At 37.7% G+C, this 144,179-nt stretch overlaps 4 protein-coding genes across 27 annotated transcripts; 3 read left to right on the top strand and 1 right to left on the bottom strand.

Annotated features, from left to right (window-relative positions):
• The first annotated feature begins 40,090 nt into the window (after positions 1–40,090).
• LOC109793292 (uncharacterized) lies at positions 40,091–40,849 on the top strand. Its single transcript, XM_020352755.2, has one exon. It carries the CDS (start codon positions 40,091–40,093, stop codon positions 40,847–40,849), a length of 759 nt encoding a protein of 252 aa, XP_020208344.2.
• A 19,081-nt stretch (positions 40,850–59,930) lies between these two features.
• LOC109794412 (uncharacterized) lies at positions 59,931–116,593 on the top strand. Of its 24 annotated transcripts, none has more exons than XR_014433099.1 (12): positions 59,975–60,520; positions 61,094–61,157; positions 61,251–61,313; positions 61,432–61,819; positions 104,524–104,948; positions 106,411–106,819; positions 106,990–107,075; positions 107,177–107,246; positions 109,697–110,052; positions 114,341–114,696; positions 114,788–114,886; positions 116,364–116,593. XR_014433099.1 is itself a non-coding variant. In XM_083072564.1 (6 exons), the coding sequence occupies exons 5-6, from the start codon at positions 61,709–61,711 to the stop codon at positions 63,949–63,951; spliced, it is 1,662 nt and encodes a 553-aa protein (XP_082928690.1). In that variant the 5' UTR covers positions 59,931–60,520; positions 61,094–61,157; positions 61,251–61,313; positions 61,432–61,509; positions 61,677–61,708; the 3' UTR covers positions 63,952–66,622. The 24 variants fall into 24 exon arrangements, 4 of the variants coding, with proteins under 4 accessions (XP_082928690.1, XP_082928689.1, XP_082928688.1 ...); XR_014433098.1 differs by having other exon boundaries at positions 114,341–114,700; XR_014433110.1 differs by lacking the exon at positions 114,341–114,696 and having other exon boundaries at positions 106,990–107,054.
• On the bottom strand, positions 75,246–78,159 carry LOC145956825 (uncharacterized). Its single transcript, XM_083072565.1, has 6 exons — positions 77,575–78,159; positions 77,283–77,432; positions 76,939–77,178; positions 76,193–76,327; positions 75,987–76,056; positions 75,246–75,565 (listed from the first exon to the last, which is right to left on the bottom strand). Exons 3-6 carry the CDS (start codon positions 77,176–77,178, stop codon positions 75,339–75,341), a joined length of 672 nt encoding a protein of 223 aa, XP_082928691.1. The 5' UTR covers positions 77,283–77,432; positions 77,575–78,159; the 3' UTR covers positions 75,246–75,338.
• Positions 116,594–129,099: 12,506 nt separating the features above from the next.
• On the top strand, positions 129,100–131,302 carry LOC109808527 (uncharacterized). The gene is made up of 2 exons (XM_020371565.3): positions 129,100–129,453; positions 130,697–131,302. The coding sequence occupies exons 1-2, from the start codon at positions 129,331–129,333 to the stop codon at positions 130,991–130,993; spliced, it is 420 nt and encodes a 139-aa protein (XP_020227154.1). The 5' UTR covers positions 129,100–129,330; the 3' UTR covers positions 130,994–131,302.
• Positions 131,303–144,179: the final 12,877 nt, after the last annotated feature.

The following is a 144,179-nucleotide window of genomic DNA, read 5'->3' as shown; positions in this document are numbered from 1 at the left end:
TCGAAAAACAACCGTCGAAGCAGCATCGTGGACTGTGGAGACAAAATCATCACAAATCCCTGAAAAGGAGATATTCACGCTACCCCGTCGTCACAAACACGGAGGTACGCAGCTTCCGGCTTGAGCAATGAGCGAAGCTATCTCTGGAAAGGAGGCACACACTGCTTACCATCGTCACAAAGGTACTTAGCTTCCGGCTCGAACAAAGAGTGAAGCTAAGCCTGGAGAGACGGTACTTACAGCTTCCAGCTTGGGCAACAAGCAAAGCAAGGCCTGGAGAGGCAAAACTCACACTGTCCACCGCCGTCACAAAGGTATTTAGCTTCCGGCTCAAACAAAGAGTGAAGCTAAGCCTGGAGAAACGGTACTTACAGCTTCCAGCTTGGGCAACAAGCAAAGCAAGGCCTGGAGAGGCAAAACTCACACTGCTTACCGTTGTCACAAGGGTACTTAGCTTCCGGCTCAAACAAAGAGTGAAGCTAAGCCTGGAGAGGCGGTACTCAACCATCAGCGTCATCAGAGGCGCGTTGATGTCCAACTTCCGGCTCGGGCGTCGAGTGAAGTTGACCTTGGAGAAGGTAAACTCAGCTACCGAGGATGTCAGAAGCGCCGAGGTATGCACCCACCTGGAGAGGCTACTCAACATTTTTCCACCGGAAGACGCTACAAGTCAGAAGGTCGGCACAATACCCGGACAATTGGGTCAACTCCTTTACTTGTCAGCCGATACACCAAAAGGCCGTCCGACTAAGTAAAGGGGGGGCAGCTGTAGACCCCTAAAATTGTCCGGGTCGGAAATAAAGCTTGAAGACTCTCGAAGACTGAAGGATAATCAGCCAGAAGGACTCCTCGAAGGCCCTAGGAGGGTTCTCTGTAGGTCCAGAGGTCTTAGAATAGCTCAAAATAAAGAAGTGGAGGGAAAAAGCCCAATACGGCCGTACTGAACTTAATACGGCCGTATTGAAGCTTCAATACGGCCATACTGAAGTCAGTACGACCGTATTGACACTTCAATACAACCGCAGCGAACTCAATACGGGCGTATTGAAATTTCTGAACTTCAATACGACCGTATTGAACTTCAATACGACCGTATTGAAGTTCAAAAATTTCAATACGGCCGTATTGCCCCTGTAGGCCGTATTGCGCCTATTCCCTATAAATATGACGTCAATTGGACGTCATTCCACACTTTTTCACTCAGTTTTGACTCCCTCCTTGAGTATTCTGGGGTTTTTGAGCAGTGTTCTGCCCTAGAAATCTCTCTGGGAGTCGATCCGACGAAGTTCTGGAATTCCGAGCACTTAGCTTGGAGATTCGAACCTAGTCGAAGGGAAATCCTCCGGATTTCCATAGTCAAAATTTTATAGGAGAGAGCGAGCGAGCTTGTAGAGCGAGGGAACGCCAAAAAGCTTCCCAGTTTTACTCAATATATAAAAGCACGCTTCAAGAGGTTTCTTCTTAAATCCTTCCTTTTACTGCTTTCTGTGTGCATATTTAAACTGTCATCATGTAGATAGTTAATTTATAATCGCTTATAATAAATAGGGGTAATTTAGTAATTTTACGCTATTATTTTAGAAATAATCTGTCATAGGGAACCCGAAAGGGGCGCTGTGGGGTGCTAACACCTTCCCCACGCGTAACCGACTCCCTTACCCGACTCTGGTTGTAATGGCCAAAGTTGATTTATAAAATCAATTGCCTTATCCCTTTTTCCAATGTTTTGAGTAAAACATTGGTGGCGACTCCACGAACCCTCCTTTTGCGAAAACCACTAATCCATGGAGGGTCCCGCTTGGGATTAATATGGATTGGTGAGCCTTTTAATAAAATTGCTCGTTTGACGAGGTCTCAGTTTGAGAATAAGTCATTCTAGCAATCCACATTTTCAAACAAATAAAACGAGTCCAACCATCCTTCGCGAATGCCGAAAGCCCGTTTCGGGCCGGTGGCGACAGTCATATTCCATGATAGGTTGAGTATCACATGTTCATGCATTTTGTTTTTGGAATCTACCTATAGTTTTGTCATTTTTACCTCCTATATTTTGTCTTCCATTATATCCTTGTATGTGCCCAAACACCTTGCATGAAAACATGAAAAATACCATGATGCATACATCTTAAGTGGGCGTGCCATATAGAATACTATCTAGGTCATTCATGCATGCTATTAGCTTCTAGCATGTTCTATATGTTGCCATGATTTTCCATGTGTGAACTTCTTGCACATGCTAAAAACCGCCCACCTTACCCTTGCATTTTCACTTGTTTAAGTTGATTTCTTGTTTGCCAAGAACCCTAAAAGAATCTAAGAGGTGTGCTGGACATTTTGTGCTAAACAACTTGACCTAATAGTACAAAACCATTTCCACTCAAAAATATTCCCTATAAACCTCTAAGAAAACGCCACTTGTCTTTGTCTCCTTCTCCTAAGAATTTGACCTAATTTTTGTGCCACCACAAGTGCAAAACCTAAGCAACAAATTGGGCTGAAAATTTAAAAAAAAAAAATTGGACCCAAGGACAATTAAAAAGCCAATTGCCGTGACCAAAAAGAACAAGAACAAAAATCTTGGACAAAAAAAAAATTTATTGGACAAAAAGGACTTGTTGCTAGACTTGTGGACTTGGACCATTACCTTTGCATTTGGAGTTGGACATTTGACAATTTGGACATATTTTTTTGGGACTTATACCTTGGCTGGACCGAAAACACTAAAAGACTTAAGCAAGTGAAACTTAAACACAAACCCATTCTAGTGCCATTCTAGGTTTATTCTTTTGAGTGCTATCTTTTATTGATTGAGTCTTAATTTTTTGCTTGTCTTTCTTTTGGCCTCTTTTGTTTTGTCTCAACTTATTCTATCTGAGTTTAGCCTTTCATAATTTATCCTTTTCAGTTTTTATTTTTTTGGAACTCTTGCTCTTGGTTGGTTTTCATTAATTGAAGGTGAAGCACCTATCTAGCAAAGTAGCAATCCTTTGGTGGATTGAGTGGAGGAGTGAACCAAAACCCAACCTAGCCTTTGGAAGGGTTTTCACTAAACCAAAAGGAGAGTAAACACTTTGGAGAGGTGCTAACACGTTTGCTCATTGTGAAGGAACCACAAGAGGAGGAGTTTGAAGACTTATTTTCTTGTTTACATTGTTTTACTTGCTTTCGGCCCCTTTGTTTTAGGCCATTCATCTCTTCCATTTGGTTTGTAATTTTGGCCATTTTAAACCTCTTCAACTTGGGTTTTAGAGCGTGTAGAGAAGGTGATTTGAAAACCTTCACTAGGACCCCGACTAGTGTATGTTTTAAATTGCTTTCCATTGCATGCTTTATAGCTTTACTAGTATAATTGTCTAGGTTTTTTTTACTTTTGCTTCCAAAACGTTTAGAAGGCTTAATTTTTTTTTGCCTACTAGGGGTGCGTGCACACACACACTTGGTAGTGTCAAAATTGTTTTTTTTGTAAGAAAGGTAAAAAGGGCTTAGTGATTTTTACTTGAAAAGGGCTTGGTTATTAAGTGATTCTTTGTAGTCCACCTCCCCTTGAAGGTTCAATTTGTATACTTAGGCCTTTTCTACTTATCTTGCACCTTTAAAACTTTTTGTGAAAACCTTTTTATCACTCAATCTTTGTGAAAACCTTTTTAACTCTTTGTGAAAATTTTGTGAAAACCTTTTGATCAAAGATGAGTGAGCATTCTAGTGTACATGGTCATAATTCGCATAGTTCTAGGTCTAGTGTTAGGGTTGAGCTTAGGCAATTGAAAGATTACCTAAGAAGAAAAGAGGAAGAAAATATAAAAAGAGAGGAAGAAATTAGAAGAAAAGAAAAAGAGCAAGAAAGAAATAATGAAGAAATAAGAAGGTTGCTAACTAGGTTAGTTGTGGGAGGAGAGGCTAGTGGTTCTAAACCAAGAGGCACTTCTCCTAAGTCTTCAAAGGGCAAAGGGGTTTCTGTCCCTTCAACTATTCACGAAGAGGAGGGGCACCATACCTCCCCTCCAAGTGATATCTTCTTTAGTAGTCATCACAATGATGATTACTATCAAAGGCCCCCAAGACATCATAGAAATAGGGAGTCCTCCAATAGGGAACCTAACATCAATCTTCCCCCATTTCATGGCAAGGATAATGTTGAAAATTATTTAGATTGGGAAATGAAAGTTGAGCAACTTTTCTCTTGCCATGGAATAAGTGAAGATAGGAAGGTTTCTTTAGCAACCCTTAGCTTCCAAGGGCATGCTATGTATTGGTGGACCTCCTTAGAAAAAGAAAGGAGAATAAATCATGAGCCCCCAATCCAATATTGGAATGAGCTCCGTAGTGCCTTAAGAAGGAGGCATATTCCTCCATACTATGACCGAGAGCTTATGGATAAGCTTCAAAGATTGAAACAAGGGTCCTCTAGTGTGGAAGAATATAGGCAATCTATGGAGTTGCTAATGATGAGGGCTGGGATTAGGGAGGAAGAGAGGACCACAATCTCTAGATTTCAAAGTGGTCTTAATCTTGAGATAAGAGACAAAGTTGAACTTCTACCTTATAGGGATTTGAATGAACTTGTTCAACTTTGTTCAAGAGTGGAACATCAACTTACAAGAAAACCTTTTCGAAAAGACTCCACTCCCTCTTATTCCAAGAGTTTTAAGAAGGAGGGCCACTCTTCCCTACCTTATCCCAAGGAAGAAAAAGAAAAAGAAAAAGAAAAAGAAAAATCATCTTTTAAAGCACCTTCCAAAGAGTCTAAGTCAAGTGAAATCAAGTGCTTCAAGTGTCTTGGAAGAGGACATATTGCTTCCCAATGTCCTACAAAGAAAACTATGGTTTTAAAAGCCCAAGACCACTATAATAGCCTTGATGAAGCTACTTCTTCTTCCTCTAGTAGTGAAGGAGAAGCCATAGACTCCGCGGAAGAAATTTTACCTTGTGAAGGAGACTTATTGTTGGTTAGAAGGCTCCTTAACAATCAATCTAGTGAAATTGACCAATCACAACGAGAGAACTTGTTTCAAACAAAATGCAAGGTCTTAGAAAGTACTTGTTCTCTCATTGTCGATAGTGGGTCTACTTCTAATTGTTGTAGTACTAGATTGGTTGATAAGCTAGCCTTAACTACAAAACCTCATCCTAAACCTTACAAAATGCAATGGATCAATGAAGAAAGAGGTGTTGTAGTCAACCAACAAGCAAGCATACCAATCTCTATTGGCAACTATAAAGAAAATGTTTTGTGTGACATAGTGCCATTAGAGGTTAGTCATGTCTTGCTTGGGAGGCCATGGCAATTTGACAAGCACATAATCCATAATGGCCTCACCAATAAAATAAGTTTCCAACACTTAGGTAAGAAGTTTGTGTGGTGTCCTCTATCACCCTCTCAAGTGAATGAGGACCAACTCAAACTAAAGGCTAAGAAAGATGATGAAGAGAAAAGCAAAAACAAAAACAAAAAGAAAAGAAAAGATAAAAAGAATTTTTCCTTTGAAGAAAAAGGGCTAGGTTCAAGTGAACCTTAACCCTTGTGCCATCCTCTTTTCTTTGGTGCCAAAGAAAGATGGCAATGGAGGATGAGCACCTTTTTTTTAAAAGCCATCATTGAATAAAAGGCACCCAATCCTAAGTTAGATGATTTGGTGAATGAATTGCATGGGTCAATAAATTTTAAATGGTGATGCCTCTTTGGCTCTTTCCTTTTGCCCTAAGCACCTTCATTCAACAAATTATGTACTTAAGGATTGCATAGTTAAGTTTTAATATTTTACTCCCCTAATTGTGGTTTCACTTCTTTTGAAGGATCAATGGAATGGAAGAACTTGAAGATTTGTGGTCAAATCCTTCTCAAGAAGGAGGGTATGATGGAGGACCATCCATGGTACTTCATGTGAAACCCATCACATGGTCCAATGCTATGACTAATTTTGAGTAGTGTAGGATTTATTTGGTTTATTCCAATTTTACCCTTGTATTTTGGGGTATTTTAGTCCTAGGGTTTATTTCTTTGTATTTCCCATTTTGCCCTTGTATTTTGGGGTGTTTAGATGCTTAGGTTAATTTCAAAATGGGCTAGGCGTGTCCATTAGGAGGGTGGCGCACACTTAGTGGAATTGTTTGGACATTTTTGGTGTTAGGTAGGCTTAGGCCCAATTGGAGGGCCAAGGTGCATAGACTTATCATGCACCTTGTTGTAGCCAACCTAAACCCTTAGATGCCAAACTTGGCCACCAAGTAGCATCTAGGGTTAATTTGCATCTCATTTAGTATGCATTTGGCTTGATGAATTTCGGCCAATGCAACACCAAATGAAACCCTAGATGCTAGCACTCCTATTTATACCCTAGCCTATCACCTTGTACATACTTTGGATATATTGAATTTGAGTGTGCATTTTTTTGCCTCAACTTCTCTTCCATAGTCTCTAGGTACTCCACGGCCCCTCCCTTCTCCTCCTCCCTAAACCACCATGAGTGAGTTGAGCTTGGCCTTCCTTGGTTGGCCTTCACCTACCTTAATGAAGTGAGCTAGCCAAAAGGAGCAACACCCCACCAAACACCTTCCTCCCCTTTGAGCGTGACCACCACCATCCTAAACATCAACTCTCCCTTAGTTTCTAGGTTGCCTTTGGCTAACCTCCTCCCATCTCCACCCTAAGAGAGCAAAACCCTAAATAGGTTTCATCCTACACTTGGATGAAACAACCTTGAGCAAACCATCCTCACTTTGTGCTTCCGCCAACATCACCACCATCTTTCCATCTTCTTTGGAGTCTCCTTGTTGAACCAAGATCAAGGGCGTGCATGGAACGAAGCCACCTTCCATCAAGTGGTATCTAGAGCCATGGTTCTTCAAGGGTAAACGTTTTCTTTCTTTGTCTTTCTTTGAGTCTTCTTGGTTCTCTCTTTTGATTCGGTCATTTCTTCTCCTTCTCCTTGTGACCGAATATTTTCTTTGTGTTTTTGGTTCATATTTTGCTTCCTTGAACCTTCCTTGATGCTTTAGGTTTCCTTGTTTTTTTTAGGGTTGTCATATTCCATGATAGGTTGAGTATCACATGTTCATGCATTTTGTTTTTGGAATCTACCTATAGTTTTGTCATTTTTACCTCCTATATTTTGTCTTCCATTATATCCTTGTATGTGCCCAAACACCTTGCATGAAAACATGAAAAATACCATGATGCATACATCTTAAGTGGGCGTGCCATATAGAATACTATCTAGGTCATTCATGCATGCTATTAGCTTCTAGCATGTTCTATATGTTGCCATGATTTTCCATGTGTGAACTTCTTGCACATGCTAAAAACCGCCCACCTTACCCTTGCATTTTCACTTGTTTAAGTTGATTTCTTGTTTGCCAAGAACCCTAAAAGAATCTAAGAGGTGTGCTGGACATTTTGTGCTAAACAACTTGACCTAATAGTACAAAACCATTTCCACTCAAAAATATTCCCTATAAACCTCTAAGAAAACGCCACTTGTCTTTGTCTCCTTCTCCTAAGAATTTGACCTAATTTTTGTGCCACCACAAGTGCAAAACCTAAGCAACAAATTGGGCTGAAAATTTAAAAAAAAAAAATTGGACCCAAGGACAATTAAAAAGCCAATTGCCGTGACCAAAAAGAACAAGAACAAAAATCTTGGACAAAAAAAAAATTTATTGGACAAAAAGGACTTGTTGCTAGACTTGTGGACTTGGACCATTACCTTTGCATTTGGAGTTGGACATTTGACAATTTGGACATATTTTTTTGGGACTTATACCTTGGCTGGACCGAAAACACTAAAAGACTTAAGCAAGTGAAACTTAAACACAAACCCATTCTAGTGCCATTCTAGGTTTATTCTTTTGAGTGCTATCTTTTATTGATTGAGTCTTAATTTTTTGCTTGTCTTTCTTTTGGCCTCTTTTGTTTTGTCTCAACTTATTCTATCTGAGTTTAGCCTTTCATAATTTATCCTTTTCAGTTTTTATTTTTTTGGAACTCTTGCTCTTGGTTGGTTTTCATTAATTGAAGGTGAAGCACCTATCTAGCAAAGTAGCAATCCTTTGGTGGATTGAGTGGAGGAGTGAAAGTTAAGAAAAGTGAATGCTTTAATATACGACAGTACCTGCGCTCTAAAGAAAAGCCCAAATCAATTTTAAAAAAAATACTATGGTTGAGCCCTTGCTTTAATATGTTTGTTAAAGTAAGTCTTCTTAGAATCTAATATAGATTCTCACTTAATACTGTCAAAATCTATTTGAGCATTCACAAATAAACAAATCAATGAGACTGATATTTATTATTCTCAACTTTCTCTACATTTTGCATTACATTCATTTAGAACATATCCCTCCTTGTAAAAGAATAAATGAGAATAAAAAGGAAAATTAACCTATGTGCGTTAATCAGAAGTAATGGAAGCAAGCCATGCATAAAGAGTTGAGGGTAAAGAACTTCATAATCATTAAGACGCCAACTCTTGCCCTAAGAGGATAAAGTTGTGTCGTGCAATCGTGAAATCCAAATGGAATGGAAAAATGACTAGGAATGGATAGATCCACACTCCTAACGAGTTGCAAGCTAATAAAGAGAACATGAGGAGGATGAATCCCTCAAACACTAAGGCAAAGTGGATAGAGCTTTCTTGAAAGATGATTTCAACAAGAGAGAAGCATTTCTTGTTAAGAAGCTGCTAGAATGAAAACTCGCAAAGGGAATTCTAGGCAAAAACAAAAAACAAAAAAACAAAAAAATCGAGAAGCAATGTTTGTTCGAGCTGAAAATCGAGTGACAGCTTGAATGTTCCTCTTAAGAAGCAAGACTCCATGGAAAACTCTATCATTGCTTCTACCCATTCCTACTTCTTAAGAAAGGCTTAGGATATGAGTTCAAAATACCTTTAGGAGAGAAGAAGCCAAAGGACCTCCCTCTACACAAGATCTTCTGAAGCGCCCTCCCTCTACATGAGATCTTTTGAAGCGCAACATCCAAGCAAGTGGAGAACTAGCTCTATAGTTAGATGACCTAGGCCTCTCTAAGGGGCAACCTCCTTCTTTTTCTTTGTGTACGAATCACGAACTTGGGGCATGCCCGGGCCCTCAAGCTACATTAAATGGGCACCTGTAAATTAAAAATTCTATTTTAATGTCATACACTTTTCTATTTTATTTCTCTTCTCCCTTTTATCTACTCTAAGCCTCGTCAAAAAACCTTAAATGAACAAGTACATTTGAAATAAGGACGTCATCAAAAATAATGGCTTAATACGCAATAAAAGAAACACATAAAGATCAATCAAACTTGGCATGACTTGTGGATAAAACTCCAAACGAAATCAGTGCAAGGGGCATCCCCCTTTAATGAAGGAGTGAAAGATGATCACAAATGCTACAAAAAAAAGCCCTGCAAGAAACCCACTGAGAGGGCAACGCCAAGATTAGGGCAAGGTCTGCTAGGAGACCCACAAACAAAAAGGGTAGCCTAGGCAAAAGTTAGGACAAAGCAGCATTCCGAGATGAAAACCGAAAGGCGGCTCAGGAAGATCATTTAACCAATATGCAATCTCAAGTCATCGCTTAACTTTGAAGGAAATATTGAGCTAATGCAGAAAATGATTTCCTCACTTTGAATGTGCTTGTTCATCAGCCTAAATCACTAGCCTACCTCAGCCAACCATTCTTCTATAAACCATTTTTGAAAAAATCCTTTCTAATAAAACTTTTACAAAAAATATATGTATATATCCCCTTCTTCTCTTTCCTCTTAACCAATATGGCATTAAGATAAATTTGAGAGATACACGAAATATGCACAGTGAACACTCACAAGAAAAAGTTGAAGGTGTCCTAGAACAAAGTCTAGGTACACCTGATCTAAGGGCTAACATATCACATCTGGTACAAGAGAGAGGGCTGAACTACACAAACTTCAAGTTCAAGAAGCAACACAGAATTCGACAGGGCTAAAGGCTAACAGTCCATTTCAATGATCAATGCGCATAGATTAATTTCTTGAAAGTAAAAATAAATTTGCATTTTAAGCATTAGCATAGAAGCATCATTGCATAGCATGTATATGGCACAAGCGTGCACAAAAGGGTATAAGTTCATTTATAAAAAAAATTTAAATTAAAAAAAAATCCAATCCATTCTTGCTTTGCATTTTCTTTTGCATTCTTGCATTCTTTGTGTTCGTCTATCCATCACTTGTTGGAGGAATTAAGAGGTCGAAGCACTCGTAAAAAAGATCAACAGCTAGATAGTGCCTTAAGAGCCCAGATCATAGCCCCAACAAGGGCATTCCATACAAGTGGTCTCATATAGCCACCAAGACACGTCAATAGCAAGACGGGATAGAACGGAAAGAGGAAGAATAAGCAATTCTATAAGCATGAAAAGGCCATCGCGCCCCACTCCTCAATTGAATGAAGGATGATCCAAGAGAATGTCAAGACCAGGAATGACTTCCTAACCAAAGTCAGGAGTGGCTTCCAAAATAATACTCATCAATAAAGATTCAACAAATAACATCAGCATGGGATGTGATCCCTCCACCAATGATGACAACAAAATATAAAATCAAAAAAGGAAAGCTTCATACATGTTGAAAAAGCCGAAGCATTTAGAAAAAATAAAACAGAAAAAAAAGGCAAGCTTCGTACATATTGAAAAAGCCGAAGCATTTAGAAAAATAAAACAGAAAAAAAGGCAAGCTTCGTACATGTTGAAAAATCCGAAGCTAAGAAAACAAAATTTAGAAAGAAAAAAAAACCCTATTACAAGCAGACGCCTGGAGAGGCATTACAATACTTACCTTGACAAGAACAACACCAAACTCTTACCAACCTACCACAAGAAGACGCCTGGAGAGGCATCACAATACTCACATGACAAGGGCAGCACCAGAATCTTTGTCAACCATCTACTCCTTTGCCCAGCAGCACAAGGGCACCACTTACCAACAATCCTCACCAAGGGGCAATCACATCATCAACACCAGCAGACGGCCTGGAGAGGCTATGAAAATACTACGGCTTGGAGAGGCTATGAAAATACTACGGTCTGGAGAGGCTACAAAAATACTACGACCTGGAGAGGCTACGGAAATACTACGGCCTGGAGAGGTTACGAAAATACTACGGCCTGGAGAGGCTATGAAAATACTACAGCCTGGAGAGGCTACGAAAACACTACAACAACAAAGAGGGTTACCTACCTTTAGAAGAGGCCGGCTAAAGCCTTAAAATATCAGTCTATCCTGGAGAGGCTACGAAAATACTCCCTCTTCAACAAGCTACAAATAAAGGAACACATTATCACAAGAGAGACAATGGAGCTTCTGCTCGAAGATTGAAGATCAGGAGTACAGTTTGTCAGCCTTGTTACCCAATAGAGTATGCAACTGCTCTAAAAGGTGAGGATACGAACAAATTCACCTATCTAGGGGAAAAAACGCAAAAGCTCCAACACCAAAGAGACGAAGAGAAGACCTGAACGAAATGTCTACGTCTTTACTTGCCTTTGGAAAAGCAACACATTACTATTCCAAACGACAAGTAAAGAGGGGTAGTTGTAGACACCTAATTTCGTCTGGGGGCATACAAACAAGGAAATTATGAAGGGAAGGAGCTCCCGAAGCATGCCAGTAACAGAACATGACATTAGAAAGCCCAAAAGCCAAACAATCTAGTTTTAGTAGCCTGGAACGACCTATTGCAAAACCAAAATAGGCCGTTCCAAGTTCCTAAAAGGGCCTAAAACCCTAGTTTGGAACGGGTCATTCCAAACTCCTCAAAAAAGGGCTAAAATCTTAACTGGAACGGGTCGATCCAAAAATGGAACAGGCCGTTCCAAGTTATTAAAATGGCCTAAAAATCCTGGTTTGGAACCCCCGCTCTAGTCTACCAAATTGTGTGTTAATCTTATCTCTGGAACGGGCCGTTCCAGTTTCAGAACGGGTCGTTCCAATTACGAAATTAACACATAACGGCCAGATCCAGAACGGGCCGTTCCGATTTTGGAACGGGCCGTTCTAGACCCTTTCTAATGCCTATAAATAGACAGCTTGGGCACAGTTCTTAGGACCCCCAAAAATTTCTTCCAAGACTCCTTAGAGCTCGAAATTTCTCTCTCTCTCTCCCTCCTATTGTATTTCTTAAAATTTGTAAGGCATATTGTAGTATGAAAGGTTGCCATAAAGCACCTTCTCCATATTTGAAGATTCAATAGAAGCTCGTTCAAGAGGTATTTCAATCAATCTTCTTCTATATTTTATTTCTCATCTTTATCTCCATCTTTTATTTATAACAAACACAATCATGTAGATATTTTAGGGTTAGTCGTATAATTTAAATTTTAAGCATGTAAATAGTCATCAATAAAAGGGAATTTAATATTTATATTATTATTGCTTATAATGTTAACTTCATCATAGGGTACCGATTAAGGGCGTTGTAGGGGTGCTTAATACCTTCCTTACACGTAACTGACCCCCGAACCCAATTCTGGTTATCAAGGCCATTATTGGATTTTAAAAAACCTTTTTCTTTTTCCAATATTTTGAGTAAAACATTGGTAGCGACTCCTAAGAACCTATTTTTAAAACCATTGATTAAGGATTAGTCTGGCGTCCGGGCATTCCTTAATTGATGAGATTTTTACAAGGATGTCTAAACCATAGGTCGCAAGATCGGAAATTTTTGGGTTGTGACAAGGTTTGGTTCGAAAAGAAAGGTAAGTTTAATAGTTATGTATGTTTTGAGTCAAATTTAATTGAAGTTCCCTATAATACATGGTGTATCAATTCTAGATGTATGACTCATGTTTCTAATACGTTGCAAGGATTCACTAAATTCCAAACCATAAGCCCAAATGAGAAGTTCGTCTTCATGGGGAATAGAGTGAAAGTTCCAGTGGAAGCAATCGGGACTTATCGTTTAATCCTTAACAATAGACATCATTTAGATTTATTGAAAACTCTTTATGTACCTAGATTATCTAGAAATTTAGTTTCATTATCTAAACTTGATGTTATTGGATACTCATTTACTTTTTTAATGGATGTTTTAGTTTATTTAAGCATAATCATCTCATTGGTATTGGTATTCTTTGTGATGGTTTATATAAATTGAATTTAGATGGTTTGTATGATGAAACCCTCTTAACTCTGCATCATAACATTGGTACTAAATGTAGTTTAGTAAATGAACGTTCTGCTTTCTTATGGCATAGACGTTTAGGTCACATTTCTAGAGAAAGAATGGAAAGATTAATAAAAAATGAAATTCTTCCAAATCTAGATTTTATGGATCTAAATATTTGTGTGGATTGCATTAAAGGAAAACAAACAAAACATACAAAGAAAGGAGCTACAAGAAGCACTCAGCTTCTTGAAATTGTGCATACCGATATATGTGGTCCTTTTGATGTCAATTTTTTTGGAAAGGAAAAATACTTCATTACCTTTATAGATGACTATTCACGTTATGGTTATGTATATCTATTGCAAGAGAAATTTCAAGCAATCGATGCCTTGGAAATTTACTTGAATGAAGTAGAAAGGCAATTAGACAAAAAAATGAAAGTTGTAAGATCTGATAAAGGTGGTGAGTATTATGGAAGATATAATGAAACTGGGCAACACCCAGGTCCATTTGCTAAACTTCTTCAGAAACGTGGAATTTGTGCTCAATATACAATGTCAGGTACATCGCAACAAAATGGTGTATTAGAAAGGTGTAATAGAACATTAATGGATATGGTTAGGAGTATGTTAAGCAATTCAACTTTACCCATATATTTCTAGATGTATGCCTTGAAAATTGTCGTTCCTAGTAAGTCAGTTTCAAAGACACCTTTTGAACTGTGGACTGGTAGGACACCTAGTTTAAGGCACCTACATGTTTGGGGTTGTCAGGCAGAAATAAGGATTTATAATCCACAAGAAAAGAAATTGGACACAAGAACAATCAGTGGATATTTCATTGGTTATCCAGAAAAATCAAAGGGGTATATGTTTTATTGTCCTAATCATAGTATAAGAATTGTTGAAACTGGAAATGCAAGGTTCATTGAAAATGGTGAAGTCAATGGGAGTACAATTCCACAGAAAGTGGAAGTCAAAGAAGTTAGAATGCAAGTTCCTTTGACTTATGCCTCTGGAAATAAAGTAAGTGTTCCTCTAACTATTATGTCAAATAACAATGAAGAAGAGAAACACAATAATGAACCCATGATTCATAATGAACCTATTGTAGAACAACCACAAGAAATAGCATTAAGAAGGTCACAAAGAGAAAAAAAGACCAGCTATTTCAAATGACTATATGGTATATCTACATGAGTCAGAAACTGAATCAAGTATTAATGAGAGTGATCCTGTTTCGCTTTCACAAGCTGTAAGTTGTGATAATTCTGAAAAGTGGTTAAATGCCATGAAAGAAGAATTAAAATCCATGGAACAAAACGATGTTTGGGACCTTGTAGAATTGTCAAAAGGTTACAAGAGAGTTGGTTGTAAGTGGGTCTTTAAGACTAAACGTGACTCTGATGGCAACCTTGAATGGTACAAGACTAGACTTGTTGCTAAAGGTTTTACTTAAAAGGATGGCGTTGATTACAAAGAGACTTTTTCACCCGTCTCACGAAAGAATTCCTTTAGAATTATCATGGCATTAGTAGCCCATTATGACTTGGAGCTACATCAAATGGATGTGAAAACCACCTTTCTAAATGGAAATTTGGAGGAGAATGTTTACATGGACCAACCAATGGGGTTCTCGGTTGAAGGAAAGGAACACATGGTGTGCAAATTAAAGAAATCAATATATGGACTTAAGCAAGCTTCCTATCAATGGTATTTAAAGTTTAATGATACCATTGTTTCCTTTGGATTTAAAGAAAACATTGATGATCGATGCATATATTTGAAGGTCAGTGGGAGTAAAGTTATATTTTTAATTCTGTATGTTGATGATATCTTGCTTGCAACTAATATCTTGGTCTTCTTCATGAGACTAAGAAGTTTCTCTCTAGTAACTTTGAAATGAAAGATATGGGCGAGGCAAGCTATGTGATAGGAATAAAAATATTCCGAGATAGATCACAAGGATTGTTAGGCTTGTCTCAGAAAGAATATATTAATAAAGTACTAGAGAGATTCAGGATGGAAAAATGCTCAGCATTGCCCGTTCCAATTCAGAAAGGAGATAAGTTTAGTCTCACTCAATGTCCTAAAAATGACTTGGAGCGAAAACAAATGGAAGCAGTATGCATCAGTTGTTGGGAGTATCATGTATGCTTAGATTTGTACTCAACTAGATATAAGTTTTGCAATTGGAATGTTAGGAAGATATCAAAGTAATTTGGGAATGGAACATTGGAAAGCTGCAAAGAAAGTTCTGAGATGCTTACAGGGAACAAAGTGTCACATGCTTACATATAGGAGGTCTAATCACCTTAAGGTGATTGGATATTTAGACTCTGATTTTGCTGGATGTGTGGATTCAAGAAAATCCACTCTTGGCTATGTATTTTTTTTAGCTGGAGGAGCAATATCATGGAAAAGTGCAAAACAAACAGTTGTTGCTTCATCGACTATGGAAGCTGAATTTGTAGCATGTTTTAAGGTTACAATTCAGGCTAATTGGTTGCGGAACTTTATTTCAGGGCTTGGAATTGTCGATAGTATTGCTAAGCCACTGAAAATGTATTGTGATAATTCTACAGCAATATTTTTTTCTAAGAACGACAAGTACTCTAAGGGTGCTAAGCATATGGAATTAAAGTACTTTGTCGTGAAAGAGGAAGTTCAGAAACAAAGAGTGTCAATAAAACATATTAGCACAAATCTTATGATAGTTGATCCTTTAACAAAGGGATTACCGCCCAAAATATTTATTGAGCATGTTAAAAATATGGGCATTATTGTTACTAATGATTGTTGAGTATCATGTTTATTTTATATTAAGAGATTGACATTTTGAGCTCATTAATGATATGTTTCTAAGTACCTATTTTCTATAGTTTTATGTATATTTTTTTTAGAGTAATGTAAATAGGTGTTGGAGTTGCATGAAAAACACATAGAAGGGGGGGTTGAATATGTGTGTGTGTGAACAAAGAAATTTTAAAAACTTTTTCACAAACAGACTCTCTTTCATCTAGTAAAATAATATTAGTGAATGCTGAACAGAAACTATCCAGGATTGATTTAACAAAATCATTTTGCGTCTGGGAGTTTTATCGTCTACCAAGAGAAAATACTTCTTAAATGAAAACGGTTCTTTTAGGATAATCAGTTGAACAAGTATGGTTTTCGTCTAAAGATAGTTTTAATAGGCGATAAGCGTTAGAAAAAGTTTTCAATATATTAAATCGATCAAATAAAAGTGTGTTTGAAACATAAAAATATTGCAAGTATTTTCATACTGGTTCACTCAAACTGAGCTACGTCTAGTCTCCTTCAAATGAAGGGTTCCACTAGATAATCAATGAAGTACAAGTATTGTTTGTTCAGCCTCTTCAGGCTCGTAGTGAGTATTATAGACCGCCTAGGTCATGACCACTCCTAGTCCCAAGTATTCTCAACCATTTTTGGCTTGTCAGCTTCACTCGCAAACGCTAGTATTCTTTGATCAGCCACTTCTGGCTCCCAATAAGTATTCTCGACCAACTCCTGGCCCATTAACTTCACTCATCAACGCTAGTATTCTTTGATTAGACACTTCTGGCTCCCAATGAGTATTTTCGACCAACTCCTGGCCTGTTAACTTCACTCATCAATGCTAGTATTCTTTGATCAACCACTTCTGGCTCATAGTGAGTATTCTTTGACAAGTCTCTCCAGGCTTTACAAGTATTCTTTCCCTAGCCTTTGTAGGCTTTACAATATTAGCTAGGCAAGTTTGGTTTGAGTGTTTGGGATACTCTCATGGAGAGGATACATAAGAATATACAATCACTAAGGTATGAAACCTTAGTCTTTACAGTGATTGAGTGTCTAGTTTACTCTCACAGAGAGGGTACATAAATTGATACACTCACTAAGGTTTTGTTCCTAAGATTCTCAAGTTTACAGAGATGAATACATTGTGGTACTTTCAACTCTATACGCTCTATCTCTGATTTCGTTGTCTCGTGGGCTTGATATCACTTGGTTAAGAATGAAAAGACAAAGGCCATCCAAAAAACCATCCTTTCAAGGTTTGAGATAGTGATATATATATATATATATATATATATATATATATATATATATATATATGTATATATATATATTGTCTTGTAGAATATGCCCGTTGCAAGTGTCCGTTGAAACAAATATAGTCGTTCATGACTGGTTTGATCTTTCATTTAATGCTCAAGATCTTGCATTAAATGTTGCTTCCCATTTATAGACCTTGCGTGAAGTCTTATTTGCCTTGTTAGCAGCTGTGTCTGAATTTAGTAGAGACCTAGAAACCTTTTTATCCTTTTCTGGTTACATAGCTATAGAGTGTTGTCCTTATTTGAAAAAGTGATGTACTTTTTCTAACACATGCATGCTTTTGCTTTTGCGTTTGATGTTCTCATTCTTTTCTTCTTTTATTTCTGCGCATTCATTTGAGAGCTTTTGTGTGGTCGTAGATGATGCCTTGATTTGTCTTTTAAGACTTGATTCTTTAATTGCTTGTGTGGCAGTCTACGTCTGCGTGTGTTGGTTTTGTGCATCTCAATCTTGACCTCCGTCTAAGCATCTGAGTTTAATGCTTTGACTTTCTTTTGATATGGTCAACGTTTTAGGTGGACATACTTGGTTCTTTGTCTGACGTGTCTTACAGTTTTTGTTATCCTTCGTCTTCTATGTTGTTGACTTTCTCTTGTTCTTTTGTCTCATGCTTCATCTATTTTCTTATGTTGCACTAGGGTTTGTCCTTGACATACCTTCATCTAGTGTTAGACTTATAGATGACTGGCACACGCATTGTACTTCGTCCGTTTAGTTAGCTTGATTTGTCTAATTGTCATGATGTGCGTTGCCCTAACTGTTCTTTTATCAAAGTTGACCATCTGGTTTCATTTGATGTTTAACCCATCTTTGTCTTGTTCCAGATTTAGCCATGTTTTGGCTTTTCTTCTCATACTTCAATGTTTCGACTTGTAATAGGTCTCATCTAGTATTTTTTGAATGTTCTTCCGTTTGTGATCAGACTTAATCTTGATGCTTGACTAGCCATCATCTAATTCTTTTGTTTAGTTTGTCTAGGCTTCGTAGATCTTGTATTTAATGCATTTGATCTTGCATTAAATGTTTGCTCAGTGAATCTGGGTTACGTGAAGACTTTTGTACAATTTGTTTACTTCTATGTCTAACTTCAATCATAACCTAGGAATATTTGTACTTTCTTGGCATTGTAGCTGCAGAGGCGTTGTCTTTTACTGACTAGTAGGTGTACTTGCTCTGACACACGTAGCTTTGACTTGTGGACAAGTGCTAGTCCATTTTTCTCTTCTCTCTTCTTTTATTTTAATGACTTTGTGTGTTTTTCTGAGAGTGTGGATGTTAGGTAGTTCTTCTCGTTGTGACTTAGTAGGCTTTAGACGCAATTCAACATTTTTCGTTTTCGTCTTGAAATTTGAGTATGCATCTAAGAGATAGATTTTGACTTTGATTATCATTATCTGTGGTCTTGTATCATCTAAGGCTTCATTATTTTCCTTCTTATGTTAAGCTTGTTTTCGTTTGATATCTTCATTTGATGTCTTGTAGCTTTTACCCTTTACCTTGGTTGCTCGTGCTTTTTTCTTTATTTTGCGTTGTGTTTGTGTTGGGAAGGAGGCATTGTATTTGCTGTACTGCAAGGTTTGTAGTTTGTGGATAGCTTTGTCTGGTGTATTTCCTTCTTTTGATCAACCTTCATCACCTTCATCCGGCGCTTAGCTTATTTTGTCTTGGTTCTGGTGTAGAAGGTGGTACATGCATATTCTCTATTCTTCAACTTGCCTATACTTATGTTTTTATCTGAAATACTAACACATTTGTTAGAGATAACAATATGCATTATTTTTGTCTCATTCAAAACCTTACTAAGAATTTCTTCGTTTGACTTAACAGGTGTTATCTTGAATAAAGATATAATGTTGGACCAAGCATGTGATCCTTATTAATGATCATATTAAGAAGAAGACTTGTTTGTAGTACATGGAAAAGACTATGTCGATTAAACTGGTGTACAACTGCCATGACTCAAATTAGTTCATATTTTTAAATATGAAATTATGATGAACCCAATGTATAAAATGATTTAGCCATTTTAATGCGCATTATGTTAAGTTAATTTATTTATTTATTTGTCCGTTGTGAGGAATGCCACAAGATTCAAGTGGGAGAATGTAACATAATTATGTCTCATGTGGAAAATATGTGATATATAAAGGGACTAATAAATAAATAATTAAATAATTAAAGACTAAATCATAAATGAGTTTAATGGAGCAGTTATGAGAATAATTGTTATTTGATGGGAATAAAAATCTTTAGGGGTTATAAATATCCACAAATGTGAGACAAGGTCCACACCCGTGACAGAAAGTATTCTCTCAAACCCTAGTCATCACGAAAGATAGAGAGAGTAGAAAGAAAAGCCAAAGGGAGTGAATCTTGGTTCTCTTCTCAAGAAGATCAAAGCACTCTAAGGATCAAAGGATATTTTCATTATGGAGAAAGGTACACACTTTTTTATTATGTGAGTATCATGAATTTCAAAGATTCTTTAATTTTATATAATTGATGTAATAGAAAATCATAGAACTTACACTTTCATCCTCTTCTTTTTCTTTAGCCTTTTTATTAGTTGGATCTCATATAGTTTTCCAAAAAGTGTTGTTATATACATGATTTTGAGGTCTTCTAATTTTGCAATTGTTATTTTTTTTTCACCTATCAAACCTTGTGTAACATCCTAGTTTTCATAATTAAAATAAATTAGATAATGTAGTTGATTTAGTGTTTTAGGAATTAATGAAATAGTTAATTTTTTTTATTTAATCAAGGAAGGTGTTTTTCCCAATAAATATATAGGAATTGCGTATTTGGTTGTGTTTCCTTTTGAAATTAAAATAGTGTTTGATGTAACACCCCAATTTTCATACTATTTATTGAGGGTAATTGAATAATTTTCATAAATTTACAGGAGTGGCTTAGTAGCCTAGAACGGGCCGTTCCAAACTACTAAAAAGGCTTGTAACCCTAGTTCAGAATGGGGCATTCCAAATATGGCCATTATGGGTTAAATGCAACCCCAGAACGGCCTGTTCTAGTTTGAGAACAGGTTGTTCTAGATGTGAATTTTACACATAACATAAGAGTCCAGAACGACCCGTTCTGGATTCGAAATAGGTCGTTCCGGCGATGCCTGATGCCTATAATAGAGAGCTCTGACACTTCCAAAAGGCACACTTTTCATTTTTGACTTCTTTTCTTCTACACTCTATTCTTTCCTTCTACACTCTCTAAAGACCGAGGGGAACCCAGCGGAGGAGACCAACCAGATTCTGCTTAATTTTAGCTACTGCTTATCAAGGTACGGGGGAAAAAGGGAAATTTATGTGTAGAGTCACATGAGGGAATGGGTAGAGAAGAGTTCCTGTGGAAATTTTAATAATTTTATAATTATTTCTGTTTGAAGAATTATTGGTATTATTAGATTTTGTATGTGTTAAAGATTATGAATATATAATTAATTTGTAAAAATGATGATCTGGGAGAGAGAACGAAATTGTAGAAAAGTGTTTGTGAGTTAGATTTTGGAAAAATTGGGGGTTTTACTATTTAAGTTAAGATTCTATAAAATTGATGATTCAATTGAGTGTTATAATAATTTATAAATGTTTTTGTTATATTATATGGTAAAAATTGGATGATCTAGATGTGAATTCATGGTGAATTGCTTGAGGGGTATGTGAACCACTATTTTGTTGGACTTATCTATTGTGTGTATGTGATATGGAATTGAGTTATGAGATGAAATGTTGTATTGAATGTGAATATGATGTGATTATGGTTCCTCTCACATATGACTAGGGATGGAACGACCTTGGGTAAGTGATGCTAAAGAGATGGCGTGACCCTAGCATAGTGTGGGATGAGTGAGGCAATTAACACATATCACTTATGTCTAGAGTGACACGACCTTAGGCAAGAGATGCTACAGGGGTGGCGTGACCATTGACATGGTGTTAATTGTAAGATTTGTGATGATTGTGAATGTGATGTGATTATGGTTCCTCACACATATGACCAGGGATGGCACGACCTTGGGTAAGTGATGCTATAGGGATGGTGTGACCCTGGCATAGTGTGGGATGAGTGAGGCAATTAACATGTATCACTTATGTCTAGAGTGGCTGATGGTAGTAGGTAGGTAAAGTGAAGCTTGATCTTCCCTTGCCTCCTTCAAGCTCACGAACCTTCTTCCTTGATTGATGATCACGGATTGAAACTCAAAATGAATGGAAGATGATTCAGTTTCCCTAAGCTAGGATGGAAGTATCCTAGAAAGAGAAGCAAAAGATTGCCCACGGACTAAGCCTAGGAGAGGTGATTTTCCTAAGGCTAAGAGTAAGATCTTTAGGTGACTTTGAGAGGGAGAGACTTGGCTGAAAATTCAGAAATCTTTATTAGCATTCAAAGTGATTTTACAAAGGAGGAGAATCACCTAAATAGGCCATGGAATGGAGCTCATTGGCACCTAAGTCAAGCCAGACATGTTGGCGCCTAAATTTGAATTCAAACTTGAATTTTGAATTCAAATTTTGGCTCCCATGTGCTTGGCTGTGAGTTTAGGTGCTATGCTACATCTAAGTTTAATTTAGATGTCATTTAGGGTTAATTTGAGTAAGCACATGTTTGTCGCCACCGGCCCGAAACGGGCTTTCGGCACTCGCGAAGGATGGTTGGACTCGTTTTATTTGTTTAAAAATATGGATTGCTAGAATGACTTATTCTCAAACTGAGACCTCGTCAAACAAGCAATTTTATTAAAAGGCTCACCAATCCATATTAATCCCAAGCGGGACCCTCCATGGATTAGTGGTTTTCGTAAAAGGAGGGTTCGTGGAGTCGCCACCAATGTTTTACTCAAAACATTGGAAAAAGGGGTAAGGCAATTGATTTAAAAATCAACTTTGGCCACTACAACCAGAGTTGGGTAAGGGAGTCGGTTACGCGTGGGGAAGGTGTTAGCACCCCACAGCGCCCCTTTCGGGTTCCCTATGACAGATTATTTTCTAAAATAACAGCGTAAAATTACTAAATTACCCCTATTTATTCTAAACAATTATAAATTGACTATCTACATGATGACAGTTTAAATATGCACACAGAAAGCAGTAAAAGGAAGGATTGAAAGGAAACCTCTTGAAGCGTGCTTTTATATATTGCAAAGAACTGGGAAGCGTTTTGGCGTTCCCTCGCTCTACAAGCCCACTCCTCGCTCTCCTAGAACAAAATTTTAACTAAGGGAATCAAAAGATTTCCCCTCGACTAGGTTCGATCCTCAAGCAAAATGGCTCGGGGTTCAAGAACTTCGTCGGATCGACTCCCAGAGAGATTTCTAGGGCAGAACACTGCTCAAAAACCCCAGAATACTCAAGGAGGGAGTCAAAACTCAGTGAAAAAAGTGTGGAATGACGTCCAATTGACGTCATATTTATAGGGAATAGGCGCAATACGGCCTACAGGGGCAATACGGCCGTATTGAAATTTTTGAACTTCAATACGGTCGTATTGAAGTTCAATACGGTCGTATTGAAGTTCAGAAATTTCAATACGCCCGTATTGAGTTCGCTGCGGTTGTATTGAAGTGTCAATACGGTCGTACTGACTTCAGTATGGCCGTATTGAAGCTTCAATACGGCCGTATTAAGTTCAGTACGGCCGTATTGGGCTTTTTCCCTCCACTTCTTTATTTTGAGCTATTCTAAGACCTCTGGACCTACAGAGAACCCTCCTAGGGCCTTCGAGGAGTCCTTCTGGCTGATTATCCTTCAGTCTTCGAGAGTCTTCAAGCTTTATTTCCGACCCGGACAATTTTAGGGGTCTACAGCTGCCCCCCCTTTACTTAGTCGGACGGCCTTTTGGTGTATCGGCTGACAAGTAAAGGAGTTGACCCAATTGTCCGGGTATTGTGCCGACCTTCTGACTTGTAGCGTCTTCCGGTGGAAAAATGTTGAGTAGCCTCTCCAGGTGGGTGCATACCTCGGCGCTTCTGACATCCTCGGTAGCTGAGTTTACCTTCTCCAAGGTCAACTTCACTCGACGCCCGAGCCGGAAGTTGGACATCAACGCGCCTCTGATGACGCTGATGGTTGAGTACCGCCTCTCCAGGCTTAGCTTCACTCTTTGTTCGAGCCGGAAGCTAAGTATCCTTGTGACGACGGTGGGCAGTGTGAGTTTTGCCTCCCCAGGCCTTGCTTTGCTTGCTGCCCAAGCTGGAAGCTGTGAGTACCGCCTCTCCAGGCTTAGCTTCACTCTTTGTTCGAGCCGGAAGCTAAGTACCCTTGTGAAAACGGTAGCAGTGTGAGTTTTGCCTCTCCAGGCCTTGCTTTGCTTGTTGCCCAAGCTGGAAGCTGTAAGTACCATCTCTCCAGGCCTAGCTTCACTCTTTGTTCGAGCCGGAAGCTAAGTACCCTTGTGAAAACGGTAGCAGTGTGAGTTTTGCCTCTCCAGGCCTTGCTTTGCTTGTTGCCCAAGCTGGAAGCTGTAAGTACCATCTCTTCAGGCTTAGCTTCACTCTTTGTTTGAGCCGGAAGCTAAATACCTTTGTGACGGCGGTGAACAGTGTGAGTTTTGCCTCTCCAGGCCTTGCTTTGCTTGTTGCCCAAGCTGGAAGCTGTAAGTACCGTCTCTCCAGGCTTAGCTTCACTCTTTGTTTGAGCCGGAAGCTAAGTACCTTTGTGACAACGGTAAGCGGTGAGTACCCCTTTTCCAGAGATAGCTTCGCTCATTGCCCGAGCCGGAAGCTGCATACCTCCGTGTTTGTGACGACGGGGGTAGCGTGAATATCTCCTTTCCAGGGATTTGGTGATGATTTTGTCTCCACAGTCCACGATGCTGCTTCGACGGTTGTTTTTTGATTTTGTGCCACTAAGGGCTGGATAACGCAGGGATCCGTCTAGGGGATGTGCAGTTACTCATAGGTTCTTGTGTCCCAACTTTCCATTGCGTAGTTGGTTCCCATTGGGGAATTTCTGATTCCTTTGGGTGCAGACACAAAGATGCTCTTTCTGATGTGAGCGGTGCCTTATGATTGGCTGACGTCCTTTCGACGTTGGTGGAGTATCCCGGTTATCCTTGTTCGGGTGTCTCTTTTGGTTTTCTGATTTTGCTGCCTCTGTGTAGGCTGTTATCCACTGGGGGATTTTGTCGTTGATTTTGATCAGCCTTTTCTGTTAGGCGTATCAGCTTGACGTTCAATGATTGGCTGAGAGCCAGATTCCACTTGGGGAATGATTATTGATTTTTTTTTTATTTTTTTCTCCTTCTGCAGGGATGCCTCTTGAGTAGGCGACTGGGGATTTGGGGATCTTATGTATCCCAGAGTATTATTTAGGAAGCCTCTACAGGCTTGGCCTCACTCGACACTTGAGTTGGAGAGCTATCTTCACTGAGGAAGTTTAAGTCCTTTGACTTGGATATTCTGCTTGGGTGATCGTGCTTCCATTGGGAATGTCGTCGATCTTGCTTTGATAGCTCTTGCTGGGGATTTTGAGTCCAAGAGCGTGAGTTGAGGTTTCTCTGGGGAGTATTATTTCTGCGAGCCTCTCCAGGCTCAATTATTCTTTGATGTGGGGGATGAGGAGTATTGTTTCGGCAAGCCTCTCCAGGCTCAGTTATTCTGTGCAAACTGATCGTTGGATTTTCTGTATCCTTGTATTTTGCCTTTTCTTCAGATTTGGCTTTTTTCTATATCTTGCCTTTTTATGTTTTTGGCTTTTGCTGTACAGAATTTTAAATTGCTAGAGAATTTTGAATTCAAAAGTGGCAAATTTCATTAAAAATGAATTTGTACAAGAAAAATTTGAGAAATGGGGCTAAGCCCAACCAAACTAGTACATGAAAAAGCAATAAAACAGAAGCCAGTCTTCACTCCTCTGCTGGCGGGTCCTGTGGCGAGTCCGGGAAGCGGCGATGCATCCAGACGGAGAGGTTGTCGAACCCCTGCACCAAGGTATCTAGTCGAGCATCGGTACTCTGCTGCCATGTACCGACACTATGCTGAAAAGCATCGAATCGCGTGTCGATGCTCTGCTGAAAAGCATCGAATCGCGTGTCAATGCTCTGCTGCAGTGTGTCGAAGCGGGCGTCAAAGTATCCCCTGTCCGACCGTGACGTGCTAGCCTCTGGTTGCGGGGTGTCGCCTCCCTCAAAGTCGAGGTTGTTGAGGAGGTCGTCGAAGGTCTCGAGGCCATCTACTCGCGCAAACCCCCCTCCTGGCGATCTAGCGATGATCTTCATGTTAATCAGGGTGGAGGCACCAATCAACTTTGGCGCCAACGCCCCTGGCTCCGCACCATCGGGACATCCCCATGTCTCCGCCAGCTGTGAGAGGAGTGGGGCAACCAAGATGTACCCCTGTCTGGACTCTCCTCCCTCTCGTATCCCAAACTTCTTCACGTGCTCAAGGAAGAAATATCCAGGATTGGCCTTCCTGCCGGTGGCCATGCAATATAAGGCCAGCAGATCCGGTCGTGTAATCGACTCCTGACTCTTGGACCTGCCATGAATAGTACTGGTGAGGATCTTGTGACAGATCCTAAGAGCAGTAGGGAGCCGGGAGCCTTTCACCCCTGAATGATAATCCCGTCGGCCAGTGAGCAAACTCCACATCTCAACCGGAGTCCACTGATCAGGCCACTCGCATATGGCATCTCGGAAGGCCAGCTGATCAGTGCGGCTGAAAAACCCTGCCTGGACGTTGAACTCGTCCAACGTCAGTGTGCGGTATCCTTCATTCATCCAGAAATCCACCGCGCAAACATCCTCCCCATAGCTGTTAGTCGACTCCGTGACGCCGACTGTGGCCAAGAACTCCTTCGTGGCCGTCAAATATAGCTGGGATGGTGGATTAAGGACAAATCCCCATCCTATGGCGTCGAAGTAGTTCCTGACATCATTCTCCAAGCCCACTGCTTGGAGAAGCTCAAAGTCGAGCACTCTTGACGGCTCGATGGTGAACGTCTCTATGAGCTGCAGCCGGTCTCGGTGTCGGTCTGTCATTACACGTCTGGCCGGGGCTCTCTGCCTTTTGCGAGAAGATTCTGCCATTTCCGATAATCTCTCTAGGAATGCACTCACAAGCAAGGAATGTGGAGAATGAAGAAAGGTATGCAAAATGAAGGAGGGGAAGCCTTTATTTATAGGCAAAATTCCGCCAATACGGCCCGTATTGGATTCAATACGGCCGTATTGGCCTTTCCGTTGATGTACAAAATTTACAACCAATACGGACCGTATTGGGTTCAATACGATCGTATTGGGATTCAATACGATCGTACTGGATTTTAATACGCCCGTATTGGAGTTGAAACGTTGTGCTTAACGTTAACTCCAATACGACCGTATTAATACCAATACGGGCGTATTGGATTTTTCTGATTTTATGATGATTTTTTTTTTTTTTTTTTTTTTTTTTTTTTTTTTGATAAACAGAGAATAAGTGATCTTCTAGTACACCTATCATCTGTATGCATGTATGCAAATGAGATGCACCTAATTCTATTTGATTCAGTTTTTCAAAAGAATTAATCGATGCGTTCTTTGTTTGGATCTTGCCATTCCTCCATACAGACTGTGCTTTGCCGATTTCTGTAACCGAGGAACGATGCGTGTTAGATTTTTGGTGTTATCAACCAAATGATTCTCCCTTCCTTTAGAAGATGTGTCAACCCTCTTATTGACCACTATATCTCCATGTTTCCACTAGATTATTCAAAAATCGTTGGGGACAAGAGAGAAAAGAAGGAAAAGGTATATTTTTCAAAAGTTTGTGTTTTAGAGGGGATTGTTTTATTTTTGAAAAATGGATTTTGTAAGAATGGCTGGCCAATGGCAGGCTTATTGTGTTTAGGTTTGTTCGATTAAACACTCATGAAGTTAAGCACATCTTCGTTATTAATGATTGTGTTTTGACAACTTGGATAGCTTTTCTTGAGCCCCTTGTTGAATTCGATTGATGGTACCATCATGGATTTATTTTGTTTTTCCTTTTTTGACGGCCCTAACTTTTGCCTAAAACACCCATTTGTGATGTCTTAGCGGGCTTTTGTTTTTGTTCATTATTTTGTAACCCTAATTTTTGCCTAGGTCACCCTTTTGTGGGATTCCTAGCGGGTCTTTTGCTTTTATTTTGCGCAGTCCCCTTTTGGGTTTCCTGCCGAGCTTATTATCTTTAGGATTTCTTTATCCATGATGGCATTTATTGATGCCAAGAAAAGGTGCTCCAAGCTGTCATGCACATTTCCACATAAAAATGATGCGGGTTTATTGATTATTAAGACGATTTTAACCTCACTTATGTTCGTTCAAACAGGGTTAAATAATGTGGTCTAGAATTTTATTGTAAGCAAGAAAAGAATCAATAAGAAATTAATGAAGAATGATTTTATTATAATCATGATGGAAACATGTGCCCTATCGAGGCTCGGGGGTCGGGCTGTCCCCGAGGAGTGATCTCTAATAGTCACTGAATTTACACATCCCTATTAGAAGGAAAAGGACACTTGATGACGACAACTGGCCTTGATGTTTGTGAACCAGCCTTCTTAAAGATCTGGCTTAAAGAACGTCGAGGAGGATCTTGATTCCTCTTTGTTCTTTGATCTTTAACAGGGTTGTATCCTAACCCTTGTTTCCCCGGGTTGTCCTTGATAATAGGTAGTTCCGGGATTCCTTGGGAGTACTTGCCCAATCCTTGTCCTGGCAAGTATCCGTTCTTTGTGAGCATACGGGCTACCTTCTTCATTTCTCGGGGAAACGTTTCAACATTGGCAATTTCCAATGCTTGGAAGGCGGTTTCCAAAGCTTCCTCTGCTGCATCCACATAAGGTATGTTGGATGGCTTGCTGATGAGTATGTCATCTTCAGCTTGTACAGTCACCAGTTTGTCACCCACAATGAATTTGACTTTTTGGTGGAGCGTAGAGGGTACAGCTTTCGCATCATGAATCCAAGGTCGGCCTAGGAGACAGCTGTATGCAGGAGTAATATCCATCACTTGAAATTCGACGTTGAAGATGGTAGGTCCAATTTGGATTGGAAGATTGACTTCTCCCACCACTTCTCTTTTAGAACCGTCGAAAGCTCGAACGATCATGTTGCTCGGGCGCATTTGGACTCCCTTGATTGCCACTTGATCAAGAGTTCTTTTGGGCATCACATTCAAGGAAGATCCGTTATCCACCAAGACTTTTGCGATGTGGTATTCCTTGCACTTTACAGAGATGTGCAAGGGTTTGTTGTGATTAGATCCCTCGGCGGGGATTTCTTCATCGGTGAAAGTGAGGTGATCATTAGCCGTGATGTGGCTAACAATTCCCTCAAACTTGTCTTGGGAGATAGTATGCGACACATATGCCTCGTTCAAGACCTTCAACAGAGCTTGCCGATGCGGTTCGGAGCTTAGGATCAACGACAACAAAGTAATCTTTGCTGGTGTCTTGTGAAGTTGATCCACGATGGAGTACTCGCTTTGTTTGATGAATTTTAACAACTCATCAGTCTCCTCCTCGGATTCTCTATCTTCCTCGGTTTTCTCCTTTTCTTTTCCTTTATTCTTGGGAGCTTTATCGTGCAGATCTTCGGGAGTGTAGATCCTGCCACTCCTAGTCATGCCCCCAAGTCCAGCGATGTTGGAAATATCGCTGTCGGCAGAAGAGTGGATGTCGTATATCCACGGCACAGCCTTATTTGTTTTGTAGGGGAAAGGCCTCGGAGCGATGATCCTTAACGGTGTCGGACCTTCCCTTTCGTCTGTTTTGATTACCAACAACGGCGTCGTCGTGTGTTCGCTTTGCGCAGTTGTTGGTTTGCATTTAATGACCAATGGCGTGCGATCCATTCTGAACATACGCATCGATTATTTCTTTCTTTTTATTAACATTTTTTATTATTAAATTACCGGGAGAGATAAATGCAAATGAATGACTATGAGATGCAAAGGCGATAAATCTCAAGAATTCGATTTTATTCATTGAAGAAAGTGTACAACTTTTTATACAATGCTTTGAAGCAATTTTTTACAATAAGAGAAAAGCCGGTAAAAACCCACAGGCGGGTTCATACGTCGTTGCCATTCTTCTTCGGCTTCATCAACATGGCGTGCCATTGCTTCAACTTGCATATGGACGGCTTGGCTCATATCATCACTACTTTTCTGAGCATCCTTCGCCTTTTGAGTGTAATAGTTGATCATGGCCTGCAGCTCGTTAAGCTCGTCTTCGGCTCGATCCTTCTCCTCTTGGAGTTTGGCCATTCGTGCCAATCCTTCCCTTTCCTTTTTGCGGAAGTCGGAAAGGTTTGCGGCTTGTCGTTGAGCGACTTCCCGCCATTTCTGTGCGTCGGATCGAGTCGATAGCAAGTCCTCTTGCATGTCCCTGATCAACTGTGCCTGTTTTGCATGCTCGGCTTCAAGGCGTGCTATCTTAACATTGACTTCTTGGAGTTGACTACTCGGTTCAACCTTTGGCATTTTGGATACCCGCGTAGTCTCCTCGTTGAGGTTAGCACACTCATCCTTGAGCCGCTCTATCTCGTGGTCTTTCTTCTTGCATTGCCTTTGAAGACCATCAATAGTAAAACTGGATTCTTCATTTTTTTCTTCAAGAAACCTCATTTGAGCTTCCATACTTTCCAGCTTTTTGGTCAAGGCGTCGACTTGTTCTTGCATTAACCTCCTTGTGGTTGTGGTTGCGCAAGAGGTGGATGGTTGAGGCACCCCTCTCTCGTTCCTCCATATCTCGTAGTCGGTGGAGGCGGATACCCGAGGCTTTCCAAGCTCTCGATCTCCCTCATAGATTGGTTTCTCCCACGCTCTAATGACAGCGTGCATGTCCCTCTGATGTTCGGAAACAAAGGAGAAACACAACCCTCCAAGCTCCTCTTTGGTAAGAACAATTTGAGTCCTCATGAGTTGCCTCATAGCCAATCTAGGTGAATAAGCTATGCAACCTCTGAGGCCCATTAATGGTATGCTTGGATAATTGCCGCATCTTGTTAATACATTGCTTGGACGGAACCAAGGACAAACCCACGTGAAGTGCTCAATACTCCACTGTTCCATCTCTTCCTTCCACTCGGAAGCATACCGGCGGCGTACGGGGATCTTCGAAAAACTTCTCAAAGGGTCGGGCAAAGTCCCCATATGACTAGAGGCATAAAAGTGTGTGATGCCCCACACATACAACAAGGAGGTACAGCATCGGATAGTTTTCCCTTGCTTCTGTTGAGATAAGTTGACAGAAAGCAAAGTGTCGGCAAGAATGGCAGGCACGGGACTCTTCATATGTACGTCCCAAGCGAAGAAGGCGTCCATGGCGGCATGGTCCACTGTGTTAGCGTGAAAGGGGAATAAGATCATCCCAAACACGGCTAACGCTAGAGTCTTGTTGAAAGCTAACCAATCTCCCTCATCAGCCAAAGAAGAAAGGTGGTTTTCAATCATAGCAAGCTTCCAACCCTTGATACTACCGTTCCCCACTAAAGCAGATAATCGTGGTGGTAGTTTGACTTGAGTGGCAACTCTCTCTACGGCCACATGATTTCCATGGAAAATATAGACCCCTGTTGATTTGGGCCATCGAAGCATGAGCTCGTACTCCTCGAGAGTAGGAACTAGGTCAAACTGGGGGAACTCGAAACAATGTAGATCGAGACTCCAAAAGTGGACCAATGCTCTCAGAAAGGATGGATCTACACAAATCTTCATCAAGTCGAGAACTCGTCCATAGGATTTTTCAAACTCCAAACGAGCCTCTCGTGGCATCAAGGTACAGAGGTGATCCAACCTCTCGGCACGGTATAATAAGAAGTCCACTTTCTTCAATTGCCCTTGCACTCCCCTAGATCCCTCCATGATCTACAATAAAATGCATGATATGAGATGATGGAGATGAATATGCATGCATAGTGTTTATTTAACTAAGCATTATCATGTTTTCGGGATTTTCCTAATATGATGTATGATATTGCTTGGTTTGGGATAAATATATATATTTTTCTTTCGAATATTTTATATATTTTTGTATTTTTTGGGTGAAAAGGGAAACTACCTATATGAATGCAAATGAAGGTAGATGTTAACACCATGTACTAGAAGATCTTTATTTCTATTTATTCTTTTTATTTAAATAGAATAGGGATGTTGTTTGTTTAACAAATGCAAATGTATGCTCATACAATGTCACATAGTCAATGCACAAACAATTCACTCATCCACGAGCAGTCACGAGCAAATTACGAGGTAGGGGTCTCCTGCAGAAAAGTGCATATTCAAGGAGGTTCTAACTGTTCTCACTTGGTCTGAGGCCCCCAAGGTGCCCCCATTATAGGGACCCAATTCCTCTCGTCATAGGTCGATGGAAAGTTCCAACGCACCGTCGGACTCAAGTTCATGGTTATCACCTTGAGTGATGTTTTCCGACAACGGTCTACGGGCACCTATAGACCCATTCGACAACCGGCCGTACTAACATCCACTCCCTATGGTTAATCACTCATGCCCCCGGGTATAGAGGGAACTGTTGTGTGCAAAGGTTTGTGTGCAATTTTATTTCAAACAATTGCGGAAAATTAAACATACAACAGTTATTAAGGCCAAATAGATAAACATGTTATCATACAAGTGAGGGGTAATAAAGTAATTTTAACTATTATTTGTTAAAAATAATCTGTCACTAAATGGGACTGACTCTCGAGATATTCCCCAGCAGAGTCGCCATCTGTCGCCACCGGCCCGAAACGGGCTTTCGGCACTCGCGAAGGATGGTTGGACTCGTTTTATTTGTTTAAAAATATGGATTGCTAGAATGACTTATTCTCAAACTGAGACCTCGTCAAACAAGCAATTTTATTAAAAGGCTCACCAATCCATATTAATCCCAAGCGGGACCCTCCATGGATTAGTGGTTTTCGTAAAAGGAGGGTTCGTGGAGTCGCCACCAATGTTTTACTCAAAACATTGGAAAAAGGGGTAAGGCAATTGATTTAAAAATCAACTTTGGCCACTACAACCAGAGTTGGGTAAGGGAGTCGGTTACGCGTGGGGAAGGTGTTAGCACCCCACAGCGCCCCTTTCGGGTTCCCTATGACAGATTATTTTCTAAAATAACAGCGTAAAATTACTAAATTACCCCTATTTATTCTAAACAATTATAAATTGACTATCTACATGATGACAGTTTAAATATGCACACAGAAAGCAGTAAAAGGAAGGATTGAAAGGAAACCTCTTGAAGCGTGCTTTTATATATTGCAAAGAACTGGGAAGCGTTTTGGCGTTCCCTCGCTCTACAAGCCCACTCCTCGCTCTCCTAGAACAAAATTTTAACTAAGGGAATCAAAAGATTTCCCCTCGACTAGGTTCGATCCTCAAGCAAAATGGCTCGGGGTTCAAGAACTTCGTCGGATCGACTCCCAGAGAGATTTCTAGGGCAGAACACTGCTCAAAAACCCCAGAATACTCAAGGAGGGAGTCAAAACTCAGTGAAAAAAGTGTGGAATGACGTCCAATTGACGTCATATTTATAGGGAATAGGCGCAATACGGCCTACAGGGGCAATACGGCCGTATTGAAATTTTTGAACTTCAATACGGTCGTATTGAAGTTCAATACGGTCGTATTGAAGTTCAGAAATTTCAATACGCCCGTATTGAGTTCGCTGCGGTTGTATTGAAGTGTCAATACGGTCGTACTGACTTCAGTATGGCCGTATTGAAGCTTCAATACGGCCGTATTAAGTTCAGTACGGCCGTATTGGGCTTTTTCCCTCCACTTCTTTATTTTGAGCTATTCTAAGACCTCTGGACCTACAGAGAACCCTCCTAGGGCCTTCGAGGAGTCCTTCTGGCTGATTATCCTTCAGTCTTCGAGAGTCTTCAAGCTTTATTTCCGACCCGGACAATTTTAGGGGTCTACAATGTTCAACCACTAGTGGTGAAAAACATGTGACTCAAATGTAACTTAAATGACTTCCAAATAAAACCTAGTTTAGCCTAAGTTGCCCATTTTAAATAATTCTTGCATAATCCTATTCTAATGGCCTAAATACAATGGCCAAGAAAATACAATGGAAAGGAAAAATTACAAGAATGAAAATGAGCCCAATATTGGGTACCAAAAGCCCAAAGGCCCATGAACCCCAAAACTAGGCCCAATAAGCCTATGGTCCAAAATGCTACTCTATGTGGTCCAAAATAAAAGACCAAAATATATGAAACCTATACTGATATAAGAAAATGGATACATCAAGGTATGGCCCATGTGAAGCTGAACTTGGGCCTTCAAAGCCCATCGGGCCCATTGGGCCTTGACTGGCCCAAACCTTCCTGTCAAGCCTATTCCTTTAGGATCCTTCAAGGTGTCACCCCTTGCCTTCCTAGGCATGATTCCATCAGTGGCACGACCTTGGGCAAGAGATGCTACAGGGGTGGCGTGACCATTGACATAGTGTTAATTGCAAGATTTGTGATGGATTGATGTGATTGTGAAATTGTGATGTAAAGTTGATGCATGATTGATAGAATTATGATATGTAGAAATGATTGTAAATATTTCATTATGTAATGAGTTATGATGAGATTACATTGTGGTGTGTTTGTATGTGCTTTACATATAGATGTTTTCTTTTCTCACCGTATAATTTGTGGATGTTTTAGGTGAGGAAGATTTGACTTTGAGTGGAATCTAGAATGTCAACAATTGAATTGTGGGTGTGCTCTGGTATTGTGACATCGGGGCAGAGAATTCTAGGATATAAATTTTTATATGTATTTGGAGTTGTAACTTTTCTTTTGAAAACAATTTGTAAACTCTTATAAGTTTTACTTCCCAAGTTTTATTTTCAATTATTTTGGATATTGAAGAACAATTATGAAGGTTTTATGTGAACCCTCTTACCAACGTTGAAAATTTTATTCTTTAGTTTATTTACATTGTTATAATATATGTGTTGGGTTAGTAAGGGTGTCACATTTGGAACAATTGAATTGGTTTCTATAGCCTAATATTCGGTGGTTAGTTTTGTAAGAGTGGTATAGGGGTCAATTTGTTGCATTCTCATTCTACTTTTTTTTTTCTAAACCTTTGCTTTATTGTTAAAAATCTGTGGAAAGTATCTCATGGTTGATGGAGGAAATCACACCAGTGAACCTTTGTTGTTGTTGCAGCGAACTTTTGTTGTTGTCAGAGTTCTTTCAAGGTAAGGAAAAGTGAGTTGTCTGGCTCATGGATGTGGGATAATTGTGGTTAGTGGGATATTGTGGATTTATCTCTAGATGTTTTTCTAAAGGGGGTTGCGAGAACTCCTAAGTTTGTGATTTGATGTTGTTATTTGCTTTGATTGAAATTATTGATTGACGTGTGATTGAATTTGAAAGGGCTTGGTTTTGAATCTCATTGATAACCCTTAGAAATCATGTGTCAAATATATCAAATTAATATATTGATCAAATATATTATTTAAGTCTCTATCGATATATAGTTGTTAATCGCAACTTCAACCTGTTATATGATGACACATCACTTTATTAACTCATTTTCTTAATGCATGAATTAAATCTACAAAAATTAAAAACTATTTTATATTTCATTTCATTAATTCAAATTGACAAATAATTAATCATAAAAATATTTCATATGTTGATTTGAATCTATATAACAAAATATTACACGATTATTACAATTTTTTTAAAAAAAATTAGACTTGATCTAGTAATTACGAACTTTCAATTCAATAATTAGATTGTTGAAATTTGATGTAGAATATAATTTATTGAGTGGAGAAAGTGAATCCCTCCTCTCTCTCTCTCTCTCTCTCTCTCTCTCTCTCTCTCTCTCTCTCTATATATATATATATATATATATATATATATATATATATATATATATATATACATAGATAGATAGATAGATAGATAGGAGGGATCCACTTAAATTTTTTTCAAAAATTTGAAAGTTATATTATACTTTATTATATAAATTCAAATCAATGTATATAATGATTTTATGATTATCTGTCAATTTAAATTGATGTAGCGAAATATTAAGTGATTTTCAAATTTTGTAAAAATTTGTAGAATCGATCAATTTATTAAGAACTCTTAATTTAAGAGTTGGATTGTTGGAATTTAATATAGATCACAAGTAATTTAGTGGAATAACTCTACCATGACTTACTCTTGAAGTAAGCAAATGTATGTATGTATGTATGTATGTATGTATGTATGTATAAGAAAAGGTTTACTTAATTACTACAAGAGTAAGTCTTTGTGGGAAGACCTACCCCGCTCAATAATAAATTGTCTACATCAAATTTTAACAATTTAACTATTGAATTAAAACTTCTTCATGAATAAATCAAGACTACAAATTTTTGCCAAATTTGAAAATATTTGATGATTTGTTACATATATTCAAATTGATATGTTAATTTAAATTTATGTAATGAAGTATCAAACAGTTTTCAAATTTTGTGAAAATTTGTATAATTGATCTACTTATTAAAAAAATTTAACTAAGCAATTAAATTGTTAAAATTTAATATAAATAATGAATTGTTAAAAGAAGTAATTCTATCTAAATTTATTCTTGAAGTAAATAAATCTCTTATGTATGTGTGTATAGTTTGTTTATATAAACTTTTTCTTAAATACTAGTAAAGGATACAAAAACAAATTATTTTAAAGAAGTAATTAATATGAGAACTTTTATAAATTAGCTTTTGAATAAAATAATTTTAACTTTTGAAAAATTTTACAAATATTTATTAAAAAATATATTTTTCTTTTATAAATCTTTATAAAAATAAAAAAATTATATCTATACATACTTATAATCATTAACTATTACCACCAACTATATATGGTCACTCTAGCAGTATTGCGGTAAAATAGTGTATAATTTGTTTGAGATCTTGACTTCTAACCTCATATAATTCTATTATTATTATTATTATTATTATTATTATTATTATTATTATTATTATTATTATTATTATTATTGTTATTTTAAAAAATTATTATTCATTGTCATTGAAAGGAGCAAAAGAATAGTAAATTTTATAAAAATAAATGATGTCCAAAGTGTTGTGAATTAAGTAACTATTTCAGATTCACACTACTAAATGCTAACTTTTAATGTCTTCAATTTACATAAAACAAACCTTGTCGGAACCTAAGTTGAGAATATTTCTCTTATAATTGAGAACATTTTGCAAATAAATTTATGTGGATTTGGAGCATATACGGTTATAAGTTAAACTGTTCCATTAAATATTTTTTACTGTGCCGTTTCTTTCCAAATTAACCGTAGAGTATCCTAATCTAATCTATATATTAGTAATATTAACTTATCACTACTACATATACTCATTTAGTAACATTTATGTGCCAACATGTAACAAAATGTTACTAATTTCTCTTAATTATATATTTTTGTAACATTTTTAATAATAAATATTACCAATTAATTTGAATTATGCTTTTTAGTAACATTTTTAATCATAAATGTTATTGTTTTATTTAATTATTTTTTTACTTTCTAACATTAAATATTAATAATTTATCCAACATATTAAACATTTTTAATAATATATTTTACTATTATTTGCTTAATTACTAATTTTAAATAATAATTAGTTTTTATTTAAAATCTATTTTCTTATTTTAAAAAAAAAAAACTTGCTTAATTACACCAACTCTCGTAGAAACAGTGCAATAGCACTTAAAACTCATGACTGAGCCTTTCTGCATCAAAAGAGAAAAAAATTCATTTCTCTGAGTGAATAGTAATGGCAACGTTCACATTCAAAAGCCACGAAAACCCACGGTAAAAATCCCTTTCTCTGATGTAGATCCTTCCGCACCAAAAGAGAAAAAATATCGTGAATAGCAATGACAACATTCACATTCAAAAGCTAGAAACACCCTGGTTAAAAAAATCCATTTCTCTGAGGTAAGATCCTTTTAACTCTCTGAAGTATGCCCTAATTCTTTTCATCTCTCATTCACCTCTCTTATTCTTCAAAATCGGAAGCCACATACTCATATTGACCTAGTTATTGAAACGTTAAAGTAAGTTTTACGATTTTTAATTTTGAGTAACCAGGATCTTTTGATTCCCTCGTATTGTTCATTGAATTTAGGATGTAAATGAGATATCTTATTGGTTCAACTTCCTTTTCCCTATTGTTTGTATTTTCTTCACAGTTTGCAGAAGGCTAGGGGAAACAACTACAATTGAAGCAGGTTATATTTGCTGGCCTTTTTCTCAGCAAATGGATTTATTTATTTTGTTAGTTTCGATTGAGTCAGTTTTTTTTTACTAGAAATAAATAAAATATGTATCATTGTGATTATCATGCGATTATCCCATCCCAATTATCATTGTGTTCTATTTCCCAAGTTCTCACATAATAATCTTGAGGTTGGAAAGTACTTACAAGGGTAATAGGTATCAAAAAATTAAGGATATCACAAAACTATGAGTTATTATATATATACACAGTTATCAGTCTTAGATAGCAGCACATGAGTTATACACAGTTATCAGTCTTAGATAGTAGCACATAGCAGCCAACCCTAATATATGCTACAACAGGAAGACTACTGTATTTTTTAAAAAAATATAGATATATAATCCCTAAACATGTATTACAGAGATGGGTGGCTCTGTTGGAGATGAGTCATATAACAAACTAGAGAAGGAGGGGTTGTTGTTGACAAACAGGGGAGGGGAGAAGTAAAAGTGGGGGAAAAGAGGTGTGGGTTTTTTTTTAATAGTTGAAAATAATACCTGCATATGAGATGTTGCATGCTCATTTGCTTCTAATGCTTTTTGCTAATTTTTAACTTGTTCTTGTCGAGTTTTCTCAAAAGTATCATAATCCTCTTTATAAGTAGGCAGCTTTTGGTTTTGTAATGGGTTTCCTTGATAAATAGATAGATAGAGGAATTTCGTGTTTCATTGTGATAGGAGTTTCTTTGGAAAAGTAATAGTGCAGTTGCAAGCATGTGCTTCTTTTGGAAACACTATTTAATAGAGCTTTAATGCACCTGTGATCTGATCCTATTGATAACCAGGACACAGGTCGAGCACTACCAAAGTTTGGTGAATGGGATGTTAATGATCTAGCATCATGCTGAAGGCTACACAATGATTTTCGATAAAGCAAGGGACGAGAAAAAGACAGGTGCAGGCAAATTTGAGTCACCTCAAAAGATTAATCCTCGTACCAAACCTGAGTCACCTCCGTTAGATCCTGCCAAAACATAAATTGTAAGATAACCTTGATTGTGATATAATAGATATAGCGTAACATGTTTATGTATTTGTGTGTAGTTATTTGAAAGTTTCTCTAATGGAACAGATTTTTATTGTGGCAATTTAGATTATGTATATTGAAGACATCTTACTATTTGATATGAAAGTTACACAACTCAAAATGAGAATTCATAGAAAAATGCAATAGTGACACTTAGATGATTTTGGTTTTATTTTTGACAAAGAACAAATTAGTGTTGCCTTTTGAATGATACCATTATGGACAAAAAGGATTTAAATAAGAAGTAATTATCTTTATTTTAATTCATTAAATGCATAACTTCATGCTTGCAAGTGTTACAATATAGTAATTTTTCAATTCACTATTTGAAGTTAATAAGGAAGCAATGGATTCAAAGTTGTTATAATTTAGATTTTAAAACATAAATTTGTAACATTTGATAAATGAGGCAAAAGGTGTCAATTGGCAACATTTATAAAATGTTACAAGTGATATGTCAAAATATTACCTAAGATGTCAATTTGTAACATTTATAAAATGTTATAATTGGTATGTTAAAATATTGCTAAAACCTTTTAGCAACATGAACTTTATACTACATATACCGTATGGTGGCCAAATCGCCCGAATACCCGAGACCGTTGTTTATGCCGAGTACCCGAACCCGCCGACCACCCCCAGATAGGGCGAAACGGGTCGGCAGAGTCGACCGAGTATGTCGGCATCATCTAGATGGTTACGGAGAGATTAATTAACATAATGCACAGGATTAGACTCCTAATTTTCCGGGGCTCAGTCCCTAATTGCAGCCCAATAAGAACTACTATAAATAGGACCCCAACGAGGTATGTAATTAATTCTGAACTACCGCATTTATTACGCCGAGCACTAACTTGAGAGTCAGAGTGTCTTTGCAGGCACACCCCCCCTTCTTGCTTCGGACTGCCCGGATTGGAACGAGAAAACTGAGACCAAAGACCTGACCCGTCGCAACAAAGATAATTGAAGTGTGTATCCTAACACGGGAACATTTGGCGCCCACCGTGGGGCCGAGAAGACGTTTTCAGCCCCTTCCGAACTTTACGACTGAGACCAAGACATGGTAGTAACCCGCAAAGGACAATCAACAGCAACTCAACCGATTCCTAATCCCGATAGCAACCCCGTCATGACTAACCAAGAACGCTACCCGTATGGAATGCCTCAAACCGAACCAGAACCTGTGATACAAGAGGTCCGGCCGAACACTAACCGAGACCAACCTGACCTCCAAGATGACTTGCGTGCTTTACGAGAGGAAATGGCCGCTATCCGAAGGCAGAGAGAGGCCGACGCTAGGGAGTTGGCCGAACTGCGACGACAAAATGCCGAGCTCCGAGGTCTTAACCAAACAAATGTGTCGTCAACCCCTACTCTCCAAGAGGAGTCGGCATATCACGCCCCGACTGACCATGTGACCTGAACTCCCGTCAGCTCATTGATAGCCAACAAGGCCGATACCACCACTCACTCCCTAAGGCATCCATTTTCCCGAAGAATAATGGAGGCAACCCTGTTAGACCATTGGAAAAGCATGCCGATCGAGAAGTACGACGGATCATCCGACCCCGAGGAACACTTAAACGTTTTCCTGACCCAGGCAACCCTCTCCACTCAGGACGACTCGGATTTATGCCGAATATTCCCCACATCGCTGAAAGGAAGAGCTTTGAGTTGGTTTACGAGACTGCCGAGTGCCTCCATTGACTCGTTTGGTGAGTTGTCGTCCCAGTTCACTTTGCAGTTCGCAACAAGTAAGCCGTACAAGACGACCTCATTAGCCTTGGCCGGGGTCCGTCAGGAAAAGAAAGAAAGCCTAAGAAGCTTCATGGACCGATTCAACAAGATTGTAATGGAGATTGGTGATCTTAATCCTGCTGTGGCATTGGATCGGCTGAGCACGGCCCTCAGGCCGGGACCATTCGTGAACAGTTTGTGCAAAAAACCACCCATTGACATGAATGACCTCCGAAGAAGAGCCGAGAAGTATATGCAAATGGAGGAACTGGCGGAGACCCGAAACCAGGCCAGGGCCGAAGAGGGTTACGGCCGAAAAGAGCCAGGCCGAGAGCCACTGAAAAAGGCGAATGCCGAGTCCTCGAGAACTCGACCGCCGAGAGGACCACGCTACACCGCCTACACCCCCCTGAATACGAGCAAGGTCAAGGTGATGGAGCAGGCCCTCGCTTCCGAAATCCTTGTGATGCCGAAAAGGGCGAACACTCCCCCGAGAGCCGATAAGGTGAAAGCGTGCCGGTTCCACCGAAACAGAGGACGCTCTGTAGACCCCTAAAATTGTCCGGGTCGGAAATAAAGCTTGAAGACTCTCGAAGACTGAAGGATAATCAGCCAGAAGGACTCCTCGAAGGCCCTAGGAGGGTTCTCTGTAGGTCCAGAGGTCTTAGAATAGCTCAAAATAAAGAAGTGGAGGGAAAAAGCCCAATACGGCCGTACTGAACTTAATACGGCCGTATTGAAGCTTCAATACGGCCATACTGAAGTCAGTACGACCGTATTGACACTTCAATACAACCGCAGCGAACTCAATACGGGCGTATTGAAATTTCTGAACTTCAATACGACCGTATTGAACTTCAATACGACCGTATTGAAGTTCAAAAATTTCAATACGGCCGTATTGCCCCTGTAGGCCGTATTGCGCCTATTCCCTATAAATATGACGTCAATTGGACGTCATTCCACACTTTTTCACTGAGTTTTGACTCCCTCCTTGAGTATTCTGGGGTTTTTGAGCAGTGTTCTGCCCTAGAAATCTCTCTGGGAGTCGATCCGACGAAGTTCTTGAACCCCGAGCCATTTTGCTTGAGGATCGAACCTAGTCGAGGGGAAATCTTTTGATTCCCTTAGTTAAAATTTTGTTCTAGGAGAGCGAGGAGTGGGCTTGTAGAGCGAGGGAACGCCAAAACGCTTCCCAGTTCTTTGCAATATATAAAAGCACGCTTCAAGAGGTTTCCTTTCAATCCTTCCTTTTACTGCTTTCTGTGTGCATATTTAAACTGTCATCATGTAGATAGTCAATTTATAATTGTTTAGAATAAATAGGGGTAATTTAGTAATTTTACGCTGTTATTTTAGAAAATAATCTGTCATAGGGAACCCGAAAGGGGCGCTGTGGGGTGCTAACACCTTCCCCACGCGTAACCGACTCCCTTACCCAACTCTGGTTGTAGTGGCCAAAGTTGATTTTTAAATCAATTGCCTTATCCCTTTTTCCAATGTTTTGAGTAAAACATTGGTGGCGACTCCACGAACCCTCCTTTTACGAAAACCACTAATCCATGGAGGGTCCCGCTTGGGATTAATATGGATTGGTGAGCCTTTTAATAAAATTGCTCGTTTGACAAGGTCTCAGTTTGAGAATACGTCATTCTAGCAATCCATATTTTTTAAACGATTAAACGAGTCCAACCATCCTTCGCGAATGCCGAAAGCCCGTTTCGGGCCGGTGGCGACAGATGGCGACTCCACTGGGGAAGCCTCGAGAGTCAGTCCCATTTAGTGACAGATTATTTTTAACAAATAATAGTTAAAATTACTTTATTACCCCTCACTTGTATGATAACATGTTTATCTATTTGGCCTTAATAACTGTTGTATGTTTAATTTTCCGCAATTGTTTGAAATAAAATTGCACACAAACCTTTGCACACAACAGTTCCCTCTATACCCGGGGGCATGAGTGATTAACCATAGGGAGTGGATGTTAGTACGGCCGGTTGTCGAATGGGTCTATAGGTGCCCGTAGACCGTTGTCGGAAAACATCACTCAAGGTGATAACCATGAACTTGAGTCCGACGGTGCGTTGGAACTTTCCATCGACCTACGACGAGAGGAATTGGGTCCCTATAATGGGGGCACCTTGGGGGCCTTGGACTGGTGAGAACAGTTAGAACCTACCTTGAATATGCACCATTTCTGCAGGATACCCCTACCTCGTGATTCGCTCGTGACTGTTCGTGGATGAGTGAATTGTTTGTGTAAATGTTTATGTGCAATTGTTTGTGCATTAATAAATAACCTCGTGATAAGGTCTAAAAATAATCCCCATGCATAAAAAACCATGACATGAGAGGAAAGACCATGTGCGAAAATATAACAAAAGTGAGGAGCATGTACATCATTACCAATAAGACATCATGCATCCTCATAAAAACATACATTTTAGGGTCACCAATACCTCTTGACATGAGTGAAAGAGACCCATGACTATAGAGATTCTCCGTTGGGGAGAAATCATAGATAAAGAAGGGTGGTAAACTTCTGTCTTAAAAAGGCAGCGCCTTAAAGATGGAGGTTTATCAAGCTCATGTTAAAGAGTGTATTCATTCCATAAAATAAACTAACTAAACATTCATTTTAGAAAGTGGCTGGTCATCTCTCTGTCCTTACGCGCGCACAGAAAATCAAGAAAATGGAAGCATTGGAGGAGCAAAACAAGAAGCTCACAACCGAGCTTTCACAGCTTAAAGAGCAGATGGCGCAAATGATGGAACTCATGCGTCATCACAACATCCATGATTCTCATCATAGTGATCATGGGTCCCATCATGAGGGAGAGGAGGAAGAGCATGAAAAAGATCCTCCAAACGCCGTACCCCTTGGGGCAGGAATTATAATAAAAGAGCCCGAGGTCTCAAAGGAACAATTCCATGCCCTCGAGGATCGGCTAAGGGCTATGGAGGGGCATGACTTTGACATTAAGGATGCCGCCGACATGTGTTTAGTGAGGGACATTCAATTCCCTCCTAAATTTAAAGTGCCAGATTTCCCAAAGTACGTGGGATCGACTTGCCCTAAAAGTCATCTCACCATGTACTGTCGCAAGATGGCTGCATATGCCACAAATGAAAAGCTCTTGATCCACTGCTTTCAAGAGAGCTTAGCTGAAACTGCACTCAACTGGTATATGCAGCTAGATGGAAATCTAGTACACACATGGAGGCAGTTGGCCGACGCCTTCCTCAAGCGCTACAAATACAATATCGACCTAACACCCGATAGGTCTGATCTTCAAGCCTTGAGTAAAAAGAACGATGAATCCTTCAAGGCGTACGCCCAACGTTGGAGGGAGTTGGCGGCACGGATAGAGCCCCCGCTGTCGGATAAGGAGACGGTGTCCTTATTCATCAACTCGTTGACTGGTCCCTATTACGATAAAATGATAGGGAACACAACGACACTCTTCTCGGACATCATCACCATAGGAGAAAGGGTGGAACAAGGACTTAAAAGTGGGAAGCTGGCTAAGCCTTCCCAATCATATGAAGCTAAGAAGGCCTTTGGGAAGAAGAAAGAAGGAGGAGTCAACGCTGTAACCATTGCTCCGTCTTCTTCCGCTTCGAAGTCAAGCAAATCGCAAAACAACTCTGTGAAGAAGTTTGATAGACTTCCGACCACTTACAGCGATCTCCTGCCGAAGCTAGTAGAGGCGCGTCTTATAGCTTACATTCCACCAAAGAAGGTGAATCCACCCTACCCCGATTGGTACAATCCACAAGACAAATGTCTATACCATTCGGGGGCACAGGGGCATTCAACGGAGAACTGCCGAGCTCTCAAGTATAAGGTCCAAGACCTTATCGATGCTGGGTGGGTCACTTTCGATTCGACGGCGCCCGACGTGAGCAAGAATCCTCTACCGCAGCAGGAGTAGAGAGAAGGGCAAGCCATGATAGGGCCCCTCCACATTTTTTTTCTTTTAGGGACTCATGATCAGTACCCGAGATCATGAGGACCTTTTCATGTAAATAAAGGGTTTTGTACAGTTTTACATACATATATCAATAAAAAGGCATTTTTCACACATTATTCTCTCATTTTGTTCTATTCTCTCTCTCTCATTAATATTAATAAACTCTAAACCTAAACAGAACCAATAAATAATTATGTCTGTGATTGCTCGCTCTGACCGGGATCCGAAAGCCGAGGGTAAATGGATTGAGTTGGACAGTGATGAGGAGACCATCTCTCCGGATCTGCAAAGACTGCTAGATCAAGAAGCTCGTCTACTCCAACCGAATCAAGAAGAATTGGAGACCGTGAATTTGGGGCAGGATCAAGAATTGAAAGAGGTCAACATTGGGACCCGTATCAGTGATGGAATAAAAACGCAATTGATTCAATTATTGAGGGAATACAAGGACGTATTTGCATGGTCGTACCATGATATGCCTGGGTTGGACTCCAACATCGTTGAACACAAGTTGCCCTTAAAAGAGGGGTTTCGACCCATTAAGCAAAAGCTTCGACGAATCAAGCCCGAATGGTCCTTAAAGATTAAGGAGGAGGTAGAAAAACAACTGGACGCGGGATTCTTGGTTGTATCCCAGTATCCTGAATGGCTGGCTAACATTGTGCCAGTCGTCAAAAAGAATGGGAAGGTTAGAGTGTGTGTTGATTATAGGGATTTAAATCGTGCCAGTCCAAAGGACGATTTTCCCTTGCCCCACATCGATACACTTGTGGATCACACCGCCACAAACACACTCTATTCCTTTATGGATGGATACTCGGGGTATAATCAAATCAAGATGAATATAGAAGACCGCGAAAAAACTTCTTTCATTACACCCTGGGGAACTTTCTGCTACAGGGTGATGCCTTTTGGACTTAAAAATGCGGGTGCCACCTACCAACGAGCGATGGTGACATTATTCCACGATATGATCCACAAAGAAATTGAAGTATACGTGGATGACATGATCGCGAAGTCAAAAGACGAGATGAACCATATTCAATGTTTGAGAAAATTATTCAATCGGCTTCGCAAGTATCAGCTTAAGCTAAATCCGGCTAAGTGTACTTTCGGAGTCCGGTCGGGTAAGCTTCTTGGGTTCATCGTCAGTGAAAAAGGCATAGAGGTGGACCCCGATAAAGTAAAGGCAATAATGGAAATGCCTCCTCCTAAAACTGAGAAAGAAATTAGAGGATTCCTCGGCAGGGTGAACTACGTCGCAAGGTTCATCGCACAGTTGACTGACACGTGCAAACCAATATTCAAGCTGTTGCGCAAGAATCATTCCGAAACTTGGGATGAGAATTGTCAACGAGCTTTTGACAAGGTCAAACAGTGCTTGGCCAATCCACCAGTATTGGTGCCACCTGTCGAGGGAGGCCATTAATCCTCTATCTGACAGTGCTTGATGAGTCCATGGGAGCCGTGCTAGGGCAACAGGACGAAACTGGAAAGAAAGAACAAGCCATCTACTACCTGAGCAAAAAGTTCCTTGATTATGAAACCCGCTACACGCCATTAGAAAAAACTTGCTGTGCGTTAGCATGGGCAACACAAAGGCTCAGGCAGTATATGATAAGGCATACTACTTGGTTGGTTTCCAAAATGGATCCAATTAAGTATGTGTTCGACAAGCCAATAATCACTGGGAAGATCGCCCGATGGCAAGTACAATTATCAGAATTCGACATCATACATGTCACACAAAAAGCCATCAAGGGTAGTACCCTAGCTGATTACCTAGCACACGGGCCGACCAATGATTACCAATCCCTTCAGGATGATTTCCCCGATGAGCATGTAATGAGTATACAACACGAAGATCCCAAGGATGATACGTGGACCATGTACTTTGATGGAGCCTCCAACATGCTTGGACAGGGGATTGGAACAGTACTAATCTCCCCACAAGGAAAGCATATCCCCCTAACAGCAAGACTCAACTTCGACTGTACAAATAACATGGCCGAATACGAGGCTTGCGCGTTAGGAATCCAAGCAGCAATCAACAATGGTATCCTAAAGCTCAAAGCATTTGGAGATTCGGCTTTAGTCATTCACCAACTGCGAGGTGAATGGGAAGTCCGAAATCCTAAGCTGATACCATATGTTGAGCATATCAAAGACCTGATACAATTCTTTCAAATTGTCGTCTTTGAATATATCCCAAGGGAGGAAAATCAGTTCGCTGACGCCCTTGCCACACTATCATCGATGTTCGCCTTGGATAAGGAGCATGAAATGCCTATCATCAATATCCGGCGGCACGATAAGCAAGCGTTCTGCTTACTGATAGATGAAGCTGTTGACGATCATCCATGGTTCCATGACATCAAACAATATCTATCAAAAGGGGAATATCCTGATATGGCCAGCGATAATGATAAAAAGCATATCCGAAGAAGGGCCATGGGATTTCTGTTGATTGGAGAAACCCTCTACAAAAAGAATTATGACTCGGTCTTGTTGAGATGTATAGACCAAGTCGAAGCTCAAAATGTAATCAAAGAAATACATGAGGGGGTTTTCGGTACCCACATTCCCGGGCCTGCAATGGCTAAGAAAATCCTCAGAGCAGGATATTATTGGTCGACCATTGAAAGGGATTGTTACCAATACGTCCGGAAATGCCACAAGTGTCAAGCATATGCCGACAACATTCATGTCCCACCAACGCCACTCAATGTTTTGGCTTCACCATGGCCATTCGCAATGTGGGGCATGGATGTTATTGGACCCATCGAGCCAAAAGCATCCAATGGACATAGGTTCATCCTTGTGGCCATTGACTATTTCACCAAATGGGTAGAAGCGGCATCGTATGCTCATGTGACCCGAAAGGTGGTAACGTTCTTCATCAGAAAGAATATCATATGCAGATACGGTATTCCCGACAAAATCATCACTGATAATGGATCCAATTTGAACAATAAGATGGTGGAAGAACTGTGCAAAGAGTTCAAAATTCAGCACCATAACTCTTCCCCATATCGACCAAAGATGAATGGGGCAGTTGAGGCAGCCAATAAGAATATCAAGAAGATAGTACAAAAGATGGTTGTCTCATTCAAAGACTGGCATGAGATGCTACCCTTCGCTCTCCATGGTTATAGGACTTCAGTACGTACATCCACAGGAGCTACTCCATTCTCCCTTGTTTATGGAATGGAGGCAGTTCTGCCGGTTGAAGTCGAGATACCGTCTCTGAGAGTAATCATGGAAGCAAAACTTTCCGAGGCAGAATGGGTTCAAAGTCGACACGACCAATTGAACCTTATCGAAGAAAAACGACTGAACGCCATATGCCATGGTCAAGCCTACCAAAGGAAGATCAAAAAGGCTTTTGACAAGAAAGTCCATCCTCGAGTCTACCATGAGGGAGAGCTAGTGATGAAGAAATTGCTACCGGCTCAAAAGGACAAAATCGGAAAGTGGGCCCCAAATTACGAAGGACCATACGTGGTAAAACGAGCCTTCTCCGGAGGATCATTGATTCTCACAGACATGGACGGAGAAGAACTTCGATACCCAGTCAACGCTGACGTGGTAAAGAAGTATTATGCTTGAAGACGTTGCTTGCATCAGCCCGCTAGGATGAAAACCCAAAAAGGGCATCCTAGGCAAAAGTTAGGGCAAAACAAAAAGCCCGCCAGTACAAGGGTACTAGGCAAAACAAAGGCAAAATTATCCCCGCTAGGACACGTCCTAGGCAAAAATTAGGGGGAAAAGAATAAGATGCAAAAAGTAAAACAAGCAACGATCACTTGAACTGAAAACCGAAAGGCGGTTCAAGTGATAATCTTCTAGAAGCAAGCGTCTTGCAGTATCTACACTCCTGGCTCAGGCATCTCACCCAAAACGATTAGGGGAACGAGAAAAGCGACAATTACAGATATAATTGTTTAAGCCAAAAATGTATAGCCTACCTTGGCCAGCCATTCTTCAGAAATTCCCTTTGTAAATCTTTCTGTATAAACATTTGTAAATATCAATAAAATATCCATTTGTTTCTTTTCTCTCTTGACCATGTGATTATGCCTTTGGGTTGGTTTTTCATAAAATTGTACGAAATTCCATTAATAATCGGTCAATAAAAGAAAATTGGAGGGGTTCCTGTAAAATCCATAATCTCCTGCATAAAGGCTCACAAAAATACTCCCTCGCGTCAATGACAGAAAGTCCTCCAAGAAGAAGAGGATAGGGAGAGCCACTCACTTTTCTAAATAAATGAACAAAAATAAAAAATTGTATTGCATTTGTGCATCACACACACATTAGTTGCACATTCAAAGACCTTATCATGAGGCAACTGCATAAAATAGAAAAATAGAAAATTGCTTGTGTATGACAGCAGCAAGCAAAATACAAAGATTCAGAAAATCAGCAGCATCATACAGAATAATTGAGCCTGGAGAGGCTTGCCGAAAGAATACTCTCAAAATAATTGAGCCTGGAGAGGCTCGCAGAAATAATACTCCCCAGAGAAACCTCAACTCACGCTCTTGGACTCAAAATCCCCAGCAAGAGCTATCAAAGCAAGATCGACGACATTCCCAATGGAAGCACGATCACCCAAGCAGAATATCCAAGTCAAAGGACTTAAACTTCCTCAGTGAAGATAGCTCTCCAACTCAAGTGTCGAGTGAGGCCAAGCCTGTAGAGGCTTCCTAAATAATACTCTGGGATACATAAGATCCCCAAATCCCCAGTCGCCTACTCAAGAGGCATCCCTGCAGAAGGAGAAAAAAATAAAAAAAATCAATAATCATTCCCCAAGTGGAATCTGGCTCTCAGCCAATCATTGAACGTCAAGCTGATACGCCTAACAGAAGAGGCTAATCAAAATCAACGACAAAATCCCCCAGTGGATAACAGCCTACACAGAGGCAGCAAAATCAGAAAACCAAAAGAGACACCCGAACAAGGATAACCGGGATACTCCACCAACGTCGAAAGGACGTCAGCCAATCATAAGGCACCGCTCACATCAGAAAGAGCATCTTTGTGTCTGCACCCAAAGGAATCAGAAATTCCCCAGTGGGAACCAACTACGCAATAGAAAGTTGGGACACAAGAACCTATGAGTAACTGCACATCCCCTAGACGGATCCCTGCGTTATCCAGCCCTTAGTGGCACAAAGTCAAAAAACAACCGTCGAAGCAGCATCGTGGACTGTGGAGACAAAATCATCACGAATCCCTGGAAAGGAGATATTCACGCTACCCCGTTGTCACAAACACGGAGGTATGCAGCTTCCGGCTCGGGCAATGAGTGAAGCTATCTCTGGAAAAGGGGTACTCACCGCTTACCGTTGTCACAAAGGTACTTAGCTTCCGGCTCAAACAAAGAGTGAAGCTAAGCCTGGAGAGACGGTACTTACAGCTTCCAGCTTGGGCAACAAGCAAAGCAAGGCCTGGAGAGGCAAAACTCACACTGTTCACCGCCGTCACAAAGGTATTTAGCTTCCGGCTCAAACAAAGAGTGAAGCTAAGCCTGGAGAGGCGGTACTCACAGCTTCCAGCTTGGGCAGCAAGCAAAGCAAGGCCTGGAGAGGCAAAACTCACACTGCTTACCGTTGTCACAAGGGTACTTAGCTTCCGGCTCGAACAAAGAGTGAAGTTAAGCCTGGAGAGGCGGTACTCAACCATCAGCGTCATCAGAGGCGCGTTGATGTCCAACTTCCGGCTCGGGCGTCGAGTGAAGTTGACCTTGGAGAAGGTAAACTCAGCTACCGAGGATGTCAGAAGCGCCGAGGTATGCACCCACCTGGAGAGGCTACTCAACATTTTTCCACCGGAAGACGCTACAAGTCAGAAGGTCGGCACAATACCCGGACAATTGGGTCAACTCCTTTACTTGTCAGCCGATACACCAAAAGGCCGTCCGACTAAGTAAAGGGGGGGCAGCTGTAGACCCCTAAAATTGTCCGGGTCGGAAATAAAGCTTGAAGACTCTCGAAGACTGAAGGATAATCAGCCAGAAGGACTCCTCGAAGGCCCTAGGAGGGTTCTCTGTAGGTCCAGAGGTCTTAGAATAGCTCAAAATAAAGAAGTGGAGGGAAAAAGCCCAATACGGCCGTACTGAACTTAATACGGCCGTATTGAAGCTTCAATACGGCCATACTGAAGTCAGTACGACCGTATTGACACTTCAATACAACCGCAGCGAACTCAATACGGGCGTATTGAAATTTCTGAACTTCAATACGACCGTATTGAACTTCAATACGACCGTATTGAAGTTCAAAAATTTCAATACGGCCGTATTGCCCCTGTAGGCCGTATTGCGCCTATTCCCTATAAATATGACGTCAATTGGACGTCATTCCACACTTTTTCACTGAGTTTTGACTCCCTCCTTGAGTATTCTGGGGTTTTTGAGCAGTGTTCTGCCCTAGAAATCTCTCTGGGAGTCGATCCGACGAAGTTCTTGAACCCCGAGCCATTTTGCTTGAGGATCGAACCTAGTCGAGGGGAAATCTTTTGATTCCCTTAGTTAAAATTTTGTTCTAGGAGAGCGAGGAGTGGGCTTGTAGAGCGAGGGAACGCCAAAACGCTTCCCAGTTCTTTGCAATATATAAAAGCACGCTTCAAGAGGTTTCCTTTCAATCCTTCCTTTTACTGCTTTCTGTGTGCATATTTAAACTGTCATCATGTAGATAGTCAATTTATAATTGTTTAGAATAAATAGGGGTAATTTAGTAATTTTACGCTGTTATTTTAGAAAATAATCTGTCATAGGGAACCCGAAAGGGGCGCTGTGGGGTGCTAACACCTTCCCCACGCGTAACCGACTCCCTTACCCAACTCTGGTTGTAGTGGCCAAAGTTGATTTTTAAATCAATTGCCTTATCCCTTTTTCCAATGTTTTGAGTAAAACATTGGTGGCGACTCCACGAACCCTCCTTTTACGAAAACCACTAATCCATGGAGGGTCCCGCTTGGGATTAATATGGATTGGTGAGCCTTTTAATAAAATTGCTCGTTTGACGAGGTCTCAGTTTGAGAATAAGTCATTCTAGCAATCCACATTTTTAAAACAAATAAAACGAGTCCAACCATCCTTCGCGAGTGCCGAAAGCCCGTTTCGGGCCGGTGGCGACACGCTCGACCGAAGAATGCTCGGCATTAAAAGACAAACTCGAGGACCTCATCAAATAGGGCCACCTGTCAAGCTTCATCACCCCCCATAACCACCAGTCGAGGGGGAGTAACCGCCACCACTCACGAGAAGCACCCCCACCAAGAGACCGACGCCGCCGATCCCGGTCAAACGAAAGGAGAGACCAGTCAAGGCATTCTCGAGAAGACGATGACCGACCGAGAAAGATAATAAATACGATAGCCGGGGGCTTCGCCGGGGGAGGTTCCACCTCTTCGGCGAGGAAAAGACACCTCCGGGCAATGCGGTCGGTAAATAGTGTGAACCAGCCAAGGATGCCCAGGATACCACCCATAACCTTCTCCGACCGAGATTTCCGGGGGGTTGATCCTGTTCAGGACGACCCCATGGTCATTTCTGTTGAAGTACACAACTGCATCGTAAAGAAAACTTTGGTTGATCAGGGGAGCTCGGCCGACATATTATACTGGAATACATTTGTACAGCTCGGAATTCCTGAGGAGAGCCTAGAGCCGTACCAAGAGCCACTGGTAGGCTTCTCAGGCGAAAGGGTGATGACGAGAGGGTGCATCGACCTGTACACCCGATTCGGGTTCGATCAAAAGCCTTCCCGAGAAATCAAGATCCGCTACATCGTGGTGCACGCAAACACGTCGTATAACATCCTACTAGGTCGGCCTTCCATTAACGCCCTCGGGGGCGATTGTCTCGACCCCCCACTTGTGCATGAAGTTTTCGTCGAGAGATGGACAAGTGATACCCGTACATGCTGATCAAAAAACGGCACGAGAATGCTATCTCTCCAGTCTAAAGGTACAGCCAATGGCCAACTCCCCGAGGACGAAGGGTGTGAATGTAGTAGGCCAGCAGACGACGGAAGACATCGAACTCGATCCTCGGTTAGGCGAAGAAGAACGAATCGAGCCAACCGAGGACCTCAGACCTTTCTAGCTAGGCAAAACACCCGAACAAATCACAAATATGGGATCTCAGTTGAGCGAAGCCGACTCAAGACGAGTCAAATGCATTGTGAGGGATAAGCGAGACCTATTCGCATGGAGGGCATCAGATATGCCAGGGATAGACCCCAAGTTCTTATGCCACCGGTTAGCCGTATGCCGAGACGCGCGACCCGTCGCGCAAAAGAAAAGAAAGATGGGGGAGGAGAAGCGAAAAGTTGCGGACGCCGAGGTGAAGAAGTTGTTAGAGGCTAAGTTCATAAGGGAAGTCAGGTACACGACTTGGCTAGCTAACGTGGTTTTGGTAAAAAAAGTCAAATGGAAAATGGAGAATGTGTACCGACTACACCGACCTCAATAAAGCATGCCCCAAGGACGCCTATCCACTCCCTTGCATCGACCGACTTGTCGACGGAGCGTTCGGGCACTCTATCTTCAGCTTCCTCGATGCCTATTCCGGCTACAATCAGATAAGGATGCACCCTTCCGACGAGGAGAAGACGGCATTCATCACTAAGAAACCAACTTCTGTTACCGAGTCATGCCTTTTGGATTGAAGAACGCCGGGACAACCTATCAGAGGTTAATGGACAAAGTGTTCCAGGGGCAAATCGGCCGAAACATCGAGATCTACGTGGATGATATGGTGGTCAAGTCCAATTCTCTCGCCGAGCACATCACGGACCTGGCCGAAATCTTCGGCGAACTCCGCAAGCACAACATGAGGCTAAACCCCGATAAGTGTACTTTTGGGGTCAAGGGAGGCAAATTCTTAGGCTTTATGCTATTAGCAAGAAGCATAGAAGCGAACCGAGACAAATGTCAGGCCGTGCTGAACATGAGAAGCCCAAGCAACCTCAAGGAATTGTAACGCCTCTCTGGGAGACTAGTCGCCTTATCCCGATTCCTCCCACGGCTAGGTGACAAAATTAGCCCGATGACCACTACTAGAAAAATTCATATTTGTGACGAATTTTGTGACGGAAAAAATAGCATCGCTAGTAGTGACGGATTTTGTGAGGGAATTTTAAGTTTTGTGACGGACTAGAATTTATTGACTTTTGTGACGGATTTTGTGACGGAATATATTCCGTCTCTAAAAATCCGTCACAAATTTCGTCACTGAATCAAAAAAAAAAAATTTGTGACGGATTTTGTGACGGAAAAATTTTCGTCTCTAAAAATCCGTCACAAATTTCATCGCTAAATAAAAAAAAATGTTTGTGACGGATTTTGTGACGGAATGAACTTCGTCTCTAAAAAATTCGTCACAAAGTTCGTCACTAAAATGAAAAAATTTAGTGACGGATTTTTCCCTCTCAAAATTCCGTCACAAATAGGTTAAAATATTTTGTGAAAAATTTGTGACAAATTGTTTCCTCTCAAAATATTAAATTTTATTTATGAAACTTTTATATTTAAGAATTATGCATAATTAAAGAAAATATGTTAAAATTTTTTTAAAAAAATAATAAAATTAAAAATATTTTATTTCATTAAAGGACTGAAAAAATTATGAAATTCATTTAATTAAATAAAAAATTGTCAATTTTGAACATAAGAAACTAAGACATTCATTAAAAATATTTAAAAAAAAAACTTGTGAAATTAAAAAAAAAAAGAATATTAATTTAATTTTGGCTTAATTACATTTTTGATCCCTCAAGTATTGTAATTGTGCAATTTTGATCCCTAAGATTTTAATTGGATAATTTTAGTCCCTAAAGGATTGTAATTGTGCAATTTTAGTCGTTTAATTTTTAATTGAACAATTATAGTCCCTCAAAAATCATAATTGTGCAATTTGAATCTCTCCCATTAAAAATTTAATAATTTTAAAATTTTAATATATATATATAATAATAATAATAATAATAATAATAATTTAAAATTATACAATTATTTGCTTATTTAAGTTAACATATACTATAATTTTTATTAATGTAACAAATGATATATATTTATTATTACTAAATAAATAAAATTTATATATTATTAATAATTTAATATTGCTAATAAATTAATATCAATAATATTTTTAGTATATTTATAGATAAATTGATAATTTGATAAATATAAGTTAGTATATATTAATATACTTTTACAAAAATATAAATATAGTAGATATATAAGATATGTATATTTATATTTTTGTAAAAGTATATTAATATATAATAAGTTATATTTATCAAATTATTAGTTTATGTATAAATATACAACAGAACAATCAAAAAGCAAAATATAAACTTACATAGTTTATTTGTTTCTCTCAGGTTCTCTTAAGAACCCACAGAGTACTCTAATCCATACAATAAACATCTTACTCATATAATTGTCTCTTACAATTGCATTCCTTTATGGTGTGTTTGGATGAGTAATTTTACAAATTCAAGGAATTTGAAATTCTTGATATTTGAATTACTTTGATTTCAATTTCTATCATTGTTAAAATATTTTGTTTGGATAAGTCAATTCAATTTTTTTTAAATTTTAAATTGTTAATTTGGATATGATAATATGATTCTATCATGATAAAATTGCTTTTAAAAGGATATTTATATGTTGAGATTTTTAAATAAAATTTTATAAAAAAAATGTTAACCAATTTTTAAATATTTAATAATTTTAAAAATTAATTTAGTTAATATTTAATAATTTTTAAAGTATTTTTGAATATTCAATAATTAAAAATATGAAGATATAAGATAAAATATATAAGTGAAATAAGGGAAAAAAATATGAGGAATTTCAAATTCTTACATTTTTGGGAGAATTTGAAATTCTACTATTTCAAAGAATTTCACAAATGCTTGGAATTCAAATCAAAAGATTAAATTTTTATTTGGGTTTTCTTTCATGAGGAAGAAGACGAACTGCACGAATATAAGTGCAGATGCGCCGAGTAATCGATTACATTAATATGGTAATCGATTACCCCTTTTCAGATTCTGTGCATTTTGCCCCTGGTAATCGATTACACTACTCTGTAATCGATTACATATATCAGAACAAGCAAACACGCACTGGTAATCGATTACATGACCATGGTAGGCCACTAAACCAAAAGCAGCTGATAGTCAGGGCGCAACTGTTTTTACTTAAGAGCGTAGAAGCCCAAGTTTGAGAACGGCCCATTTTGGACTACTTAAAAATCAAAATATTACAAAAATTAATTTTCATAAAATAATTAAATTATAATAATAATTATAATAATAATAATTTTATTATCTTTATATTTAATTTATTGTAAAATAATTAAATTATTTTATTATCTTTATATTTGATTACTTTGTACGTTTATTAATTTTTGTATGTGAGTAGAGTAAATTACATTATTTTTAAAAAAATATTGTGTTTTTTGTTATATATTTATGTTAAGATAATTCTATAAGATATAGTTTAGATATACTAGTTTATCCTCTCCTAATTTCTAGTTTAGTTTCCTTAGTACTTGAATCTGAATGATTTTCATGTTATTGAATTGATGGATACAATAAAATAAATAGACATAAAACATAATCAATCCCTAAAGTTTAGGAATTTAGATAAAACTGACTAAGGAAACTAAACAATAAATTAAGAGAGTATAAACTAGTATATCTAAACTATATCTTATAGAATTATCTTAACAATTTATATTGTTTATAATATAAATATATTTAAACAAAGAATTTAATTGTTTCGGTAATAAAAAATTCATACGTAAAAATTAAATTCAATATATAATTTAAATAAAATTAGGTATATACATACTAAATCAATTATTCATCTTTCGATATAATACTTGATTTTTTTTAAAAATGAGTAAACATGATTTAGATTATAAAAAATGACTAAATGTAATAATTTATTGTAGATTTTATTTATAATTTTTTTTTTGGAAAAAACTCAAATGAAATCAAATTTCTAAATAAAATATTCAAAATAACATAAATTTAGTTATTTGAATTTTTGTAATTAAAAAACCATAAGAATTATATAAATTTCAAAATTCAAAATTAGGCTAATTTTAAAATTGAATTTATAATAAAATATGATTATATATTTAAATTTTAAAAAATGAATTTAGAAATTATTGAAACGATAATTTATATTTATGTTATTTTATATATAAAAAAATGAATTTGATAAATAGAAATATCTTAAATTTAGATTTTTAATAAGTTGAATATGTAATAACTCAAAATTGCTGGTGGCCGGAACGGGCCGTTTCAAAAGTGAAACGGGCCGTTCCGGAATAAGAAAAATGCCCAAAACTGGAGAAGCAGAACGGCCCGTTCTCATAACCAGCAGAACGGCCCGTTCTGCTTCTCCAATATAGGGCATTTTTGTTATTCCGGAACGGCCCGTTTCACTTTTGAAACGGCCCGTTCCGTCTACTGTTACGGAATAAATTTAAATTCAGTATAAAAATAATAATAAAATGATTATAAAAAGTAAAATTAAATAACTTAGTTAAAAAATGACTATAATTAATAATTTAATGTAAAATTTGTTTAAAAAAATTTGAAAATAAATAATAAAATAAATCCTCCCTTTCGTCTTCTTCACTTTTTAGAAATGTGTTGACAAGATAATGGATAATATATTTATTTTTAGATAAAACTTAAATGCAATATTAAATGCTAGAGGGAACCGGCCAAGTTAACTATATATTAAATGCAATATATTTGTTTCTCTCAGGGTTCTCTTAAGAACCTACCTAGTACTCTAATCCATACAATAAACATCTTACTCATATAATTGTCTCTTACAATTGCATTCTCTTATGGTGTGTTTAGATGAGGAATTTTACAAATTCAAGGAATTTTAAATTCTTGGTATTTGAATTACTTTGATTTCAATTTCTATCATTCTTAAAATATTTTGTTTGGATAATTAAGTCAATTCAAATATCTCAAATTTTAAATTATTAGGTTAGATATGATAATTTGATTCCATCATGATAAAATTAATTTTAAAAATATATTTATATGTTGAGATTTTTAAAAATAAATTTTATAAAAATAAATATTAGCTAATTTTTAAATATTTAATAATTTTAAAAATTAATATAAGATAATATTTAATAATTTAAAAAATATTTTTGAATATCTAATAATTAAAAGAATGAAAAGAAAAGATAAAATATATAGGTGAAATAAGAAAAACAAATATGAGAAATTTCAAATTCTACTATTTTTGCGAGAATTTGAAATTATACTATTTTAAGGAATTTCACAAATGTTCCAGTGTGAGAACGACCCGTTCTGGGCTACTTAAAAATCAAAATATTATAAAAATTAATTTTCATAAATATTCATTATTAAAATACTAATAATTATTAAAAAACTTTAAAACACTCTATAAAAGTCATTAACTATAAGAAGATAATGTCCACAAATATAAAATAAATAATAATTAACTAATTTATTTATTTATTGAAAAATATCTTTCTAATTTCATAATTTTTATTTTTAAAATTTAAATTTTTAGTTAAAAATTAAAAAATTCTTATTTTTTTAATAAAATAATATCCTTTAATTTCTTATTTTTTATGCTTAAAAGCAAACTTATAAATTAATCTAATTTAGATTTATGAAAGAAATAAGCACAACTTAAAAAATGGAGATATTTTGTTTTGCATGAAAGTTGTTAATATGACAGGTATTACTCGATCTTGTGTTTTCAAGTATCCTAATATTGTGAAAAATATGAATTAGAATTGATTCAAATGAATAATTGACATTGTAATAACTATCCACAGTCAACGGTAGAATCAAACACCATTAAATTAGCCTCAAACAACTCTAACCTCTTATTTGTACTCTCAAGTAATAATTTACAAAGCATGCACACTCATTATAAAGTATACAAATTTTTAGACTTATAAATTTCACTTTATTATATAAATCAACAAGTTTAATATTTAAAAAGATAAATAAAAGTATATATAATTTCAATATATTATTGTAAATTTAATATAATATATATTTGATTACTTTGTATGTTTATTAAATATATTTGATTACTTTGTACATTTATTAATTTTTGTATGTGGGTGGAGTAAATTACATTATTTTTAAAAAATATTGTGTTTTTTGTTATATATTTATGTTAAGATAATTCTATAAGATATAGTTTAGATATACTAGTTTATCATCTCCTAATTTCTAGTTTAGTTTCCTTAGTACTTGAATCTGAATGATTTTCATGCTATTGAACTGATGGACACAATAAAATAAATAGGCATAAAACATAATCAATCCCTAAAGTTTAGGGATTTAGATAAAACTGACTAAGGAAACTAAACCAGAAATTAGGAGAGAATAAACTAGTATATCTAAACTATATCTTATTGAATTATCTTAATTAAAATATATTTTTGAATTTTAGTTAATTCATTATCATTCACTCACTTTATTAAAAAGTGATAAAATTTAATTAATTTTTAATTAATTTAATAAAATAAAACTTTAAAATAAATATCTAAAATCTTTAACAATTTCTTAAATACAAATATTTAATTAATTAATTATAATATATACTAAATTTAATATTAGAAAATTTATAAATATTTTAGTTTTAATTTTTATTATCTTTTGATTTAATATTGGATTTCTTTTGATTATGAAAGATAGTAAATAAAATTTAAAATCTGTATGAGTTTGTTTGATAAAAATGTTTAATTAATTTTAATATATAATAAATTTAATATCAAAATATTTACCTAGATTTGAGTTATGATTTTTATAATCTTTTGATTTAATATTGGATTTTATTTATTATAAAACATAATAAATAAAATCTAAAATCTTTAGCAATTTCTTTGATACAAATCTGTAATTAATTTTAATATATAATAAATTTAATATCAGAAAATTTATTACAATTTTAATTATGATTTATATAATATTTTGATTTAATATTAAATTTCTTTTGATTATAATATTTTAATGTATTTTATTTGATATATCAGTTACCATATTTTATTATATTTTTATTTTAATTTATTATAAAATAATTAGAATATTTAATTTAGCATTATGAAAAAATAACCATTATAAGATTTAATTTATTTAATTTCATTATTTATTATAATACTTTTTAGTATTGACCAAAAAATTATTTTTTTAAAAAATATATTTCAAAATTTTAATTAATTCATTATCATTAACTCACTTTTTTAAAAAACAATAAATATAATTAATTTTTAATTAATTTAATAAAATAAAAACTTTAAAATATATGTCTAAAATCTGTAATAATTTCTTAAATACAAATATTATATTAATTTTAATATATATTAAATTTAATATTAAAAAATTTATTATGACTTAATAATAACTTGTTTGATTCAAATTAAATCTTAAAATAAATAAATATTTTTTTATTTATTTTAAATAAACTGAGCAGAAACTAAAATTAAAAATAATACTCATAAAGAATTAATTTATTTTTATTTTTATAACTTAGTTTTGTAATACACAAATTTATTTTTATAACTTAATTTAATTTATTCATTAAAAATTATGATTCCCACCTTTTTGTTTTTAATTATTTTTCATTTCCCCCTTTTTTTTATTAATACATTCATAAACCCGCTCAGAGAGGAACCAGGGGAAACCCTAAACATGTTAAAACAAAAATTGTAGATGCGCGCCTCACACTCAAACCTAAATTCTTCCCCGCCCCCACCACCACTCAGTAGATGCACGCTCACTCTCAACCCTAAAACATTCTCAAACCTAAAGCGCTCACTTCGCTGCTCCACGGCGCCAAGGTCACGGTAAAAGCCATGGAGCCCAGTATCGTGCGCGAGATTGACGCCATGCGCCGCCTCCAGCACCACCCTAACATCGTGGACTTCGCCGGCGGCGGTGAGCTCTTCTCCAAGCTATCCCGAGGCTGCCTCCCAAAGTCCCTCGTGCACCGCTACTTCACGCAGCTCGTCTCCGCGCTCTGCTTCTGTCGTCGAGAAGAAGGTGAAGGAGGTTGGATTGAATTTGGGATTTAGGGTTGAGGTTGGGAAGCTTCTCCAGACTCCACCTCTGCGCTTCGCCTTTAGGGTTGAACAAGTTTATTTGAAGTTGTTGATCGACGAGCGAAGGCTGTTGCTGAGGAGCAGTCTGATTTTAAGACTCCAGGTTTAGATTTTAGCTTTTTTTTTTTTTTTTTTGGGTTCACTCTCTAGTTTGCCTTCAATTCATGCTAAATATTTTATATGGAATTAGACTTGGGTTATTGCTGCAGAGTTGTGTTGCCAATTTAAACCTGAACTTTCAATTCTTATTGGCTCTCTCAATTTTTTGCTTGATATTGAGACCAGTTCGGTTTAAAACATTAAATGTTTGTTTGGTTCAGCTTATTTTGAAGAAATAATTGTTTATTTTTCATCGCTTATTTTTGTTTGTTTCCTTAGAGAGATTTTGAAATATAAGGAATTATTTCCACAAAATTAATCTATATGAAACATGCACCAAGGGAAACATTTTATAAAGTCAGGAGAATGGAAGCCCAATTTAATGCTTCAACTGTGAAGTTGTAAGAGGTAGAATTAGAGTGTTCTTAGGAATTGACCATACCTTTCATGCAGTAAGATAAACTTTTGTTTCTAATGTGGATCAAGAGAAATCTGAATCTGTGGCTGCTGACACAGTTCCTAATAATGACACTATTCTCAGAGACTCTAATGTAAAAGATGATTCTAATGTGAACAGAGAAAACCAGGAGGATCATAAAACTGACAACTCCCCCAAAAAAGTACAGGATCAACTTGAGGAGGTAATACTTATAATTGGGAAGTTTATACGTTCTTACTTATACAAATCTTTATTAAAAAAATTCTTCTGACTAATTTTTTTAGTTGGTACATAGGCTCAAGGATTGCTAAAAACAACAAAATCTACTTGTCAGTCTAAAGAAGCAAGGTTAGCTCGGGTAAGAATGTGGGTTAAACCAACATTTCTGGTGGTTGACATCTCCATAAGATTCAAATAGAGTGTCTTTCTAATTGCTTATTATAGATGCCTGATGGATATTTTCTAATAATGTTCAGGTTTGTGCTGGATTATCATCCCGCCTTCAAGAATACAAATCTGAAAATGCACAGTTGGAGGAACTTCTTGTTGCAGAGGTGAAACATTATCACTATCTCCTGTTCAAAGGAATAAAAGGTCTCATCATATGCTTGAAATAGAAACATATTGACTATTGTATCAATTAATTATTTCTAAATCTATAGAGAGCTGAGTAAATCATACGAGGCTAGCATAAAACAGCTACAGAATGATTTGTCTGAAGGTAAAAGGGAGGTGACAAGAGTTGAATCAAATATGGTTGAGGCCTTGGCAGCAAAAAATGCTGAAATTGAGGCACTGCTAAGTTTTATGGAAGCGGTTAAGAGGCAGGCTGCATTGTCAGAAGGAAGTCTAGCTTCCATGCAGGTTCCTCTTAGTTAATTTATTGAAGCGTGCCCTACAGTATTTTATTTGCTTCCATGCAACTTCTGTTTCTACCTAAACTATTTTTGGTGCAATTTGCTTTGATCTTGTGGAAGGCTTTTTTTTAAAATGAATAATGAACAAGTTGGACTTGCTTTGATGTTGGCATCTATTAGAGAAGTCACTTTATGTTTAGCATGCACATTTACATTTATATTACGTTGTCATTTCATTATAATTTCCTTTACATTTCTTCTGTTAGAGTTAGTTAGCTTGTCAGTTAGTTTGTTAGCTTCTGACTTAGCAATGAGTCGTACAGTTCAGCTATAAGGTTGCCCTCTCTGTACATTTTCTTCTATGAAAAATTTACAGTTCAGTGTATCTCTGTTCAGATTTCTCACTCTCTAATTCTCTGATAGTCTGATTCTATTAGCAAATAGCATCTTACATTTTTATACACAAGCTTGGCTAATTGACATATTGTTTGAAGTTTGAATAATCCCTTTCTCCGAGTGGTTCCTACTCTAGAGGAGTACGAGCTCATGTTACGGTGGCCTAAATCAGCTGGGGTCTACCTTTTTCAGGGGAACCATGTGGCCGTAGAGAGAGTAGCCACTCAGGTCAAACTACCACTACGATCAGCTGCCTTAGTAGGGAACGGCAGTATCAAGGGTTGGAAGCTTGCTATGATCGAAGACCACCTTTCTTCCTTGGCTGGTGAGGGAGATTGGTTAGCTTTCAACAAGACTCTTGCGTTAGCCGTGTTTGGGACGATCCTATTCCCCTTTCACGCTAACACAGTGGACCATGCTGCAATGGACGCCTTCTTTGCTTGGGACGTGCATATGAAGAGTCCCGTGCCCGCTATTCTTGCCGACACCTTGCTATCTGTTCATCTATCACAACAAAAGCAAGGGAAGATCATCCGATGCTGCACCTCCTTGTTATATGTGTGGGGCATCACACATTTCTACGCCTCTAGTCACATGGGGACCTTGCCCGATCCGTTGAGAAGCTTCTCAAAGATCCCCGTCTGCCGCCGATATGCTTCCGAGTGGAAGGATGAGATGGAACAGTGGAGTATCGAGCACTTCACGTGGGTTTGCCCTTGGTTCCGTCCGAGTCATGTATTGACAAGATGCGGCAGTTATTCGAACATACCGTTGATGGGCCTCAGAGGTTGCATAACCTACTCACCTAAATTGGTTATGAGGCAACTAATGAGGACCCAAATCATTCCTACCATAGAGGAGCTGGGAGGGTTGTGTTTCTCTTTCGATCCCGAGCATCAGAGAGATATGCACGCTGTTATAAGAGCGTGGGAGAGACCAACCTATGAGGGAGATCTCGAGCTTGAAAAGCCTCGGGTGTCCGTTTCCATTGATTACGAGAAATGGAGGAATGAGAGGGGGGTGTCACAACCATCCACCTCTTGTGCAACCACGACTACAAGGAGGGTGTTGCAAGAACAGGTCGACGCCTTGACCAAGAAACTGGAAATCATGGGAGCTCAGATGAGAGTTCTTGAAGAGAAAAACGAAGAATTCAGTTTCACCATTGATGGTCTTCAAAGGCAATGCAAGAAGAAGGACCATGAGATAGAGCGGCTCAAGGATGAGTGTGCTAACCTCAACGAGGAGACTACTCGGGCATCCAAAATGCCAAAGGTTGAACCGAGTAGTCAACTCCAAGAAGTCAATGTGAAGATAGCACGCCTTGAAGCCGAGCATGCAAAGCAGGCACAGTTGATCAAGGACATGCAAGATGATTTGTTTCTGACTCGATCCGACGCACAGCAATGGCGGGAAGTCGCTCAACGACAAGCCGCAAACCTTTCCGATTTTCGCAGAAAGGAAAGGGAAGGATTGGCACAAATGGCCAAACTCCAAGAGGAGAAGGATCGAGCCGAAGACGAGCTTAATGAGCTACAGGCCATGATCAACTACTATACTCAGAAAGCGAAGGAGGCTCAGAAAATCAGTGACGATATGAGCCAAGCGGTCCATACGCAGATTGAAGCAATGGGTCGTCATGTCGAGGAAGCCGAAGATGAATGGCAAAGAAATATGAACCCGCCTGTGGGTTTTTACCGGCTTTTCTCTTATTGTAAAAAATTGCTTCAAAGCATTGTATAAAAGTTGTACACTTTCTTTAATGAATAAAATCGTATTTTTGAGATTTATTGCCTTTGCATCTCATTAGTCATTCATTTTGCATTTATCTCTCCTGGTAATTAATAATAAAGATTAATAAAAAGAAAGAATTAATCGATGCGTATGTTCAGAATGGATCGCACGCCATTTGTGATAAAATGCAAACCAACAACTGCGCAAAGCGAACACACGGCGACTCCGTTGTTGGTAATCAAGACAGACGAAAGGGAAGGTCCGACACCGTTAAGAATCATCGCTCCAAGGCCTTTCCCCTACAAAACAAATAAGGCTGTGCCATGGATATACGACGTCCATTCTTCTGCCGACAGCGATATCTCCAACATCGCTGGACTTGGGGGCATGACTAGGAGTGGCAGGATCTACACTCCCGAAGATCTTCATGATAAAGCTCCCAAGAATAAAGAAAAAGGAAAAGATAAAACCGAGGAAAAAGAATCCGAGGATGAGACTGATGAGCTGTTAAAATTCATCAGACAGAGCGAGTACTCCATTTTGGATCAACTTCACAAGACACCAGCGAAGATCACTTTGTTGTCGTTGATCCTAAGCTCCGAACCGCATCGGCAAGCTCTGTTGAAAGTCTTGAACGAGGCGTATGTATCACACACCATATCCCAAGACAAATTTGAGGGGATTGTTAGTCACATCACGGCTAATGATCACCTCACCTTCACAGATGAAGAGATCCCCACCGAGGGACCGCACCATAACAAGCCCTTGCACATCTCTGTAAAGTGCAAGGAGTATCACATCGCGAAGGTCTTGGTGGATAATGGATCTTCCTTGAACGTGATGCCAAAAAGAACGTTCGATCAGATGGTAATCAAGGGAGTCCAAATGCGCCCAAGCAACATGATCGTTCGAGCTTTCGACGGCTCTAAAAGAGAAGTGGTGGGAGAAGTCAGTCTTCCAATCCAAATCGGACCCACTATCTTTAACGTCGAATTTCAAATAATGGACATTACTCCTGCATACAGCTGTCTCCTCGGCCGACCTTGGATTCATGATGCGAAAGCTGTACCCTCTACGCTCCACCAGAAAGTCAAGTTCATCGTGGGTGACAAACTGGTGACCGTGCAAGCTGAAGACGACATACTCATCAGCAAGCCATCCAACATACCTTATGTGGATGCAGCAGAGGAAGCTTTGGAAACCGCCTTCCAAGCATTGGAAATTGCCAATGTTGAAACGTTTCCCCGAGAAATGAAGAAGGTAGCTCATATGCTCACAAAAAATGGATACTTGCCAGGACAAGGATTAGGCAAGTACTCCCAAGGAATCCCGGAGCTACCCATTATCAAGGACAATCCGGGGAAACAAGGGTTAGGATACAACCCTGTTAAAGATCAAAGAACGAAGAGGAATCAAGATCCTTCTCGACGTTCTTTAAGCCAGATCTTTAGGAAGGCTGGTTCACAAACGTCAAGGCCAGCTGTTGTCATCAAGTGTCCTTCTCCTTCTGATAGGGATATGTAAATCTGATGACTATTAGAGATCACTCCTCGGGGACAGCCCGACCCCCGAGCCTCGATAGGGCACATGTTTCCACTATGATTATAATAAAATCATTCTTCATTATTTCTTATTGCTTCTTTTCTTGCTTGCAATAAATCTCTAGACCACATTATTTAACCCTGTTTGAATAAACATAAGTGAGGTTAAAATCGTCTTAATAATCAATAAACCCGCATCATTTTTATGTGGAAATGTGCATGATAGCTTGGAGCACCTTTTCTTGGCCTCAATAAGTGCCATCATGGATAAAGAAATCCTAAAGATAATAAGCTCGGCAGGGAACCCAAAAAGGGGACTGCGCAAAAATAAGAGCAAAAGACCCGCTAAGAATCCCACAAAAGGGTGACCTAGGCAAAAGTTAGGGTTACAAAATGAAGACAAAAACCCGCTAGGAATCCCACGAAAAGGGTGACCTAGGCAAAAGTTAGGGTTGAAAAAAATGAACAAAGACAAAAGCCCGCTAAGACATCACAAATGGGTGTTTTAGGCAAAAGTTAGGGCCGTCAAAAAAGAAAAACAAAATAAATCCATGATGGTACCATCAATTGAATTCAACAAGGAGCTCAAGAAAAGCTATCCAAGTTGTCAAAGCACAATCATTAATAACAAAGATGTGCTTAACTTCATAAGTGTTTAATCGAACAAGCCTAAACACTTAAGCCTACCATTGGCCCGCCATTCTTACAAAATCCATTTTTCAAAAATAAAATAATCCCCTCTAAAACACAAACTTTTGAAAATATATCCTTTCCTTCTTTTCTCTCTTGTCCCCAACGATTTTTGAATAATCTAGTGGAAACATGGAGATATAGTGGTCAATAGGAGGGTTGACACATCTTCTAAAGGAAGGGAGAATCATTTGGTTGATAACACCAAAAATCAAATACGCATCGTTCCTCGGTTACAGAAATCGGCAAAGCACAGTCTGTCTGGAGGAATGGCAAGATCCAAACAAAGAACGCATCGATTAATTCTTTTGAAAAACTGAATCAAATAGAATTAGGTGCATCTCATTTGCATACATGCATACAGATGATAGGTGTACTAGAAGATCACTTATTCTCTGTTTATATTTATATTTAAAAAAAAAAAAAAAAAAAATCAAAAATCAGAAAAATCCAATACGCCCGTATTGGTATTAATACGGTCGTATTGGAGTTAACGTTAAGTACAACGTTTCAACTCCAATACGGGCGTATTAAAATCCAGTACGCCCGTACTGAACCCCAATACGGTCGTATTGAATCCAATACGGTCCATATTGATTGTAAACTTTGTACATCAACGGAAAGGCCAATACGGCCGTATTGAATCCAATACGGGCCGTATTGGCGGAATTTTGCCTATAAATAAGACCTCCCCTCCCTCATTTTGCATACCTTTCTTCATTCTCCACATTCCTTGCTTGTGAGTGCATTCCTACAAAGATTATCAGAAATGGCAGAATCTTCTCGCAAAAGGCAGAGAGCCCCGGCCAGACGTGTAATGACAGATCGACACCGGGACCGGCTACAGTTTATAGAGACGTTCACCATCGAGCCGTCAAGGGTGCTCGACTTTGAGCTTCTCCGAGCAGTGGGCTTGGAGAATGATGTCAGGAGCTACTTCGACGCCATAGGATGGGGATTTCTCCTTAATCCACCATCCCAGCTATATTTGACGGCCACGAAGGAGTTCTTGGCTATAGTCGGCGTCACGGAGTCGACTAACAGCTATGGGGAGGATGTTTGCGCGGTGGATTTCTGGATGAATGAAGGATACCGCTCGCTGACGTTGGACGAGTTCAACGTCCAGGCAGGGTTTTTCAGCCGCACTGATCAGCTGGCATTCCGAGATGCCATATGCGAGTGGCCTGATCAGTGGACTCCGGTTGAGATGTGGAGTTTGCTCACTGGCCGACGGGATTATCATTCAGGGGTGAAGGGCTCCCGGCTCCCGACTGCTCTTAGGATCTGTCACAAGATCCTCACCAGTACTATTCATGGCAGGTCCAAGAGTCCGGAGTCGATTACACGGCCGGATCTGCTGGCCTTATATTGCATGGCCACCGGCCGGAAGGCCAATCCTGGATATTTCTTCCTCGAGCACGTGAAGAAGCTTGGGGTACGAGAGGGAGGAGAGTCCAGACAGGGGTACATCTTGGTTGCCCCACTCCTCTCACAGCTGGCGGAGACATGGGGATGTCCCGATGGTGCAGAGCCAGGGGCATTGGCGCCGAAGCTGATTGGTGCCTCCACCCTGATTAACATGAAGATCATCGCTAGATCGCCAGGAGGGGGGTTTGTGCGAGTAGATGGCCTCGAGACCTTCGACGACCTCCTCAACAACCTCGACTTTGAGGGAGGCGGCGCCCCGCAGCCAGAGGCTAGCACATCACGGTCGGACAGGGGATACTTTGACGCCCGCTTCGACACACTGCAACAAAGCATTGACACGCGATTCGATGCTTTTCAGCAGAGCATCAACACGCGATTCGATGCTTTTCAGCATAGTATCGGTACATGGCAGCAAAGTACCGATACTCGACTAGACAGCTTGGTGCAGGGTTTCGACAACCTCTCAGTCTGGCTCCATAGCCACTACCCCACTCCTCCTCAGGATCCGCCGGCCGATGAGTGAAGACCGGATTGCTTCCTTTAATTTTTATGTATTTAGTTTGTTTGGGCTGTGTCCCATCTTTTGATTTCTCTCGTACAAACTTATTTTCTATTTAATGAAAATTTCCTCTGTTTGATTTTAAATTCTCTAGCAATTTAAATTCTGTACAGCAAAAGCCAAAAACATAAAAAAGGCAAAATACAGAAAAAGCCAAATCAGAAGAAAAGGCAAAATACAGAAAAAGCCGAAAATGAAAAAAGGCAAGGATACAGAAAATCCAACAAACAGTTTGTACAGAATAACTAAGCCTGGAGAGGCTTACCAAAATAATACTCCACATCCTCTACAGTATGCAGAATAATTGAGCCTGGAGAGGCTCGCAGAAATAATACTCCCTAGAAGGAACCTCAACTCACGCTCTTGGACTCAAAATCCCCAGCAAAAGCTATCAAGCAAGATCGTCAAAGTCCCTAATGGAAACACGATCGCCCAAGAAGAATTTCCAAGTCAAAGGACTTTAAAACTTCCTCAGTGAAGATAGCTCTTCAACTCAGGTGTTGAGTGAGGCTAAGCCTGCAGAGGCTTCCTAAAAAATACTCTGGGATACATAAGATCCCCAAATCCCCAGTCGCCTACTCAAGAGGCATCCCTGCAAAAGGAGAAAAATCAAAAAAAATATCAATAAATATTCCCCAAGCGGAATCCGGCACTCAGCTGAACACTGAACCCCATTCCCCAGTCGCCTACATAAGAGGCACTCCTTCAAAAGGAAGAATCATAAAAAGATCAATAATCATTCCCCAAGTGGAATCTGGCTCTCAGCCAATCATTGAACATTAAGGTGATATGCCTAACAGAAGAGGCTAATCAAAATCAACGACAAAATCCCCCAGTGGATAACAGCCTATACAGAGGCAGCAAAATCAGAAAACCTAAAGAGACACCCGAACAAGGATAACCGGGATACTCCACCAACGTCGAAAGGACGTCAGCCAATCATAAGGCACCGCTCACATCAGAAAGAGCATCTTCGTGTCTGCACCCCAAAGGAATCAGAAATTCCCCAGTGGGCACCAACTACGCAATGGAAAGTTGGGACACAAGAACCTATGAGTAACTGCACATCCCCTAGACGGATCTCTGCGTTATCCAGCCCTCAGTGGCACAAAAATCAAAAAACAACCGTCGAAGCAGCATCGTGGACTGTGGAGACAAAATCATCACAAATCCCTGAAAAGGAGATATTCACGCTACCTCGTCGTCACAAACACGGAGGCATGCAGCTTCCGGCTCGAGCAATGAGCGAAGCTATCTCTGGAAAGGAGGTACTCACTGCTCACCGTCGTCACAAGGGTACTTAGCTTCCGGCTCGAACAAAGAGTGAAGCTAAGCCTGGAGAGGCGGTACTCACAGCTTCCAGCTTGGGCAGCAAGCAAAGCAAAGCCTGGAGAGGCGAAACTCACACTGCTCACCATCGTCACAAAGGTGCTTAGTTTCCGGCTCGAACAAAGAGCGAGACTAAGCCTGGAGAGGCGAAACTCACACTGCTCACCATCGTCACAAAGGTGCTTAGTTTCCGGCTCGAACAAAGAGCGAGACTAAGCCTGGAGAGGCGAAACTCACTGCTACCGTTGTCACAAGGGTACTTAGCTTCCGGCTCGAACAAAGAGTGAAGCTAAGCCTGGAGAGGCGGTACTCACAGCTTCCAGCTTGGGCAGCAAGCAAAGCAAAACCTGGAGAGGCTACTCGACAATTTTCCACCGGAAGACGCTACAAGTCAGAAGGTCGGCGCATCACCCGGACAATTGGGTCAACTCCTTTACTTGTCAGCCGGTACACCAAAAGGCCGTCCGACTAAGTAAAGGGGGGGCAGCTGTAGACCCCTAAAATTGTCCGGGTCGGAAATAAAACTCGAAGACCCTCAAAGATCGAAGGAAAGTCAGCCAGAAGGACTCCTAGAAGACCATAGGATGGCTATCTGTAGGTTTAGAGGTCTTAGAGTAGTTTAAAATAAGGAAGTGGAGGGAATGAAGCCCAATACGGCCGTACTAAACTTAATACGGCCGTATTGAAGCTTCAACACGGCCGCAGTGAACTCAATACGGTGTATTGAAGTTTCTGAAACTTCAATACGGCCGTACTGAAATCAATACGGCCGTATTGAAGCTTCAATACAACCGCAGTGAACTCAATACGGGCGTATTGAAATTTCTGAATTTCAATACGGCCGTATTGAACTTCAATACGACCGTATTGAAGTTCAAAAATTTCAATACGGCCGTATTGCTTCTGTAGACCGTATTGCGCCTATTCCCTATAAATATGACGTCAATTGGACGTCATTCCACACTTTCACACATAGTTTCAACCCTCTCCTTGAGTATTCTGGGGTTTTTGAGCAGTGTTTTGCCCTAGAAATCACTCAGAGAGTTGATCCGGCGAAGTTCTTGAACCCCGAGCCATTTTGCTTGAGGATCGAACCTAGTCGAAGGGAAATCCTCCGGATTTCCGTAGTCAAAGTTTTTTAGGAGGGAGCGAGCGGGCTTGTAGAGCGAGGGAACGCCAAAAAGCTTCCCAGTTTTACGAAATATATAGAAAGCACGCTTCAAGAGGTTTCTTCTTAAAGTCCTTCCTTTTACTGCTTTCTGTGTGCATATTTAAACTGTCATCATGTAGATAGTTAATTTATAATTGCTTAGAATAAATAGGGGTAATCTAGTAATTTTACACTGTTATTTTAGAAATGATCTGTCATAGGGAACCCGAAAGGGGCGCTGTGGGGTGCTAACACCTTCCCCACGCGTAACCGACTCCCTTACCCAACTCTGGTTGTAATGGCCAAAGTTGATTTATAAAATCAATTGCCTTATCCCTTTTTCCAATGTTTTGAGTAAAACATTGGTGGCGACTCCACGAACCCTCCTTTTACGAAAACCACTAATCCATGGAGGGTCCCGCTTGGGATTAATATGGATTGGTGAGACTTTTAATAAATAAATTGGATAAGATCGACAAGGTCTCAGTTTAAGAACAAGTCGTTCTAATAATCCAATACATTTTCAAAACTAAAATAAAAGCGAGCTCGACCGTCTTCGCGACCGCCGAGGCCCGTTTGGGCTGGTGGCGACAATCATTAAAAAAGATAAATTGATATTTATAAAATACAAATATATAATTAAAATAATAATATTGATATATATTATAAACTAAAATAGTGCTAATATTTAAATTAAAGATTCATTTGACGTTTCAAAGATTAATGTTATAAGTTTTAATTTAAAATTAATATGACAATATCTTTTAAATTTAAAAACTAAAATAAGTATTTAGTTAATATATTACATATATAGTTATCTATCAATTTTCTCATACATAAAATATAACTTTTAAAAAAATTATTCTAAATGAAAATTTTTAGTGACGACTTTTTTCTTCTATTTTTCTAAATAAAAATTTTTCACTTTTAGATTTTAGATTTAAAGAAGTGTTGTGATATTTTCTCTTTAATGATGTTAAGGAGTCAAAAAATAAGAAGATATGTTATATTTTAATAGGATAGGTTAATTTTTTATTTGTGTAAGTATTGGTCAATTAGACAAGTAGATAGGTTAAGCTAATCTCCTTGTCTTGGTTTCTAAATCATTAAAACAAATTAAAAATGAATCAAAAGATGTTTCAAAATCTAACAACAAACATGTTGTAAACAATAAATAGTGAATCAAATATCAATGGTCAAGACAAATCACTTAATGTAACTAATTATTAGAACAAAGCAATCGATTACATGAACCCTTGGTTTTCTAATATGTTTAAAATGTTCTAAGTAATTGATTACATGAATGTAGTAATCAAAGACATGAAACATTTAGGAGAGTTCACACATCATAAAAATTGATGGGTGTTTCTAAGAGAGAAAAATGTTTCTTTCAAGAGAAAAAGAGTGATGGAGGACCATTTTTGAAAACCATAGGACCTTTGACAATGTCTATGGTTAGGAGGTTAGAAGAATCTACTAGAGAGGATGTACTTCTTAGACATGTGCTTATCATGAGTATAGAGTATGTGTTTTCTTCTTAGTTGCCTAGCCTTCTATTGTATAGTTTGTTTTCCATCCCTTTGTTTGTAGTAGTTAATTGTATAGGTTATTTTACCCTTGTATTTAAGGGAGTATGTTTTTCTTGTTGTAGGTCATATTTAGAGACATGTTCCTTATTGAAATGTATTCCTTTTGACCTTGTATTCATGGTCACCATTTTTAGTTTTCTTGAGTCTTAGTAGTTGGAGTGGGAATAGTTATTCTAGTGGTGTGTAAATCGTCATTCTAGATGGTGTTGAAGTAGTAAAGGTGTGGAACTAGCCAAAAGTGATAAAAGGTTTGTTTTTCTTCTCTTGGCCCAAGGAATTGATTTGACTTGGTTTAACCTTCATTTAATTAACCAAAGCAAACCAATTCCTTGGTGTTTGTTTAGCCAAGACAAGCCAAAGGCCACCTTGGCCGCCCATTTTGGCTTCTTCCTACCTTAGAACTACTTATCCAATCACCTAGAGACAATAGGACACTTGGCACTTGCTCATTGGCTCTTCTATATCTAGATGTCTCCTACATGTCTCAAACATGTCTCCTAGAGCTTGTTTGTGATTGGAGGATCTAGATCTAACTGTCTCCTTGTCTTCTAGATGTCTAGCTTCTTCTCCAAGCTACCTAAGCTCTATATATAGGTTTTTGGAACCACTTGTACTCACTTTTGACCATTTTATTGAGATTGACCGAGTTTTATCTCTAGCATTCTCTCTCTCAAAAGCTTAATTCTCTTTTTAATTTTCTTCTAATTCTCTTATCCTCATCTTAAGAGTGTGGTGAGATTTGAAGTGGTTTATCTTCTTCCTTGAAGTGGCACCACTTGAAGAGAGTTTTTCACCTTTGAAGGTGAATCACAAGTTTTTTCTCTCCATTGGAGAACTCTTTGAAGATTAATAAGAGTCAAGAAGTCAAATATCTGGGAAGAAGCTTGAAAGATAAGCTACATCAATCAAATATCTTCTTGAGGTTTCCATCAAAAAAAGAGAAAATTATTGTGAGCAAAACCTTGAGAAAATGAGTGAATTACTCATGCGAAATTTGTAAAGATTTCTCAATTCAAGAAAAAAGTTTATGTTAGATCAAAGGACGACCTTAGATCTTTTAGGAATAGCTGTTTTCATGGTAACAAACTCTTATGTTTTTGAAAAAATATTGTTTTTAAGATCATACAAATAAGACAATAGCATAAGACAATTCTATGTGATGATATGTCTTTTGACAAGTATCTTAAACAAAACACTTTGTTTGTCTAAGACAAATGGATTGAATTTATCATTCATTATGTCTAATGACCATATCATATGTTTCTATGTTATTCCTTAACATATCAAAGGAATAAAAACTTTTTTGGTACTCAAACTTCATAAAGGAATAGAGATTTTCTTTTCGTTAGCGAAATGACAAGAAGATATCTTAAGCCAAGTGGAGACATCTAAACTGTCATTTCTAATTGATACGTATATGCAATAAACCCTATTTTGTACCAAAAAGGTAATAAGTAGTCTCCTTGATCAAAAGAGAAGTGACCACTTGATGAAATGCATTTAATGCACCAACGAACATCTTACTCTACAAGGAATAAAGATATAGAAAGACAAAGTAAGCCTACAAGTGAAGCTCACGGATTTGCAACAGTCATCTTCATCATCCGCCTATATAAAAAGGCTTGAAAAATCAAAAAGAAAAGAAAACAAATTCAACTATTTCATTTTTTTCTATGTAAATCTTTGTAAAGTTGTATTGCCTCTTGTGAGAAATAGGAAAAAAAAGTTATTCTTACCCAACATTAACTAGGTGTTTTAGTTAGAAGCCTAAAAAGGATTTTTTGTTTAAAGAATAATTGATTTTGAAGCTTAGAGAGACTTTGTTGTTCAGAAATTACTTGGGTAGTTTTCTTGAAAAGGCATGTCAAATAATATTTAGATTGAGCTAGAAGTGACTTGTGAAAGAATAATTTTATCTTATAAAAGATAGTGTAACTTAATCAAGAACTGGTTGTAGTCTTAGTGGTTGAGAAAAACTAATATAAAAATACCTTGTGTTCTTTGTCTTTTGCTTCGTCTAAATTCCTTAAGGATTCATTACTACTTCGTTGTTTCATAAAAGTGTTGAGATTTTGATTGACATTATTCAACTCCTTTCTAGTGTCTTTCTTTTCTCCATAGTGTCTTTTTATCCATGCTAATGGAAAAGATCCTAAGATGGGAAGTAGTGAAGGACATTATTTGCTAGAAAGATCTTCTCTTACAAGGCCTCTGACCTTTAATGAATAAGACTACCTATATTTGAAGGATAAAATGGAGATGTACATTAATTCCATCATATATCACCTTTGGAAGATCATAACAGGCGATGATATTCTGATAATCAAGTCATAAAACCAAGCATGCAAGCAAACTACAACATCTAGTAACTCAACACAAAGGCAAGATAGACCTTAGCTTGTTCTTTGTCAAGAATAGAGTACAACAAGTTTTATAGTTGTAGGACTGCTAAAAAGATGTGAGAAGCTATGGGGTAACTCATAAAGGAACTAAAGACGTAAGGCTTAAAAGAGCTGTTACGTTTTAGAGACATTATGAGTTTTTCAAAAGATGAATCAAGTAAGCTAGTAGATCAAAAGAACTACAAAGGTATGATTGCATTTCTTCATTACCTCACTGCAAGCAGACTTGACATCATGTTTAGAGAGTCTCATCTTAAAGTTGTAAAATGTATCTTTAGATGTCTTGTAGGTTCCACTAACCTCAAATTATTTTGTGAGAAAAATAATCACTACTACAAGATGCATATTTTACATCGGTTCTTTAAAGTCATCTACATCGGTTCTAAAACCGATGTAGAATAGAGCGACGTAGAAAATGTATACATTTTTACATCGGTTCTGAAAAACCGATGTAGATTTAAGCATAAATCTACATCGGTTCTCCTGAGAACCGATGTAGATTTATGCTTAAATCTACATCGGTTCTCTTGAGAACCGATGTAGATTGCATTTTTTTTTAAAAAAAAAATATGTTTGTTTTTGGATTCTTTTTTTTCTATATATAATGGACAAATATTGTCAATCAAGATTAATTTGGCCACCAAATTACAATAACAAAAATTACACAAACAAATTATCAGTTTTAATTTATCACATTAAAGATTTCAATCATTTAAAAGAAACTATAAAATTAAGAGCAAACCCCCCAAAACGTATAGCATAGCCAACTTCATCACCCAACTCTGTATCCATCTCCTCGCTGACTCTCTTGGCAACACTCATAGCTGCCACACGCCTTGGTTGGGTGCAGCCTACTATACCATGAGTGGGCCATAGCTGCCACACGCCTTGGTCTCCAAAAGCATGTCTTCCAATGCATATTGGCTTTGTCCAGCCTAAACAATAGACAGTGACAGATAGTAATCAACACTTGCTATTATAAAGTAAAATTCAAATGTCAAATAAGTTATAGCATTTCAGGGGAATAACTTGAACAGAGTGGAATAAGTTCTAGCTCTTTACAAATTTTAGAAGATTATTCTACTTCAAATTTAATGCATTGTTTCTTTTATGGTAAGTATCCATAGCTGTCTTCACTAAACTATATTTTTTGTTCTATAAGTGTCCTTTTCATTTATTTATTTTTTTGTGGTAGAAAAAGATATTTAAATTTATACAGTACATCAATGAATGGAAATAATTTATTTTTAAAAAAAATGAAGGAGCAAAACTACTACAAAATAAATAATATGATTGGGAGTAAATTGGATATCACAACCCATGGTTGTTTCTCAAAGTTTGCACGTAAACAATTACCTTTTTTTCCTACCGGTGATGCTGTCATCGCAAAATTTTTTGGCTTTTCGTCAGCTTGGTGATAAAATTCCTTCATTGGCATAAGACAATAGTTATTTGTAAATATATTCTCTAACCCAAAAAATGAATAGACAAAAAGAGTAGAAATCATATACAAACTAGTAAAATACAAGGGAAAAAAACAAGGAATGTTTTCCAGTACTCACCTTTATTATTTGTGTATAGGGATGGTTGCCAATAGCTCTATGACATTCATCAATAATTATCAGGCTTATCATTTCTATACGCAGGAATGCTTTTCTTAAGGCATTCAAAAGAACCTGGGGTGTCATAACCAATACCTATAAGACAAAAAGATATTATTAGCAACCATTGATCAAGTCAAAAGTATTCATGAATTTATCTACATAATTTATGGAATCAATTGTTAGTAATGCCCTAAACCCAAAAAATTTAAAAATAAATTAACAATGCACGAAACCGCGTTTCTCTCGGGCATTGCATCGAACAGGTGACGCGCCTCCGAAACGAGGCCCGTTTTGCAGTACATGTTGAGGAGGGAGCTCGCGGCGAATAAATCAGTTAAAATGAATATAAAATCCTTTCTTGAGAGCACACGAAGGAATTGACAGCAAAGATTCTAGGCACACCCACTGAATCAGTAATAAATCAGTTAAAATTTTCCAATATATTACTTAACATCCTATAACTAGTGAAAACTAACCATTGTATTAACTGCTTAAGCTTTATGACCGTTAAGTGGAACAGATTAGTTGAAAGGATAATATGCCAGGACACAGGTAATGAATGATCAGAACATTAATAAAAGAGGAAATGAATATGCAAATTGCAGAGTCCAATTATCACAATCCAAAAAAATAAATTATGGCAATAAAGATAAGATATTATGGCAATAAAGATATGTGCCCCTGTGACAAAGACAGATTGAGACCTTTATATCCAACAAAACAGCCCTTCGAGTTCTTGTCAAAACTCCTGACCCTAGGAGAACATTGATATTTTGAATGAAAGATGCACACATATAATCTAACTGAGGCCTTCCTTCTGTCTCTGAACACAATTGCTTATTTTCCTTAACGAGATTAAAGAAATGAGGAAAGTATGTTGAAGCAAGAACTCTGACAACAGAAACTAATGCTTCATATGTTGCAAGAGAAATTTCTGCTCCCATCTGCATTAGACATACATAGCAACAAGTATATCATCAAACACTTCAATTTTGACAGAAACTCACAAATTTTATAACAGAAAATTCATCTAATGTATGCAAGCTACCTCTGAGCAAGAAAGTGAAGAGCTAGTAGTCCTCTAGAAGAATTGCCATATAAAATCAGACAAGAAAGTGAAAGCAGAGTTATGTGGAGCATCTCTTTTGATTTGGTTACACCACAACAAGATTAGTGATATAGCCTTTACTGACATTATCTGCTTGGTTAATCACCGCAAAATCAGACAAGATGCAAAATATAAAAAAATAAAATAAAATAAAAAGTGGCAAATTGTAAAAAATGAAGAAAACAGGAATGACTGATTACTAATAATATCATTAGTAAAATGAAGAATAAACCATAAATGCACGAAACGGCCTGGAGGCCGGCGCAGGCGTCGGAAAGCGTGGAGGCGGCGGTGAAGAGGCCGGCGAAGGTGTGGGCGTCGAGGAGGGTGTTGTGTCCCATCATGCTGTGGAAGAGGCGCACGGCGTGTAGAGAGGTGGCGTGGGATTGTTGCTGGGAGAAGGCGTTGATGAGTGAGTTCCATGAGACGGCGTCTTTGTGGGTGATGGTGTGGAACACGAGGGTGGCTTTGGCGATGTGGCCGAACTTGGCGTAGAGGCTAAGAGCGTGTTCACGAGGGTAGGTGGCGGAGATGGAACTGGTTCTGCGGATAAGAGCATGCAAGGCTCGACCTTTACGGAGGTCTTTGTGGCGGGTGCAGTGGAGGAGGGCTCGTAGGAGATGGTTGTGTTGGGGAGGCGGAGGGCGCGGACGACGATGTCGGCAGTAGCGACTTCGGGGGCGAGGCTGGAGGAAAGCATGAGGTTTAGGGTTTGGTGGATGGGGGAGAGGGATTGGGAGTGGGAGGAGGCGGCTGGGTTTACGTTGCTGAAAAGCGAGAGGGGCAAAATTAGGTTCTCATTTCTACATCGGTCATAAGCAAGACCGATGCAGAACATCTCCAGAATTTTATTTTTACATCGGTTATAAGCGAAACCGATGTAAATTTATTTATTTTTTCTTATTTATTTACAAGTTTGCCACCGCGTTTATGATTTACATCGGTTCTACTAGAACCGATGTAAATATAGCGATGTAAAATAGTAATTTTGTAGTAGTGAATGATTTTAGGTTAGCAAGATTCTACAATGTAGACTATGTTGGAGATAGGATTGAAATAAAAAAATACAAGTGGAGGATGTCCCTTCTTGGGCAACTATCGCATTTCATGGGCCAATAAGAAGCAAAATTCAATAACTCTCTCCATTATAGAGACAAAGTACATTCCTACAGAAAGATGTCGCTCATATCTCCTATTGGTGAAGTATAAATTAGAAGACTATTCTAGTTTTGAAAATTATATACCCATTTTCTACGATAACACAAGTGTTATAAATATTTTTAAAAATCCTATACAAAATTCAAAGGGTAAGTACATTGAAATAAAATATCATTTCATTCCTGATTATGTTCAAAAAAAGCTTTTGACATAAAACTTATTGACATTAATCACCAATGGGATGATATTTTTACAAAGGCTTTAGCTACGAAATATTTTAGATTCATTAGAGACCAACTTAACCTAAAATGTATTTCAAAAGAGAAGAATGTTTCATTGTCTTACTCTTTGTTGCATCGTCTTACCATGCTTCATCTAACATGGATCATCTTATGCATATGTGGACATGCATTAGTCTGTGCATATTTTATATTGTTATATGTACACTAATGTATTGTGTTATTCTAAAAAGGTATCATGTCTATTAAATTCCCTTTAATGCTTACCATCATTATCTACCTTGGTTTTTGAAAAGGAAATGTGTGGAGAAGTAGGAAGGATAGAGATACATCATGTCAACACATCTTATTCCCTACTGTTTTTTCTATCTACCAACCTGTAACTCATAAATGACTCTTTCTCCCATATTTTCAAACACTTAAATGTCTTGATCATTGATCGAGGCCGTACCCGGTCAAATAAAAAACAATTAATGTAGTACTAGGAAGTGACTCCTAGGTCGTCTCCCAAGGACCAATTGTCTCAGTCAAAGGTTCAAACACACAGTGGGGGGGGGGGGGGGTTGGTTCAGATTATCGAGTTAAACAAAACGAGTAGAAGTATGGATTACTTGCAGTAATTAAAATAGGTCAGACCCCTGAACATAATGCACCTCTAATTTCCTTGGTTCACAACAAATAATCTGTCCAAACATAATCCTGTTCAGTCCATGATTAATCAACTAAGCGAAGACTAACATGAGACCTCACTACACGAATTAAGCAAACGTGAACCTTGCAAGACCTCCTTCCCCAGGATTAAGCAACCTGAGATACTGAACGTGAACAACCCAGAGTCATTAAGTATGGCTCAGATGTTGAACGCCTCAGAACAGAGATCCCACAAGGGAGGATCAAGCGGAGCAGATATGCAACACACAGAGAACCTCTTTCAGAGGATTGCATTTTGTCCAAGGGCCCAAACCCTGGGGTTTAGCCCTCCATTAAAATAGCAACAGAAACGAAAATAGAAGAAAACATGAAAGTGGCAACAGCAATGCAAGCAAAACGTAACAGAGAAGAGGAAGAAGAAAACGAAAATGGAAGCAGGAACAGAATACAAAACGTGAATAACAATGGCAAAACATGAATGTTCAGATACAAGAGGAAGATCAACCAGAAAACGTGAACAACAAAGAGCCACCAGCAGAAAACGAAAAAAAACAAAGTTCGAAGAGAGACAGCAACGTGGTCACATCAAGTCTGCCTGTGGGTAGCTGCTCCTTTCCCTAGAAAAACCCTAATAGAGTGTAAAAATGGGCCCCCACTGGTCTGACCCGAAAATACAATAAAAATAAACGAAAAAGAAAATAAAATGCTGATATGGCATAAGTGATGCAATGGTGACATGGCATGTGATGTGGCAGATGACGTGGCAGCTCTTCTTGAAGTCCAAAAATTTATTCCAAGCCCAAATAATTATTAAATTGCCCTGAAAATAAAAATTGGGATAATAAGATCCAGAAAATTCAATTTAGTTAAAATATGAATTACCGGTCCAATTAAAGCCCAAATAGAAAACAGTGCAGAATATAAACAATTAAGCACAAATCAGAGATTAAGATAAGCACAGAAAGGTAAGAAAATAAGGGAAAATAATGACTCATCAAATTCCCCCACACTTAGCCTTTTGCACTCCTGGGCAAAATCAAAAAGCAGAGCAAGGAACAATTTAAAAGATACCAAAGATAGCAAAGAGAGCCACATGGAGAAAAACAAAAACAAAAACAACAACACACAAACAGACAGAGTTACATAATCCTCATTGAATCCTGAGAAAAGAGAGGAATAGGCAACATGCAACACACAAAGAGTCAAAGAAACCAGATACTTATGGAAATCATCCAAGCATTTCAAAACATGGCAAGACAATCAATCAACTTAAGAGGTGAATCAAAAATAACAGAACCTCACAAGATGCACTGTATCACTTATCTCTCAAGTGTCTAGGCAATTGTATACTCTCAAAGCACTCATGAAAAACAAGCAACAGATAGACTTGGCAAGCCTCTAAAATCAACACTCAACACACATGCACATGAGGATCAAAAGGTCTTTTTAGGGTTGTAATGAGGCCAAGGACAGGGTAGAAGATAATATATGGGATAAGTAACTACAAACCAGAGGAAGCAGAGGAGCAATGGGGAATAAGTCAAGAATAAACATAATAAGCAAACCCAAAACCTCTAATGACCTCTAAAATAACCAATCCTCTTCCCCTTTGCCTCATACAATTTCTCTTTTTTCGTTTTTTTTTTTTTTTTTTGATTTTTGGAAGCATGAACAGTACACACGAAATTTTGAGATAATCTAATATAAGATGTGCAGAGAAATAAATATACAGCATGAAGAACCAACTAGCCAATATATATCATCCAATGAAACATACACACACACCCCCACACTTATTCAAGAATTTATTCCCAAAACAATTCCAAAGCTCCAAAACTCCCTAAGGTTAAGGTAATCATGGTTTTTCACTTAAGGCTTGTAATGAGGTTCGAACAAAGAAGGGGAAATAGGCTCAGCAGGGGTTATCAGAGGAGTTAATTCAAGGTAGGCTTATTTGGCTAGAGGCTTATCAGAATAAAAATGCCTTAATCCTTTCCAAACATGCATGTGGACCAAGAAATATCAAACAGAGTCAAGCCAAGGATATTGTGCAAGCAATCAAGAGGCAAAACACACAAGAAAGAGCAGAGAAAGGGTCAAACCTCACATAGGGTAAATCTGTCACATTCAATTCAACCTCTCAAACCTCATAATCAAATTGCCAAGCAGAGAAAGACAGGGATTTCAATCCATAGAATATCAAGTAACTCATATCCAAGAGTGAAGCAAGTGCCCACAAACTATCAAAACCCAGAAATCAAAGAGAAACATGCAAAACTGTACATGACACCTAAACATAGAACCTAAACCAAAATTGACAAATAAACCCTAAAAGCATCTAAACAAGACAGTGTAAACAAGACACCCCCCCACACTTAAATCACACATTGTCCCAATGTGGCTCACATCATAAGATCAAAGCAATTAAAATAATCAACAGAATGGGACATGTGCAAAGAGGGGGAAAAGAGAACTCCCTAAGTCATGGAGATGGTGGAAAGGAAGTGAGGTCGAGCAGAGACATCTCCTCTACAACTGCATTCAACAAGGAATGATTGCTGAGGAAAGGTTTCAGACGGTGCCCGTTAACTTTGAAGCTCTTGTTTGTGGATTCACTTTTGATCTCAACTGTACCATAAGGAAAAACATTAGTAACAACAAAAGGTCCAATCCACTTAGAACGCAACTTACCACCCATGAGACCAAGCCTTGAATTATACAGTAAAACTTTCTGCCCAACCGTGAAGTCCTTTCTAGCTATCAAACTATCATGGAACTTCTTGGTTTTCTCCTTGTAGAACTTAGAGTTCTCATAGGCTTCCAGGCGGATCTCATCCAGCTCACTCAGTTGCAACTTTCTTTCCTCACCAGCCTGATCAATGGAGAAGTTGCAAGTCTTCACAGCCCAGTAGGCCCGATGCTCAATCTCAACAGGTAAATGACATGCCTTGCCAAAGACAACCCGATAAGGAGACATCCCTATAGGTGCTTTGTAGGCAGTCCTATGTGCCCAAAGAGCATCATCCAACCTGTTACTCCAATCTTTTCTGTTGGGCTGTACAATCTTCTCTAAGATTCTCTTGATCTCCCTATTTGAAATCTCAGCTTGCCCATTAGTTTGGGGGTGGTAAGGTGTGGAAATTCTGTGCACTACCCCATACTTCTTGAGCAAAGCCTGCATAGATCTGTTGCAAAAATGGGTTCCTTGATCACTAACAATGGCTCTGGGTACTCCAAACCTGCAAAATAGGTGAGATCTAAAAAAATCCACTACAACCCGAGCATCATTAGTTCTGGTGGGTTTGGCTTCCACCCATTTTGAAACATAATCAACAGCTAAAAGAATGTAGGAAAATCCAAAAGAAACAGGAAAGGGACCCATGAAATCAATACCCCAGACATCAAACACCTCACAGAATAGCATGGGCTGCTGAGGCATCTGCTGTCTCCATGTAAGGGATCCTCCTGCTCGCTAACACTGCTCACAAGTGCTACAAATCTTCCACGCATCTCTAAAGATCGTGGGCCAGTAGAAACCACAGTCAAGCACCTTGCGAGCTGTCCTCTGAATGCCTAGATGGCCACCTGGTGGGGAAGAATGACAAAACTGCAGGACCGAATCAATCTCATTATCTGGTATGCATCTCCTAATCACCTGGTCACTGCAAAACTTCCACAAATAGGGGTCATCCCAAATATAATGCTTAGCATCACTCTTAATTTTATCAATTTGAGCTCGTGATGCTAAGGGAGGAAAAACAGAAGCAACTAAAAAATTAACAATGTTTGCAAACCAAGGGGTAGAAGAAGCAGAAACAGAAGAAATAATAAACAAATTTTCATCAAGAAAATTATCCTGGATGGGCAAGATGTCAGCACTATCCTCAGGTCTTTTAATTCTGCTGAGATGGTCTGCCACCAAATTTTGAGCTCCACTCCTGTCCCGGATATCCAAGTCAAACTCCTGGAGCCAAAGCATCCACTTGATCAATCTAGGCTTTGACTCAGCCTTTTTCAGCAGGTACTTCAGAGTTGCATGGTCAGTATAGATAATAACACGAGAACCAAGCAAATAAGATCTAAATTTATCAAGAGCAAAAACAATGGCAAGAAGCTCTTTCTCTGTGGTAGTGTAGTTTGCTTGGGCAGCATCCAAAGCCTTGGAAGCATAATATATCACTCGAGGCAACCTGTCAACTCTCTGTGCTAGGACAGCTCCCAATGCATAATTGGATGCATCACACATCAGCTCAAATGGGACTGTCCAATCAGGTGCCTGAATGATTGGAGTGGTGTTCAGTGCTTCCTTGAGGCAGTCAAATGCCTGTTTACACCTGTCATCAAAAACAAAATCAACCTCCTTCTGCAGTAGATTGGATAGTGGAAGGGCCTTCTTGCTGAAGTCTTTAATGAAGCGCCTGTAGAAACCTGCATGGCCAAGAAAAGATCGCACCTCTCGCACGCAAGAGGGGTAAGGCAATTGTGAAATAACAGATATCTTTGCAGGATCTACCTCAATGCCCCTACTAGAGATGATATGCCCTAAAATTATACCCTGCTCAACCATGAAATGACATTTCTCAAAATTAAGAACAAGGTTAGTCTCAATGCATCTATTCAAAACTTTATCCAGACTATCCAAACATGTATCAAAAGAGGATCCATACACAGTGAAATCATCCATAAACACCTCTATGCAATTTTCAAGAAAATCAGAAAAGATACTAAGCATGCACCGCTGGAAGGTACCAGGGGTATTGCATAGGCCAAAGGGCATCCTCCTATAGGCAAAAGTGCCAAAGGGGCAGGTGAATGTGGTTTTCTCTTGATCCTCAGGAGCAATGTGGATTTGAAAGTAACCAGAAAAACCATCAAGAAAACAGTAGTGAGATTTACCTGCCAGACGCTCAAGCATCTGATCAATGAAGGGCAGAGGAAAGTGATCCTTCCTAGTTGCTTGATTCAGCCTCCGGTAGTCGATGCAGACCCTCCAACTGTTTTGCACTCTAGTGGGAATGAGCTCATCCCTCTCATTTTTCACAACAGTGAGACCTGTCTTCTTGGGGACAACCTGGACCGGACTCACCCACTGACTATCTGATATAGGATAAATGATCCCAGCTTGAAGAAGCTTGGTCACCTCCTTCTTCACTACATCCAAAATGACAGGGTTGAGTCACCTCTGGGGTTGTCTGACTGGTTTAGCTCCATCCTCTAAGAGTATCCTATGCATGCAAGTGGATGGGCTGATACCAGGGATGTCCGCCAGGGTCCAACCGATGGCTTTCTTATGCTTTTTCAGAACGTGCAACAGTTTCTCCTCTTGAACAGCATCAAGGGAGGTGGAAATGATAACTGGAAACTTCTCATCATCCTCCAAGTAGGCATACTTGAGGTTTTCTGGTAGAGGCTTTAATTCTGGAATGGGTGCTGGCTGAACAGTGGAAGGAACTAAGGGTTCCACAGCATGTACCTCAACCTGCAAGTCAGACTCACATGTACTTCCTGAAACATGGTTAGTGCATTCTGACTCTAAAGAAATAATATCCAGAGGTACAGCACCCAAAACATCATGTGCACAATCAGTTACAAAATCACAATTATTCTTGGGACAGGAATCAAAATCTGATACAGAAACAGATTCAAAATCAAAAACAGAATCAGAATCAGTGCATGCAAGAGAAGTATATAGATCAGACAGAAAACAATGTTTCTTATCATGTAGAGAATGAAAATTAGAAGAATACTCATCAACAATATCATCAAGTATCTCAGCACGAAAAACAGAATGGTTTTCAGATGGATGTTTCATGGCATCAAGAATGTTAAAATGGACAATACTATCACCAAATTCCATGGATAATGTACCAGCATACACATCAATCTTAGTTCGGGCTGTTTTCAAAAATGGTCTGCCTAAAATGATTGGGGCAGATCCATGGGAGAATCCCTCCTCCATATCAAGCACATAAAAATCGGCAGGGAAAATCAGTTCACCAACCCGAACTAAAACATCCTCAATCAAACCTGTAGGGTGGGCAACACTTCTATTTGCCAACTGTATCACCACACCCGTAGGTTGCATAGGACCAAGAGACAAAGATTTAAAAATGGACAGAGGCATGACATTTATAGAAGCACCCAGATCAAGCATGGCATTTTCAAATTTGCTATTCCCAATAATACAAGGTATGTAGAAAGTACCTGGGTCCTTACATTTTTCAGGAATGTGAGGAACAGATTTACCTATCAAAGCAGACACATTTCTGCCCATGCTGATTCTCTCATTTCCCTTCATCTTCCTTTTATGAGTGCACAGCTCCTTGAGGAATTTTGCATATCTCGGGATTTGCTTTATGGCATCAAGCAAAGGTATGTTCACCTCTACTTTCCTGAAGGTCTCCAAGATTTCCTTATCCACCTCTTCCATTTTTTTGCTTGGAATCACCTTAGGAGGAAATGGAAGAGGGATAGGAGGCTGCAAATCCGAACTGGTGCTGGAAGAAGGTCCACCTGCATGAAAATTTTTGACACCAACTGGTTGATCATTTTGCTCAGATGCAGATGTTGGAACTGGAATTGGTACAGGTGCAGATGGCGGTGGAGGTACTACAGTGGGCATGTCAATCTGTTTCCCGGACCTCAATGTGATGGCACTCACATTTCTTGGATTTTGCACAGTCTGTGAAGGCAACTTATCTGAATTTTGTGACTGTGCCTGATTAAGTTGAGTAGCCATCTGTCCCATCTGATTGGTCAAGCTCTGAATGGAAGCTCTGGTCTCTTGCTGGAATTGCATATTTTGAATTGTCATCTGCCTCACTAACTCCTCCAATGAAGGTTCGGAAGTAGAAGGTTGAGGAGCTGATGGTGTAGGAGCTTCATTCTGCTGCCTGTGATATTGTTGCTGTTGCTGCTGCTGAACTGGTGGAGGCACATAAGGTCTGCTTGGACCAGCAGAACTCTGAAATGGTGGTGAAGGTTGTTGCTGCTGCTGCGAAGACCATCTAAGATTAGGATGATTCCTCCATCCTGGATTATATCTGTTGCTGGACAAATCACAATTTTGTTGTTGTTGCTACTGCTGTTGCATTGGTCTGTTATTGTAGATATTTGCAGCATAGGCTTGAGGAGCATTAACATCAGAAGACTGCTGCAATGATGGACACGAATCTGTATGATGATCATTTGATGTGCAAAGGCCGCAAACTCTTGCCACAGATGCTGACTTTTGATTCGCAGCAAGTTGAGTCACCAGGCTGACCAAGGCATCAAGTTTACTCTCCAGCTTTTTATCTGTATCAATGGCCACATCATGAACTCCTCTAACAACAATTGCATTGTCGTTTCTGGTACTGAATTGTTGAGAGTTGGAGGCCATCTTTTCTATTAAGTTCCTGGCTTCAGCTGGGGTCATGTCACCAAGTGCTCCACCACTTGCTGCATCTATCATACTCCGCTCCATGTTATTCAGCCCCTCATAGAAATATTGCAGCAACAACTGCTCTGAAATCTGGTGGTGAGGACAGCTTGCACATAATTTCTTGAATCTTTCCCAGTACTCATACAAGGTTTCTCCACTGAGTTGTCTGATCCCTGATATATCCTTCCTAATTGCAGTGGTCCGTGAGGCAGGGAAGAATTTCTCCAGAAACATTCTTTTGAGATCATCCCAGCTAGTGATGGACCTGGGAGCCAAATAATACAGCCAGTCCTTAGCAACTCCCTCCAATGAATGTGGAAATGCCTTCAGGTAGATGTGATCCTCTTGAACATCAGGAGGCTTCATGGTAGAACATACAATATGAAACTCCTTTAGATGTTTGTGTGGATCCTCACCTGCATGACCATGAAACTTGGGCGACAAATGAATTAGTCCAGTTTTAAGCACGAAAGGAACATCTTCTTCAGGATATTGGATGCACAAACTCTCATAAGTGAAATCAGGTGCAGCCATCTCCCTAAGAGTCCTCTCACGAGGTCCATTATGTTCACCCATGTTTTGTTGTTGACTTGAATGAAGTTCAGATGCAACACTTATACTATCACTAACACTATCACTATCACTATCACTATCACTATCACTATCTAAAGATGGAATGATATGCTCTCTAATTAATCTATGGAATGTCCTATCAATCTCAGGATCAAATGGATACAAAAATCCAGGGTTGCTCCTAGTCATGCACTACATGCAACACATGCATCAGGACACGTGAACAGTAGGGGTAAACTGGGAATTTCCATGAAAGCTCAGAAAATATCAAAACTAATGCACCAACATCATCCTAAAATCATAAGACACTACCACAAAAAAGATGAGATCAAAATTCCAAACCTAACTATTTTTTAAAAATTATAAAAGTTTGGAAAAATAGTGAAATAAAACTTCAAAAATACAAAAGAAATAGTAAATGAAGTTTTTTTGAAGATCTGGCTGGGGCCACATGGCGTAGTGTGTGGGTTGGATAGATCTTTTTTTTCTACACAAAATGAAAAAAAAGTTTGCCTAATTCCGATAACCAGAGCAAAAGTTATGGCCGTTTGAAGTTTTGCTGAAAAAGTTTTTTTTAAAAATTTGTATCTCCAAATTTTGACCAAACTATGTGCCCTAGCTATTTTTTACACAAAATATAGGTTGAAAGAAGTTACCACAAAAAAAATCAGACAAAAATAACAAGTCTAGCTATGGAAACCAAAAATTACAATTAATTGGAAAATTCTGGCACTATTCAGCACTATTCACAGCCACTTGATGCACCAGCTTTTGAGCCAATTTTCACACCCTTTCCCACCAAATTGGAACCCGAACAGAGTAGTAGTAGGGAGAGAAAACAGAGTATGCACAACCGGAACAGAGCATGCACCAAAATTCGGATCAAAAACAGAGCAAACAAGCTACAAAACGGACCAGAATTCAAGCCACAAAACGCACCAGATTTGGCACCAGACTAGACCAGATTTTTCACCACATGAGCCAGAAATCAAACCAAAAACCGGACCAGAATTCTAACCAACATGCACCAGAATTTGAACCAAAATGCACCAGAAACCAAACCAGATTTCGAACCAAAAATTGAACCAAATATCAGACTAAGTTACTGTTCCATTGATTTACTGTTGAATTGGTTCTCTAATTGCATGACCTTAGGGACTAATAACACACAAAATTACACAACATAACATGCAATATGACACGAAAATGCAAGCATCAAACTAACTCACAAAACTGATATGAAACTGATATGGGACTGACACACTCTAACACACCACCAAGAACACCAAGAACACCAAGAACAAACAGAACACAACAGAAACTTAAAACTACTAACAAAAACACAAAACACACAACAAACACAAAACCTTTGACAAGAACCGATGGTCCCCGGCAACGGCGCCAAATTTGATCGAGGCCGTACCCGGTCAAATAAAAAACAATTAATGTAGTACTAGGAAGTGACTCCTAGGTCGTCTCCCAAGGACCAATTGTCTCAGTCAAAGGTTCAAACACACAGTGGGGGGGGTTGGTTCAGATTATCGAGTTAAACAAAACGAGCAGAAGTATGGATTACTTGCAGTAATTAAAATAGGTCAGACCCCTGAACATAATGCACCTCTGATTTCCTTGGTTCATAACAAATAATCTGTCCAAACATAATCCTGTTCAGTCCATGATTAATCAACTAAGCGAAGACTAACATGAGACCTCACTACACGAATTAAGCAAACGTGAACCTTGCAAGACCTCCTTCCCCAGGATTAAGCAACCTGAGATACTGAACGTGAACAACCCAGAGTCATTAAGCATGGCTCAGATGTTGAACGCCTTAGAACAGAGATCCCACAAGGGAGGATCAAGCGGAGCAGAAATGCAACGCACAGAGAACCTCTTTCAGAGGATTGCATTCTGTCCAAGGGCCCAAACCCTGGGGTTTAGCCCTCCATTAAAATAGCAACAGAAACGAAAATAGAAGAAAACATGAAAGTGGCAACAGCAATGCAAGCAAAACGTAACAGAGAAGAGGAAGAAGAAAACGAAAATGGAAGCAGGAACAGAATACAAAACGTGAATAACAATAGCAAAACATGAATGTTCAGATACAAGAGGAAGATCAACCAGAAAACGTGAACAACAAAGAGCCACCAGCAGAAAACGAAAAAAAACAAAGTTCGAAGAGAGACAGCAACGTGGTCACATCAAGTCTGCCTGTGGGTAGCTGCTCCTTTCCCTAGAAAAACCCTAATAGAGTGTAAAAATGGGCCCCCACTGGTCTGACCCGAAAATACAATAAAAATAAATGAAAAAGAAAATAAAATGCTGATATGGCATAAGTGATGCAATGGTGACATGGCATGTGATGTGGCAGATGACGTGGCAGCTCTTCTTGAAGTCCAAAAATTTATTCCAAGCCCAAATAATTATTAAATTGCCCTGAAAATAAAAATTGGGATAATAAGATCCAGAAAATTCAATTTAGTTAAAATATGAATTACCGGTCCAATTAAAGCCCAAATAGAAAACAGTGCAGAATATAAACAATTAAGAACAAATCAGAGATTAAGATAAGCACAGAAAGGTAAGAAAATAAGGGAAAATAATGACTCATCAATCATTATTGTACTTACACTCGCATTCTTCTGCACCAAAAACCTTAACTCTCCAACTTTAACTTCTGAAACCTCAAATGCACCAAATACTCAAGCCCCTTACAACAATAAAAGAAATATTTGGATAGGGTTGGATGAACTACATTCACGAAGATGCAATGCGACTGATTCCATGTTACTTATGCCTACTTTTGGGCATCAACAAGACACAAGGCATATGCTTTCATAGGAGTGATGGACCAAACCATCGTGAGAATCAATCCTCTCATCATAGCAACTATCTCTGGCTACATAGAGGAAAAAGTGTCTTACTCTAGTGATTCGAAGGCAACCATCTTGGCAGGAAGTATTGATGTGATGTTGTACTCCACCCCTCACCCTACAAAAAAGACATAGCTAAAAAAGTATCTTTGTGCAACCAAGTTGAAGCCACTATGTAGGCTATTTTGCAATCTGATGTTCGACATATTCATCACTAGGTCTAGTTTTAGGGATCATGTCTCTAATGTAGACAGATTCTACCTTTACCATTTGTGCTTAAGTGTTGTCGCCACCGGCCCGAAACGGGCTTTCGGCATTCGCGAAGGATGGTTGGACTCTTTTATTTGTTTAAAAATATGAATTGCTAGAATGACTTATTCTCAAACTGAGACCTCGTCAAACGAGCAATTTTATTAAAAGGCTCACCAATCCATGTTAATCCTAAGCGGGACCCTCCATGGATTAGCGGTTTTCATAAAAAGGAAGGGTTCATGGAGTCGCCACCAATGTTTTACTCAAAACATTGGAAAAAGAAGATTAAGGCAATCGATTCAAAAATCGACTTCGGCCATTACAACCAGAGTCGGGTAAGGGAGTCGGTTACGCGTGGGGAAGGTGTTAGCACCCCACAGCGCCCCTTTCGGGTTCCCTATGACAGATTATTTAAAAATAATAGTGCGAAATTACTAAATTACCCCTATTTATTCTAAGCAATTATAAATTAACTATCTACATGATGACAGTTTAAATATGTACACACAGAAAGCGGTAAGAGAAGGGACTTTAAAGAGATAAACCTTTGAAGCGTGCTTTCTTATATATCTTGACAGAAATTGGGAAGCGTTTTGGCGTTCCCTCCCTCTACAAGACCGCTCGCTCCCTCCTATAAAATTTTAACTATGGAAATCCGGAGGATTTCCCTTCGACTAAGTTCGAATCTCCAAGCTAAATGCTCGGAATTCCAGAACTTCGTCGGATCGACTCCCAGAGAGATTTCTAGGGCAGAACACTGCTCAAAAACCCCAGAATACTTAAGGAGGGAGTCAAAACTGTGTGCAAAAGTGTGGAATGACGTCCCATTGACGTCATATTTATAGGGAAGAGGCTCAATACGGTTTATGAGGGTCAATACGGTCCGTATTGAAGTTTTGAACTACAATACGGCCGTATTGAATTCAATACGACCGTATTGAAGTTCAAAAACCTCAATACGGCCGTATTGAAGTTCAGTGCAGCCGTATTGAGTTCAAAAACCTCAATACGGCCGTATTGAAGTTCAGTGCAGCCGCATTGAGTTCAATGCAGCCGTATTGAAGTTCAGAAACTTCAATACGGCCGTATTGAACTTCTGGGAGGCCGTATTGGGCTTCATTCCCTCCACTTTCTTATTTTTTTGCTACTCTAAGACCTCTAAACCTACAGATTGTCATCCTAGGGTCTTCCAGGGTCTTCCAGGAGTCCTTCCGGGTGACTTTCCTTTGATCTTCGAGAGTCTTCGAGTCTTATTTCCGACCCGGACAATTTTAGGGGTCTACAGCTGCCCCCCCTTTACTTAGTCAAACGACCTTTTAGTGTACCGGTTGATAAGTAAAGGAGTTGACCCAATTGTCCGGGGAATAAGGCCATCCTTCCGACTTGTAGTGTCTTCCGGTGGAAAATTGCTGAGTAGCCTCTCCAGGTTGTTGCATACCTCGGCGCTTCTGACAACCTCGGTAGCTAAGTTTACCCTCTCCAGGGTCAACTTCACTCGACGCCCGAGCTGGAAGTTGAACACCAACGTGCCTCTGACGACGCTGATGGTTGAGTACTGTCTCTCCAGACCTTGAGTACCGTCTCTCCAGACTTTGAGTACTGTCTCTCCAGACCTTGAGTACTGTCTCTCCAGACCTTGAGTACCGTCTCTCCAGACCCAACTTCACTCGACGCCCGAGCTGGAAGTTGTGAGTACCGCCTCTCCAGGCTTAGCTTCGCTTGCCGCCCAAGCTGGAAGCTGTGAGTACCGCCTCTCCAGGCTCTGCTTCGGTGCTTCTGACATCCTAGGCAGTTGAGTTTGCCCTCTCCAGGGTTAGCTTCGCTTGCGGCCCAAGCTGGAAGCTGTGAGTACCGCCTCTCCAGGCTCAACTTCACTCGACGCCCGAGCTGGAAGTTGTGAGTACCGCCTCTCCAGGCTTTGCTTCGCTCGCCGCCCGAGCTGGAAGCTGCATACCTCCGTGCTTCTTAACACTTTGGTAGCGTGAGTACCGCCTCTCCAGGCTTGTGCATACCTCGGTGCTCTGGACATCTGGGTAGCGTGAGTTTGCCCTCTCCAGGGTCTGCGGTTTGCCCTCCCCAGGGTCTGCGTACCTCCGTGCTTCTGATCACTTTGGTAGCGTGAGTTTGCCCTCTCCAGGGTCTGCGGTTTGCCCTCCCCAGGGTCTGCGTACCTCCGTGCTTCTGATCACTTTGGTAGCGTGAGTTTGCCCTCTCCAGGGTCTGCGGTTTGTCCTCCCCAGGGTCTGCGTACCTCCGTGCTTCTGATCACTTTGGTAGCGTGAGTTTGCCCTCTCCAGGGTCTGCGGTTTGCCCTCCCCAGGGTCTGCGTACCTCCGTGCTTCTGATCACTTTGGTAGCGTGAGTTTGCCCTCTCCAGGGTCTGCGGTTTGCCCTCTCCAGGGTCTGCGTACCTCCGTGCTTCTGATCACTTTGGTAGCGTGAGTTTGCCCTCTTCAGGGTCTGCGGTTTGCCCTCCCCAGGGTCTGCGTACCTCCGTGCTTCTGATCACTTTGGTAGCGTGAGTTTGCCCTCTCCAGGGTCTGCCTCCGTGTTCTTGACGACATTGGCAATGTGAGTTTGCCCTCTCCAGGGATCTGAGATGGTTTTTTGTCTCCACAGTCCACTATGCTGCTTCGACGTTTTTTCTGATTTTGTGCCACTGGGGGCTGGATAACGCAGGGATCCGTCTAGGGGATGTGCAATCATTCATAGGTTCTTGTGCCCCAACTTGCATTTGCATAGTTGGTACCCATGGGGAATTTCTGACTCCTTGGGGTGTAGACACAGATGCTCTTGTTGAATTGAGCGATGCCTTATGTTTGGCTGACGTCCTTTGACGTTGGTGGAGTATCCCGATTATCCTTATTCGGGTGTCTCTCTTTGATTTTCTGATTTTGTAGCCTCTATGTAGGCTATTATCCACTGGGGGTTCTGGATGTTGATTTTGATTTTGTCTCCACAGTCCACGATGCTGCTTTGACGATTGTTTTTGATTTTTGTGCCACTGAGGGCTGGATAACGCAGGGATCCGTCTAGGGGATGTGCAGTTACTCATAGGTTCTTGTGTCCCAACTTTCCTTTGCATAGTTGGTGCCCATTGAGGAATTTCTGACTCCTTGGGGTGTAGACACAGATGCTCTTCTTGAATTGAGCGATGCCTTATGTTTGGCTGACGTCTTTTGACGTTGGTGGAGTATCCCGGTTATCCTTATTCGGGCAACTCTTTTTGTTTTTCTGGTTTTGTTGCCTCTGTGTAGGCTATTATCCGCTGGGGATTTTGTCATTGATTTTGTCTCCACAGTCCACGATGCTGCTTCGACGGTTTGATTTTGATTTTGGTGCCGCTGAGGGCTGGATAACGCAGGGATCCGTCTAGGGGATGTGCAGTTACTCATAGGTTCTTGTGTCCCAACTTTCCTTTGCATAGTTGGTGCCCATTGAGGAATTTTTGTTTCCCTGGGGTGTAGACACGAAGATGCTCTTTCTAAGATGAGCGGTGCCTTATGATTGGCTGACGTCCTTTCGACGATGGTGGAGTATCCCGATTATCCTTATTCGGGTGTCTTTTTTGATTTTTTTGATTTTTGTAGCCTCTGTGTAGGCTGTTATCCGCTGGGGGATTTTGTCGTTGATTTTGATTAGCCTCTTTTGTTAGGCATATCATCTTGATGTTCGATGTTTGGCCAAGAGCCGGATTCCACTTGGGGAATGATTATTGATCTTTTGATTTTTTTCCTTTTTGTAGGAATGCCTCTTGAGTAGGCGACTGGGGATTTGGGGATCTTATGTATCCCAGAGTATTATTTAGAAAGCCTCTTCAGGCTTAGCTTCACTCTTCGTTTGAGTTGGAAAGCTATCTTCCACTGAGGAAGTCTAAGTCCTTTGACTTGGATATTTTGTTTGGATCATGCTTCCGTTGGGGAATTTTGCTGATCTCGCTTTGATAGCTTTCACTGGGGAATTTGGCCCGTGAGTGGAAGCTGAGATATCTCTGGGGAGTATTATTTTGGCGAGCCTCTCCAGGCTCAATTATTCTGAGAGAGTATTATTTCGGTGAGCCTCTCCAGGCTCAGTTATTCTGTGGGAGTATTGTTTCGGCAAGCCTCTCCAGGCTCAATTATTCTGCATGAGTGTTGTTTTTTGTTCAGCCCGAGAATGCGAGCTGAGACGTCTTTTGGAGAGTATTATTTCGGCAAGCCTCTCCAGGCTTAATTATTTTGTGGGAGTATTTTTTCAGCAAGCCTCTCCAGGCTCAATTATTCTGTGGGAGTATTATTTCGGCAAGCCTCTCCAGGCTCAATTATTCTGAGAGAGTATTATTTCAGCAAGCCTCTCCAGGCTCAGTTATTATGAAGGAGTATTATTTCGGCAAGCCTCTCCAGGCTCAATTATTCTGATGAGGGAGTATTATTTCGGCGAGCCTCTCCAAGCTCAATTATTCTGTATGATGAATTGGTTTTTTGTTCAGCCCGAGAATGCGAGCTGAGACGTCTTTTGGAGAGTATTATTTTGGCAAGCCTCTCCAGGCTCAGTTATTCTGTATAATTTGTTGGATTTTCTGTATTTTGCCTTTTTGTTGATTTTGGCTTTTTCTGTGTTTTTGCCTTTTTTGTTGATTTTGGCTTTTTCTGTGTTTTTGCCTTTTTTGTTGATTTCGGCTTTTTCTGTATTTTTTGTTGATTTTGGCTTTTTCTGTATTTTTGCCTTTTTTGTTGGTTTTGGCTTTTTCTGTACAGAAATGTCTCTGAGGAGTATTATTTTGGCAAGCCTCTTCAGGCTCAGTTATTCTGAGAGAGTATTATTTCGGCGAGCCTCTCCAGGCTCAATTATTCTGAGAGTATTATTTCGGCGAGCCTCTCCAGGCTCAGTTATTCTGCGAGAGTATTATTTCAGCAAGCCTCTCCAGGCTCAGTTATTCTGAGAGAGTATTATTTCGGCAAGCCTCTCCAGGCTCAGTTATTCTGAGAGTATTATTTCGGCAAGCCTCTCCAGGCTCAGTTATTCTGTACGTTTTATTGATTTTCTGAATTTCTGCATTTTGTTTGCTGCTGTCATACACAAGCAATTTTTCTATTTTTTCTATTTTATGCGACTGCCTCATGATGAGGTCTTTGAATATGCAATTAATGTGCGTGATGCACAAAATGCAAGTTTAATTATTTAATTTTTTTTTAGAAAAAATGAATGGCTCCCCCTATCCTCTTCTTCTTGGAGGAATTTTGTCATTGACGTGAGGGAGGATTTCTGTTATTGCCAATACGGCCGTTATTCATTTCAGTATGCCCGTATTGAATTGAAAATTTGTTCATAACCCTAATTTTGGTACGGGCGTACTGAACATGATACGGGCGTATTGTTTTTCTGAAGTTTATATTTTTGTTTTTTTCAATAAACAGAGAATAAGTGATCTTCCATTACACCTATCATCTGTATGCATGTATGCAGTATGATGCACCTAATTCTATTTGATTCATTTTTCAAAAGAATTAACCGATGCGTTTCTCTGTTTGGATTTTTGTCATTCCTCTAGACGGGCTGTGTGCTGCCGATTTCTGTAACCGAGGAATGATGCATGTTATATTGAGATTTGGTGTCATCAACCAAATGATTTTCCTTTCCTTTAGAAGATGTGTCAACCCTCCTATTGACTACTATATCTCCATGTTTCCACTAGATTATTCAAAAATCGTTTGGGACAAGAGAGAAAAGAAAGGAAAGGTATATTCTTTTTTGAAAGTTTGTGTTTTAGAGGGGATTTATATATATATATATATATATATATATATATATATATATATATTTTTTTTTTTTTTTTTTTGAAAAATTGATTTTGTAAGAATGGCTTGGCCAATGGTAGGCTTAAGTGTTTAGGCTTGTTTGATTAAACACTTATGAAGTTAAGCACGTCTTGGTTATTAACGTTTGTGATTTGACAACTTGGATAGCTTTTCTTGAGCCCCTTTGTTGAATTCAGTTGGTGGTACCATCATGGATTTATTCTGTTTTTCGATTGCCCTAACTTTTGCCTAAAACACCCATTTGTGGAGTTTTAGCGGGCTTTTGTTTTTGTTCATTATTTTGCAACCCTAATTTTTGCCTAGGTCACCCTTTCGTGGGATTCCTAGCGGGTCTTTTGCTCTTATTTTTGCGCAGCCCCCTTTTTGGGTTTCCTGCCGAGCTTTTTGTTTTTTAGGATTTTTGTCCTGAATGGATTTCTTTTTATCCATGACGGTACTTATTGAGGCCAAGGAGAGGTGCTCCAAGTTGTCACACACTTCCACATAAAAAAGATGCGGGTTTATTTTTATTAAGACGATTTTAACCTCATTTATGTTTATTCAAACAGGGTTAAATAACGCGGTCTAGAATTTTATTGCAAGCAAGAAAAGAAGCAATAAGAAATAATGAAGAATGATTTTATTATAATCATAGTGGAAACATGTGCCCTATCGAGGCTCGGGGGTCGGGCTGTCCCCGAGGAGTAATCTCTAATAGTCATCAGGTCTATACATCCCTATCGGAAGGAGAAAAACACTTGACGACGACGACCGGCCTTAACGCTTGTGAACTGGCCTTCCTAAAGATCTGGCTTAAAGAACGTCGAGAAGGATCTTGGTTTCTCTTCGTCCTTTGATCTTTATAAGGGTTGTATCCTAACCCTTGTTTCCCCGGATTATCCTTGATAATGGGTAGCTCCGGGATTCCTTGGGAGTCCTTGCCTAATCCTTGTCCTGGCAAGTATCCGTTCTTGGTGAGCATGGAGGCTACCTTCTTCATTTCTCGGGGAAACGTTTCGACATTGGCGATTTCCAATGCTTGGAAGGCGGTTTCTAAAGCTTCCTCCGCTGCATCCACGTAAGGTATGGTGGATGGTTTGCTGATGAGTATGTCATCTTCAGCTTGTACAGTCACCAGTTTGTCACCCACTATGAACTTGACTTTCTGGTGGAGCGTAGAGGGTACAGCTTTCGCATCATGAATCCAAGGTCGGCCAAGGAGACAGCTGTATGCAGGAGTAATATCCATTACTTGGAATTCGACATTAAAGATAGTGGGCCCAATTTGGATTGGAAGACTGATTTCTCCCACCACTTCTCTTTTAGAGCCGTCGAAAGCTCGAACGATCATGTTGCTCGGGCGCATTTGGACTCCCTTGATTGCCACTTGCTCGAGCGTTCTTTTTGGCATCACATTCAAGGAAGATCCATTATCTACCAAGACTTTTGCGATGTGATACTCCTTGCACTTTACAGAGATGTGCAAGGGCTTGTTGTGATTTGGTCCCTCGGCGGGGATCTCTTCATCGGTGAAAGTGAGGTGATCATTAGCCGTGATGTGACTAACAATCCCCTCAAACTTGTCTTGGGAGATAGTGTGCGACACATATGCCTCGTTCAAGACTTTCGACAGAGCTTGCCGATGCGGTTCGGAACTTAGGATCAACGACAACAGCGTAATCTTTGCTGGCGTCCTATGAAGTTGATTCACGATGGAGTACTCGCTCTGTCGGATAAACTTTAACAGCTCGTCTGTCTCCTCCTCGGATTCTTTTTCCTCGGTTTTCTTTTCTTTTTTTTTCTTTATTCTTGGGGGCTTTATCATGAAGATCTTCGGGAGTGTAGATCCTGCCACTCCTAGTCATGCCCCCAAGTCCAGCGATGTTAGAGATATCGCTGTCGGCAGAAAAATGGATGTCGTATATCCACGGCACAGCCTTATTCGATTCGTAGGGAAAAGGCCTTGGAGTAGTGATCCTTAACGGTGCCGGACCTTCCCCTTTATTCGTCTTAATTACCAACAACGGAGTTGACGTGTGTTCGCTTGGCGCGGTTGTTGGCTTACACTTGATAACGAACGGCGTGCGATCCATTCTTTGAACATACGCATCGATTAATTCTTTCTTTTTATTAATGTTTATTAACGATTTACTAGGAGGGATGTATGAAATGTAAACCTAGATCCCTCCATGATCTTTGATAAGAATGCATGATATGAGATGATGACGATGAATATGCATGCATTGTGTTTATTCAACTAAGCATTATCATGTTTTTAGGATATCCCTAAGATGATGCATGATATTGCTTGGTTTGGATAAATAACCCTTTTTTCCTTTTTTTGGGTATTTTTTTTTTGTATTTTTTTGGGTGAAAAGGGAAACTACCTATATGAATGTGATGAAGGTAGATGTTAACACCATGCAATGGAAGATTCTTATTCCTATTTATTCTTATTTTAAAAGGAATGTTGTATGTTTAAAAGGTGCAATGTATGCTCAAACAATTTCACATAATCAATGCACAAACAATTCACTCATCCACGAACAGTCACGAGCGAATCACGAGGTAGGGGTATCCTGCAGAAAAGTGCATATTCAAGGTGGATCTAACTGTTCTCACCGGTCTGAGGCCCCCAAGGTGCCCCCATTATAGGGACCCAATTCCTCTCGTCGTAAGCCGATGGAAAGCTCCAACGCACTGTCGGACTCGAGTTCATGGTTATCACCTTGAGTGATGCTTTCCGACAACGGTCTACGGGCACCTATAGACCCATTCGACAACCGGCCGTACTAACATCCACTCCCTATGGCTTACCACTCATGCCCCCGGGTATAGAGGGAACTGTTGTGTGCAAAGGTTTGTGTGCAATTTATATTTCAAACAATTGCGAGAATTTAAACATACAACAGTTATTAAAGCCAAATAGATAAACATGTTATCATACAAGCAAGGGGTAATAAAGTAATTTTAACTATTATTTGTTAAAAATAATCTGTCACTCAATGGGACTGACTCTCGAAGCTTCCCCAGTGGAGTCGCCATCTGTCGCCACCGGCCCGAAACGGGCTTTCGGCATTCGCGAAGGATGGTTGGACTCTTTTGTTTGTTTAAAAATATGAATTGCTAGAATGACTTATTCTCAAACTGAGACCTCGTCAAACGAGCAATTTTATTAAAAGGCTCACCAATCCATGTTAATCCTAAGCGGGACCCTCCATGGATTAGCGGTTTTCATAAAAAGGAAGGGTTCATGGAGTCGCCACCAATGTTTTACTCAAAACATTGGAAAAAGAAGATTAAGGCAATCGATTCAAAAATTGACTTCGGCCATTACAACCAGAGTCGGGTAAGGGAGTCGGTTACGCGTGGGGAAGGTGTTAGCACCCCACAGCGCCCCTTTCGGGTTCCCTATGACAGATTATTTAAAAATAATAGTGCGAAATTACTAAATTACCCCTATTTATTCTAAGCAATTATAAATTAACTATCTACATGATGACAGTTTAAATATGTACACACAGAAAGCGGTAAAAGAAGGGACTTTAAAGAGATAAACCTTTGAAGCGTGCTTTCTTATATATCTTGACAGAAATTGGGAAGCGTTTTGGCGTTCCCTCCCTCTACAAGACCGCTCGCTCCCTCCTATAAAATTTTAACTATGGAAATCCGGAGGATTTCCCTTCGACTAAGTTCGAATCTCCAAGCTAAATGCTCGGAATTCCAGAACTTCGTCGGATCGACTCCCAGAGAGATTTCTAGGGCAGAACACTGCTCAAAAACCCCAGAATACTTAAGGAGGGAGTCAAAACTGTGTGCAAAAGTGTGGAATGACGTCCCATTGACGTCATATTTATAGGGAAGAGGCTCAATACGGTTTATGAGGGTCAATACGGTCCGTATTGAAGTTTTGAACTACAATACGGCCGTATTGAATTCAATACGGCCGTATTGAAGTTCAAAAACCTCAATACGGCCGTATTGAAGTTCAGTGCAGCCGTATTGAGTTCAAAAACCTCAATACGGCCGTATTGAAGTTCAGTGCAGCCGCATTGAGTTCAATGCAGCCGTATTGAAGTTCAGAAACTTCAATACGGCCGTATTGAACTTCTGGGAGGCCGTATTGGGCTTCATTCCCTCCACTTTCTTATTTTTTTGCTACTCTAAGACCTCTAAACCTACAGATTGTCATCCTAGGGTCTTCCAGGGTCTTCCAGGAGTCCTTCCGGGTGACTTTCCTTTGATCTTCGAGAGTCTTCGAGTCTTATTTCCGACCCGGACAATTTTAGGGGTCTACAAGTGTGAAGATAAACTTGCCTAATAGTTTAGAACCACTAGAAGTTTTGTCTCAAATAGCGAGGCTAGGAACACGACAAGCGAGCACCCATTCCCAATGGGATGTTCTTTACAAAGATCATCTAGGAGGTCGACGTGGACACCATTGGCTTGGTAATAGGGAAGGAGGGTGGTGCAGTTACTACAACCACCTTGAAATGAATGGGAATTGTCCATTTGTTTTCTCAGGTCAAGAAGACCACTATAGAAGTGAAGACGGAGCCCTTAGAGGAACCTTCATTCTAAAAAGGCCACAACCAACCACTACACCACCAGAAGCCACTTTCAACCACAACTTCTCACCCCAACCACCAACTTTCCCTCTAACCCAAATACAAGCCTCTTCTCCACCACCAAAAATAAAAATAAAAGCCCTTATACCCAAACATCTCCACATCTATGTCCATGAATCTTCATATGAATCGAATGATAAACCAATATCTTTCCATCTCTCTCGCCCAACACCCAAACTTAAGTCACCACCACCACAACCTCAACCATCCACTACAACTATTATTCCCCCACAATCCAAGAAACAACATTTGGTTTGAGGTCTCACTAATCCTCAAACCACGAAGGAGGAGCAAAGGTTCTATAAGCATGCCAAGACTCTATCTCAACTAGAGGTAGAAGATCAAAGAGGAAAAGATGAAAAGTTGGCAATTGAAAAAGTCAAAAGTGTTTGAAGAAGCATTACATCTGTCTACCAAAGATATGACCACTACATTAGCTTCATCTAAATAGGTTGGATGTACATTCTAGTCTTTATCTACACAACCATAATCTGATATAGACGAGGGTCTATGACCATTTCAAACTAATGAGTCTGTTGTTTTGACGAAGCTCTCTAAAGCTACTTTTACTCCAAAAATCCAACCAGACACCCCCATACTGGTCCAAGTTGCAGCACCAGCCACCCCTGCTACCTCTCTTATTGATTTTCCAACAAAGTTTGTTAAACATGTTATGCCTATGTTCCCTACATTGGTGGAACCGTCTATCCATGCCAATGACATTACACATCTGTCTACTAAGGTCATAATTGAGGCAATACCTTTACGGGTAGATACATCGTTAGTGGAGTCCATCTCACAAGAACCAGAAGATTTCCTTTCATATGTGCCATTAACTAATGTTTTTGAGTCTAAAAGTGTATATTCAAATGAGGAGAGAGAATTGCAACAAATACAGGAGGAGCATACAATTAAAGGCGATTGGGTACCTCCAATCTTTGATGCCACCAAGAGGTCTTCATACTTCAACGAGAAGGAGTACATTATCATGCAATATTATGAAGCCATTAGAATTTTCATTCGGCCAAGAACCACCTTGCAGACTGTATTGAGGCCCATTGATCTTAATTACCCACCATGTCTGGATGCAAAAATAACTCAATTTATCCAACAATAGTGCCATGAAGTCCCGAGTTTCATCCATTTGCGAGTTTCTTTGGAGCTAATTTGTGAGGAAACCCCTTATCATCTACCCTAAAAGCTTGGTGAGGTATATAGGTCATTGATGATTCATCCCTTTACAAAGTTCTTCATCATAGACACTTGTCACAAGACTGTTCTCTACTCTGTCTACAATGGTAAGGAGAAACTGAAGCCATACTTGGATGATGTGCACTATCTAGGATATGCCAAGTGCCATCAGTCTAGTGCCTCCTAGAGACAAGATTGAACATCTATCCTACACTATTAAATGTGAAGCATTTTGACCTACCTAATCCCCTCCAGGACCATGCCTTCCATCTCCAACGCTCACTTCATTCTTCGCAAAATTTATCATTATTTATCTCTTTTTGCTTTTACATTTCATATTTTTTACCTAGTAACATTGTTTTTTCTATAGAAAAATTGTTCATTTGCCTTCTTTTGATCAACCAGGTCCATTTGCTCCATCCTAGACTTTCCCCCTTGCAACTAAAGTTAAGCATAACAATCTCCTAGTTGTTCTCTTGAAAGCTCTATGATATGCTTACCAAAGGCAAGCCTATTTTGAAAGGAAAATCCACAAGTTTCTTAGAGATCTGAACATCATGTTGAGCTCTAATAAGGAGGAAAATTAATCTTAAGGGAAGTAGCACTTATGTGAAACATGCTCAATCTTTTTGCTAGTGCCAAAAAGAGGAGTAGAAATTGAGTATTTTAACATTTTTGTTTTGTTTTGTTTTGTTTTGCTTTGTTCATGATCTGTTTTTACTTTATTGTTGTTGTTTTTTTTTTTTATCTAATATAACTCATAACAATATGCTCTTATATAATGCCTTTTAGATCATGCATGTTTTTAGGGGGAGTCCCTTATGCATTTTATCTTATACTTCTATATGCTCTAGTACGAATGTCATGTATAAGTAGATGCTTTGAAAAATAGGCTCTGATATGAATGATAGATAACATGTGCTTTGCACATATGCTCTAATAAATACATTAGGCTTTGATATGCATGATAGATAAAATATTCTTTGATTGATATCTGAGGCTTTGATGTGCAACATATATTCTGTTATGCAAATGATCTGATATGTTCACTTTGATAGGATCTGAAATGAATGAGTATGCTAATAAACAATATTTGCTCAGATATAAATTATGTTATGATATGATTAATTAGATCAAAAGAATATGCCGATATATATGTCTTAAATGAATGTATGCATAAAATCCAATTGCTCATTTGATCTTATACATAACATTTGAGAGATGCATTATTATACTACTTTGATGATATTCTTAATGCTTTCACGACTTAAAGAAAATTATAATTTGGATAAAAATGATTTTCTTGAATTAGTATCTTTTCATTGAAATAATAACATATATATTTTGTCTTAATAAAAAAAACATTTTCTAAGTTAACAAAAACCTTAGTTTCAAAAACATGTTTGAAACCTTAAAAAATGGGGAGATTGTCAAGTCAAAAGATGATCTTGGATGCCTCAAGCTTTCAAGTTTTAATGTTAACAAACAAAACATTTTTCTAAGAGAAAATGTTTTGCAAAATACAAATCAAACAAAGTATAAGACGCAAAATGTTAGACAAAAGATGTGTCATCAGATGAAGCATACAGTTTGACTTCATATAAAGTCTTAAATGCATATCATTTATAATGACTAACAACTACTTGTTATATGTCTAATTGCTTCATTAGCAAATCAAACTAAGAAATATTTTTTGAACTCACAAATTTGTTAATGTGAATGAAGTCATGATTTGCATGAGAACCAAGGACAAACAAATCCTTGAAATCATTGAGAAAGTCAGTAAAAGGTGATGCAAAACCTACTCCTCGCTGACACTCACAACAAATTATCCATTTGGTATTCTAAAGTTGATAAGTAGCCTCCTTGATCAGATAATAAGTGATAACTTGTTGAAACACATTTAATGCATCAATGAACACTTCTCACCTCAAAGAACATATAACATAGACAAACAAAGCAAGATTTTGAGGAACCCTAAAGATTTTACAACGATCATCTTCATCTAGACTGCTATATAAGAAGCTTCACGTTCAAAAAGAAAAAGAACATTCAGGATCATCTTCATTTGAGCTACTATTATTTATTCTTTTTGTAAAACCCTATGTTCTTAATTGGTTGTATCACATCTTGTCTATAAGATGAAACATCATTTATAAAACTTTACCCAAATATAACTATTGTGATAGGGTTGCCCTTAGAGAGACTTGTCTGTAAAAGAATACTTATATCTTATTTAAGATAGTGAAACTCAATATGATTTTATTGAGACAAACTAGTATAAAAATACTATATGTTCCATTTGTCTCTTCTCCAACACTCTTTAATGTTAGCATTACTACTTCATTACTTGAAAAAGTGAGTTTTTTATTAACATTTTTCAACCGCTCTTATAGTGTTTATCTTTTTTCCATAGGTTAAAATCCATAGGAGATGAGTGCTCTGAAGCTCAAAACAAGTTGAAGATCCTGGACAACTTCCAAAAGTCTAGGAGCCAAAGACCATTATCATCTTAGAGGATCGTAACCTTAAAACTCTAATGTTAAATGCACTCTTAGGAGTCCTAAAAGTTCATGAAGTCCATCTAAACAATAAAAATCATATGAAAGCTAATGACATTATTTCTCTAACGATTGGTGAAGCCAACAAGAAGAGAAACAAAGGCAAAGCTATGAAGGTGGAGTCTTAGCACATCAGTTTTGGAGAAAGTTCTGAAGAGTCAGTAGATGATGAGATCTCTCTCATGTCTAAGAAGTTCTAAACAACAATAGTAGCAATAGTGCAAATGATGAGAAGACCAATATTTTTCATGAGGTAGATGCAAATGAAACAAGAATTGAGGTAGAATCTGACTCTAACTCTCATTCTAGTTTTTGTGAAAAATAAGAGGATTACTCTAATGAAGAAGACATGTCCTATGAGACTTTTATGGCAAATTAGCATATGATCACTCTTAAGTACAAATAATTTAAATAAAAATACAAGTTTATTGCTTTAGAAAATGAAAAAGTCAAGAATGATCTATTAGATGTTGTCAAAAAGATTTAAAATCTCAAGTAAAAAAGCACAAGCAATGAACCAACTGAGGTTACAATATTACAAAATAGAATCATACAACTTAGAAAAGATCTTGTTATGTTTGTTGATCGGTCCTCTAAGTTGAAGATGCTTCTTAAGTATAGAAGACTTCCATATGACATAATAAATCTTAGATTTAAGAAAGAGGAATCTAAAACTTCTCCCTCAAAATCTAAGACTATTTCTTGCAATGTTTATTGTAAAAAAAAATCATCATTCTAACATATGTAACCTAAAAGGGAAGTAGAAAAGAAAGTCTATGGTTAAGGATACTAATAAGAAAAGACCTAAAAAGATTTGAGTACCAAAATCTTAGTTAATATTTGTTAAAAATATCCATAGTGGAAAAAAGGAAAGATTCACATTGGTACCTAGATAGTGGCTACTCATGACACATGATGGGAGAAAGATCCATCTTCCTAGGCCTCCAACCATGTAATGAAACACTTTTATTCAAATGAAATGATAAAAGAAGAATCAAAAGTATAAGTAAGATTGGTAAGAACTTTATACCTACTATTTAAAATGTGCTTTATGTTGAAAGATTAAGGTATAATCTACATAACATAAGTCAATTTTGTGATAGTAGATATATTGTATTGTTTGACAAGGACTCGTGCATATTTAGATGAAATGATGATTCTGTACTTTTTATTGCCTACCAAAAAAAAACTAATCTCTACGAGATTAATTTGGATGATCTAGGCAAACAAAATGTAACTTACTTAGTTTCTAGAGTAAATGAAAGATGGATTTGACATAAAAGGCTTGGGCATATAAATATGAAATATATTTCAAAATTAAATAAAAAGGGTTTACTAAGGAAATTGCCTAAGATTTCTTGGAAAACTTGTCTTCTATGTGAAGCATTTTAGAAAGGGAAATAAACTAAATCATCTTTCAAATCTAAAAAGGTTGTTTCCACTTCTAGACCATTAGAGTTGTTACTTATGGATCTCTTTGGATCAACCAAAACTCTAGAAGAGTGTGCTTCCTGGTTGTGTGAAATCAATGATGTACTTGGGTATTGCGTGCACTTAGGTATTGTGTGTGCGAGAGTGGTAATGTGCAAGAGGAGTACTTGAGAACTCAATTCTACATCGGTTTCTTAGTAAACCGATTTAGAATATTTGATATTTACATCATTTTCTGTATAACCAATATATCCATTCTTTTATTTTTCATTTAATTACAAAAATGCCACATCATTTTTCTTTTACATCAGTTTTTGAAGAACCGATGTAGATAAGACGATGTCAAACAATCACTTTCTAATAGTGAAGACTCGTGTTTTTGAACTAATCCAAGCCGTCGAAGATCATCGCACTATCAAAACCCTCATCGACGAAAAACAATCCAAGAAGCACATTGATCAGTTTGCACTCAAGTCCTCTTTCAAGTACTTTCGTGCACTACCCAGGAAGACTCTCGCGCACTACCCAAGAAGCACGTACACACTACCAAGAACTCTCACACACTACCCAGGAAGCACATACATCACTCTTCTCAAACCCTCACCGATCATCGCACTTCCCAAGTTGTCGATGATCGTCGCACTTTCAAAACCCTCATCGACGAACATTGATCAGCTTGCACTCAAGCTTTCTTTGACAAACGATGAAAGTCAGTGAAAGGTAAACTCAATGAAGCCCTCTGTTTGTCGGTGTGGCTGTTATGCCGCAGGAAATCTCTATTTTTTTCCTTATTTATTAGGAAATCCCTTTTATAAGGTTTTTGAAGGGTTCATTGTCAATGTTGGAAAAGTAGGGTTCAATGTAATGTAAGTTTTAATCTTTAATTGCAGTTGTTGATGTGCTATTGTAGAGGAACACGAAGATATATGGTGGTGTACTTGGTGGAGCCATTTTTGTATGGATCTATTTTGAGTTGGTTGAGTACCACCTACTTACTCTAGTTTGTCACATTTTGATTATATCACTTGTAGTTTTGTTTTTGGGGGCCAATGTTCATACCTTTAAATGTTATGATAGGTTATTGTTGGCACATGGATTCTATCAATTGTGGGGAGCTAGTGCAATTTCTTGACCTTGTTCTGCATTGGTAAGAATAATTTATTTTGGATTTATATATAATTTTTTAGAAGGTATGAATATGAACTAATCTTCTTTAAGAGCATTGAAAAGGTATATTTAATCATGATCTATTTCAGACTCATTTGCTTTTACCATATTCAAACTCTATGTGTAAGCACTCTTCAATTCCTACTTACATCTGCATTAAGCATAAATGAAACAAAAAGTTAAGCTGATATTTAGTATCAATTCTCATCGGGACATACCATTAGATTAACAACCATACTACTGGTAAATTAAAAACAACTCCCTCAATCATATTTAGTATCATATTCAGAATAAAAAAATTTATTCTGTTTGTGTATATATGTTCATCTATTTTTGTAAATTATGTCCTCAATATTCTCAATGCACATCAAATGCACTCTAGTACTACTAATTGAATTAGTTTCAAGACATGGAGTACAATTTAATTTTGCTATGTCTCAACTGTCAACGAATGGTGCAGGTGGTGATGTTGGCATTGTAGTGTTACCTAGGACTAGTCAAAGAGCTAGTTCATAGCCATCCTCTGTGGGTGCCAGGGTTGTGGAGTGTGTGGCAAGATGGTTGTGGAGTGCTGTGAAAATAAACTAGAAGAATCTGATCCCAAACCCTGCTATCTAAATTAGCGGAGAAATTAACGTGATCTAGTAAAGCCGATATGGCTTGTAATTAACTAGCTTATTTATCAATCAAGTGTTTGTGAGTTATTTATCTATATGAAATCCATCATGCTTCTTAGTTTTTAATGCATGAATTTTTATTCACTTATTGTGTTTGTTAATAATTTTCTCCCATCATACTTGTTTGAATTTTCATAATAAACTTCATTCCCTTTAATCTTTGGAAAATATTCTTTCTTTCTCTGCCATGCTGCTACACCATCACCATTTTCTTCCTTTCTCTACTGGAAAGTTCACCTTCTCTATTTTTGTCCTCTCTCTTTGATGCTTGTTTGAGTATTGTGATTTACATTTTAGTTTGACATTCCCATGTTGTACCTTGCAATGGAATAGTGAGTCATACCTTTTTTTCATGAAAATTGGACATATGTTATGATATGAATCTCGAGTTTAAGGTAGCAAATTTGTATAGTTAATTATAGTTAGTCATATTGGATTCATTTGATGTGCTGATTCTAAAATGAATTAAAATTTACCTTATATATTCTGGTTAGAACATTTTTTTATGGGTGGTTAAGCTTTGATGTATGGAATTTATCTATTTTGATTTAGTTGGTAATTATGTTCCCTGCATTTAGTAATTATTTAGTGACTTAAATTTTTTAATTTTTATTACTGTTGCAGACTTTTCAACCATTAATTAATCAAAAAGTTTATGTTATAGCTATAATACTGAAAAGGGTAATAATAGTTTTTTTTTAAATGGTGTGAAAATAATACACTAGTTTATTCTTTTAATGGTATATTAAATATAACTTTTAGTGGATAGTACACCAGTATATTTTTTTTTTTAAATTAGACCAAAGCATATATTTGTTGTAAAGTTAAGATGGATAAAATTAAGGGTGGTGGTCACAATACATTCCATTTGAGAAACTAACCCATAACAGTTTAGAATCTAAAATTAATAATTCAAAGTATTTTTTCATTCCGGTTTTATAACAGTTTTGGATCCAAAACTCATTCTAAAAATTGTTTTAAAGTTAAACCATAAACCAGATTCTTTTACAGGCAATTGTTGGCAGATGCGTAACATTAGCCATAACACAATCATAACATTGATGCTTATTGAAAATTTAAAAATCCTATTTTTTCTCTACAATTTTCTTTGGTTTCTTTGTAGTTTCTTTAGTTACTGGTTTCTCTACAATTTTTTGTCTATAATTTACAAATCTTGGTTATAGATTCATAAGCTCCCAAGAAACTACCAATGGAACAACATGTATTGGCCCAATTCACTAATTTATTGCCGAAACTGAGTAGTTTAGGCCATTTAATACTACTTTATGAAAAAAAAAATGGACCTTGGTGTGTAACTATTTAGCTCAAGTTAGTTGTTAAAATTTTTAGTCCTTTTTATCTTTAAGTAACATGTTATAAAACTTGATTCCAGGGTTACTGTGTGTAGTTTATTATTATTTTTATCTTAAACATGATTATAACAAAAGTCACATTATTTTTTCAATTTTTTTACATTGGTGACATTACAAAGTATGAAGTCCTATTACTTTCTAATTGAACTCGTTTCACTGATGAAGGTTGCAGCCATATTTTTTAGTTAAATGTGGATTGTACTTATAAAGGATTTACTGATTTTAATCCAAGCCAAGCCATTCTATTTGGTTGAAGTTTTCCACAATATTGAGAAGTTATGGAGTGGTTCAAGGAAGTGATGTCTCTATTTTATACAGTTTTAATGTTTTCTAACAACCCAATAATTTTATTGTCTCATTCAACTAAGTTTCCAATGCAGCTTCACAACAACAAACTATGATACCCTATACAATGGACAAAGTTAATTTAGAGCTCCCAAATCAACAACTTCAACTTGCTTTATTTGGAGTTGGCTTAGGAATGTCAGAATTGGAGGCTAATAAGATGATGGACTCCTTCCACCAAGGGGATGAACAAACGTCAATGGTGAAGAGGAGCTCCTTGCCAAGGCCAAGATAGTGACCTTAGAGGGTGGACGTTCCTTCAAGGGTGAGGCTAAGTGATGGTGGGCGTGAAAGGTGGAGTCTTGGGCGAATAGGAGAAAGGTTGGGAGGATGGTGTTTTTGGGTATTCTAGTTGGCTCTCTTCACCAAGTGGAGATGAAGGCCACTCAAGGTAACCCTAAACTCACTCTAGGGAAGAGATAGGAGAGGTAGGCCGTGTAGACCTAGTGACTAAGGAGAGGATTTGAGGCAAAAATGCTCACTCAAATTCATATATTCCAAAGTATTTACATGATGCATAGCCTAGGGTATTTATAGGAGTGGGAGACATCTAGGGTTGCATTTGGAGAGTGCATGGACGAAATTCACAAGCCAAATGCACACCAAATGAAATGCAAATGAACCTTAGATGCAACTTGGTGGCCAAGGATGGAATCTTTGGGATTAGTTAGGCTACATCTAGGTGCATAATAAGACCATGCAACCTTTGCCTTCCACTTGGGCCTAGGCCTTTCTAACACAAAAAATAGGTCCAAGAGCCATAAAAAATATGTCTAGGTTTTGTTTCCACCCTAATCAAATACCTTAGCCCAAAAATAAAAACCTATGATCTAAAACACCCCATAATACAAGGGTAAAATGGGAAATATTAAAGAAAATAAATCCTATGACTAAAATACCCAAAATACAAGGATAAAATTAGAAATACAAGTAAAATAGATCCTATGTCTAAGATACCCCAAAATACAAGGGTAAAAATGAAAAATCAAAGACAAGGGCAAAATAGGCATAAAGATAAATTCTAGGCTATCAAAACTTAGGAGAGTGATTAGTGTATTTTAATCTTGAGGAGCATGTCTTCTAAGATTTTGACTTCCCTATCCTCTTCCACTCTCCTAGCCAATTGGCTTAGTGATGGGTCTCACATGAAGCTCTATGGATGGTCCTCCATCATCCTCTCCTTCTTGAGAAGGATTTGATCACAAATCTTCATGCTCAATCATTCCATTGGTACCTTCAAGAGATGTGATTACGGAAAGAAACTACTTAAAACTTAGTTATGCAATCCTTAAGTACATAATTTGTTGAATGAAAGTACTAGGGGAAGGGGAGAGCCAAAGAGGCATCACCATTTTTGAAAAAGTTATTGACCCCATGTAATTCATTCGCTAAATCATCTATCTTAGGGATTAGGTGCCTTTTATTCAATGATGGCTTTTTTAAAAAAAGGTGCTCATCCTCCATTGTCATCTTTCTTTGGCACCAAAAAGAATGAGGATGACACAAGGGTTAAGGTCTTCTAGAACCTAGCCCTTTTTCTTCAAAGGAAAAATTCTTTTTTTATTTTCTTTTCTTTTTGTTTTTGTTTTTGCTTTTCTCCTCATCTTTCTTAGCTTTTAATTTGAGTTGGTCCTCATTCACTTGAGAAGGTGATATAGGACACCACAAAAATTTCTTTCCCAAGTGTTGAAAATTTATTTTATTGGTGAGGCCATCATGGATTGTTTTCTTGTCAAATTGTCATGGCCTCCCAAGCAAGACATGACTAACCTCTAATGGCACTATGTCACATAAAACTTCTTCTTTATACTTGCCAATAGAGATTGGTATGCTTGCTTGTTGGTTAACTACAACACCTCTTTCCTCATTGATCCATTGCATTTTGTAAGGTTTAGGATGAGGTTTTGTAGTTAAGGCTAGCTTATCAACCAATCTAGTACTACAACAATTAGAAGTAGACCCACTATCTACAATGAGAGAACAAGTGCTTTCTAAGACCTTGCATTTTGTTTGAAACAAGTTCTCTCTTTGTGATTGGTCAATTTCACTAGATTGATTGTTAAGGAGCCTTCTAACAAACAATAAGTCTCCTTCACAAGGTAAGATTTCTTCCTCGGATTCTAAAACTTCTTCTTCATCACTTGATGATGAGAAATTAGCTTCATCAAGGCTACTATAGTAATCTTGGCCCTTTAAAAGCATGGTTTTCTTGGTGGGACATTGTGAAGCAATGTGCCCACGACCAAGACACTTGATGTCACTTGTTTTAGTGTCTTTGGAAGATGCCTTAAAAGATAATTTTTCTTTTTCTTTTTCTTTTTCTTCCTTGGGAGAAGGTTGGGAAGAGTGGCCCTCCTTCTTAAAACTCTTGGGATAAGAAGGAGTGGAGTCTTTTCAAAAATATTTTCTTTTAAGTTGATGCTCCACCCTTGAGCAATGTTGAACAAGTTCATTCAAATCTCTTTATGGCAAAAGTTCAACTTTGTCTCTTATCTCAAGGTTTAGACCACTTTGAAATCTAGAGATTGTGGTCCTCTCTTTCTCCCTAATCCCAGCCCTCATCATTAGCAACTCCATAGATTGCCTATATTCTTCCACACTAGAGGATCCTTGTTTCAACCTTTGAAGCTTGTCCATAAGTTCTCGATCATAGTATGGAAGAATATGCCTCCTTCTTAAGGCACTACGGAGCTCATTCCAATATTGGATTGGGGGCTCATGGTTTATTCTCCTTTCTTTTTCTAAGGAGGTTCACCAATACATAGCATGCCCTTGAAAGCTAAGGGTTGCTAAAGAAACCTTCCTATCTTCACTCACTTCATGGCAAGAGAAAAGTTGTTCAACTTTCATTTCCCAATCCAAATAATTTTCAGCATTATCCTTGCCATGAAATGGGGGAAGAGTGATGTTAGGTTCTTTGTTGGAGGACTCCCTATGTCTATGTTGCCTTGGGGGTCTTTGATAGTAATCATCATTGTAATGACTACTATAGAAGATATCACTTGGAGGTTGGGTATGATGCCCTTCCTCCTCATGAACACTTGAGGGTATCATATGCCCCTTGCCTTTTGAGGATTTAGGATAAGTGACTCTTGGTCTTGAACCACTAGTCTCTCCTCCCACAACTAGCCTAGTAAGCAACCTTTTTTATTTCTTCATTATTTTTCTCAAATTATTTTTCTTTTTTTCTTAATTATTCCTCTCTTTTTATATTTTCCTCTTCTTTTTTTTCTTAGGTACTCCTTTAATTGCCTAAGTTCATCCCTAACACTAGACCTAGAACTACATGAGTTATGACCATGTACACTAGAATGATCACTCATCTTTGATCAAAAAGGTTTTCACAAAGTTGTTTTCAAAAAGGTTTGAAAAAGGTTTTCACAAAGAATGAGTGATAAAAAGGTTTTCACAAATGGTTTTCAAGGTGCAAGATAGGTAGAAAAAGGCCTAAGTGTACAAAGTGAACTATCAAAGGGAGGTGGACTACTAGGAATCACTTAATAACCAAGCCTTATCAAGTAAAAATCACTAAGCTTTTTCACACTTTTCTCACAAAATAATTTTCACAAGACTAAGGTGGGTGTGTGCACGGACCCTTAGTAGGCAATTGTAAGCCTTCTAAACGAAAATTGAGGCAAAATAAAGACCTAAGAAATTATACTACTAAAAGCTTTAAAACATGCAAAAGGAAAACACTTAAAGCATATACTAGTCGAATGCCTAGGTGAAGGTTTTCAAATCACCTTCAACTACACGGAACTACCACCAAAATGAAGAGGTTTAAAATGGCCAATTACAAACCAAAATAAAGAAACAAGGCCCAAATTACAAGAGGCGAAAAATTGAGCAAAATGAATAAGTAAGAAAGAAAAGAAATTAAAGGTCTTCAACTCCTCCAATTTGGCTCTCCTTCACAAGGAACAAACAAAGTTAGTCCTCTCATTTGGTGTTTGCACTATTTGAGATATGATATCCTTCTCCAAAGCACTTGGGACCTCACAGATTTAGACTCCACTCAATCCCCCAAAGAAATTTTGCTAAGGGTATCTTGGAGATAGTACTTCACCTACACTCAAAGACAACAAACCAACCAAGAACAAGGAGGCCAAAGGAATAAAAACTGAAAAAGCTCAATTAAAAAGCTAAACTCAAAGAGAGATTAATGAGAAAAACATAAGAATTTCAAGGAAGACAAGCAAAAATTAAGACACATTAAAAAGGCTAGCACTCAAAAGAGAAAATCCTAGAATGGCACTAGAATGAAATAAGTCTTTAAAGGCTTTGCAATTGTAAACTTAAGTCCTTTTTGGTAAAGGTCCAGCCACGGTTTTGTGTCTCAAAGAGGGTCCAATAAGGTCCAAAAATTCAGTCCAATTCCAACTCCAATGTGCAAGGTAATTAGGTCAAGTCCACAAGTCTAGCAACAAGTCCTTTTTGTTTTCTTTTTGTTCCTTTTGTTTTCTTTTGGGCCGTTTTGGTTACATTTTTTTTAATTTTTTTGTCCAGTTTTTGTTTCTATTTTCTTTTAAAGAATTTGCTTGGTTTTTACACTTGTGGGTGAATAAAAATGCATCACATAAAGGAGTCAAATTTAGAGAGACAAGTGGCAACACATGAGTGGGTGATAAGGCATATTGTGAGTGGAGTGTGTCTTGCACTAATTTTTTCTTTTTGTGCAGATTTTTGTCAAAGATTCTGTAACGTAGAAAAAAAAATGATCCAGTAGCCAGAATGGGCCGTTCCCAAATTGGAACGGGTCGTTCCAAAATTTTGTTTTGGCCTTAAGAAAATGAAGGAGAACGGGCCGTTCCAGAAGGAGAACGGGCCGTTCCGGAGGGAGAACGGGTCGTTCCGGATGAGTGTCAGAACGGGCCGTTCTGCATTGAAATTTTGTACATGTTGGGGGAATTTAGAACGGGCCGTTCCGGTATCTGTACAGGCCGTTCTGGCCAATCCGGAAAGTTTATAAATAGGGGTTGGGGGCCTTCAGGAGAATGGAGTTTTTAGAGAGAAGTTTTAGAGAGAAGGTCTTTGGGTTTGTGAGCTCCTTTCTCTCCCAAATTTTTCTGTATGATACATTTTCTTCTCTAGACCACTAATACCTTCTGGCTTTTCTTGAAATTCAGATTAGAAAGCTTGCTTTGGGAGGATTAAAGTTTCGGGTTGAGCTTTGGAGGGGAATTCTATTTCGTCACAGTTGTTGGCTATTCTGAGCCAATCTTTAGGTGAGAGAAGCTAGAGTGTAGATTTACTAAGTTGTTTTTATGTCGTTTATATAAGTTGACCTTATAGATGAATTTTAAATATGTTGTATATTACTGAAGTTGTTTATAAAGTTGTTAACTTAAGTTGTTCATATGTTGTGTGTTGATAATATGTGATATGTTGTTAAAGTTGCTATACGTAGTAAAATTAAGTTATTTTTATGTTGTTTATTGTTGAATTATTAATAAGTTGAGATGTATAAGTTGAAGTAATTTATTGATGTAAAAGTTGTTTAAAGTTGTATAGGTTGCCTATTGTTGAAAAATGCTTATTGTTGTAAGTTTCCTTTTGTTGCAAGATGTTTATAGTTGTATTGTTGAGAGTTGCTATAAAGTTGTAAGTCGTCTATTGCTGTAAAGTTGTAAGTCGTCTATTGCTGTAAAGTTGATGTGATGTCTATTGCTGAAAAATTGATTATGTTGTTCAAGTTGAAAGTTGTTGAGCTGATATATGTTGTTGATTTATAAGCTGATTAAGTTGTGATGATAAGTTGTTGATCACTAGGACTAGAGGAGATGTTTTCGAAGTTGCTCATCCCATTGTGCGGATTGAGATAGTTGTGGTGCTCTGAGAGCCCAATTTGTTGAAAAACCCTCCTTGGGAAGTTGTCCCTTGGAGTGGACGTTGTATCGTTCTCCTCTAGGACTTAGTTGATCCCGTGTGTGGGCAAGATCGAGGCACACGTGTATAAAGTGACCACAGTATAGGGGCCAGGCCGAGCTATACTGATTACAAGCGGCCAGAAGTTGAGATACATAGTACTAAGGTGATAAGTTGAAAGTTGTTTTAAAGTTGAATCCCTTAGTACTGTGTGGGCGACATGGAAATAGTCGATCCATGTCATGGTTGAATGACCAATTTGAGTAAGGTATCTAGTTAGAGATGTAGTCTTTGACTAGGTACTGGAGGGTGCGTGGTACTTGGAGGACAGTGGGTGGGCTAACTCCACATGTGGATTGGTGAAGCTAGCCAAAGCCGTGGTAGGCTCATACCCAAACCCTTCTGTCCTGACAATAGTACTGGACCTCCGAGTCTAAGTGGCACACCTGAGAAATCAACTATTGTTGTCTATACCTGGTTCTCTTCGGAGTTCCTAAAGCTATTCTATACCTGACCTGGTAGAGATAGGTCAAACGTTGGATTCGGTAAGGTTTATGCCACCTAGAATGCTCAACCTCAGTTGTTGGAGATCTCCCAGTTGTATATGCGTGACGACGCATTAAATATTAAGTTGTATAATATTGTTGTTGTTGTTGTTGTTGTTGTATTAAAGTTGCTTCTAAGCTGTATGAATGAGTTGTGTTTTTATGTTGAATTGCATGATTGTTAGTATGTTGAAGTGTGTGGTGTCTTGCTTCATGTTTGATTTTGAACTCTAGCTTACCCTTCTGTTTCCATGTGATGGAACTGCGATGATCATACTTGGTATGAGAGCAGGTCAGGACTAGCTTGGAGTTGAGGTGATCGCTGCGAGACGGGGAGTTTTGATCCTCGTGTTAGAGTTGCCACCTTGGGTAGCAGTTTTGTGCTTGACCGGCACTAGGAGATAGTAGTTTTGGATAACTGTATAAATACCTAATACTTAAAAAAACTTAATGATATATATATCTTTGTTTATGTTTTGTATTTATAAGTTATCCAATTTTATTATTTATCTTAGTTCACTATTTTTAGTGCGATTCTACTAAGTGTAGGGACTACGGCGGGTCGTTACAGATTCCAGCACTCACACACAAAATTTAACTACTCACACATGTGCGCAAAGGACAAAGGAATAATCATGTAATGATGATCATGGAAAGCTGGCCAATCATGTATGTGTAAGAAGCAAATAACACATAGATTTCAACACAAATTTGGAGCATGCCAAGGACTAGTTAACATGCATGAATAACCTCTAAATGGTGCAGAAAAATTTTGGCCACCTCATGGAAAAACACATACATTTCATATTTTCATGGTTTCATACATCAAATGGGTGCATCATACATATATTTTTTTGTCTTTTTGAGAAAGGTGAGATAAACACAACTTTTGAAAAAACTTTAAAGGTAAAAATATCAAAAAGAGATGGAAGACATGTTCTTGATGTTCATAATATATTTTTCCAGCAACAAGAGTAAAAACAAAAATGGCACACAAGAACCTAAAACTCAAGAAAAAACCTAAAGTGCAAAAGGAGGCTCATGAATAAGCAATGAACCATGGAGCAACATAAGAAGACATTTTTAACAAGGTTTTCATGGATGAAAATGAACTCAAAGATGAAGCAAATCAAGACTCAAAAAAAGAAAAGTCTCAAAGAAATGGAAAGGAAGCTAGTTACCCTTGAAGATAACCTAAGCTCTTGATACCAAATGATGGACTCCTTCCACCAAGGGGATGAACAAACGTCAATGGTGAAGAGGAGCTCCTTGCCAAGGCCAAGATAGTGACCTTAGAGGGTGGACATTCCTTCAAGGGTGAGGCTATGTGATGGTGGGTGTGAAATGTGGAGTCTTGGGAGAATAGGAGAAAGGTTGGGAGGATGGTGTTTTTGGGTGTTCTAGTTGGCTCTCTTCACCAAGTGGAGATGAAGGCCACTCAAGGTAACCCTAAACTCACTCTAGGGAGGAGATAGGAGAGGTAGGCCGTGTAGACCTAGTGACTAAGGAGAGGATTTGAGGCAAAAATGCTCACTCAAATTCATATATTCCAAAGTATTTACATGATGCATAGCCTAGGGTATTTATAGGAGTGGGAGGCATCTAGGGTTGCATTTGGAGAGTGCATGGACGAAATTCACAAGCCAAATGCACACCAAATGAAATGCAAATGAATCCTAGATGCAACTTGGTAGCCAATGATGGAATCTTTGGGATTAGTTAGGCTACATCTAGGTGCATGATAAGACCATGCAACATTTGCCCTCCACTTGGGCCTAAGCCTTTCTAACACCAAAAATAGGTCCAAGAGCCACAAAAATAGGTCCAAGAGCCACAAAAATATGTCTAGGTTTTGTTCCCACCCTAATCAAATACCTTAGCCCAAAAATAAAAACCTATGATCTAAAGCACCCCATAATACAAGGGTAAAATGAGAAATATAAAAGAAAATAAATCCTATGACTAAAATACCCCAAAATACAAGGGTAAAATTGGAATACAAGTAAAATATATTCTATGTCTAAGATACCCCAAAATACAAGGGTAAAAATAGAAAATCAAAGACAAAGGTAAAATAGGCATAAAGATAAATTCTAGGCTATCAAAGCTTAGGAGAGTGATTAGTGTATTTTAATCTTGAGAAGCATGTCTTCTAAGATTTGACTTCCCTATCCTCTTCCACTCTCCTAGCCATTGGCTTAGTGATTGGTCTCACATGAAGTTCCATGGATGGTCCTCCATCATAGAAACTAGAGTAACCAATCAACACTATAGTTTGCTGCTAACCTATATATTGTTCTACAGTACTAAATTTTCATTTATCACAATATTTTTATGTTGTTTTTTGTAATATATTTTTCTAAGTTATAGCTGGTTGTGATAGTCTTATAGGGATAAAACTGTAATTCCTTTTTATTTGTCTATTCTATTCATTATACTTCTGGTTTTGATATATATAAATATACATTATGAAGCTAAGTGAAGTAAGACACACTAAAGCTTGTCTTTGGTATTCAATCATTTTATTTTTCTCTCTTAAGTACTGTTATATACTCTTAAGACGCACTCAATCTTTGTCTTGCATTATGTTTAAATTATAATATTATATTGTTTTAAGCTTAATTTAACAAACAAAAATTTTATTTTTTGAGTCAAATTATTTTTAGTGATTAGTATTTAATAGTGTGATACTATAAGAAATTTTGGGGTAATTGATGTAAATGAATTCTTCCTACTAAAGTAAATGTACATATTGAACTTTCTATATGGGTTATTGATAGAACTGATGTAGAATATGCCATATTCTACATCGGTTCTGTCTAGAACCGGTGTACAAATGAAACTTTCTACATCATTTTTTTAACCCCGATGTAGAATGTCTTACACTTTCTATGTCACCTTAATCTACATCGTTTTCAAAATCGATGTAAAATGCTTCAAAAAGCTGATGTAAAATGTGTCTTATGTAGTAATGCTTTTAATGAATTTGAAATATTTTATAAAAAAAATTCAAAATAGAAAAGATTTTTGTATATTTTTAATTATAAGTGACCACGAAATTAAGTTTGAAAACTCATATTTTAAAGTGTTTTGCAAAAAGAATGGTATTTTCCAAAAGGTATAACTCTTCTTTGTGGAAACTCTTTGTCAAAACCCTTTTATTCTAAAGTGGATAAGGGAATCATCTGTTATAGAAGAATCAATTCATGTGAAGTTTAATGATGCACTTAAAACTAATAGGAAACTATAAGATTTGGAAAAGGGATTTTGTAGATTTACATATTTAACTTAATAAAATCTCTAAGAAATATGTAAAAGAGCAGAAGATTGATTAATTTTAAAGACAAATGAACTAGAAAGATGATACATTAGACCACTATTGGACCTTTGACAAGATCTATGGTTAGGAGGCTAGAGGAAGCTATCAGAGAGAATGTGTTTCTTAGACCTTTGCTTATCATGAGCATAAAGTATGTGTTCTTCTCCTAGTTGCTTACCCTTCTATTGTATATACTTTGTATAGTTTTCTTTATATTCCTCTGTATATAGTAGTTAAGTGAATAAGTTGTTTTTACCCTTGTATTTAGGGGTGTATGTTTCTTTAGTTTTAGGTCACGCCTTTAGATTTTAGAGGCATGTTCCTTTATGAAATTTATTCCATTTAAACTTGGATTCATGGTCACCATATTTTAGTTTCTTTGAGTTTAGTAGTTGGAGTAAAAATAGTCATTCTAGTGGTGTGACAGCCATTCTAGGTGGTGTGGAAGTAGTAAAGGTGTGAAAATAGCCAAAAGTGATATTGAGCTTATTTTTCTTCTCTTGGCCTAAGGAATTGATTTGGCTTGGTTTAACCTTCATTTGGTTAGCCAAAGCAAATTAATTCTCTAGTTTTTGTTTTGGCCAAGACAAGCCATGGATATCATGGTCGCCACCATTCTTGGCTAGTTTTCAACCTTGGAACTACTTCTCCAATCACCTAGAGACAAGAGGACACTTGGCACTTTTGGATCTTTTAGATCTAGTTATCACCTACATGTATCAAACATGTCCACTTGGATTGTTTGTGATTGTTGGAACTAGATCTAAGTGTCTCCTCCTTGTCTCCTTGATGTTTAGCTTCCTCTCCAAGCTACCTAGCTTTATATGTAGGAGTTTTGACCCATTTTGTACACATTTTGAGTGATATATTGATTTGGCCAAGATTTTTCTCTCCCAAGTTCTCTCTCTCAAGGTTTGTTTCTCTCTTTGAAATTATTTCTTTTCTCTTATCCTTTCTTGAGTGTGGTGAGAAATTGAAAAGGCTTATAACTTTCCAAGAGTGTGGCACCATCAAGGATACTTTCTACATCATCTTGTTTGGTGAAAATGGCTTCTAGCATCCATAGAAGCCATTGAAGAAGCTTGAAGAAGTCTAAGAAGTGGATATTCTTCCTTAGAAACTTGTAGGAGAAGCTACATCAATCTTGTTTCTCCTAGAGTTTTAATTAGTCGACTTGTTTGATTTGTAACTATAAAAAAGAAATTTAGCTCACCCATCATATTCATCTTAAACTCTATTTGCATGAGCTTGAAATTTATACATAACTCTTTTCTTAGGAGTGTTGTGTCAACTTTGTCTCTTATAAACCTATTACTGATGAAAAATTACTTAGTCTATCCTACAAAGCTTTATGAGCTTGTTTAAGACGGTAAAGAGTTTTTTTGAGGTTAAAAACATGGTCTATGAACTAAGGGTTTTCAAAATCAAGAGATTGTCTAACATAGAATTTTTTTTCCATGATATCATTTAAAAAACCATTTTCACATTAATTTGAATTTTTTTAGATCTTTATGAGCTACAAAGCCTAACACGATTCTTATGGCTTGAAGTGCAACTACAAGAACAAAAGCTTTAGTAAAATATATACCTTCTTGTTCGTTGTAGCCTTGAGCTAGTTGATCTACATTTATTCCTTACCACTTTATCTTGTTCGTCTAGCTTGTTTCTAATTACCTATCTATTTCTTATAATGGTTCGATGTTAAGGTTTTAATACAAGAGTCCAAACATTATTTCTCTTGAATTGGTGAAGTTTTTCTTACATTTCCAAAATCCATTCATTGTCATTGAGTGCTTCACCTGTCCTCTTTGCCTGGAGTTTTGTGACTAATGCACAAGAAACATTACCTTTGAAGGTAGATCTTATTCTTATTCCTTTAATTCTATCTCCAAGAATATGATCTAGAGGATGATATGTGACAAATTTTTAATCCTTATGAGGTTTGGATGTATTGTCTTTCTGATTGATTTGTCCTTCATTTTAATAATTTGTCTATTCCTTTTCATTCATTTCAAAGGTTTTCTCAAGTTTTAGATATATATCTGCAAAGTTCTCTTCTAGATCTGCAATTTACTATTAGTTGTTAAAGCATTATTAAAGTTCAAATGGATTAATTCTTTTGCAACATATGCTCTAGAGTTAAAAACTCTATATACCTTTGAAGTATTAGAATAATCAAGGATGATACATTTATCCACTTTAGAGTCAAACTTTCCAAGTTGATATTTAGTGTTAAGGATATAACACTTACATCCAAATGGATAAAAATATGATGCTTTGGGTTTTTTCCCTCCCAAAATTCATAAGGAGTCTTATTTAACAATGATCTAATCAATATTATGTTTAGAATATAACAAGTTGTATTAGCAACTTCTACCCATAAGTATTTTGGCAAAGAATTTTTGCGAAGAAAAGTTAGAGTCATTTCTTGTAAAGTGAAGTTTTTTCCTTTCAACTACCCCCATTTTATTGAGGTATCGTCAATGAAGAGAAGTTGTAGAAAATACCATTCTTTTAAAAAAAAACGTTTTTGAAATCGAAGTTTTCAAACTCTATGCCTTGATCACTTTTGATGGTAGAAATGCAACAAAAAAAAACACTTTTCATTTTGAACTCTTTTTCAAAATATCTCAAAGATGTTGAAAAACTCATGTTTTTGTGCTAGGAAGTAAATCCATGTGTATCTAGAATAGTCATTTATGATAACAAATCCATACATTTTACCACCCAGACTAAGAGTTATAGTTAGTCCAAAAATTTCTATTTGTAACAACTCTAGTGGTCTAGAAGTGGAAACAATCTTTTTAGATTTAAAAGAGGTTTTAATTTGTATCCCATTTTGACATGTTGCATAGAGAAGATGTGTTTTTCAAGAAATTTAAGGCAATTACCTTACTAAACATTTTTTTGTTAAGTTTTGACATATGTTTGAAGTCGATATGCACAAGCTTTTTTGTGACAAATCCATCTTTCATCTTTTTTAGAAACTAAGCAAGTTATATTTTGTTTGCCTAAATCATCTAGATTAATCTCATACAGATTTTTCTATCTGTAGGTAGTCAAAAGCATAGACTCGTCATTTCACCTGACTATGCACAAGTCTTTGTGGAAAAATGCAGTATATTTGTCATCAAATGATACCAGTCTTTGCATGATTATGCTAAGTAGATTATACTTTTATCCTTCAACATAAAGAACATTTTTCAATAGTAAGTATATAGTTCTTACTAATCTTACCTATACCTTTAATCTTTCCTATACCACTTTCTCCGAGCAAGACTGTTCCATCATAGGGTTGGAGGTTTAAGAACATAAACCATTCTCTTGTCATGTGACGTGAGCAACCACAGTCTAAGTACCATTATGAATTCTTATTTTTTTCCCACTAAGGAATACTACAATAGGTATTATCTGAATTTTTGGTATCTAAATTTTTTTGGGTCCTTTTCTATCAATCATTTTCCCTTAGACTTCATTTATTTCCTTTTTAGTTTACATTTGTTAGTGTGGTGATTACTTTTTACTACAAACATTCTAGAAAAACTATCTTAGGTTTTGGAAAGGAGGCTTTTGATTACTTTTTCTCAAAACCAAGACCACATTTGTCAAATGGTAATCTTCAGTGTTTTAAAATCATGTTTAATTTGGAAGATCCATATAAAAATTCAGGAATAACCTTTCTAAGTTGTATGTTTACAACTTGCAATGTTGTAATATCATATGGTTCATTGTTTTTGGTTTTTCTTATGAGATCTTGAATCTCTTTGACAACATCTGATAGATCATTCTTGAGTTTTCTCATTTCATGCATTATAAGATTTTGTTTTTTTTTAAATTCTTTTGTACTCAAGACGGTAGTTCTGACATAGTAGAGATGTCTTATGAAAATCTTCTAGCAAACTCACATATAATGACTCTTGAGTGCAAAAGATTTAAGGAAAAATATAAAGTTGTGATAAATGAAAATGAGAAACTTATGAATGATCTATTAGATGTTGTCAAAAAGTGTAACATCTCTATTTTCACAGATTGTACGAAGGCCCAAAAGCCCAATATGGGTGATTTAGTAGCCTAGAACGGGTCGTTCCCAAAATGGAACGAGTCGTTCCAAACTACTAAAAAGACCTATTTTTGGTAACCTAGAACGGGCCATTCCCAAATTGGAACAAGTCGTTCCAAACCACCAAAATGGCCTATAACCCTAGTTGGGAACGGGCCGTTCCAAAGTTAGGAACAGGTCGTTCCAAACATGGTCGTTATGGGTTAAAATGTAACCCCAGAATAGGCCGTTCTGGTTTTAGAACGGGCCGTTCTGGATGTGAAATTTTACACATGATGAATAAGTCCAAAACGGTCTGTTCCGGATTGGAAATGGGCCGTTCCGGCCACTCCTGATGCCTATAAATAGAGTGCTCTAGCACTCCCAAAAAGCACAATTTTCACTTCTGACTTCTTTTCTTTTACACTCTCTTCTTTTCTTCTACACTCTCTGAAGATCGAAGGGAACCTAGCGAAGGAAACCAACCAGATCCTGCTTAGTTTCAGCTACTGCTTATCAAGGTACGGGGGAAAAAGGGAGATTTATGTGTAGAGTCACATGAGGGAATAGGTGGAGAAGAGTTCCTATGGAATTTTTTAATAATTTTATAATTGTTTCTATTTAGAGAATTATTGGTATTATGAGATTCTGTATGTGTTAAGGATTATGAATATATAATTTATTTGTAAAAATGATGATCTGGGAGGGAGAACGAAATTGTAGAAAAGTGTCTGTGAGTTAGATTTTGGGAAAATTGGGGGTTTTACTATTTGATTTAATATTTTATTAAATTGGTGAATTAATTGGGTTTTATATTAATTTATAAATGTTATTGTTATATTATATGATAACAATTAATGATCTAGATGTGGATTCATGGTGAATTGCTTGAGGGATGTGTGAACCATTATTTTGTGTGGACTTATCTATATTGTGTATGTGATGCAAAATTGACTTATGGACTATGGTGTGATGTCTTGGCACAAATGTGTACATATTGTATCTACCGTTTTAGTATTGAATTGATAGCATGATGTGGCGAATGGTATGTTATGGCTTAATTGTTCAATTAATTATGATGTGAGATGTTGTATTGAATGTGAATGTGATGTGATTGTGGTTCCTCACACTAATGATCAGGGATGACACAACCCTTGGGTAAGTGATGCTACAAGGACGGCGTGACCTTGGCATAGTGTGGGATGAGTGAGGCAATTAACACGTATCACTTATATCAGATGTGGTGTGGCCTTGGCATAGTGTTAATCGTAAGATTTGTATGGATTATGAATGTGAATATGATTGTGGTTCCTCACACTAATGATCAGGGATGACACAACCCTTGGGTAAGTGATGCTACAAGGATGGCGTAGCCTTGGCATAGTGTGGGATGAGTGAGGCAATTAACACGTATCACTTATGTCAGATGTGGCGTGGCCTTGACATAGTGTTAATTGTAAGATTTGTATGGATTATGAATGTGAATATGATTGTGGTTCTTCACACTAATGACCAGGGATGGCACAATCCTTGGGTAAGTGATGCTACAAGGACGGCGTGACCTTAGCATAGTGTGGGATGAGTGAGACAATTAACACGTATCACTTATGTCAAATGTGGCGTGGCCTTGGCATAGTGTTAATTGCAAGATTTGTAATGGATTGGTATGATTGTGAATTGTGATGTGAATATGATGCATGATTAATAGAATTAGAAATGGTTGTGAATATTTCATTATGTAATGAGTTATGATGATATTATGTTGTGGCTATTCCTTGTGTGCTTTACATAAATATTTCATTATGTAATGAGTTATGATGATATTATGTTGTGGCTATTCCTTGTGTGCTTTACATATAATGGATTGGTATGATTGTGAATTGTGATGTGAATATGATGCATGATTAATAGAATTAGAAATGGTTGTGAATATTTCATTATGTAATGAGTTATGATGATATTATGTTGTGGCTATTCCTTGTGTGCTTTACATATAAATATTTTCTTTTCTCACCGTACAATTTATGGATGTTTTAGGTGAAAAAGATTCGGCTATGAGTGACATCTAGAATGCCATTAGTTGAATTGTGGGTATACTCTAATATTGTGACATCGGGACAGAGGATTTCTAGGACATGAATTTTTATATGGATTTGGAGTTGTACTTATTATTTTGAAAATAATTTGTAAACTCTTAAGTTTTATTTTTCAAGTTTTATTTTCAATTATTTTGGATATTGAAGAACATTTCTGAAGGTTTTTATGTGAACCCTTTTACCAATGTTAAAAATTTTACTGCCTTGGTTTATTTACATTATTACAATATATGTGTTGGGGTAGTAAGGGTGTCACAAAAAGATTTAGGCTCTCAAAAGTAAAACCACAAGCAATGAATCATTTGAGGTTACAACATTGTAAGTTGAAAACATACCACTCAAAAAGGACTTTGCTAAGTTTGTGGATGGATATTCTAAAATGTACATGCTTTTAAAACATAAAAGATTACCATCTAACATATGTAGTCTTAGATTTTAGGAGAAAGAATCTAAAGCTTCCTCTCTAAAACCAAAGATAGTATTCTATAACATCATGGTAAAAGTAGTCACACCAACATATATAACCTTAAAAGGAAATAAAAGATGTTTAAGGGCAAGGGAACTAATATAGAAAAGAACCCAAAAAGATTTGGGTACCAAATTCTCAAATAATACATGTTGTAAATATCCTTGGTGGCAAAGAGAAAAGATTCACAATAATACCTAAGTAGTGACTACTATGAAGGGAGGATGGTCTATATTCCTAAACTAAAATCCTCATGATAGAACAATCTCGTTTGAATGAAGTAGTAAAGGAAATATCAGAGGTATAGGTAAGATTGATGTGAACTTTATACCTATTATTTAAAACATTTTGTATGTTTAATGATTAAAGTATAATATGTTTAGCATAAGTCAATTTTGTAACAATAAATATGTATTTTTGACCAAGAATCATGCATAATTAGATGAAATTATAAGTCTGTACTCGTTACTATCTAAAAAAAAAATCTATATAGATTAATCTAGATGATCAAGACTGACAAAATTTTATAGATGGATATTAATTGGACAAATTTCCTTTTTGAGGACCACATTTCTTAGGTTAAAATCAAACCTAGGGTCTAGGAAAAGGTGGAAGGATACTTGGTATCTCACATTTGCATTGGCTTGAGTTAAATTTCGGAAAGCAAGGAATATGCTTATCTTTAAATAGAAAGTCATCTATCTACTACCTTGTTGCATCTATTCATAAAAGATGTTTTGGTATTCATAGTGCCCATGAATATTGCAATATTATTTCAGACACTCAACATGATGACCCTTATTAGTCATCCATCATTAGATGGATTCCTCTTGCTCTAAGAATCAGCAAACTAAATTGTGGCGAAGCAAGTTCGAAATATGGGACATAAGTTGTTTGTGGGGGTGTTATCAGAAACCATTTGGGTGAATTCATCTTTGGCTATTCTTGTAATATTGGTCAATGCTCTGTAATTCAAGTTGAATTATGGGGAGTATTATATGGACTTCGTCTAATTCAAGACAAGGGGCTAAAGGAGAATATCATTATTGAATCTGATTCTACGCTTGTGGTTAAATTCTTAAACAAAGGATGCAATGCAATCCATAGTTGTGCCACTCTAGTAAATTACATAGTGGAGAAAGCATATATGAGTCAAGAGCTTCAATGCAATCACATATTCAAGGAGACTTATCAAGTAGTTAACATGACTAACCTTAACTTTAAGTCTAGTGGAAGGTTTATGTGTACATAAATATCCTCCACCTAGGATTTTAACTCAGCTACTAGATAATTCTTCATATATTTACTTTTGTCAAGATTTTTAGTTTAGACTTTTAGTCTCATTTATTAAAAAAAAACTATATTATTTAATACACTCACTTTTAAACATATTATTACTATTTAAAAATTCATAGTTTCATATTGTACACTCCACTAAAAAAAATAAATCTCCTTTATTTTTATTTAATCTATCACATTAATCACTTAATTATTAGAATTCACATAAATTTTAACGTTAATTATATAAGTTAAAAAAATATCTATCAAAATTATAAATTTACAACGGTAACGGTAGAGTTTGAAGCTAAAGAGATAAAAAAAAATTTAAATATCTAACACATTATGATGTTAACACTTTTTTTTACGAAATGTTAACAAAATTAATATTTTATTATAAAAGGTATTTCTTTCTTAACACTAACCCGATGTAAGAAAAAAAAGTGTTCTTATAAGAAAATAAAGACAACCGATTATTTTATATTTTGAATATAATAAATATATTTTAAGTATTTTTTTATTTTGTTGCTAAAAATTGATAATTAATGTTAATAAAACTGAATATATGACTAAAGCTGATGGTTAATGTTAACAAAACTGAAAAATTACCTTTTTTATAGGTGAAAATTGAAATAATGACAATGAAGTTTAAATTTTTCAAGAACATTCATACTATTTTTTGTAATTATGTTATTGATACTAATTATTTATTGACTTGAGTCCTCGAAAAATTAATCGATCATTTTTAGTAAAATTTATTATTTAACATAAATATTAATTTTTAAAAATTTATTTTAAAATGTATTAAATAATACACTTAGTGACAAAGTAAACTATTTTTACATTATTTTTTTATCCATTTTATTAGTGTAAAATATCCATCAAATTTATCTAAATTAAACTTTAATGAGTCTCCTTTCTCAATTATATATATATATATATATATATATATATATATATATATGAGAGAGAGAAAGAGAGAGAGGGTTCTGTTTACTTTAAGAGGAGTAAGTCTACCTAAACTTACTTTGTTCAATAACTTATGTTTTACATCAAATTTTTAATGATAGATATAAATACAAAGACAGAAAATGGTAAAGATAGGCATCTACGACATGAGGATGGTAATGACAATGGAGATAGATATAGAAAACATTCAAGACATGAAGAAAGTGAACACCATTGGGAAAGAAAAAGAAATTCTGATAATCTTGTAATGGCTTATACTGCAGAAGGGGGTGATAGCAAACTAACAAGGTATCATTAAAAAGACTAGTTTATTTCCCCGTTACCAACTATTTGTTGGCTTTTGCATCTTATTTGTCTAAATTACATGTGTTTTTTTATGAAAGACAATTTTATTCAAATTCCATAAAATTACTATAAATGATAAAATTCTTCCTCTAAATATTTATCATCACTACACATCCACCGATTCATTTTACTCGTTAAGCCAAACAACTTCTAACCTATATTTATTTTGTTGCAAATAATTCCTTTGCAGTTTATAATCCACGTAACTTTTATTTTATTTTATTTTACATTATTATACAAACATATTAATTTTACTTTGTATAATAATTATTTAAAAATCATAATAAAAAATGATAAGTAATTAATCGATAATGTAAAAAAAAAAAAAATTTGTACACCAATAAAATATAACTATTTAACTCGGTAATAACTTATGATTAATTAATAACATTAAAATATTACAGTATTAATAACTTTCATGTTTCCACGAATTCAAAGAGAAACAAAAGTCGTGCATTCCCTTCGAATTCCAACTTGCGAAAACGACTGTGCAGCAGCGACCACCCCTTCCTTAGCCTTTCTTTTTCTCACTCTTTTCTTCTTTCCATACACTATTATCATTAATTAATATATTTATTATTTTCTATATATTCACGAGAAACATTGAATTCTATTATATTCTCATTCTCATTTCTAAATCCCGTGTTCCTTCTTTGTCTTTCTCACTCTCATCTTTTGGCTCTTCTCTCTTTAGTTTCTTTCTTCTCTTTATTATTATTATTTTTTTTATATATTTTTCTCTCCAACATGACTGGTGTTGCTGAAGAAGCCCCTGTTACCCTCGACACGCTGAAGCAGTTAATGGCTGAGTTTGCGAAGGAGAGAGACTGGGAACGTTTTCATAGCCCAAGGAACCTTCTTTTGGCTCTGGTATGTGTCTTTTCTGTTACTACTGAAAAAATGGAATTTTTTGGGGTTATTGTTGCACCCTTTTGTGATCTTTATTGCTTTGTCGTGTAGTTTTTTTGTGGGTAACGTGTTCTTTTATGATCCATGAAAGAAGGAGGGTATAGAGAAGAAGAATCTCTTTTGTTGTTATTGTAATTTCTTAATCCGTTTTCTTTTGGGGTTTTGTAAACTGACTCACCTGAGTCACGTTAGATTATAAATGGGATTGCCGTAGATTCTCAATGTTTGCACAAAGAGATTATTTTTCATTGCAAGTTGGATTTTTTTTAGAGGTGGGTGGGGATGAAGCTCTTTTTTTTAATACAAAAAAAAATGTTTTATGATGAAGCTGTTAGCTGCCTTTGGATGAGTTTTCTACCCGTTTGATGTTTATAATCTTCATTTGTTAAATTAAAATTAGTTTGTTATAAAATGATTTATGTATTAGAATTTTTATCTTCAAAGTAACTTCATAATAAAATTTAATATCGAAAGCTCTAATCTAACTTTGGGCGAGTTATCTCGAAAGTAAATGTATAATGAAATTTGCTAGCAACTGCGAAGTGATTTTTTCAGTGTAAATCTGTTGTTTCTGTCATTAGGGAAACGTGTTTGAATTTATTTATATGCACCGTGTGGAAAAAAATTAGTGTATGTAAAACAAATTAGAGACTAACTATAGAATTTCGACCCTTTTGCAAATCCATTTGTGTAAAAATACTTCTCTTTGGGATACAATTATTTCAAAGTTAAAAGTAATTAAGACAATTCATTTTTTTTTACCGAGAATCACGTTACTGCCATAGAACACGGTGTACTGTGTGTTTGGAACAGATTTTTCACGTTTGACTGGAAAGAGAAAATAATAGCTTCTCCTTAAATTGTTACTTGGACGTGGAGAGACAAAGAAATTGAGTTTCAAACGTACATTAACTTTCAGAATTCGTATGTGTCACGGTCTATTGTTTTAGATTTTGTCACTTTGTCATATTCTCAAAACCCGAGTCAATGTAATCAGATTCCATGGCGTTGCCACCGTAGAAGATATGTAAATTTTTCGGCCTTCAATTTTGCTTTAACTTTTTAACTTTTGTTCCCACCTAGAGTACAAAAGTGGGACAAAAGTATGATTAATATTATGCCAAAGCACAACCCCAAGCTGCTATCGTATTAACATAACAATAGTTTATTATTATAATTCATTTGTTTATTTTGCCATTGCTAGGTGGGTGAAGTAGGGGAATTGTCTGAGATATTTCAGTGGAAAGGTGAGGTTCCAAAGGGTCTTCCAGATTGGAAAGAGGAGGAAAAGGTCCATCTTGGGGAAGAGCTTTCTGATGTGTTGCTTTACCTTGTGAGGCTCTCCGACATTTGTGGTGTTGATCTTGGCAAAGCTGCTTTGAGAAAGGTTCAACTCAATGCCATAAAATACCCTGCAAAACATTGCAAAGAGCTTTCAATTTCAAGGAAGCAAGATGAAAACCCCTCCACCAATAATGGCACTGCCACTGATGGTGACTGATTTGAAATTAGTTTCTTTAGCTGAATTAGGGGGTGAAGTGGGAAAGAAACCTTGGTGGTTTGGTTTTTTGTACAATGGATTGTGCATGGAAACTGTTGTTTAGTGTCTTGGTACGTTTATGATTCTCACAGGTTAAGTTACTGTTTTGGCAGAATCAAATCCCCGTGGCAGATATGATGAAATCTATTTCTTCCATTTTTGGCCAACTTGCTTTTCTATGTGTTGGGGGCATTTTGGATGCATAATTACAATCCCGGATTCTGTGCAATCTGATTTATTTTCTTAGTATTTAATATATGTTTCTTAAAACGTCCTTTGGGTTTAATTTCGATTGATGAGCCGAATAGATATTCCTTTGGTATACGGAAAGCGAAAATGCTTCTTTTCTTCTGCTAGGAAAGAAAATCGCCCTTTGTCTACTTGTGCCCATGTAGCTTTACTGTGACTGCGAAACAGCCAAAACTATGAATAGTTTAGAATAGATACATACATGGGCACGAGAATCAGATGCATGAGCAAATTGCGGTGCAGATGATTGTTCATCACTCTTCTAAAGTTAAACGAATTTTTTTCTCAAATAATATTATTTTTAAAACAAATTACCAAAAAATATATATTACATTATTTATCCAAATAGAATTGTTTACTGTTCACACTCAGAATTCGATTATCGAAAAATCGAATTCTGAGTACTGTTATTTATTTATTTTTTTGTGCTCAGAATTTGGGAGTAGTGTTTAAATTTTTTTTTTTTTTTTCATTTTGGATTTAGGAATGTGTCAATTTTGTAACTAGAATGGACCGTTCTAAATTTTGAGCACTGTTATTTATTTATTTTTTTTTGTGCTCATAATTCGATTTTTCGGTAACTGAATTCTGAATGTGAATAGTAAACAGGTCTATTTGAGTAAATAATGTGTAATAGATGTATTTTTGGTAATTTTTTTAAAAAATATTATTTGAGAAAAAAATTCAAGTTAAACTATTATAAAAAAATTAAGGTTAAATTGTGACTCCTTTTTTCTCAAAGCATAAATAAAATTTTTTAAAACATAAATAAAATAGGGGATAAAATAAAAAGAAAAAAGTGATTAAAGTTTAAGATTGATTAAAACAAAATTAAAGTTTATTATAAATTAGATAAAATTTAAGGATTGCTTAGGATAAAATAAAAGTTTGTGGTGTCTATTTATAAAAAGAAAAAAGTGAAATTTAGAATAATTAATTACTTTTTTTCTAATAAAAATATCTTATATTTATTGTAGAAAGGTACACAAGTTGATAAAAAATTATTTAAATAAAAGATAAATAAATTTTAGAATAAATTTACGATAAATTCAAAAGGAGGGAACAAATTACATGTTATACCAAATTTTTTACATTAAAATACAAAATATTATAAGGTAAAATAAACTTTAGGCTAAATTATGTTTTCGATTTTTTTATATTATATTTTTAAAATTTATTTTAATCTTTTATCTTTTAAAATGTTTATTTTGATCCTTTATCCTTTTAATTAGCATTGATTTTGGTCCTTTTAAAATAATAATTATTTTTAATTTTAACACGATTTTGAACAATATTTTTGACTAATTTAATACTTAAAATTTGTTTCATTAGATTCACTTACATGAAAATTATTGAATGTCATGTATATTTGAATCAAAAAGAGTCATACACGTGAAAATTGTGGGGGAAAAGTCCAAGTAGTAACTATTTTTTTTTAAAAAAAAGGTGTAATTTTAAATTGTTTTCTAATTGTTCATAATATGTGTTTTCATGTAATTTACATTATGTTTTATGTTTTATTACTCTTTTGGGTCCAAAAATCATTTGAATCTCATAATTTTTATATAAGTAAATCTAATGAGACAAATTTTACGTCCTAAATCGGTCAAATAAAAATTTAAAATCATGTTACAAAATTGAAAATGATGACTATTTTAAGAAGACCAAATCAACTTAAACTTAGAAGATAAAATATCAAAATGAACATTTTAAAAATTAAAGGATCAAAAATGAATCTTAAAAATAAGATAAAGGATTAAAAGTATAATTTAGCATAAATTTTATAACTAATAAAAGCATAAAAACCCTCAATGTTCCAATGACACATTATCATAGTAAGGATCCAAAACAGCCACTGAAGCAATAAGCTTCCACTCTTTCATGCTCAATCTCATACGCCTACTTTACTCTTGTAAATGATAATCATCCCAAACAAACAATAATCACATAAATACAAAGGAGTGATAATTTATCTCATTCATGTATAACACATACAAGACATATGAATAATACAAACATGATAAAAAAAATCATAATTAAACATCACCCATACATATATATCACCACTATACATTTTCATTATTCGCTCATTACATTATAATATTCATCATTATAACATGATAATCATAACATTTCTATTATAACATCATTATCATCATCATCAAACCTCAAACATTAGAAAGATTTTTTAAAACCCAGAAGATTTAGAAGATAATTTTTTAATAATCAATTCATCCTTCAGTTGGTTAAGCTATCTTTTCTAACAATGATGTTTTCTTTCAAAGGCTTACACTTGTTTTTCTATATTATTGGATTGCGATGATTATACTTATTATGAGAGTTGGACAAGATTAGGTTGGAGGCATGCCTTTTTTGTGTGTGTTATTATGATACAACACATATATAGAGATTGGTTCTAGGGCTTTATGTTTTATGCATTTTATACATGTATTTGTTGCATGGATGCCTAAATATTGTTGTATGATAACTCTTGGTTAGCAATTTATTTACATTTTTTCAACTGCATAATATCTATATCATAGTACGTATAGTGACCTATCGGGTCAATACATAAATTATTCAAAGTCAAACACATATAACTATAAAGTGCTTAAGTGATGAACTACTAAAAAGTAGGTGTAACTTGTTGATCCAGGTAGTACTATTTAATTTTTTTAAGTCATTATCAATTGTATAATCTCACACTTATACAAATCTTCAGATTTCTCAACTTAATGTGTTCAAGTTATTATAATCACAATATAAATTAATTTTCATAAAATTAAAATATAATTTATATGATAAAATATTTAATTATTATAAATTTTAATTATAATATAATTTTTATAAAAACATTTATTTATGATGAGCTTTTAATAATGAAAAAAATTGCACCGATATTCTAAAATACTACTATGTAATCTATCTTTTAGATGTGTATTTTACTCACTACAACATCAACTAGTTAAAAATTGAATTACTCTTTATCCTTATTTGTATAGTATATGTTTTTATTATTATTTTTTTGTGTGCATATCTCTATTTTTGGTGCATCCTTGATATATATTCTTATTTACCGCAAACTCTTTCAATATATCTAGCATTTTTGTTTCTATTTATTAATTAAATTTCTATATTTTTTTAAAGAAAAAATCAATAGTTAAAAATAAATTTGTTTCAAAATATAAAATTATTCATTGTAAATTTAAATATAATTATATATTTAAATAAATGTATCTATCTTGAACTTAATCATATAAAAGTGCATATTTATCTCTCGTAATATATAAGTTAAAATACTATTAAGTACTAATAAATGATGTAATTAAAAGTAGAGTTAATCATCTATACACTGCTAGTGTAAAGTTTTTTTTACTGATAACCAATTATATCTCTTAATTGTGTTATGTCACCTTAAACACATTTACTTTTAACGGTGACATGACACAATTAAGAGATATAATTGGTTGCCAGTATAAAAAAACTTTACACTGATAGTATATAAGTGATTAACTCTTAAAAAAATACAAAATAAATATAAAAAAGTAAGAATGAAAAAATAAAGAAATTAAAATTCACTAAAAAAAAATTACCATAGATAACGTGACTGTGCATGCGAGTGTTACGCTTCTTAAGTGGTGTAGTTGGCCGGTGCTTACGTTTTCAATGCATTGTCATAATGGAGTTTAGTAGACAGATATACTTCATTGTCGCTCTATGAACTTGGTCAAAAAACAAAAATTCAACGAACTTTAAATATTTTCAAATAATAAAATTCTCAAAATGGTAGTTAAATAAATATTTTTATTAAATGTAACTATAATAGAAATATTTTTAAAATTTGATATTTTATTATATTATTTTAAATTGAATAGGGTAAATATATTTATAGTTACTTTTGAAATTCATAACTTGAATAATAACCGTAGATTGAGTTATTCTGATTAATAACTCATAAAATAAATCATAATATAAATGTATTGACTTTTAAATATCTAATTATTAAATTAAGATTTTTTTATGAATAAATCAAATTTATAATATTTTGTAAATTTTGAAAATTGTATAATATTTTGTTATATAAATTTAAATTAATGTATAATATGTGTTTATGAATATATGTCAATTTGAATTGATGTAATTAAATATCAAATAGTTTCTAAATTTTGTAAAAACTTACTGACCATTTAGTAAAAAAATTATAATATAATTTAATTGTTGGATTGTTGAAATTCAATAAAAATCACAGTTATTAAGTGAAGTAATTCATGATCCTTATATAAGTCATATTCTACTCTCATGTTCAACTAATTTGAATAAAAAATAAAAAAATGTAGTTGATGGAGAAGAATCACAAAAGGTTGTCATTTAAATTTTCTAACATAAAACAATCAATAAAATTGGTGAATATTTTATATTGATAAGATGACGCGTCTAATTTTTTTGATTAAATTTAATTAACTTAATTATTTTATTATTATTGATAATTTTTATATATATATAAAATATTAGAGGCAATACTTTTCTATATAAAAAAATCAATTTTAATTTATTTAACCATTCTCCCTATATAAATTAGAATAATTATGTTAAATGAAAGTGTTTCTAGAGACTAATTTTCAACGAGTATTTTTTAATTATATATTTTTTCAATTTTTTTTATCTCTTTTAATCTATTGTTTATTTTATTTTAAATTAAATTTGTAACAGCCCATTTTTCGTGGGCCAAAGGCCCAATTCGTGACCTAGAACGGGCCATTTTAATTTTGAAACAGGCCGTTCTGGAATAGTGAGTATGGCCAAAATAGTAGAAGTAGAACGAGCCGTTCTGATGGGAGAACGGACCGTTCTGGAAGTAGAACGGGCCGTTCTGGAAGCAGAACGGGCCGTTCTGCTGGGTTTGAGAACGGACCGTTCTGGTTTGGGAACGGGACGTTCCAGTTGAAAAATTTACGTAGGTTTGAAGGGCCCAGAACGGGCCGTTCCGATTTTGGAACGGGCCGTAGTGGTAGGTGGGCGAAAAATCCTATAAATAGGCCTCAAATCCTCTCATTTCTACACACCTCTCATTCTCACTCTCTCTTCTCTTATGTTCTCTCTTTCGTTCCTCTTCTTCTCTCTGAAGACCAAGAGGAACTCAGAGGATGAGGTTCTACTCCAGTTTTAGTTCTGATCCTTGTTTAGGGAAAAAGAGGAGGAGGTTCTGCCCGAGTTCCTATTTATCCAGGTACGGGGGAAAAGGAGATTATTTATATGTAGAGTTACATGAGGGAATTGGGTAGAGGAAGACCCCTTAGGGTTATGAATAATTTTATAATTATTTCTGTTTGGAGGATTAATTATCTTATGTGATTCTATATATATTTAGGATTACGAATATATGTTTAACTTGTAAAAATGATGCTCTGGGAGAGAAAACGAAATTATAGAAAAGTGCCTGTAAGTTAGGTTGTGAAAAATTGGATGATTTCTGTTTGAGAAATTGAGGATCCCATTAGATTTTGTATGTGTTGAGGATTATAGATATGCTAATAATTTGTAAGAATGATGATCTGAGAGGGAGAACAAAATTGTAAAAAAGTGTCTGTGAGTTAGGTTTTGGAACAATTGGGGATTTTACTGTTTACGTTAAAATTATATTAAATTGATAATTCTGTTGTTTGTTATATTAGTTTATGAATGTTATTGTTATATTATTTGATGATCTAGATGATGAATTACTTGAGGGGTATGTGAATCACCATTTTGTGTGAATTGTTATGTATTGTGGAATTGAGATGTGGATGTGGATGTGGATGTGAATGTGAATGTGAATGTGGATGTGAATGAGATGTGATTGTGGTTCTTCACACCTATGACCAGGGGTTGTCGCCACCCGCCGAAACGGACCTTGACAATCGCGACGATTGTTGGACTCGTTTTAATGTTTGGAAAAATGATGGATTGTTAGAACGACTTATTCTCAAACTGAGACCTTGTCGAACTAACAATTTTATTAAAATGGTTCACCAATCCATATTAATCCCAAGCGGGACCCTCTATGGATTAGTGGTTTTCGCAAAAGGTAGGGTTCTTGGAGTCGCCACCAATGTTTTACTCAAAACTTTGGAAAAAGATTTAAGGCAATTGATTTTATAAATCAACCTTGGCCATTACAACCAGAGTTGGGTAAGGGAGTCGGTTACGTGCGGGGAAGGTGTTAGCACCCCACAACGCCCCTTTCGGGTTCCCTATGACGGATTATTTATTAAATAATAGCGTAAAATTACTAAATTACCCCTATTTATTATAAACGATTATATATTAAATATCTACATGATGACGAATTTAAATATGCAACAATCAGAAAGCGGTAAAAGAAGGGATTTTTAGAGAAGAAACCTCTTGAAGCGTGCTTTTTATATATCAATGAAGTTTAGGAGGCTTTTTGGCGCTCCCTCCCTCTACAAGCTCGCTCGCTCCTTCCTAAAAAATAATTTTTACTATGGAAATCTAAAAGATTTCCCTTCGACTAAGTTCGAGACTCAAGCAAATGGCTCGTGACTCAAGAACTTCGTCGGATCGACTCCCAGAGAGATTTCTAGGGCAGAACACTGCTCAAAAGCCCCAGAATACTCAAGGAGGGAGTCAAAACTGTGTGTAAAAGTGTGGAATGACGTCCAAATGACGTCCTATTTATAGGGATGAGGCGCAGTACGGCCCCTGGGTTCAATACGGCCCGTATTGAGTTTTTGTACTTCAATACAGCCGTATTGAATTCAGTACGGCTGTATTGAAATACAGAAACTTCAATACGGCCGTATTGGTTTCAGTACGGCCGTATTGTAGTACAAAATGTGCAGTACGGCCGTACTGAACTCCAAGGAGGCCGTATTGAGCTCCAAACCTCCCACTTTCTTATTTTTGGCTACTCTAAGACCTCTAAACCTACAGATAGTCATCCTATGGTCTTCTGGGAGTCCTTCTGGCTGACTTTCCTTTGATCTTTGAGAGTCTTCGAGTCTTATTTCCGACCCGGACAATTTTAGGGGTCTACAGCTGCCCCCCCTTTACTTAGTCGGACGGCCTTTTGGTGTACCGGCTGACAAGTAAAGGAGTTGACCCAATTGTCCGAGTGATGTGCCATCCTTCTGACTTGTAGCGTCTTCCGGTGGAAAATTGTTGAGTAGCCTCTCCAGGTTGAGTATTAGTCGTCGCCTCTCCAGGCTCATGCATACCTCAGTGTTTCTGACAACCTCGGTAGCTGAGTACCGCCTCTCCAGGCCCTGCCTCTCAACATTCGGCAGTTGAGTATCGCCTCTCCAGGCCCTGCCTCTCAACATGAGTCAGTTGAGTATCGCCTCTCCAGGCCCTGCCTCTCAACATGAGGCAGTTGAGTATCGCCTCTCCAGGCCCTGCCTCTCAACATGAGGCAGTTGAGTATCGCCTCTCCAGGCCCTGCCTCTCAACATGAGGCAGTTGAGTTTGCCCTCTCCAGGGTTTTGCCTCTCAACATGGGCAGCTGAGTTTGCCTTCTCCAGGGTTTTGCCTCTCAACATGGGCAGCTGAGTTTACCCTCTCCAGGGTTTTGCCTCTCAACATGGGCAGCTGAGTTTGCCCTCTCCAGGGTTTTGCCTCTCAACATGGGCAGCTGAGTTTGCCCTCTCCAGGGTTTTGAGATAAGTTTGTCTCCACAGTCCACAATGCTGCTTCGACGGTTTGTTTTTCTGATTTTGTGTCGCTGAGGGCTGGATAACGCAGGGATCCGTCTAGGGGATGTGCAGTCATTCATAGGTTTTTGTGCCCCAACTTGCATTGCTTAGTTGGTACCCATGGGGAATTTCTGACTCCTTGGGGTGTAGACACAGATGCTCTCTCTCTGAGTTGAGCGATGCCTTATGTTTGGCTGACGTCCTTTTGACGTAAGTGGAGTATCCCGGTTGTCCTTATTCGGGTGTCTCTTTTGATTTTCTGATTTTTGTAGCCTCTGTGTAGGCTGTTATCCGCTGGGGGATTCTGTCATTCAATTCTTGACTGGCCTCTTCTGTTAGGCAAATCATCTTGATGTTCGGTGTTTGGCTGGATGCCGAATTCCGCTTGGGGAATATTTATTGATATATTTTTTATTTTTCTCCTTTTGTAGGGGTGCCTCTTGAGTAGGCGACTGAGGATTTGGGGATCTTATGTATCCTAGAGTATTATTTAGGAAGCCTCTGCAGGCTTAGCCTCACTCAGCGCTTGAGTCAGAGAGCTATCTTCCACTGAGGAAGTTTCAAGTCCTTTGACTGAATATTTTGCTTGGATGATCGCGCTTCCATTGGGGATTTTGACGATCTTGCTTTGATAGCTCTCGCTGGGGATTTGTTCCATGAGCTTAAGCTGAGGTTTCTCTGGGGAGTGTTATTTCTGCGAGCCTCTCCAGGCTCAGTTATTCTGAGAGAGTATTATTTCGGCGAGCCTCTCCAGGCTCAATTATTCTAAGAGGGAGTATTGTTTCGGCAAGCCTCTCCAGGCTCAATTATTCTGAGAGAGTATTATTTCGGCGAGCCTCTCCAGGCTCAGTTATTCTGAGAGAGTATTATTTCAGCAAGCCTCTCCAGGCTCAGTTATTCTGTACAAACTGAGGAGTATTGTTTGTATCCTTGCCTTTTTTCGTTTTCGGCTTTTGTTGACTGCTGTCATACACAAGCAATTTTCTATTTTTTCTATTTTATGCAATTGCCTCGTGGTAAGGTCTTTAAATGTGCAACTAATGTGTGTGATGCACGCGATGCAAGTTTTTATTTTTGTTCTTTTATTTAGAAAAGTGAATGGCTCTCCCTATCCTCTTCTTCTTTTAGAGGGACTTCTGTTATTAACGCGAGGGAGTATTTTCGTGAGCCTTTTAATGCAGGAGATTACTGATTTTTATAGGAACCCCTCCAATTTTCTTTATTTGACCGATTATTAACAGAGTTTCGTACAATTTTTGAATCATCAATTTAAAGGCATAATCACATGGTCAAGAGAGAAAAGAAACAAATGGATATTTTATTGATATTCAATTTTTTTTTTTTTTTTTTTTTTTTTTTTTTTTTTTTTTTACAGAAAGATTTACAAAGGGATTTTCTGAAGAATGGCTGGCCAAGGTAGGCTATACATTTTTGGCTTAAACAATTATATCTGTAATTGTCGCTCTTCCCGTTCCCCTAATCGCTTCGGGTGAGATGCCTGAGCCAGGAGTGTAGGTGCTGCAAGACGCTTGCTTCTAGAAGATAATCACTTGAACCGCCTTTCGGTTTTCGATTCAAGTGACCGTTGCTTGCTTTGCTTTTACATCTTATTCTTTTGCCCCTAACTTTTGCCTAGGACGTATCCTAGCGGGGATAATTTTGCCTTTGTTTTGCCTAGTACCCTTGTACTGGCGGGCTTTTTGTTTTGCCCTAACTTTTGCCTAGGATGCCCTTTTTCGGGTTTTCATCCTAGCGGGCTTATGCAAGCAACGTCTTCAAGCATAATACTTCTTTACCACGTCGGCGTTGACTGGGTATCGAAGTTCTTCTCCATCTATGTCTGTGAGGATCAATGCTCCTCCGGAGAAGGCTCGCTTCACCACGTATGGTCCTTCGTAATTCGGGGCCCACTTTCCGATTTTGTCCTTTTAGGCTGGTAGTAATTTCTTCATTACCAGCTCTCCCTCATGGTAGACTCGAGGGTGGACTTTCTTGTCAAAAGCCTTTTTGATCTTCCATAGTGCCTCGGAAAGTTTCGCTTCCATGATTACCCTTAGTGAAGGTATCTCAACTTCAACAGGCAAGACCGCCTCCATCCCATAAACGAGGGAGAATGGAGTAGCTCCTGTGGATGTGCGCACTGAAGTCCTGTATCCATGGAGAGCGAAGGGTAGCATCTCATGCCAGTCTTTGAATGAGACAACCATCTTTTGCACTATCTTCTTGATATTTTTATTGGCTGCCTCGACTGCCCCATTCATCTTTGGTCGATAGGGGGAAGAGTTGTGGTGTTGGATTTTGAACTCTTGGCACAGTTCTTCCACCATCTTGTTATTTAGATTGGATCCATTATCAGTGATGATTTTATCGGGAATACCGTATCTGCATATGATGTTCTTCCTGATGAAGGATGTTACCATCTTTCGGGTCACATGAGCATATGATGCCGCTTCTACCCATTTGGTGAAATAGTCAATGGCCACAAGGATGAACCTATGTCCATTGGATGCTTTTGGCTCGATAGGTCCAATAACATCCATGCCCCACATTGCGAATGGCCAAGGTGAAGCCAACACGTTGAGTGGAGTGGGTGGAACATGAATGTTATCGGCATATGCTTGACATTTATGGCATTTCCGCGCATACTGGTAACAGTCTCCTACCATGGTCGACCAATAATATCCCGCCCTGAGGATCTTTTTAGCCATTGCAGGCCCGGGAATATGGGTGCCGAAAACCCCCTCATGTATTTCTTTAATTACGTTTTGGGCTTCGACTTGGTCTACACATCTCAACAAGACCGAGTCATGATTCTTCTTGTAGAGGGTTTCACCAATTAGTAAAAATCCCATGGCCCTTCTTCGGATATGCTTTTTGTCATTATCGCTGGCCGTATCAGGATATTCCCCTTTTGATAAGTATTGTTTGATGTCGTGGAACCATGGACAATCATCAATAGCTTCATCTATCAGAAGGCAGAACGCTTGCTTATCGTGTCGCCGAATATTGATGATGGGCATTTCATGCTCTTTATCCAAGGCGAACATCGACGAGAGCGTAGCAAGGGCGTCGGCAAACTGATTTTCCTCCCTTGGAATGTATTCAAAGACGACACTTTGAAAGAGATGTGTCAAATCTTTGATATGCTCAACATATGGTATCAGTTTAGGATTTCGGACTTCCCAGTCACCTCGTAGCTGATGAATGACTAAAGCCGAATCTCCAAACACTTTGAGCTTGAGGATACCATTGTTGATAGCTGCCTGGATTCCTAACGCGCAAGCCTCGTATTCGGCCATGTTATTTGTACAGTCGAAGTTGAGTCTTGCCGTTAGGGGGATATGCTTTCCTTGTGGGGAGATTAACACTGTTCCAATCCCCTGTCCAAGCATGTTGGAGGCTCCATCAAAATACATGGTCCACGCATCATCTTTAGGCTCTTCATGTTGTAAATGCATTATATCCTCATCGTGGAAATCGTCCTGAAGGGATTGATAATCATTGGTCGGCCCGTGTGCTAGGTAATCAGCTAGGGTACTACCCTTGATGGCCTTTTGAGTGACATGTATGATGTCAAATTCTGATAATTGTACTTGCCATCGGGCGATCTTCCCAGTGATTATGGGTTTGTCGAACACGTACTTAATTGGATCCATTTTGGAAACCAACCAAGTAGTATGCCTAATCATGTACTGCCTGAGCCTTTGTGTTGCCCATGCTAACGCGCAGCACGTTTTTTCTAGCGGCGTATAGCGGGTTTCATAATCAAGAAATTTCTTGCTCAGGTAGTAGATGGCTTGTTCTTTCTTTCCTGTTTCATCTTGTTGTCCCAGCACAGCCCCCATAGACTCATCAAGCACTGTCAAGTAGAGGATTAATGGTCTTCCCTCGACAGGTGGCACCAATACTGGTGGATTGGCCAAGCACTGTTTGATCTTATCAAAAGCTTGTTGACAATTTTCATCCCAAACTTCGGAATGATTCTTGCGCAACAGCTTGAATATTGGCTTGCACGTGTCAGTCAACTGTGCGATGAACCTTGCGACGTAGTTCACCCTGCCGAGGAATCCTCTAATTTCTTTCTCAGTTTTAGGAGTAGGCATTTCCATTATTGCCTGTACTTTATCGGGGTCCACCTCTATGCCTTTTTCACTGACGATGAACCCGAGAAGCTTACCCAACCGGACTCCGAAAGTACACTTAGCCGGATTTAGCTTAAGCTGATACTTGCGAAGCCGATTGAATAATTTTCTCAAATATTGAATGTGGTTCATCTCGTCTTTCGACTTTGCGATCATGTCGTCCACGTATACTTCGATTTCTTTATGGATCATGTCGTGGAATAGTGTCACCATCGCTCGTTGGTAGGTGGCGCCCGCATTTTTAAGTCCAAAAGGCATCACCCTGTAGCAGAAGGTGCCCCAGGGTGTGATGAAAGAAGTTTTCTCGCGGTCTTCCATATTCATCTTGATTTGGTTATACCCCGAGTATCCATCCATAAAGGAATAGAGTGTGTTTGTGGCTGTGTGATCCACAAGTGTATCGATGTGTGGCAAGGGAAAATCGTCCTTTGGACTGGCACGATTTAGATCCCTATAGTCAACACAAACTCTAACCTTTCCATTCTTTTTGATGACTGGCACAATGTTAGCCAGCCATTCGGGATACTGGGACACAACCAAGAATCCCGCGTCTAATTGTTTTTCCACTTCCTCCTTGATCTTTAAAGACCATTCGGGCTTGATTCGTCGAAGCTTTTGCTTAACGGGTCGAAACCCTTCTTTCAATGGCAACTTGTGCTCGACGATTTTAGAGTCCAAACCGGGCATATCACGGTACGACCATGCGAATACGTCCTTGTATTCCCTTAATAATTGGATCAATTGTGCTCTTATTTCATCACTGATATGGGTCCCAATGTTGACCTCTTGCAACTCTTGACCCTGCCCCAAATTCACGGTCTCCAATTCTTCTTGATACGGTTGGAGTAGACGAGCTTCTTGATCTAGCAGTCTTCGCAGATCCGGAGAGATGGTCTCCTCATCACTGTCCAACTCAACCCATTCATCCTCGGCTTTCGGATCCCGATCAGACCGAACAATCACAGACATAATTATTTATTGGTTCTGTTTAGGTTTAGAATTTATTAATGTTAATAAGAGAGAGAGAGAAAAGAACTAAATGAGAGAATAATGTGTGAAAAATGC

The sequence above is a fragment of the Cajanus cajan genome, chromosome 4 (assembly GCF_000230855.2).
Source record: "Cajanus cajan strain Asha chromosome 4, NIPB_CcT2T_4, whole genome shotgun sequence".
Lineage (NCBI taxonomy): Eukaryota > Viridiplantae > Streptophyta > Magnoliopsida > Fabales > Fabaceae > Cajanus > Cajanus cajan.
This window is presented reverse-complemented; position numbering and strand designations above follow the sequence as displayed.

Bases quoted from the DNA above. Each gene is read 5' to 3' on its own strand.
- LOC109793292 (XM_020352755.2), top strand. From the start codon at position 40,091: ATGCCGATCGAGAAGTACGACGGATCATCCGACCCCGAGGAACACTTA.
- LOC109794412 (XM_083072562.1), top strand. From the start codon at position 61,478: ATGCACAGTTGGAGGAACTTCTTGTTGCAGAG. The intron at 61,510-61,617 runs GTGAAACATTAT...CTAAATCTATAG, and splicing joins AGGAACTTCTTGTTGCAGAG to AGAGCTGAGTAAATCATACG. The intron at 61,820-62,400 runs GTTCCTCTTAGT...TACCTTTTTCAG, and splicing joins GAAGTCTAGCTTCCATGCAG to GGGAACCATGTGGCCGTAGA.
- LOC145956825 (XM_083072565.1), bottom strand. From the start codon at position 77,178: ATGGGAGCAGAAATTTCTCTTGCAACATATGAAGCATTAGTTTCTGTT. The intron at 76,328-76,938 runs GTCTCAATCTGT...TTTGTCTTATAG, and splicing joins CTGTTTTGTTGGATATAAAG to GTATTGGTTATGACACCCCA. The intron at 76,057-76,192 runs GTGAGTACTGGA...ATGCCAATGAAG, and splicing joins CCTATACACAAATAATAAAG to GAATTTTATCACCAAGCTGA.
- LOC109808527 (XM_020371565.3), top strand. From the start codon at position 129,331: ATGACTGGTGTTGCTGAAGAAGCCCCTGTTACCCTCGACACGCTGAAG. The intron at 129,454-130,696 runs GTATGTGTCTTT...TGCCATTGCTAG, and splicing joins GGAACCTTCTTTTGGCTCTG to GTGGGTGAAGTAGGGGAATT.